This window comes from Taudactylus pleione, unplaced genomic scaffold, assembly GCF_031769625.1.
Source record: "Taudactylus pleione unplaced genomic scaffold, aTauple2 ptg000889l, whole genome shotgun sequence".
Taxonomy (NCBI): domain Eukaryota; kingdom Metazoa; phylum Chordata; class Amphibia; order Anura; family Myobatrachidae; genus Taudactylus; species Taudactylus pleione.
The window spans coordinates 1668198-1774881 of record NW_028285290.1 but is presented as its reverse complement, the minus strand read 5'-3'; the positions used below and the strand labels follow the sequence as shown (position 1 = coordinate 1774881).

The 106684-nt window shown below is 45.1% G+C and overlaps 1 protein-coding gene across 1 annotated transcript; it reads left to right on the top strand.

The window, feature by feature from the left end:
* Positions 1 to 18798: 18798 nt before the first annotated feature.
* On the top strand, positions 18799 to 104889 carry LOC148474133 (cyclic AMP-dependent transcription factor ATF-6 alpha-like). Its single transcript, XM_088459050.1, has 6 exons — positions 18799 to 18910; positions 22909 to 23005; positions 25618 to 25676; positions 30944 to 31055; positions 48227 to 48311; positions 102359 to 104889. Exons 1-6 carry the CDS (start codon positions 18828 to 18830, stop codon positions 102565 to 102567), a joined length of 645 nt encoding a protein of 214 aa, XP_088315176.1. The 5' UTR covers positions 18799 to 18827; the 3' UTR covers positions 102568 to 104889.
* Positions 104890 to 106684: the final 1795 nt, after the last annotated feature.

Sequence of the window (106684 nt, the reverse complement as noted above, 5' to 3'; positions counted from 1 at the left end):
GCTGAGGTCCCGGGGGTTTTCCAGCTCTGTGGTGCGTACCATGTTACGAGCTCGGAAACCGTCTTCCGCGAGGATATACCATCGCGTGTGGCATACGTTCTTCCAGTGGTGTCGACCGAGAGGTTATGCACCGCGGGAGTTTCGTCTGTCTCGGATTCTCGCCTTCCTGCAAGCGGGACTAGATCATGGGCTTCGCCTTGCTTCTTTGAAGGTACAGGTTTCGGCCCTATCTGTCTGGTTTCACCGTAGGATTGCTACAATCCCGGATGTGCGCACCTTTATGCAGGGTGTTCTCCGCATTCAGCCGCCCTTTGTTCCACCTGTGGCGCCTTGGGATTTGGCTGTGGTCCTGAGGGCTCTCCAAGGACCGCCGTTTGAACCACTGGGCTCAGTGGATCTTAAATGGCTAACAGCTAAGACTGTTTTCCTTCTGGCTATTGCTTCGGCCAGACGTGTTTCTGAGTTAGGGGCTCTTTCTTGTAGACCCCCTTTCTTGGTTTTTTATGGGAACAGGGCAGTGCTCCGCACTCGGCCCGAGTTTCTTCCCAAAGTTATTTCCCAGTTTCATATTAACGAGGAAATAGTTGTTCCGGCCTTTAACTCACCGGGTCTTTCCGTGGGTGAGGCCTCATTGGATGTTGTGCGGGCCTTAAGGACTTATGTTGACCGCACTTCTTCGTTTAGGAAGTCGGACGCTTTGTTTGTCCTCTTTGGCTTCCGTAAAAAGGGTTGGCCTGCTTCAAAGCAAACTTTGGCAGCCTGGATCCGTATGGCTATTTCTGAAGCTTATCTTCATGAAGGCCTACCGGTCCCTCCTTCTCTGAAGGCTCATTCCACTAGGTCTGTGGGTCCTTCGTGGGCAGCTCGACGTGGTGCCTCGGCAGTTCAGATCTGCAAGGCTGCTACGTGGTCTTCTGTCCATACCTTCGTGAGGTATTACAGGTTTGACACCTTCGCCTCTCAGGATGCTTCCTTCGGGCGGCGGATTCTCCTTTCTGCACAGGAGCGTCCCCACCCTTAAAGGATACTGCTTTGGGACATCCCCAAGGTATCCTGTGGATACCCTATGGACCCTGAAGTAGAAAATATGAGATATGGTAAGAACTTACCCTTGTTATCTCTATTTCTACGAAGTCCATAGGGTTCCACAGGACTCCCGCCCTGTCGCACCTGTGCTGCAGATGGGCTTTGCTCTGGTCACCGGTTTTCCGTCTCCCTCTGGTGAGAATGTGATTCTTGTATGTGTCCAGATCTTTGTTCTCTCTCTTCCTTCTCCTCCTCCGGCCTATGGCTTGGTAACTAACTGAGGTGCCTTGGCCCGGGGGCGGGGTATAGGAGGGGGACCTAGTGCATCCTGGGAGGCTGAAAGCTTAACTCTTTGGTGCCCTGCGACTGACGTCACACCTATACCCCAAGGTATCCTGTGGAACCCTATGGACTTCGTAGAAATAGAGATAACAAGGGTAAGTTCTTACCATATCTCATATTTTCGGGGTGGGGCGTAAACGGCCAGTGCTCTTGGAAATGATGTATGCTGCCCAAGCTATTATATTTCACATCTATGCACAAGCATATCAAGATCTATTTGTAAATCACTACTGACCATTTGCACACCACTGATGTACACTAATAAACATACTTGGTTATGACTTTACCAAACTAAACACCACTTTCTACAAGATTAGTATTGATTTGTAAGAAACCAGAACTGCCGCAACAAACCGGGCAGAAACCGGAACTATCGCAACAGCCCAGCCAGGTTTGTTAAGCGGTATTAGGGTAATCTTTCAGTACTTTCTTCGGAGGGGGGGGGGGGGGGTGTTATAGTATGTGTCAATGGATGTTGCATGTCATACTTGTCAGATGTAGCATATCTTTAACAGGTACAGTGTGTGCGGGGCACATGGACCCCTTCAGAAAGATGCAGGTATTAACAAAGACTCTAACACTGTGCCAGAGGCATTACTATCTTCTGCTCAAGTGCCATCTTCCCAAATATCACAAGGAATATTGCACCACCAGCAGGTGTTTGTGGTGGGGGGGGTACACTGCTTCTGCTGCATTACCAAATGATCATGGTCTACATCAGAGGTTCCCAAACGCTGTCCTCAAGGCTCCCCAACGGTTCAAGTTTTAGAGCTATCCATGGATGAGCACAGGTGAGTAAATCAAATTGACTGAGGTACTAATTAATTCACCTGTGGTCAACTATGGATATTTCTAAAACCTGAACTGTTGGGGAGCCTTGAGGACCACGTTTGGGAACCTCTGTTCTACATTATATGCCTGATAACATGGAGGGTATGCTGAAGGTTTTTATCACCTATATTGATTCTGATTCGATAATACACATGGCCACCAAAATTGGCATTGGCCTAATTTGTGGACACCTCATAGAATCACTGCATAGTTGATATTTGATAGAATTACTGGGGTAAAACTATAAACCTATGTACCTTTAAAATATGCCTCATGTAGACTGGTAAACTCGTTTCATCTTTTTTTTTTTCCCTTAAATTTATTACAAAGGCTATGCATTAAGAACTTAAACATTTAAGGGGTTCCTTTTTTCTGAAACAAAAATATATTTTCTACTTCAGGGTCCATAGGATATCCACAGGATACCTTGGGGTATAGGTGATGACGTCAGGCATCGGGCACCATAGAGTTAAAGCTTTCAGCCTCCCAGGATGCACTAGGGTCCCCCTCCTATACCCCGCCCCCGAGCCAAGGCATCTCAGTTTAGTTTGGTGCCCGGCCGGAGTCGGATGCACCTGTTAGAGGGGGGCCATGAAGAGCCCCTGAAGTTTTCGTCTTTGCAGCTGTGGCTGCACATCTGGAAGTACAGCATGGACAGTCAGTCCTGACGTCCATGCTGTCTTCCCTACACCCCCGCCGGTACTAGAACGCCGGTACCGATCCGGGGATGCTGGTAAGCATCTGGGGTCACAGCTAGCGGTGACCCCCAGATGTTTGGGACCATGGCCGGATCCAAGGGGGACTACAAGGTAAGCAGCAGGGTCCCGCGGTGGGACCCTGCTGAACATGGTCCTAAGTCCCCAGGCAGGGGGCTCCCTTGGGACTGGCTGCAGCGTGGAGCCAGGTACTAACCTGCGCTTCCACTACCCCCCCTGGGACAGCGGACCGCTGCAGAGCGGTAGCGCTGCGGCATCCCAGGGGTTAAATGCATGCCAGGGGAGCGCGCCTTCCCTGTCTCACAGCCGACGCCTCCCCCGCTGCACACAGCCCTCTCTGCTGTAGCTGACTGGTCCTGTGTCGGCGCTCCTCCCCCAGGCCGGCCTCCTCTCTGCTCCTCGGTGGCCATCTTTGGAAGAAGCATGGTGAGCGCTGCTGGACCCTGATGAACGGTGGCATCGCGGTCTGGGTCCCCCTGCATACCTCTCCTCCATTGGATTAAGGTCTGTGTATGCAGCGCTGTGTCCTACCAGGCTCTGAGTCTGCGTAGTTGAGGATCAGCGCTGATAGTGCAGGAATTGATTTCTTTGCATTGTATGTGACCTATGCTAGCGTCTGCTGCCTGTACTTTCTTTTTCTTCTGTCAGCATTTCACTGTCCCTGATCTTTCTGCTAAAGCCCTTGCGGTGCGGTGCTTGCAGGGTGGTCTCACACTATAGTGGAAATCTGTCTAAAGTCCGTTTATTCCCTTGCGGGGGGGGGGCAACTAGGCCGCCTATGGCCATTTGTTGGGTTGCCAGAGCTATGGAGCGCTGGGCAGATACGTTAGAGGCGTCCTTCGATTGCGACTGTTCGGCTGAACAGACCGAGTTGATAGGCAATCTCAGGGATTCGGCCACTTACATTAATGAAGCGGCTTTGGATATCAGCACCCTGACCTCACGGATTTCTTCGGCTGCTGTGGCGGCTCGTCGCACGTTATGGTTGCGATCTTGGAAGGCGGACGCTGATTCCAAAAAGGGCCTGGAAGCCTTGCCCTTTAACGGAGAAGTCCTATTTGGTCCAGATCTGGACAAAATTGTGGCCACGCTGGCGGCAGTCAAATCAGCATGTCTTCCGTCTGCTGCAGTTCCGTCCAGCTCAGGTACGTCGTCCTTTCGGCCTTACAGGGCCCAGGGTAGGCCTAAAGCACAATCTTTTCCCCGACAGGCTGGCCCCAAAAAATCGGCCAAGCCCCGGAAGCATGCCTGGAGTACCAGGCGTCCGGCTCCTAAGCCAGATGACAAGCCTGCGGCCTGATGGTCCGGGCCTCCCTTTGGGGGATCCCAAAGTGGGAGGCCGCCTGATGCAGTTCGCCCAGTGTTGATCGGTCACCACGACGGACACTTGGGTTCTCGAGGTGGTTTCTCACGGGTACGCCCTCTCCTTCTGGCACAGACCACCGTCTCGATTCTTCACCACGGGTCTACCATCAGACCTGAACAAAGCCTTGGAACTGCGGAAAGTTTTGCACACTATGCTCCAGGCTGGAGTTATAGTGCCTGTTCCATTCTCCCAGAAGGGCCAGTTCCAATCTCTTTTTGGTGCAGAAACCCAATGGGTCGTATCGTCCGATACTCAACCTCAAAGCTCTCAACAAGTCTTTGAGGGTACCGAAGTTTCGGATGGAGACCCTGCGGTCCATCATTCTGGCGCTGGAACCTGGGGACTATATGGTGTTGTTGGACATACAGGACGCTTACCTGCATGTCCCTATTCTTTTGCGCCATCAACAGTTCCTCAGGTTTGCAATCCGCAACGACCACTTTCAGTTCCGGGCATTGCCTTTTGGCCTGGCGACAGCACCGCGTGTTTTCACCAAGGTGATGGTGGTCATGGCGGCTTTCCTGCGGCTGCAGGGAGTCCGCATGTTACCATACTTGGATGACCTTCTCTTGGTGGCAGGATCTCCAGAGCTCCTTCTGCGCCACTTGGACCTGACCATTGCGGTACTGCAACGGCACGGCTGGTTGATAAACTGGCAGAAGTCCACACTGATCCCGTCTCAGCGGATTCTGCACCTCGGAGCCTTATTGGACTCCAGACAGCAGAGGATCTTTGTGACGGGGGAAAAGATCTCTGCCTTGCAGTCGAGGGTGCGCAGTTGTCTGCAGAGCCGCCGTGTGTCTCTGCACTCGGCGATGAGGTTACTGGGCTCCATGGTGTCGGTATTCGACATGGTGGAATATGCCCAGTTTCACTCCAGACCTCTACAGCACCGGATCCTGTCCAAATGGAATGGACTGCCTCAGTCTCTAAAATCCCAGACGATAGTGCTCACTCCGGAGGTTCGCCTGTCCCTAGCCTGGTGGTTGCAGACGACCCATCTCAACAAGGGTCGTCCGTTCTGGGTGGGGAATTGGGTCCTGTTGACAACGGACGCCAGTCTTTGGGGCTGGGGAGCAGTTTCGGGTCCACACTTGTTCCAGGGCATGTGGACTCAGGCAGAGGCAGAGCTTCCCATAAACATTTTGGAGCTCCGCGCGGTATTCAGTGCTCTCCAGCAGGCACATCTGGTTCTCCGAGGTCACCCAGTGCAGGTCCAGTCGGACAACGCTACCACCGTGGCCTACATAAATCGGCAGGGAGCAACACGAAGTCGGGCGGCTCTCGTAGAGCTGTCCCGAATCCTGGTATGGACGGAGCGCAATCTCCCGGCCATATCAGCGGTATTCATCCCGGGAGTGCTGAATTGGGAGGCGGACTTTCTCAGTCGCCAGGACGTTCATCCGGGGGAATGGTCTCTGCACCCGACGTCTTTCAACTGCTGCTGGACAGGTGGGGTCTTCCAGAGATCGACCTCATGGCGTCCCGGCACAGCAACAAGTTGCCGGTGTACGGGTATCGCACAAGAGACGAAAAGGCGTCACTGGTGGATGCTCTGTCCATCCAGTGGACATTCCGGTTCGCTTATCTTTTTCCTCCGGTTTCCCTTCTTCCGAGAGTAATCCTGAAATTCAAACAGGAAGGAGGGACGCTCCTGTTGATAGCTCCCGCATGGCCCAGACGGCACTGGTTCTCAGACCTTCAGGGTCTGTCCGTGGACATTCCTCTGCGGTTGCCGCTGCGACCGGACCTTCTGTCTCAGGGTCCCTGTCTATATCCTGACCTGACTAGGCTGTCTTTGACGGCGTGGCTGTTGAGACGGCCATGTTAAGGTCCAGGGGTTTCTCCAGCTGTGTAGTGCGAACCATGCTCAGAGCTCGGAAACCGTCTTCCGCGAGAATATACCATCGCGTGTGGCATACGTTCTTCCAGTGGTGTAGACCGAGAGGTTATGCACCTAGGGAATTTCGTCTGTCTAGAGTGCTAGCCTTCCTACAAGCGGGACTGGACCATGGGCTTCGCCTTGCTTCTTTGAAGGTGCAGGTTTCAGCCCTGTCTGTCTGGTTCCATCATAGGATTGCTACAATCCCTGATGTGCACACCTTTATGCAGGGCGTTTTGCGCATTCAGCCACCCTTTGTTCCACCTGTGGCACCTTGGGATTTGGCTGTGGTCCTGAGGGCTCTCCAGGGACCGCCGTTTGAACCACTGGGATCAGTGGACCTTAAATGGCTAACAGCTAAGACTGTTTGTTTTCCTTCTGGCTATCGCTTCGGCCAGACGTGTTTCTGATTTAGGGGCTCTTTCTTGTAGACCCCCTTTCTTGATTTTTCATGGGAACAGGGCAGTGCTGTGCACTCGTCCTGAATTTTTGCCCAAAGTTGTTTCCCGGTTTCACATTAACGAAGAAATCGTTGTGCCGGCCTTTAACTCACCTGGTCTTTCTGTGGGTGAGGCCACTTTGGATGTGGTGGCGGGCCTTAAGAACTTATGTTGACCGCACTTCTTCATTTAGGAAGTCGGACGCCTTGTTTGTCCTCTATGGATTCCATAAAATGGGTTGGCCTGCTTCCAAACAAACTGTGGCAGCTTGGATCCGTATGGCCATTTCAGAAGCTTATCTTCATGAAGGCCTGCCGGTTCCATCCTCTGTGAGGGCTCATTCCACTAGGTCTGTGGGTCCCTCGTGGGCAGCACGACGTGGTGCCTCTGCAGTCCAGATCTACAAGGCTGCCACGTGGTCCTCTGTCCATACCTTTGTGAGGTATTATGCGTTTGACACCTTTGCCTCTCAGGATGCTTCCTTCGGGCGACGGATTCTCCTTTCAGCACAGGAGCGTCCCCACCCTTAAAGGATACTGCTTTGGGACATCCCCAAGGTATCCTGTGGATACCCTATGGACCCTGAAGTAGAAAATTTGAGATATGGTAAGAACTTACCCTTGTTATCTCTATTTCTACGAAGTCCATAGGGTTCCACAGGACTCCCGCCCTATCGCACCTGTGCTGCAGATGGGCTTTACTCTGGTCACCAATTTTTCAGTCTCCCTCTGGTGAGAATGTGATTCTTGTGTGTGTCCAGATCTTTTTTCTCTCTCTTCCTTCTCCTCCTCCGGCCTGTGGCTTGGTACGTAACTGAGATGCCTTGGCTCGGGGGCGGGGTATAGGAGGGGGACCCTAGTGCATCCTGGGAGGCTGAAAGCTTTAACTCTATGGTGCCCGATGCCTGATATCATCACCTATACCCCAAGGTATCCTGTGGAACCCTATGGACTTCGTAGAAATAGAGATAACAAGGGTAAGTTCTTACCATATCTCATATTTTTTAACTAAATATTACCCCATACAAACTCTATATGTAATAAGCAGGTTCCTTGGTAATGTTTGGGGCCTTTGTTCAAGCAGAGCCATTCAGCACTCTATAGAAAGTAAATCCAACATATTAAGCATATAAAACTTTCTCCTTGTAGCCATTGTAATAGTGAGCCAAAAATGGATACAGTACCTTGTAACCCAAAGTCTATTTCCTAGGCTATATTTGCCAGGTTTTAATTGAGCCCATATTGTTACTTTGGTTCTAGCAGTGTTGAACAATCTTATGTTGAATTTCTTTCCATATTGTGGTTGCTGGCTTTTAAAATAAATCTATGCAAAAACATGTCATAATAGTATGTCAGGTATTGGAGACGTTAATAAATCAGAGTAATATCATAGACTGTTGCAGACATATCAGTCTACAATATTTCTATATAAAAAAAAACAAGACACATGACCAAGACTTCCCATTTACAGCATGTTAGCTGTGTGCTCAATTCATACATTATCAGTTCTTTAACTATGTGTAGAGTCTTATTCCATAAAAACAGCATTCTGCTGGAGCCCTGTTTTTGAGAGAGACACTCGGGAATGCTAAAGTTAAGGCTCCGATACATCAGAGATTGATTGCAGCAATCGTGCAATTTGCAATCAATTGTGTATAAAAAGCTTTCCCTTTTTCAATCGATTACAGAATTGCCACAATCGATTGAAAAAGGGAAAGCTTTTTATACACAATCGATGGCTGCAATCAATCTCTGATGTATGGTGGCCCTTTAGTCTTTGAAGACAGGAGAAGAAACTGTCCTTGATGAGCTGGAACCATGCCAAGTGACCACAGTGTCTGGCTGATAAATTGTTTAATCACTATAAAACAGAAACTTTGAGATCATTTTGAGATAATGCAGTTGTTTTTGTTTTGTTTTTTATTAGAAATGCATTTATCTTAGGCCTACAGAATAATTATCCATAAAATGTGACCTGAATTGTATGCTTTTGTTTTAATCAACTATAGAACTTTTATTTATTTTGACATATTTGAGTGTAAAAATTCTGTTGGAAGCAGTGAGGTCAGCAGTTTATAAAATACATGGTTATAAAAACTGGTCTTTTGTTGTCCCATGCATGTGATGGCATAAGCAGAAAATGAATAGCCTTAAGTCTAGTGTATGGGATCCCACCCTTCTCACTGAGATACCAGCTAGGGAGAAGGAAAGGTGGTAAAATTCAAATACAGTCAGGTCCATAAATATTGGGACATTGACAGAATTTTCTGATTTTGGCCTCTATTCACCACCACAATGATTTTGAAATGAAACAAACAAGATGTGCTTTAACTGCAGACTTTCAGATTTAATTTGAGGGTAATTACATCCAAATCGGGTGAACGGTGTAGGAATTACAACAGTTTCAATATGTGCCTCCCACTTTTTAAGGGACCAAATTTAATGGGACTATCAACTCAAAAGCTATTTCATGGACAGGTGTGAGCTATTCCCTCGTTATTTCATTATCAATTAAGCAGGTAAAAGGCCTGGAGTTGATTCTAGGTGTGACATTTGCATTTGGAATCAGTTGCTATCAACTCTCAATATGAGATCCAAAGAGCTGTCACTATCAGTGAAGCAAGCCATCATTAGGCTGAAAAATCAAAACAAACCCATCAGAGAGATAGCAAAAACATTAGGTGTGGCCAAATCAACTGTTTGGAACATTCTTAAAAAGAAAGAACGCACCGGAGAGCTCAGCAACACCAAAAGACCCGGAAGACCACGGAAAACAACTGTGGTGGATGACAAAAGAATTATTTCCCTGGTGAAGAAAAACCCCTTCACAACAGTTGGCCAAATCAAGAACACTCTCCAGGAGGTAGGTGTATATGTGTCAAAGTCAACAATCAAGAGAAGACTTCACAAGAGTGAATATAGAGGGTTCACCACAAGATGCAAACCATTGGTGAGCCACAAAAACAGGAAGACCAGATCAGAGTTTGCCAAACAACATGTAAAAAAGCCATTACAGTTCTGGAACAACAGCCTATGGACAGATGAGACAAAGATCAACTTGTACCAGAGTGATGGGAAGAGAAGAGAAGGAAAGGAACTGCTCATGATCCTCATCAGTGAAGCATGGTGGTGGTAGTGTCATGGCGTGGGCATGTATGGCTGCCAATGGAACTGGTTCCCTTGTATTTATTGATGATGTGACTGCTGACAAAAGCAGCAGAATGAATTCTGAAGTGTTTCGGCAATATTATATGCTCATATTCAGTCAAATACTTCAGAACTCATTGGACGGCGCTTCACAGTGCAGATGGACAATGACCCGAAGCATACTGCATAAGCAACCAAGGAGTTTTTTAAGGCTAAAAAGTGGAATGTTATGCAATGGCCAAGTCAATTCCCTGACCTGAATCCGATTGAGCATGCATTTCACTTGATGAAAACAAAACTGAAGGGAAAATGCCCCAAGAACAAGCAGGAACTGAAGACATTTGCAGTAGAGGCCTGGCAGAGCATCACCAGGTATGAAACCCAGCGTCTGGTGAGGTCTATGCGTTCCAGACTTCAGGCTGTAATTGCCTGCAAAGGATTTGCAACAAAGTATTAAAAAGTGAAAGTTAGATTTAGGATTGTTTAGTTTGTCCCATTACTTTTGGCCCCTTAAAAAGTGGGAGGCACATATAGAAACCGTTGTAATTTCTACACCGTTCACCTGATTTGGATGTAATTTACCCTCAAATTAAATCTGAAAGTCTGCAGTTAAAGCACATCTTGTTTGTTTAATTTCAAAGCCATTGTGGTGGTGAATAGAGGCCAAAATATGAAAATTCTGTCAATGTCCCAATATTTATGGACCTGACTGTATATTTCACCACATGTCATGTATCGCTTTTGCATCGACCATTGAGAGTAAATGTATTTCTACTTCAGGGTCCATAGGGGGTCCACAGGGTTGACCTTGGGGTATAGCTGGATCTGGATCCACGGGCACCACGCAGTTAAAGCTTTGCTGCTCCCAGGATGCACTTGGGTCCGTCCTCCTCTATACCCTGGCCACAGGCACCTCAGTTTTAGTTGGTGCCCGGCCGGAGTCGGGTCACCCTGGGCAGTGGGGCTGCATAAGCAGCCCCTAAGCTTTAATTTAAATTTTTTTGCAAAAAAAAAAAAAAAAAGATTTTATTATTTTATTTTTTTACTATCTTCAGAGCGGCAGCATAAAACTGTCCATCTGGACGTCCATGCTGCCGCTCCAACAGCCCCGCTGGCGCTGCGACGCCAGTACTGATCTGGGGATCACAGCGGGACCCCAGAGTCAGTACTAGCGTGGCTCCGGGAGCTCCCACTGACTGCTGCCGGATTCTACGGGGCCAGGTAAGCCGCGTGTAGCGCTTCGCACTGCACGCGGGGGAAGTCAAATGCAGTCTTTCAGCCGCCGGTCTCTGGGGACAGACCGGCGGCGCTAGTAGCGGCGGCGGGCTCCCCCTCTTCAGGAATACCCCGCGTGACCGCTGGCCCCCGGGGTGTAAGTACCGGCGGGGAACCGGCTTCCCCGGGGGTTTAGTACTAGCAGGGGAGGCAGCCTTCCCTGCTTTAGTGGCTCCTCCCCTCAGCCCAGCGCGCCTTCTCTCATGTGTGCTGGCGTCGCTGGGCTGTTATCTCCTGGCCACTCCTCCTCAGAGCTCTCCGGCGGCCATCTTCCCAGGCAGCATCGCAGATCTCCCAGGCGGATACAGTGGACCGGTCCCCCTGCGTACCTCTCCCCCTGCAAAGGACAGTGTTCGCAACGCTATAGCCCCCCCAGACAATGAATCTGGGAGGTTGATTGTAGCGGAAGGTGCAGTGAGTATAACTTCTCTGCATGGTATGTGACTATTGCTAGTGCTGCTGTCTGTGCTTTTTCTACTTACTGTCAGCTTTTTACCTATCCCTTTCCTTCTCCTACGGCCCGCAGGTGCGTGGGGGAGGGGTGTTCTTTCTGTATACCTCACTTATATAGATCTACGTATTTGTGAGGTCCGTCACATACAGCGGTGTGCTACTCAGTACCAGATTGTGGGCTGTTTGTGTTGCATACTTGGGAGTGCGCAGGTGTTATACGCCTTTACCTCTTTTCAGTGATACTTCTTTTATTGCAAAAGTTTTGTGTCATGTCTGATGAGGAGAAGGAGCGCTCCGTGGTTCCTGTGTTGTTTTCCTGCCTACGCTGTTCGGCAGGGGTTGATGGGGCGGATTTGTCTCAGGACGGTCTGTGCGGATGGTGCCAGCTGGTACCTGGTCCCTCTAAACCCCCAGTGGCGCAGGATCCTCCGTTGGCGGAGTCGCGGACCGGCTGGCGGTCCCGACTGCGGGCCCTTCTAGGGCGTTGCCCCAGCCTACCATCCTCCGTTCCCCGGGCGTGACGCGTCTGGTGCAGTCTCCTCCCGGGTCTCAGACTGTGGCTCCTTATGTGGGTTTGCCTGTGTACGTGCAATCTCCCACGGTACCACAGCAGTCGATGGTACCGTTTCAGGGGTATCCTCAAACGGTACCCCCTCCCTGGGTGGATGTCCTCTCCAGCTCTGGCGGCTTCGTCATCGGCCTTTCAAACTATGTTGCACAGTGATTTGCCCCCACGGGCGTCCAAGCGAACCGTTTCGGCTTCATTGGCGGCACAGTTTACGGACACAGACGTGTCTTCGGATGACGGGGAGATCCATGAAGACTCTGGCCCAGGAGGTGGAGGCTAAGTCCTCCATTAATGTACTGGCATTGGTTAGGGCAGTGCGGGCCATCCTTCATATAGAGGAGGATGCGCCGGCTCCCAGGTCGAAGTACCCTAATTTTAAGAAGGCCAAGGTAGCTTCGACGGTTTTTCCCCTGTCTGATCAGTTAACGGATCATATGGCAGGGGCCTGGCAGTTGCCCAGCAAGAGGTTCCAACCGCAGAAACGGTTAGCTTCAAACTATCCTTTTCCTGAGGCTCATTGCAGGAAGTGGGAAACTCTGCCTGCCGTGGATTCCCACGTTACCCGCTTAATTAAAAGCGCTACGCTGCCTTTGCCGTTGATCTCGTCCCTGAAAGATCCCACGGACAGGAAAGTGGAGACTTGTTTAAAGTCTATCTACTCTCTCTCGGGGGCGGTTGCCCGTCCGTCCATGGCCATCTCTTGGGTGGCTAAGGCCATCGAGAGCTGGGCCAACGCCTTGGAGGATACCTTTCCGGAAGATGCTCCGGAGATCCAGAGAGCTTTGATAGGACAAATGAGGGATGCAGCTTCCTACATTGGGGAAGCATCGTTAGATGCAAGCCTGCTGACCTCTCGGGTGTCGGCTGCAGCTGTGTCGGCGCGTCGGTCCTTGTGGCTGAGGTCTTGGAGAGCTGACGCAGACTCCAAAAAGGGACTGGAGGCCTTACCTTTTAATGGGGAGTTGCTTTTTGGTCCAGACTTGGACAAAATTGTGGATACTCTAGCTAAGTCTAAATCAGCTTTCCTCCCTTCGGCTTCTGCACCTACCAAAGTACGGAGCTCTGCCTTTCGGTCCTTTCGGGTTCAGGGCAAGGCCAAAGGTCAGTCCTTCCCGAGGCAATCGGCGGCCAAGGCCGCTTCTAAGCCCAAGAAGCAGGCCTGGAGTGCCAGGCGCCCTTCTTCCAAGCAGGAGGATAAACCTTCTGCCTGATGGGACGGGCCTCCCTCTGGGGGACCCCAGAGTGGGAGGCCGGCTTCTTCTATTTGCCCAGTGCTGGAACAATACCACCACGGATGCCTGGGTTCGAGAAGTGGTCTCCCAGGGGTACGCCCTGTCTTTTCGGCACAGACCGCCCCACCAGTTTTTCTGCATGAGTCCTTCTCAGGATACGACCAAGACTTTACTGATTCAGGAAGCTATAGAGTCCTTGCTGAAAGCAGGGGTCATTGTTCCCATTCCTGAATTACAACGAGGGATGGGGTACTATTCTTCTCTGTTTCTGGTGCATAAGCCCAATGGTTCTCATCGCCCTATCCTCAACTTGAAGTCTCTGAACAAATTCCTCAGAGTTCCCAAGTTCAGGATGGAAACGTTACGTTCCATCATTCTGGCAATGGAACCGGGGGATTACATGGTGTCCCTGGATATCCAGGACGCCTACCTCCATGTTCCGATAGCACCTTCGCACCAGCGGTATCTGAGGTTCGCTATCCTTCAACATCATTTTCAGTTCCGGGCGCTACCCTTTGGCCTCTCCACGGCACCGAGGGTGTTCACGAAGATTATGGCAGTCATGGCCGCACATCTTCGGAACCAGAATCTACGGCTGCTGCCGTATCTGGACGATCTCCTGTTGCTGGCGAGCTCACCGGAGGTACTGCTTCAACATCTCCACCTGACGATCGCTTGCCTGCAGGCGCACGGGTGGCTGATAAATTGGAAAAAGTCCTCCCTGATTCCATCACAGCGGATGGTTCATTTGGGAGCCCTGCTGGATTCTCGTCAGCAACGGATTTTCCTGACTCCGGAGAAGGTCTCCTCCCTGCAGCTGCGGATACACAGTTGCCTGAGCAGTTGCCGCCTGTCGGTCCATTCGGCTATGAGAGTTCTGGGGTCCATGGTGTCGACATTCGACATGGTGGAATTTGCCCAGTTCCATTCCCGGGGCCTGCAGGGGCTGATTCTTTCGGAATGGAACGGGTTACCTCACCGGATCGGCTCTCAGATGCTGGTGTTGTCCCCGGAGGTTCGGCAGTCTTTGGCTTGGTGGCTTCAGACAGCGCTTCTGGTCGAGGGGCGCCCCTTTTGGATCCCGGACTGGGTCCTGCTCACGACGGATGCCAGTCTCCGGGGTTGGGGGGCAGTGACCGGCTCATTATCGCTTCAGGGTCGTTGGTCCGCGGAAGAAGCACTTCTCCCCATCAACATCCTGGAACTGCGGGCAGTATACAGGGCCCTGCAGTCGTCCGGCCCCGCTCTTCACGGAAGGGCGGTTCAGGTGCAGTCCGACAACGCCACCACGGTGGCGTACATCAACCACCAAGGGGGAACTCGCAGTAGGGCAGCAATGTCGGAGGTGTCTTGCATTCTTGCTTGGGCGGAGTGTCACATTCCAGCGATCTCGGCAGTCTTCATTCCCGGAGTCCTCAATTGGGAGGCGGACTTCCTCAGCCGTCACGATGTGCATCCAGGGGAATGGTCGCTTCACCCAGAGGTGTTTCAGCTACTCGTGGACAGATGGGGGCTGCCGGAGCTGGACTTGATGGCCTCCCGTCACAATCACAAGTTGCCCGTTTACGGGTCAAGGACAAGAGACGCAGGCGCCTGTCTGGTAGACGCACTGTCGGTGAAATGGACGTTTCATCTGGCGTATCTGTTTCCTCCGATATCCCTGCTTCCTTGGGTTCTGCGGAAATTCAAGCAGGACGGCGGAACGCTCGTGCTGGTAGCTCCGGCGTGGCCCAGACGTCCTTGGTACTCCGATCTGAGGTGCCTCTCCATCGACGCTCCGTACCTTCTTCCTCAGCGTTCAGGACCTGTTGTCTCAAGGGCCCTGCCTTTACCCTGATCTGGGTCGGCTGTCTTTGACGTCGTGGCTCTTGAGACAGCCGTCTTGAGGTCTAGGGGTTTCTCCAGTTCGGTCATTGGTACCATGCTTAGGGCACGCAAGCCTGCTTCCGCGCGAATTTACCACAGGGTGTGGCGCACTTATTTTCAGTGGTTTGAATCCAGAAACTATGATCCGCAGGTGTTCCGGGTTTCCAGAATCTTGGAGTTTCTTCAATCGGGTTTGGACCTCGGCTTACGCCTGGCCTCTCTGAAGGTTCATGTGTCTGCTTTGTCCGTGTGGTTTCAGCGACGGATTGCTACACTGCCAGATGTTCACACCTTTTCCCAAGGTGTTCTCAGGATCCAGCCTCCCTTCGTGCCTCCGGTGGCTCCTTGGAACTTGGCGGTGGTACTACGGGTCTTGCAGGGTCCTCCTTTTGAGCCTCTTGAGTCGGTGGAGCTCAAGTGGCTGACGTTTAAGACCTTTTTTTACTCCTGGCTATTGCTTCTGCCAGGAGCGTGTCAGAATTGGGGGCGCTTTCCTGTCGCCCTCCTTTTCTGATTTTTCACCAGGACAGAGCGGTGCTCCGCACTCGTCCTGAGTTTTTGCCCAAAGTGGTCTCAAAGTTCCACATTAATCAGGAACTTGTTGTGCCGGCTTTTCAGTCACCTGATCTTTCAGCTGGTGAGGCTTCCTTAGATGTAGTCCGGGCACTTAGAATCTATGTGGACCGGACTGCTTCGGTTAGGAAGTCGGATTCTTTGTTTGTCCTCTTCGGTTTTCAAAAGAGGGGTTGGCATGCCAGCAAGCAAACGTTAGCCTGTTGGCTTCGTTCCGTTATTTGTGAGGCTTATGCACAGGAGGGTTTACCTGTGCCAGCCTCTGTTAAGGCTCATTCCACTCGTTCTGTGGGTCCCTCTTGGGCTGCTAGACGTGGCGCCTCCTCTGTTCAGCTGTGTAAGGTGGCTACTTGGTCTTCAATTCAGACGTTTTTGAGGTTCTATGCGTTTGACACCTTCGCCTCTCAGGATGCATCCTTTGGGCGCCGGGTACTCCTTTCAGCACAGGAGCGTCCCCGCCCTTAGTTGAACTGCTTTGGGACATCCCCAAGGTCAACCCTGTGGACCCCCTATGGACCCTGAAGTAGAAAACAAGAGATATGGTAAGAACTTACCTTTGTTATCTCTGTTTCTACGAAGTCCATAGGGTCCACAGGGCGCCCGCCCTGACGCACCTGGCTTCAAATGGGCTGTGTGGCTGGTCACCGGTTTTCCGTCTCCCATTTCTGTGAGTATGGTTTCTTGTGTGTTCCAGTCTTCCTTCTCTCTGTTTAGTTTCCTCCTCCGGCCTTAGCTGCTTACCAACTGAGGTGCCTGTGGCCGGGGGCGGGGTATAGAGGAGGACGGACCCAAGTGCATCCTGGGAGCAGCAAAGCTTTAACTGCGTGGTGCCCGTGGATCCAGATCCAGCTATACCCCAAGGTCAACCCTGTGGACCCTATGGACTTCGTAGAAACAGAGATAACAAAGGTAAGTTCTTACCATATCTCTTGTTTTGTTTAGCAATGCTGGGGCTAGTTATACACCCATCAACCATAACATTAAAACCATCTGCCTAATATTGTGCAGGTGCCCATCATGCCACCAAAACAACTTTGACCCGGGGGGGGGGGGGGCATATGATAGAAACTTTCAAATATAACATGGGTTTTACAAAGGTAAAAAAGGAAAATAATATTCAGAGGAAGAGAAGTATTAGAACATGAGGACATACCTGTATACTGATATTGGAGAGAAGTAGGTTCAGAGGAAATTTGAGGATAATTACTTCACAGAAAGGGTAGTGGATAAGTGGCATAGTCTCCCATCAGATGTGGTAGAGGCTAATACAGTACAGCAATTAAAAAAACATGGGGCAAACATAAGTATATCCTTTTTAATGAACGAAGGATCAAATAGGGTTTGAGGTTATCATAAGGTTAAAAAAAAGACTAGACTAGATGGGCCAATAGCTTCTTACTTGCCGTCAAATTCTATGTGTCTGATTCTCTTTACTTATATTTTTATTGTCTGTGATAGTGACAGTGTTTTTATGTTTTACATTTTTACATTTGTTTCTCCATGATAGTTTGATAAATTATTTGCCTAAGGGTTTGATGATTTTTAATTTCACTGCATAAACTGGTTGGACACTTCTATTCTGCAGCTCATAATTTATGAGTAAGGAATTTAGGGGGTCATTCAGACCCGCTCGCGAGCGCAGGACGCTCGCAAGCGGGTCGATGCTACCCCGCTGCGCATGCGCACGACGGAGGGAGACCCGGCTAGCGACGGGGTATACGTCGCTCTGGGTCTCGCACCTAAGGGGGCGTGCTGTCGATGTTGATTGACAGCACGCCCCCTTTGGTTGGCGTGCCGGGGGCGTGGCTGCCAGACGGAGGCGTTCCCATGGGAACGCCTACCGTCTGAAGCCGGCCCCACTGACATCACTAGTGATATCAGTGGGAGTGATTTTGGCTCTGATAGAGCCAAAATCACTCCAGGGCTTGATAGAGCCAAAATCACTGATTTTGGCTCTGATAGAGCCAAAATCACTCCAGGGCTTGCGGCAGCGAGACCCTACCGCAGGATCTCCGTCGCAAGCCTGATGGTCGCGATGGTCTTGACCATCGCCACCATCATCATGGACACTCGCATAAGCTGTGGGTGGTAACCCACAGCTATGCGAGCGTCCATAAGGCCGCTCCATTTTCATGTAGGAGAGCCCTGATTCAGAGCGAGCGCTCTGGTCAGAGCGTCCAGCTCTGAATCAGGCCCTTGGTCCTCCACACAGTACATTATTAATTGTACATTATCCTCAGTATCCAACTGGTTGGACACTTCTATTCTGCAGCTCATAATTTATGAGTAAGGAATTTAGGGGGTCATTCAGACCCGCTCGCGAGCGCAGGACGCTCGCAAGCGGGTCGATGCTACCCCGCTGCGCATGCGCACGACGGAGGGAGACCCGGCTAGCGACGGGGTATACGTCGCTCTGGGTCTCGCACCTAAGGGGGCGTGCTGTCGATGTTGATTGACAGCACGCCCCCTTTGGTTGGCGTGCCGGGGGCGTGGCTGCCAGACGGAGGCGTTCCCATGGGAACGCCTACCGTCTGAAGCCGGCCCCACTGACATCACTAGTGATATCAGTGGGAGTGATTTTGGCTCTGATAGAGCCAAAATCACTCCAGGGCTTGATAGAGCCAAAATCACTGATTTTGGCTCTGATAGAGCCAAAATCACTCCAGGGCTTGCGGCAGCGAGACCCTACCGCAGGATCTCCGTCGCAAGCCTGATGGTCGCGATGGTCTTGACCATCGCCACCATCATCATGGACACTCGCATAAGCTGTGGGTGGTAACCCACAGCTATGCGAGCGTCCATAAGGCCGCTCCATTTTCATGTAGGAGAGCCCTGATTCAGAGCGAGCGCTCTGGTCAGAGCGTCCAGCTCTGAATCAGGCCCTTGGTCCTCCACACAGTACATTATTAATTGTACATTATCCTCAGTATCCAAATTGGCCTTTGTAGAATAATTATTTTTGCAGTCAATTAAACACAACATACCTCCAACAACTAATATGATGTGATCTGTTGAACACACAGTCAATCATCCATTCATGTTTGCAGTTTTAAGGTTCTTTCTGTCCTGATTCACAGGCCTGGACATTACATCTCTACCGAAAAGGCTTTGATGGTTGTGAAAGAGGAGCCATTGCTCTACATTCCTCCACCTCCTCCCTGCCGACCACATGTCAACCAGACCGAATCCCTCAGGTCAGCAAGAGTATCCATACAAATTATGCGTATAGTCATTTTAAAATGCTTATTACTGATTTAAAATGTGTATATATTTATTATAGAGGTGCCTTTATATGTTAAGATTTCCCAAATCCAAAATCCTATGACCAAAAAGTTTGAGAATACATGAGTCCAGGGCCTAATAAATAAAGTGCTATCTGCAGTACTGCAGTATTAGTTGATAACTTGATCTCTGCAGTTACACCATGTTTTTTGAGAACTGACAGTTTTTGTGCTGCTTTTATGATGCCTGCTCTCAATAGCTGAGAGACACTTATGTTGCATGTGATTATGTTGATGTTAAAATATGTATCTGCAATGCCTTTTTTCTTAAGTTACTGGGAATTTACAGGGATATTCTTGGATTATCCATGTGATTTATGCAGTGTTCATATCAGTCTGATGTGTACAGTTTGTATAGGCAAAAGCAGAACACAAACTTCAAGCTAAAGTATGCTGAAAAAAAGCTTATTTCCTCTCCCTCAGAGCAAGAATTTGGCAGCTTGTAACATTGCTGTCTCACCAAGTTATGGGTGATATATGTGAGAAAGAGAGAGTTTCCTACATTTAACCATTGGGGTTCGTACACTTGGCCTTAAAATCAGGAATTCAGTACATGTTCTTGAGGACTGTTAACACCATTTAACACTTAAGGGTAAATTTACTAAAGTGAGAGTTTTTAGAAGTGCGTTTTAGAAGTGATGTTGCCCATAGCAACCAATCAGAATCTACTTAACATTTAACTAGCACCTTCTAGAAGATAATAGCTAGAATCTGATTGGATGCTATGGGCAAAATCTCTTCTAAAAATCACTTTATAAAAACTCTCACTTTAGTAAATTTACCCCTTTATAGTCTAAACAATAATGTCATTCGTCTAGTTACTAGCAGAGATGCTTTCAGAACATGCTCTAAGTTTTATGTTAAAGAGTGGACTAAGGGCCTGATTCAGAGTTGCACGCTATGCCGATGTTTTTGCAGTTGATTGGTAATCGACAGTCTGCGCATGTGTCTAAGTCGCATGGTGCACGTATATTACCGTAGTCGCATGCAACTATTTTCTTGCAGTGTGATTGACAGGTAGTGTTTGGGGGAGGTAACAGGAAGTAGTGGTAAAATACACAGACGTGTCACGAACGTCTCAGGGGCATGGCAGCATTTCAATTCCCACGGCCATTCTGCGGGACCATTCAGGACTGCAACAATCAAACGATCTGCTATCGATGCTGCAACATTTTTACGCAGATTCTTGGATTTGTAAAGCCATAGGTAGGCATCTCGAAACCTCTCGTCTGTGACATTGACATATTTTTGCATTTCAGCTGCGTACAAATTTGCAGTTACGATGACATTAGCGTACAACTCTGAATAAGGCTCTGCGTACAAGGTTATGTTGTGTATAGGACACTGCTTCTTACATAGGGTTACTAAGAGTGAAACACTTATTTCATTCCAGATAAATCCTGTGTGTGAAGTTGTCAGATAAGTTTTATCTTTTTAATTTCCATGTTCCCTTTTCTGATTTGACTTTATAGAGCAATATGTTATAATGCATAGTATGAAATGCTCTCACTTCAGCAAAATGTATGGGCCACCGTATTTCAGCCAATGTAAACATGCCTAAATAGCATATGATGAAATTTTCTATATTATGTTTCCGAAGATCCATAGGTACAGCAAACGTACATAAATCTACATAGGTCAGAGCCAAAAACAAAAACTGGGATTCACTTTGTGAAGTCTCGTAGGAACATACTGCAGTACCAGCAATATCAATGTTTATATGTATTTTCTTATCTGTTGTGCAAATACAGCTGGATTCATTGTACAATTGGATTTCTTGTCTGGAGACTCTCTCAGGTTCGACTCTCATGCAAAATTTGTGGGGATGTTTCAAGGGAGACTCAGATGGCGTGAGATCGGCATACAAATTGAAAATTAGGCCCTTTGTTGTTGCCTGTTTCATGCATAGTGATTTGCATTCAAATAACTACTGATTAGTTAATTGGCCTTTGACTTTGCAAGAATTGATAATATTTGTTATGAGAGAATTTGTGTTGTAATTCAGAGGAGGGGCGGTAAAGTAGTTCCGTGGGTAACTCAGATATGACATTGTGAGTAAGGCAGGTGAATTACAGCCAAGGGGGGATCTAGGGTTGAGAAATAGATGGTTATTTGAGATCCTTTGGGAATGGGGGGCTAGGAAAATCACCTGTTGGTATAGTCCCACAGGGTCAAAAAGTGTAAGGCAATTGGGTGAGTAGTCACTGATTTAGGGTGATGAGGGCCAGGTAGTCAATTTGGGTTTCCAGTTGTTCCATAGGACGCATTGGACCAGATGCTCAGTCATATATGGGTGTTTGAAATTGGGAATGCCCTGGCCCTTGTAGAATCTAGAGACTGACTCTAGGGTGTTTTTTTTCCCCACGTGAATAGGGAAGTTTATAAGTTGCAAATATTTTAAACCTACCAGTATTTGAAAATGCAAATCGGTAGAGTCTGGAATAAATAAAGCAGTCTAGTAAGGTGTTTCGTGAGTTATAAAGGTAACTTCAGGTTTCTAGACCGGTTTTAATCTGGTAGACAAGAAGAAGAAAATTAACTTGAAATAGCTGGTGATGGAGTTTGGCAATGTGCACACCTAGATATTTTATTTTGCATTGGTTCCATTTCAAGGGAAATTTGTTTCCCAAAGGGGAATTCATTTTACTCAAGAAAGAAATTGAATACTTCAGTGTTAATCTTATAGCCATAGTGGCATAATCCTTCATTTCCTTTTAAAAAAAAAAAAAAAAGCTGCTGAATGTTTGCCTATATATCGAGAACTGTGTTCAGTAAAGAGATTGGCCGATAGCTTGAACAGTGGGAGTGGTTTCAACCTGGATTGGGGACAACCACGATGCATGCCACAGAGGTGGTTGGATTGAAGTAAATTCCCCTCCAATGTTCATTTTAAAAATTCTGTTGTCACTAGGGCAAGGACAGAGGTGCATATTCTTAAATGTTACTAAATATTTGTTATTCAGTGGGAGAAGGGTATGACTTAATTCGGAACCAGAATGGTCCAAAATATAAGAGGTCACGCACATCTCCAAGTGTTCTGCACACAAGGCTTGCATAAACCTACATCTACTACACACATTCCGTGTACTAACACAAACCATGGACATTTCTTTTATGTTTTTTTACTGAAAGGCAGGAGACAGTGGATTAAGTCACTGGACTTCTTGCTAGAGCAGATGTGCCTATACTTATGGTGCGTACACACGGGACGGATCTATTTCGCTGAATGATTTCCATTGAATTTCCCGGTGTGTTAGATGAACAATATCGTTCATCTACACACAAAAGCTATCGCCAAATGAACGACCAATGATCGCAAGCCCCTATGCAAAATGAACGATATCCACCAGGTTGGCCTGTATGCATGGCCAACCAGTGATATCGTTATCGTCCATACGGAACGTGTATTGTTGGTCGTTCATTGGTTGTTGGCTACATAAAAATGAACGATTTAATGATGAACGATATTGTTATCGTTCATTGAAATCGTACCGTGTGTACGCAGCTTTATAGTAATATAACTATGAACTCCACTTTCTATAAAGATATTGCATCATACTAAAATCAGGCTGGAGGTTTTTGCAGTACTGCACGCTGCAGAGACAGGCATCCCCTCAGTGCGTGGCGTTAAAAATACCAGCCTGCTCTTTTGTAAATTCTCATAAGGGGAGATAACCATTTGTACCCTCAGTGTGCCATAGGCACGCCTCCACCCAATTGCGCGGGACACTAATGTTGGAAGGTACTGTATGTATACACACAAGGTTCCATCATGATTTAAATGCAGTTTTTGACCCACATATTACAGAAATTGATTTTTTATTGTTCACTAAATAAAGTGAAATCTTGTAAATAGTTTTAATATTCACTTATTTCTATTTATATTCTATTATTAATTTAATATTACACAGGTTAAACCAAGAGCTACGTGGCTGGGTCCATAGGCATGAGGTGGAGAGGACAAAGTCCAGGCGAACAATCAGTACCCATAAGACACAGCCAGTGCAGGTGTGGTATAAATTTGCCAATAGCAATCACGAACATTTTGGTTTGTACCATTTAGAAAATGAAAGCAAACCTCTGAACAGCACAACCAGATTCACTTCATTGCTTGTAGGATATTTATCATAATGAAACCCCAGATTTATTGTGGAGAAGGCGGAGTGTGGTTGTATTCAGACTCATGGACAATGCTGGCATCACACACAGAAAATGGCAGCAGTGCACTCAGAAATCAAGCTGCTCAAACTTACTGTTTTTATTTCGAAAGCAGAAAGTATAAGAATAATATGAACTTGAATATGAACAGATATATCTGCAGATCATGGTTGTTCATACACACTGAACGACCATCATGTGTGTCTGGCCACGCCCCCCTCCCCGCGGCTGCCGCTGCATGTGTATGGGTGATCGGCAGACCGTCCGGTACACACTGCCCGATGGACTGCAGATATATCTGCCATCGACTGTGCAGCACAGCTGACGCGATATGTATGTGAACGACGTCGCTCAGACATATCGCTGGTACACACTGGCCGACGTGCAATAGATATATTGGCCGATCAGTTGATCAGCCAATATATCTGTTAGTGTGTACCCAGCCTAAGTCAGATACTGCACGCCTTGTGGCATGGGGTATTAGTTGTATAATACTGCCAGGATTCACCCTATCAGCTGCAATGTTCAAATATCTTGAGGCATTGAAATGTTGCTCTGCTTGTATCAGGGGAACCTTTGATGCAATTACAAGAAAAGAAAAGGCTGCCTAAAATACAGGTCACTCCATATATGTATATATGATCATCTTTGATGAAACACGTTATATAATCCTGACCATATATGTGAAACTTGTAAAATAATGTATAACTTTGGAACAGTTACATATGTTTCACAGTTTTTGTTTTCTATAACCATATGCCACTCATGTAGAAACGTTACTTTAATGTTTACATTCTCCCACATTCTTCCTTTCACATACAAATTCATAAAACGTACTTTATTCTCCACAGATGTATGTGAAAAAAAGAGAATAAAAAATATATAATACTGTTGATTCTTAAATAATCATACATAGATGTTTGTTTTGTTATATAAATGAAACCAATGTGCCACTAGTGCAAATAATGATCATCTTATCCTACCATGGTGTCAAGCACATATAGTTGATTAAAACACTTTATAGAATCTAATCTCTGTTTAAAATTAATCAATTCAGTCTACGGTGTTTCACTGTTAGGTTATTATTAATGATTGACAACTTGATTGTGGTTTAAAAGCATTTTAAAACTATGTTTCTGGGCCCATAGCTAAAGTGATGAAATCAAGAAGCAGAAGTTTTAAATAATCTGAATTCAAAATAAATGGATTTTTAATGTTTTGGAGAATGATTTAATGATTTACTCAGAGATAGTTCTCACAGCTTAAACTTGATACAAACAAGCTGTAAAGGCCCCCATACACTGCGCGATATGCACCTTGCGATGCGACAGCCGATATGATGGCCGACATATCGGGCAGTCCCCACCCACGGAGTGATCGGGTGGCTGACTGCCCGATATGCCGGAACCCCCCTCCCCCACCCGCATAGCGCTGCATGGGATCGTACATCGCACCCCCAGATCAACTGAACATGCAGAAAGATCTGTCTGTATGTGGTAGTTCCTTGGACACAACCACAGGATCCCACAGCCATCAGTCGGAACACACATCGTGCAAACCCTGGCCATGTAAGCAAGAGCTCTGCTTTGCGTGACCAGGCTGTGTGTGCAGACTATCCAGACTCCGCGGAGGAACTACCACATACAGACAGAGTTTAACCACTATACATACTGAAGTGCCTGCACAGCGGCGACTCCCATTGCTCGTACATGGGAACGAAGCCCCAGCAGACGCGAGCCAGCATATACGTGTGCATCACGCCGGCGGCTGCCCGGCATCCACACCTTCCACACTGGAGTATATGTGACATCCTCACACGGATTGAGGTAGGAGGTGAGCGCACCACAGGACATGTACAAACAATTTATTGGCTTTTTACCTGTTGAAGAATTTTATAACTTCCATAAGAAGGAGTTATCTGTGGATATAAGTCACTGTTGCTAATACTAGCGGCATATTGAGACATTGTTGCTAATTATTTCCATGTGCAGAAATGTATTCAAAGAAACATTCTGATACCCATTTTATAAATTTGCTTTTACCATTTGTCATATATTTCCCATATCTCCACTTACACAATATTTCACACACCTATTACATTATACACCATTATACAACTGATCATTGTTTTAGAGAATCCAGCAATATAGTAAAGTACAGAGAACCCACACCACAACCATTATACATATTTTTAATGTATTAATGCTTTTATATAATGTATGAATAGAACCCAGTTCAATACTCTATTCATTATTATATGGTGTACACAGCATAGACATATATTTTATATAGTATTGCTCATACCATCTATCCCTTTCCCATCCTCTCAATTTCCTGTGTGCGCCCTACAAGATCCACCGAACATTTCCACATGTTATTAAGTATGTCATTTCTATAGCATTTGTTTGTTTGCTTTATGTATATGGACATTTAAGAAGTAACTATTTTATTATACCATTTAGAAACCAGAAGAGAAAGCTGGAACCTCGCAACTTGTAACCATGCAATACACTAGCATAAAGTAAGTGTATATTTCCTTTTTTTATTTTGATGCATTTCAGACACATGATGATCTTTAATAAAAATTCAAGTCATTGATGGCAAGTCATGCTGTTAGTGTTTACTGAAATTCATTGACTTTACGCACCAGTTTTTCATATTCCTTTTGCAGTGTCACTGGCTGAACCATTTAAGAGATTGTGATGTACAATTTTAGTAAATTTCACAATGCTGACAATACATATTTCCATGAAACACTCCAGCGGCGGCTCCTTACCTGTCTGGCCGTGGGGGGGGAGGGTCTGCATTGCACATCCTCCCTCTCCTCCTTTGCCATCCCGGTGTTTGACAGCTGACGTTACCGGGAGGTGGGGCTTAAGTCTGAAGGGTGTGGCCTAAATAAGGGTGTGGCTTGAACCCCGGACCTGCTCCCAGGCTAGCAGACAGTGAGTCGGATAGGGCAGCCATTATAGCAGGGGAGTGGCTTCCCCCAGGAAGCCCTTTCTCTGCTATTGCAGTCCGGACTGGCAGTTCCAGGGGGAGAAAACACCCCCCCTGGGACTGCATGTCTGGCTGTGATCAGCAGGGTAGGGAGAAGTCACTGCTACTGCTGCTAGGCTAGGCAGTGCCTGTGGGTGGTGGATTTTACTGGGGGGGCTGCAGTCCTGCAACCCCTAGGTAAAATCCGTCAATGCTTACATCATGTTCTTATTCTGGAAGGTAATGTAAAAAATGTGTAGGTTTAAAATTGTGGAATCAAACTGTTTTTATTAATTTGAAGACACAATATGTCTCTTTATTTTGTATTCAAAAATATCAAAAATATTAATACAGTTTGAATCCCTGTGTCCTAGGTATCAAAAAACAAATCTCAATAAGGAGAAGAAATTGTGTTATGTAAACTAATGCATAAGCTAGAGATAATATTATAAAATTAAATGGCATTGTTGAAAGACACAGGTGGGGAAAGGATGGGGATCCATAAGTAGCACATATAAAGGGCAAATACATTTTATTGTGGGGAAAACTCTTAGAGCAAGAACTACAGATGTGTCCTTATGCACCAAACCTCAATACACCATGCGGTGTGAGACGCCTGGCGCGAGTGAGCCGACAGGTCCCGTGCTACACTGCTTGCTCCAAGCGTCTTTTTCATCTTTAGTCGTAAGCAGCTTCACGAGCCTGCACTGATTCATTTGAAATGCGACACTTGTAAAAAGCTGCATCACAACACTTCGTATACAACTTCAGAATCTGTCACATAGATATACAAGTGTTGTATATCAAAGTAATTAGTGCAGTCTCATGAAGCTGATTATTGCATCCATATGTGACTAAGAGACACTTTTAGGTGAAAAAGATGCTTGACGCGAATCAAATAGTACAGGACCTGGTGGCACGATTGCAGCAATAGTGTATGAGGACACATCTGTAATATTATGTAATAAAAACTAAGGGAGCACAGTTAAATTACATAGATAACACAATCATAATGCTGATTATGGGAATGTCATGAATTATTTAGTCTAGCAATAACTTATTGACGTTGGGCCTTGCAGTAGTGATTTAAAAGAACGATTTGATCGATATCGTTACCGTTACCTTTCAAATCGTTCTTTTAAATGGTCCTTACCAACTTACCATCGACCAGCGATGCGCAGCCACATATGGACTATAGCGATATCGACCATAGGCCGTGCATGCCGGCCAACTTGCTCTTCGAGCAAGTTACTATAGGGACACGCAATCGACGACCGTGGATCGCTGTAGTCGTGCGCAAGTTGGTGGTGTGCTGGATGATCGATATTGATCATCCAGCATACCAGGGTGCATAATGATTTGCCAGCGATATCGTATCGCTGGCAGATCACTACGTGTGTACGGACCATTAGGCACTGCTTGTGTATTAAGGAATATTGCGATTGGTGTCTCGGTGCTGCTGATATACCTATTTATAGGAAATTTTACACCTAACAAGAGGTGCTACCATGCTGAGACTGGTAGTGCCATACAGGTAAAAGAAAATGCAGGTGCACACTCTAAGCACTACGAATACTGATTGTCAAAACAATTCTGATAACTCTACAATTAACATGGAGTATAAATGAGGTTTTTAGCACATGTTTTTGCCAAAATGTATGCCCATCTAGAACATTGAGGTAAACATTAAGGTAAACCCCATCAGATGGGTCTCTGACCAAGGTATGTCTGTGTCACATTTTACTAAATTATGTTAATTATTTTAAAAGTTATTAGAAAAACTTTGGGGCCAATAGCAAGTGAAACACCCTGTAGATAGGGTAATATACAGTGGAGAAATAAAAATAAGCATCACGTAAAGAAAGCACACAGAAATTGTCTCTGAAATAACCATTGGGTTATTCCTAATCAAATAAGGTATTGAGTAGAACATACATAATGGTCTGGATTGCAGTTTTACATTTTTAAAAATATTCACAGCTAGCACTTGTAAGTGACACATCATCATGCCGTATCAGCATGTGTCTGTAAGTGACACATCATCATGCCGTATCAGCATGTGTCTGTAAGTGACACATCATCATGCCGTATCAGCATGTGTCTGTAAGTGACACATCATCATGCCGTATCAGCATGTGTCTGTAAGTGACCCATCATCATGCCGTATCAGCATGTGTCTGTAAGTGACACATCATCATGCCGTATCAGCATGTGTCTGTAAGTGACCCATTATCATGCCGTATCAGCATGTGCCTGTAAGTGACACATCATCATGCCGTATCAGCATGTGTCTGTAAGTGACACATCATCATGCCGTATCAGCATGTGTCTGTAAGTGACACATCATCATGCCGTATCAGCATGTGTCTGTAAGTGACCCATCATCATGCCGTATCAGCATGTGTCTGTAAGTGACCCATCATCATGCCGTATCAGCATGTGTCTGTAAGTGACCCATCATCATGCCGTATCAGCATGTGTCTGTAAGTGACCCATCATCATGCCGTATCAGCATGTGTCTGTAAGTGACCCATCATCATGCCGTATCAGCATGTGTCTGTAAGTGACCCATCATCATGGCGTATCAGCATGTGTCTGTAAGTGACACATCATCATGCCGTATCAGCATGTGTCTGTAAGTGACACATCATCATGCCGTATCAGCATGTGTCTGGAAGTGACACATCAGCATGTCTGTAAGTGACACATCATCATGTCATATCAGCATGTATCTGTAAGTGACACATCATCATGCCATATCAGCATGTGTCTGTAAGTGACACAACATCATGCCATATCAGCATGTATCTGTAAGTGACCCATCATCATGCCATATCAGCATGTATCTGTAAGTGACCCATCATCATGCCATATCAGCATGTATCTGTAAGTGACCCATCATCATGCCATATCAGCATGTATCTGTAAGTGACCCATCATCATGCCATATCAGCATGTGTCTGTAAGTGACCCATCATCATGCCATATCAGCATGTCTGTAAGTGACACATCATCATGCCATATCAGCATGTCTGTAAGTGACACATCATCATGCCATAATCAGCATGTGTCTGTAAGTGAAAGTACGTTGTATGTACGACACAGATGGCCTCAGGAAGTGTAAGTACATCCACACAGTCTCTGCATATTACTGTGTGGGGAGAGAGCCAGGTTTTATACTCTCTCTGGATGTCAGCAAATAACAGATGCATTGTAACACTTCACTGTCAGTAAAATACTATTTACTAACATCATGCAGAGTATAGAAAATAAATGTATATATTTCTGCAAATAACTTTTATGGTGAGTACACACTATACAATATATTGTGCAGTCTTAGAAGTTTCAACCGATCTACACGGCCATTTACACATGTCATTCATCGCTTCTCCCATCTGATGGACTGCACGTACGATGTAATGTACGATGCAATGTACGATGTGGTGCACATTGTGTAGTGTGTATGCGCGACTGCACATACTGTACAGGAGAAGCGATTCATTTAGATAAAATCCCCCGGCATGATATATCGTGCCGTCGTTACAATTTTGAGCGTACACACTATGCAGTCTTTGTATGTTCTTGGATTGTATGATTGAAAGTGAATTTTTATCAGCCCTCGCATTATATGTTACATTGTTTAGTTGTGTAGCTAGCTTTATGGAGCATACACACGGTCAGATTTGTCAGACTTGTCAGATTTGTCAGATGAACGATTGGACGATTTGAACGATTTTACCAAAGTTTTGAACGATTGAACGATTTTTGACTACATTAAAATGAATGGAATCGTCCAAGTCTGACTGCAAACCCATCAGATGTCAGATATCGTTATCTGACAAACGGGAACGCGCATCGTTGATCGTCCATCGTTCAGGCATGTCAGATATGAACGATTTTCCTTCAGATATGAACGACTGAGCGATTTTTAAATCGTTATCGTTCATATCTGAAGGAAAAATCTGATCGTGTGTATGCACCATTATGGAGCGTACACACGGTCAGATTTGTCAGACTTGTCAGATTTGTCAGATGAACGATTGAACGATTAAACGATCTGAACGATTTGAACGATTTTACCAAAGTTTTGAACGATTTGAACGATTGAACGATTTTTGACTACATTAAAATGAATGGAATCGTCCAAGTCTGACTGCAAACCCATCAGATGTCAGATATCGTTATCTGACAAACGGGAACGCGCATCGTTGATCGTCCATCGTTCAGGCATGTCAGATATGAACGATTTTCCATCAGATATGAACGACTGAACGATTTTTAAATCGTTATCGTTCATATCTGAAGGAAAAATCTGATCGTGTGTATGCACCATTAGTCTCTAGATAAATGTAATACAGACATATGAAAAGCTGTATTGGGCAAACAGAACAGAACCAGAGTGAATTATAACATGATAAATCATAGTCCTGGTCCATGGAGAAAAGAAAAAAATGCTTTTGTATCCTGTGGCCTCTGATATCGTTTGTTTGGAACATAAGGAAGATTTTTATTGGAATTGTGGGGGAAACCCTTTGTGTATAGCAGTTCTGTCACACCCAAGCTGGGAGGAATACAAATGTCAGACATTTTGCTGATGTTAACTAATGTATTTATAACTACAAAGAACTCATTTGAGTAGCTAAATTGTGAATTCAGCAGCTTATTGTTGAGCCACCTAACCATTTACCGATAAGCACTTCATTAATTTATTCTCAGAAAATGCTGTAGTCATTGATTGATAATGGGCACCAAGATGTCCCTTTATTCCTGTAGAATGGTATACTGAGTAAACCTTTATCGCCTTCCTAGGAACTCCGTGAATGAGCTGCAGATATATTACTCCTCACCCAGGAGCTATCAAGAATTTTTGGAAGCTATTCGCAGGAGGGGTGATACATTTTACGTTGTGTCCTTCCGGAGAGTAAGTACAAGAAAAATCTTACTCGTTCAAGTAAGACTGGCGCCAAAACTGAGTTTCAAATGAAAACTATTTTTTTTACAATATTTCACAAGTTATTTTCAAGAAAAAATAATTGACCTTTATTAACATTATGTTTACACACGCAGACAGGGCCTGATTCATATATGGACACAATTCGGGCATTACATGCTTGGAAATAAATGTGAATTTAAAATAAATGTGCCTGTCAGAATTCGCTAAATCAATGCATCCATCAGCTTGTGAAAGCAGCTGTCATCACTGTTGGTGCTCATTTGCACCAGCCCTATCCTTACGGCAAGAGATCCATCTGCAATCTGACGGATCTCTGCATACGCTCAACTCTGCATCTAGACTCCCACGACACACTAAGCCTATGTACCAACATCCAGTTACCACCAAGTTACGCCCTCTAAGCTGTATGTGGAGATGTGTCTGAAACGCCACATGTGCAGGCTTCAATGCATGCTCAGTTGCTAAAGAGTCACAAGATTCGTCTGCAGAGTGGACTTGTGTTTTCTAACTAAACTCATTCACAAGAAAAAAAAAGGCCTTTGTTAATACAAAACAAAAATAAAGTTGCTGCAGATCTAGAAAAATGAAGTATGTGATATTGGGTGATATTTTGAATAAAACATATATGAGTCGGACGCTTCTGCGGCTGCTACAGCCCCGGCTCCTAATGCAACAAGTAAGTCTTAAAACTATGGGGCATATTCAGTTGGAGGCGGAAAGCCACGATTGGCGAAACGTTTTCGCCTGTTTCTGAAGTATCCACTTTTCAATTCCAGGACTTTTTCACCTAGGCGAAAACTCCATAGGCGAAAAGTTTCTGCACCAAAAGGCAGGAGAAAAGAAGTGCAAAATCCATATTTTGGTGTACATATGTGGCGTACATATTGTTTCAGGACACCCCCTAATGACTAATTTGGCAAAAAAAAAAAATTCTTCACCCCAAAAAAGACATGTAATTTTTGGGGCGAAAATTTAAAAAGTTATGGAAAATGGGTCTTGAGTACTGGGACAGGTATTTTGGGGAGCTGTATGGATGGGGCAGGTGTTTTTAGGATTACAGGTGGCTGCAACAGGTGTATTTTTAAAATTGTTTAAATTTGCACTTTATACACACCAATATATACTAGTACCCATTTTAATGTACCCCCAAATTAACTATTCCCCCCCCCCAAAAAAAAAAATGCTCTCCGTAATTTTTCCACACTTATGCAAATGTGTATATAACAGCCATTTGACTCAATTTAAGTACCATAAATACTTTTATTAGGGTTATTAATACACTTCTATATTGATTCCCCAGGTGATTTAGGCTTTATTTGGGGATACAGACTGATTTTCCCCCCCAAAAATGACCTTTTTGCCAGTTCCGCTATTTACAGCATTCGCCAATATGCGTTTTCGCCTGTTTTACAATTTAATAGGGCGAAAAGTGGGTGCGTGCATTGAGTAAGCAAGTGAATCTTTGCTTCAAAACATGCGAATGAGGAGAAAATATTGCGCTTTTCACCGATCTCTACTTGGCGCCGCTAATTGAATTCGCCCCTATGAATCTGAAAGTGTAAGCCTATCCCGCCCACTGTTCTAGCATCCAGGCACAACAGTCATCATTAGTATAAGCATTTGCATCAGCCCCATGCTAGGTGCAAGAGATCCACTAGAAACATGATTCCCTTCCCCCTATGCACGACCCAGAACTGCACTGATCTGTGCATATACACCCACATCACTCCCAACAGAAACAGCCACTACATACTGTACATCTTGATACTCACCCCCAGAAAAGCCTACTTCACGTTTGTATCCGTTTGCACAAGATGCAGCACATACACACCTACTTGCGACTTCAGACACATCGTGCACCGCATGTGCACTACATGTTTTGCAATTCAGACTCTTGTGCAGTTGTTTCAAAATTGGCAGATGAGTGAGTCACGTCTATAGGCTCAGAACCCGACGTCAAGGGTCCTCATTTTGGTGGGTCCCTACACTCACATCTGAGACGCAGTTTATATCATGTGTAGTCACCTCTCAGGTAACGATTCTACAATGTAGGAAAAGGCTGTTGTTTAAACCACAATCAAATAGCATTGAATTGGCTGGCTGGACAGCAGCTAAGACTACATTATCAGAAACATAAATAGTGCATAGAACATTTCACAAGAGAGATCCCTCAGATTCTAGAAAAAATTTAGGTAAGGGGTTATTTGCATGCATAGCATTCTGCTAATCTTCTAGCAACCAGTCACAGTGGATCTTCCTAACAATTATCAACTTTTATCCTTGGATAATATTACTCTAGTCCACAGTCATACTTTCTTTTCAAGACAAATATTGTAGTGGCCGTCAGATGTCAGGAAGTTTTAGAGGTGGTGGTATTATTTAGAGGAGAAAGTTATTTGAAAAAAAGTTACTTTACAAAAGGACCTTAAAATGTTGTTTAATGTAAATTAAAAAATGATTAATAATTAAAGTCTCCAAACAAGTGTTTTATCAAATTTGAATCCGGATCTCTTGCAATGTTTACCTACATTGGAGAAACAATAGTTTTATGGCATTCTTTTTAGTGAAAACAGTGTAATAAAGTGAAAGGGGAAGATACCAAATTCCCTGGCCCTGTATCTGACAATTTAAATTTATTGTTTGCCGTTGTTTTAATCTTTTAAGAATAAATATTTGCCGCCACATATTGTTCTATGAGAATACCAAGAACCAATCTAACAAACAACAGCAGCTCCCTAGATAACTTACAACTAGCGATAAGATATTAACATTGCTAAGTATAATAAAAGAGCGTGCATCTGATAAAGCTGGTCTTCAGGCAGTGCCATATGATATTTCCTTTACCAAATTAAGCTTTAAACACTCAACATTTCTGAACCTGCAGATGGCAAAAGTCAGATTGGAAAATGTAATAATGTACAAATTGCGCTCTCCTCTCCACAGTAAAATGAAATAAATAATTGTCCAGTAATTCTTAGTTCCCCAATGTTTACTTGTAGTAATCCCGTAGACCTTGATTGAAGCCTAGTTTCTATGCCTTCAGTAGTATTCATCCAATAAATAAGACATAAAGCCTTTCCTCCTCAAACCTTGATCCTAGAAAGAAATACCAAAGAATCCTCCTAATCCTAGCTCTGAAAAGGCGAGCTCTGAGAGTATTCTATCTATCTATCGATCTATCTCACTTTGCTTGAAATTTCGTTGTTTTTCCCTTCCTATTTAATTAGATACAATGTTGTTCTTATACAAGATACAGTGAGAGTCAAGATGGTACTAAAAAAAACTCCAAATCAAGAGGTAGCCTAAATAACGAAGAAAGAATGAGTCAGGAAATCAGCAGAAATAAAGATTGTACAAAAGGAACAAAAGGGTTTTATAAAAGGAAGAAGACTGACAGTAATAGAACTTTCTTTTTCAGAGTCGATAGGGGTATCCACAGGGATACCATGGGGTGTGTGTGGTTGGAATGATCCAGGCACCGAACAGTTAAGCTTTAGCTTCCAGGATTCCTTGGTCCTCCTCCACATATACCCCGTCCCCAGCCACAGGCAGACAGTTTTTCGTTTAGTGCTGGACAGGATCGGTCGCACCTTTGATATCGGGGACTACTATAGCAGTTCTCCAAGCATTTAATTTTATGAGTTATTCTATTTTACTACAGAGCAAGCAGTGCTAGGCGTCCTAATGGACTGCCTGTGCTGCTGCTTGCTCCATCTACCTCCACCGGCGCTGCAACAAAGATAACTGGTCCAGTAATTTCAGCGGGCACCAATGGGGCTTGGCTAGCAGCACCACTGGGACCCCAGGACTGCAGCCGGGTAGCGGAGACGCAGGTAAGTGGCAGTCCTTACCTCCGGCTTCTGGGATGCTCCTCCTCCTACCCTCCTTCCTATATGAGACGCTAAGTAACCATTATTCAGTGCTCTGCTGAAGCTGCTGGTCTCAGGAAATATGGGTACAGTCTCCCTGTATACCTCTTCCCATGGACCAGCGCTCAAATCCTACCAACCTATGTGCTTGTGTAGTTGATTCAGAGCCCATTGTTATTATATTTATACTGTATGCATTGTATGTGACTTGTGCTAGCTCTACTGTGGTGATACACTTTAACTTTCTTCTTGATACATAGGCTTCACAGGGAGACTTTGGGGTTTAGGTGGTGGCAAGGACATCCGGGCACCATGCAGTTAATTTTTCTCTCCCAAGATGCACAGGGCCTCTCCCTATACCCCACCCCCGGGCCAGAGGCACCTCAGTTCGTTTGGTGCCTGGAAGGAGTCGTGTCACAGCCCCTGAAGATTTCTAGAGTTTCTTCTACTAGCGGACAGTCCGGTGGGTTGTCCGCGTTGCAGCTCCATCACCCTGCCGGCGCTGAGACACCTGTACTGATCCGGGCATCGCGTCAGGTGCCTGGGTCTCTGCTAGCCAGACCCCGTGGGACTCTCAGGATTGCAGCCGGATTCACAGGGAGTCAGGTAAGTCTTGGATCTCTGGGGACGGACAAGGGGATGACGGTGGAGCCAGGCATGGAAACCTGCGCTTCCACTTAGACCTACTGGGGGACAATCTCTGGGGCGCAACATACAAGAAAATTGCGCTTCCAGCACCCCGGGGGTTAAACTCTGGCCAGGGGAGACAGCCTTCCCTGTTTACAGCAGTCTCCTCCCCTCTGCACAGCGATCCTTTCCACTGTGGTCTGGCTGAGCTGCAGCAGCACTCCTCCCACAGGAACGCCCCTACTGAGGTCTCTGGCGGCCATTTTCTTTTGGCTAAGTCACAGGTCTCTCAGGGAACATGGAGCCTGGGTCTCCATACATACCTTTCCTCCTGGTCATTGTATGTAGTGCTGTATCCTACCAGACAACTAGTCTGGGTAGTTGATTTGTAGTGCCATTGTGCAGGTGTCATTTCTGCATTGTATGTGACTTTATGCTAGCGCTGTCTGTCTGTATTTCTACTCATTCTGTCAGACAATATAACTATTCCTTTTCTTTATCGGAGCCCTTACAATACAAGTGTTGTCAGGGTGTTTATTTTACCTCACATTTAAATATATACATTTATTGTGTGGTTGGTCACAAACCGTGTACACTTCCCTCATTGCTATGTCTGAAAGTGGGGATGATGTGCACGATTCCGCTCCAGTTTTGCTGTCATGTAATACGTGCTGCAGGACTAGGTGATGGGGACAGGGTTTCAGAGGGATTATGTGTGAGCTGTTATAATTCTCCAGGTCCTTCTGTGGTCCCAGTCACTTCGCAGGAGCCTCCATGGGCATGCTTTGCTCAGGCATTGACAACCATGGCGGGGCGGTGGGCTGCACCCCCTATGTTTCCCCAGATGGGGTTCACACAGCAGGCGATTATGCCCTCACAAGGCCTGCCTTTACAGATTTCACGCATGCCTCCTCCATGGGTAGATACGCTGTCTACTATGGTGCAGACCCTGGCAGATAACTCTGTTACCCTCCAGGCTATTCTGCAGGGGGATAAACCCCTTAGACCGGCCAAAAGATCATGCCGTTATCCCAATCTACACAATATGATGACGATGACGCTGATACCGGGGAGATGGTAGAGGAAGATGACTCTGAGCCCTCTCAGCGTGAGGAGGAGTCTAAGTCAAAAATCAATATACCAGCTCTGATACGTGCTGTCCGTTCGGCTCTAGTTATAGAGGAGGACGAACCCGCCAGCTCTCCGGTCCAAACATGTGCTGTTCAAGGAAATAAGGACTACTACTGCAGTATATCCTTTCAGCTAGTGGAGCACATGGAAGTGGCGTGGAAATTGCCTGGGAAGCGATTTCAGCCTAATAGACGCCTGGCTTATGCCTATCCTTTTCCTGAGGAACATTGCACTAAATTGGAATCACCTCCTGCGGTGGACTCTCATGTGATGCGCTTAATCAAAAATGCTACCTATGCCATCCATTTTATCCTTAAAGGATACCACGGATAGGAAGGTAGAGGTGTGTTTAAAGTCAATGTATTATCTTTCAGGAGCGGTCGCCAGGCCATTATGGCTATCTCCTGGGTGGCCAAGGCTATGGAGTTCTGGGCAGACTCCCTATAGGAGTCTTTTCCGTCAGATGCTACCACATATCAAGTGGCTCTGGGGGGTAACCTCTGTGATTCAGCTACATATATCAACAAGGCTGCTCTGGCTGTCATCCTCTTATCCTCTAGGATTTTGGCTGCTGCAGTGTCAGCTCGCCGTTCTTTATGGCTGCACTCTTGGATGATAGGATCTTGTTTGGTCCTGACATGGACAAGATTGTAGATACGTTGGCAGTGGCTAAGTCTGCGTGTCTGCCTTCAGCATCTACTACTTCAGGATCCCGGACCTCGTCCTTTCGGCCCCAAGGTAAGCCTAAGGGTCAGCCCTTTCCTAGACAGTCAGCCCTCAAAAAGAATTCCAAGCCCAAGAAACAGGCCTGGAGTACCAGATGTCCGGCAGCCAAAGCCGATGACAAGTCTTCAGCCTGACTGGCCGGGCCTATCAATTCACCCAGTGCTGGTGTCGGACCACCACACACACTTGGGTAAGAGAAGTGGTCTCTCAAGGGTACGCTCTTGCCTTCCGCAGAAGGCCTCCCAGCAATTCTTCTGCACAAGCCCTCTGTCAGACAAAGACAAGGCATTACAAATCCAGAAAGCCATACAATCCTTCCTTCAAGCAGGAATTGTCATCCCAGTACCGCTTATTAGTACCGGGTTATTACTCCAATCTCTTCATGGTCCAGAAACCCAACTGATCCTAATTGGCCTATCCTCAATCTCAAATCCCTGAACAGATTCCTCAGGGTACCTCAGTTCAGGATGGAAACCCTCCACCCAATTATACTGGCTATGGAACTGGGGGATTTTATGGTATTTCTGGATATTCAGGATGCATACCTGCATATTCCAATTGCTTCATCTCACCAGCATTTCCTTCGTCTTGCTATACAGCAACAACATTTCCAGTTTCAGGCTTTGCCGTTTGGTCTCTCAACAGCTCCTTGGGCCAAAGTTATGGCTGTCATGGCGGCACATCTACGGCATCAGGGGGTTCGACTGTTGCCTTACCTGGATGACCTCTTATTGTTGGCAGGGTCTCCAGAAGTACTTCACCACCATCTGCAGCTGACAATTTCTGTGCTTCAGACTCACGGGTGGTTGATCAATTGGGCAAAGTTCTCCTTGACTCCATCCCAGAGGATGCTCCATATTGGGGTCCATGGTATCGACATTCAACATGGTGGAATATACCCAGTTTCATTCCAGGCCACTGCAGAAACTAATCCAGGTGGAATGAATTACCCCATCGGATAATAGCACAAACGATGGTGCTCTCTCCAGAAGTGCATCTGTCCCTTACCTGGTGGCTGCAGTCGTGTCACCTCACCAAGGGGATCCCCCCTTTTGGATTCCAGAATGTGTCCTCCTGACGACGGACAACCAGTCTTCGGGGTTGAGGCGCAGTGAGAGGTCCACACTCATTTCAGGGGCGGTGGACAGCAGAGTCGTCGGCTCTACCAATCAACATATTGGAACTTCGGGCGGTCTTCGGGGCCCTGCAGCAAGCCAGACTCATACTTCACGGAAAGCCCGTGCAAGTTCAGTCAGACAACGCCACGACTGTGCTTACATCAATCATCAAAGTCAGGCGGCATTGACAAGAGGTATCACGCATTCTGACATGGGCGGAAGGTCATCTCCCGGCCATACCGGCAGTGTTCATTCCAGGAGTTCTCAATTGGGAAGCGGATTTCCTCAGCCGTCACGACGTGCATCCAGTGGAATGGTCTCTTCACCAAGAGGTGTTTCAGCTCCTAGTGCACAAGTGGGGCCTTCCAGACGTGGAACTCATGGCTTCCCAACACAATCTCAAACTGTCAGTCTGCGGGTCCAGAACAAGAGATGCCGAGGCAATTCTGGTGGACGCTCTGTCGGTACAGTGGACCTTCCAGTTTGCGTGATCCCTGGACTATTCGGATTTCCAGAGTCTTGGCCTTCCTTCAAGCGGGCTTGAATCTTGGTCTCCTTTTAGCCTCGCTGAATGTGCATGTCTCTACTCTGTCCGTATAGTTTCAGAGGACGATTGCTCCTCTACCTGATATCCGGACCTTCCTCCAGGGTGTCCTCTGGATTCAGCCTCTCTTTGTCCCTCCTGTGGCTCCTTGGGATTTGGCTGTGGTGCTTAGGGCCCTCCATTTGAACCCCTAGCTTCAGTGGATCTCAAATGGCTTACGGCTAAGACTGTTCTTCTTCTGGCCATAGCTTCTGAGAGAAGTGTGTCAGACTTGGAGGCACTCTCTTGTCTCTCCCCATTTCTGATATTTCATCAGGACAGGGCGGTGCTTCAGACTCGCCTTGGGTTCCTTACTAAGGTGGTTTCCAGTTTCCACATCAATGAGGAAATTGTTGTGCCAGCCTTTCAGTCTCCAGACTTCTCAGCAGGAGAGGCCTCCTTGGATGTGGTGCGGGCCCTCAAACTTTATGTGGACCGTACCAGTTCCCTTCGTAAGTCAGACTCCTTGTTTTGTCCTTAACGGGTATCACAAGAAGGGATGGCCAGCCAATAAGCAGCCTTTGTCTAGATGGCTGCGTATGATGATGTCTGAGGCCTACACTCAGGAGGGCCTTCCTGTTCGACCATCTGTTACCGCTCATTCTACTCGGTCTTTGGGTCCCTCGTGGGCAGCTCGCCGTGGCGCCTCGGCTTTTCAGCTTTGTAAGGCTGCCATGTGGTCTTCTGTCCAGACCTTTTTTGAGGTTATATGCATTTGATACCTTTGCCTCTCAGGATGCTTCCTTTGGGCGGCAGATTGTCTTTTCAGCACAGGAGCGTCCCCACCCTTAAAGGACTGCTTTGGGACATCCACAAGGTCTCCTCATGGAGCCTATGGACCCTGAAGAAGAAAATGAGAGAGGTGGTAAGAACTTACCTTTGTTGTCTCTCTCTCTTTGAAGTCAATAGGGTCCAGAGGGCACTCACCCTGACGCACCTGGCTTCAGATGGGCTTAGCTCTGGTCACTGGTTTTCCGTCTCCTATGTGAGAATGTGATTCTTGTGTGTTCCAGACTTTCTTCTCTCTCTTCTACCCTTCATCGGCCTTTGGCTTGTTATGAACTGAGGCACCTCTGGCCCGGGGGCCCATTATAGGGAGAGGCTCGGTGCATCCTGGGAGAGAAAAATTAACTACTGTGTCCTTGCCATCACTTAAACCCCAATGTCTCCCTGTGGACCCTATGGACTTCGAAGAAAGCGAGATAACAACGGTAGCTTCTTGAAGTATATAGATAGAAGCACTTGTAATTAAAGATCTAGAACGTGTAATCATTTGTTGGATCTATATAGTGTCATTGAGTGGACCAGCAATATTTAAAAGACAAATAAAACACTCAATACATAAACCACATGCAAAAATGTTTATAGCGCTTTCTGTGAATAAGTGGAATAATTTAAAATGTTCCCTGTGACTGGCATTGCGATAGGTATAAGGTAACCGTGTAATATACTGGCCCTACCTTTCCCTATTATCGTTCTTCCTCCGTATGCAGTTTAATCGTTTTAAGCTGCTGGTGCTGGTTCAGTCAACTGTGTGCTGTCTCCGTCTGCCGCTCATTTTCAAGGGCAGCCCCTGTATAGATGTGTCCCTCTGTATCTAGGAGCGGTTCCCCAAGCAAAGCTGAGCAGAAGGATGCTGTCCCGGCGGGCTGAATTACAATCGGCGCTTCTATCTATATACTTCAGTCTCAAATTAGTCAGGTTTACTGACCAAATTATTAGAAAGCTGCTTAAATTAATTGGGAGCGCATGATAAATTTCCTATAAGGGTAACTTCTTACCATATCTCTCATTTTCTGACTCCGTTATAGCTATCGCTGCTGTTTCTCCTTAACTCTCAACTACCAAGTGTGTAGGGGTTCAATAGTACTTTTCATTTACTTGTACTAGTGAAGGCTGTCACTTTGCATTGTTAGCTTTACACTTATTGTGTGCTATTTACTGCCTATGTCTTCTCAAGATGAGGATAAACGGGAGGCTGAGGCCCCTGTGCTGATTATATGCAAATCCTCTCTTGCGGGCTTGTCTTTTCAGGATTCTATACAGGATGGTTTGGGTACTAATTATTATAGATTTACTCACCAGTCCACATTACCAGCCCCGGTATATATGAGCCACCCTGGGTGTCCTCCTTATCCCAGGTTATGATGCAGCTAGTGAATCATTTATCAACTCCCATGCCTACCATGGGGTACCCACAGCTGTTAAAACCTACAATGTCTGTACCCCCTATGCAATCTCACTGTTGATTCGCATGTGGCACGCTTTGTTAGAAACTACACTGCCATTACGGTCTACATCCTCCCTTAAGGAAACCATGGATAGAAAGCTAGGAACTTGTCTAAGGTCAGTCTACTCGCTGTCTGGCGCTATCACTAGGCCAGCTATGGCTGCGGCCTGGCTATGGCTCGAATCCTTACCCTTCTCTGGAGACAGGCTGTTCGGCGAAGAATTGGACAAGATTGTGGCTACTGTGACAGCCTCTAAATCTGCCTTTGTGCCATCAGCAACTGCCTCTAAACCTAGGCTGTCCTTTTATCGGTCCATTCGCCTCCTGGGTAAGGCAAGAGGACAGTCTTTTCCCAGGCAGTCTAAGACCACCAAGCCGCGAGTCAAGCAGCCTTGGTCGGCCAGATGTCCAGCTTCTAAGCCTCACAACAAACTTTCTGCCTGATGGGGCGGGCCTCTTCCTGGGGTATCCCAGGGTGGGAGGCCGACTTCTTCAATATGCCAACTCTTGGCATCAAACAGCAGACCATTTCTCCTGGGTCAGAGAAATGGTCTCTCAGGGGTACACCCTCACTTTCTTGAGGCATCCTCCCCAGCTATTTTTTTGTACAGGTCCCCATCAGACGCTATCAAAGCCCTGGCCCTCCAGGAGGCCATGCACTCCCTGCTGCGTTCATGGGTGATAATACCGGTTCCTTCAGCTCAGAGAGGAATAAGTTTTTTTTTCCATTCTCTTTGATTCAGAAGCCGAGTGGGTCTCATCTACCTATTTACGATCAATTCTCCTGGCGATGGAGCCTGGGGATTTCATGGTTTCTCTGTGCATTCAGGATGCATACCTGCATGTACCTTTTGCTCCAATCCACCAGCGGTTCCTACGATTTGCTGTTATGCAGCAACATTACCAGTTTTGGCACTACCCTTTGACCTGTCAACAGACTCTCTTTACCAAAATAATGGCGGTTATGGCGGCTCACCTCAGGCGCCAGGGAGTCAGAATTCTGCCATACCTTGACGACCTCTTAATCTTGGCAGACTCAACGGCTGTGTTTCAATGTCATCTCCAGCTGACTGTGGACTGTCTGCAAATACACCGCTGGATCACCAATTGGAAAAAGTCCTCCCCATCTTTGACACATTGTATGATACATCTGGGGGCACTCCTGGATTCTCGAATACAGAGGATCTTTCTGCCAGCAGACAAGATTTTGATACTACACTTGCGTGTGCGCAGCTTGCTCCACAATTGGAGGGTATCCTTTCACTCAGCAATACAGGTCCTGGGGTCCATGGTGTCCACCTTCGATATGGTGGAATACGCCCAGTTCCACTTCAAGCCTCTGCAGCAACTGATTTTCTCCCTGTGGAACGGACAATATCATCTGATCTGGTCCCAGACGATCCTCCTCTCTCTGGAGTTCGGCTTTCCCTCTCGTGGTGGCTACAGACATCCCATCTGGACAAGTGTCGCCCCTTCTGAATTCCAGATTGGGAACTTCTCACGACAGATGCCAGCCTTTGTGGATGGGGTGCAGTAGTCTGTCATCATTCCTTTCAGGGACAGCGGACAACTCAGGAAAGTCGCCTGCCCATAATCATTTCTGGAGCTTCGAGCGGTGTACAGAGCACTCACTCAGGCACAGGATCTCCTCCACAGCAGGCAGGTTCAGATCCAGTCTGACAATGCAACTGCGGAAGCGTACCTCAAACATCAGGAAGTCGGGCAGCCATGTCGGAAGTGGCAAACATTCTGATCTGGGCCGGAGGTCATCTCCCAGCAGTCTCGGCAGTGTTTATTCCAGGAGTCCTCAACTGGGAAGCGGACGTCCTTATCCATCAGGACATACACGCCGGAGAATGGGCTTTCCACCCGGACGTCTTTCAACTCCTGGTGGACAAATGGGGCCTGCCAGACGTAGACCTCATGGCCTCACGTCACAACCACAAGGTCCCCAGGTAAGAGTCCAGGACCAGAGACCCCTCAGCCGCCTTCATGAACGCACTGGCAGCGAGGTGGGATTTAAATCTTGCATGCCTCTTTCCTCCGATCTCCCTCCTCCCGAGGGTGCTTCTAAAATTCAAGCAAGAAGGCGGCACTGTGACACTAATAGTCCCGGCCTGGCCCAGGCGACATTGGTTCACCGACCTACTTCCTTAGAGTTCAGGTTTCTGCTCTGTCAATCTGGTTCTAGTGAAGGATTGCTCCCCTGCCTGATGTTAAAATATTCTTTCAGGGTGTTCTCTGCATTCAAACCTCATTTTGTCCCTCCGGATTTGTCCATGGTTCTCCGGGCTACAGGCTCCTCCGTTAAAACATCTGGACTCAGTAGACCTCAAGTGGCTGACAGCGAAGATGCTCTTTCTCCTTGCTATCTCCTCTGCCTGCAGGGTATCTGAATTGGCAGCGCTTTCCTGTCGCTCCCCAATCTTGATCTTTCACCCGGACAAAGCTGTCTTCCGTACCAGTGCTGGGTACCTCTCTAAAGTGGTATCCCGGTTCCATTTGAATTCAGAGATTGTGGTTCCAGCCTTCCAGTCCTCGGATCTTTCTGCAGGTGAAGCCTCCTTGGATGTGAACTGGGAGCGCTAAAGTGTCAAAAAAGTAACGATGATTTAATATCTCAATGATAATGTTAACCAGATGACATATAACAATACAAAATAAAATGCCAAACAGTACAAAAAACAAAACTAGTAGCTGACAATACCCAAAGGGCAAACACATGAATACAGAACACTGTGGCCACAGGTGATCAACACATAAATAAATGCAATCTGACTGATTTGTAATAGTGGATATAAAAAATTAGCAGCAGCAGATGATTAGCAATAGAATGTTAGTCAATATGCACAGCCATGATGATCATAAGAATCGTACAATTCATATAATCCGAAATGATAGTTGTGAGATTTGATCCCTTTAATGGGCAGCAGCAGTGAGTTGGTAAAAAAATATATATATAATGGTGCTACAAAACAAAAGAGCTGGGTTTGGAACAAAGTAAAAATAAACAAATATAAAAAGATAAATGAGAATGTCAATGCAGCTAGAGTATCGCATATGTGAGCATATATGCTGTAATGTACCTGTGCTCCTAATGGAGACTGCTGAGTAAAGCTGTGATAACAGGTCACACTGCAAGACAGCGATCACAGTCCGGGTCCCTGTCTAGTGGCACGCCGCTGTGCATGGAGAGGTCTCTCCTAAGGTCGAAATGAAGCGGATGGCTCTGGCTGAACTTGTGCTTCCAAAGTCCCGTGCACACTATGAAACTGCCATTGATAGACGGTAAGGATACAAAGTCGGCTGGTCAATCAGCGCAATCTGCTGCAACTAACAAGTGCTATCAGAATACTGTGAACATTAAGATGCTGTTCCGATGATAGGCGGTGCGAATAAAAAGTCAGCTATTTTGAGAAGGTGTTGTCCTGGGTAACTATGGAGTAGGGGTATAGCACAAAACGCGTTTCTCGGCCCATATGCTCTGGCCGTTTCCTCAGGTAGACCTACCTTTGTTAACTCTGTCTTCTCTATGCCCACCCTGATGCACCTGGCCTCAATGGGTTTTTTCTCTCTTGATCACTGATTCCTTCATATTCCGGGAGAGTGTTCTTGAGAGCAATGTTCTTCCTTCTCCTTTTCCTGCTCCTGCCTTGGGCTTGTTTACAAAACTGTCTGCCTGTCGCTGGGGGCGGTGTATATGTGGAGGAGGACCGAGGCATCCTGGGAGCTAAAGCTTAACTGTTTGGTGTCTGGATCACTCCAACACCACACGCCCCATGGTATCTCTGTGGATCCTATGGACTTCGAAGAAATAGCGTTAACAAAGGTAAGTCTACCATAACTCTTAATTTCTGCCATGTACAGGTGTTTAATAGGGGTGTTTGTTCATACCTGCCCCATTACATAAAGAGGCTATATGATTGTCACCCACTCGTTTCCCTAGCCACCACTGTAGGCGTTTTCAGTGTTGGAGCACTCCCTTTTTTTCCATTTACTAAAAGCAGAGATGTATGTGATCTTATGGGTTGGGGAGAGTTTCTGTCAGATCATGGAAGCTAGTCCATGTTGGCTTGCACGAGTTCTGTATAGTGACCAGAAGAACTTGTGGACGTTGCCTATGTACTGGAACACTAGGCTGGTAGAAAGGTGTAGTGAATTGGTTGTTATATCTGCGCACTGAGCTGGTGATTCTAATGAGTAAGTGAGCTGCAGCACTAATACTTTGACCCTTCCTATATAAATGCAGATAAATAGATAAATGTGTGCTGTGTTTAGCTATTTGGATGTTGGGATGTAGTGGATTATTAAATGAGTGATCAATCCTGTTCATATGAGTTTGCATAAATGGGTATTACAGAAAAAATAAATCAACAGTAAAGAACACAAGCAGTATGCATATTTATGTTAAAATAATCAAGAATTTTACTAGTTAAAATAAAGGTATATGGTCGGTATGAAGATCCTAAAATACTATGAACAATAGTTTGTCAAAGAGTAACCTGTGTCAGTCCCTGTATATGTGTATAGCAGTGACGAGTGGTGAGGCCTGTCTCACCCTTTACTCACTGTAACTCTTCCCTCACTACACTAAGCTTCAGTGTCCATTGATTCTGCTGACTGAGCTCCGATGACTGAGCTCCGTGGTCCCAAGACTTCATTTTTATTTTATATTTTTTAATGTTTATTTTTCATTTTTTATTATCTTTATTTTATTAGATTTTTTTATTGGGTAATTCTTTGTACTTTACATTTCACAATGTATTGTCTGGTATTGTTTTATTATGCATTACATGTATATATACATCCACACGCCGTCTTTTTTTTTTTTTTTTTTTTGTAATAAAATATTTGTTTTTTCTCAATAATCGTAGCAGCCAAATTCCCATGTACTGTTTAGTGTTTTTGAAGTATTTTGCACATTCTTCTTTCCTTTGGCAAGCAGCTTTCACACACCATCAGGTCACTTAGGGAGCGCTAATATTCAAGAGTAACATTTCCTCTCATCTCTCATCTCCCTGCAGTCCCAGGGAGCTCTACAAAGCTGGTGAGTGTCAACTATAAAAATGATTACAATAAACAAAGAAGATATTTATAACTTAGAAATATCTTCTTTGTATTATCCTAATCTTATTTTTATCAAATCTCAGGAGTATGACAGGGAAAGCTCTACCTCCTCCTCAACGATAAATTGTTCATATCGTTCATTTTGATGCAGCGAATGATCAACGAACGACTAAAGATACACATTCCCGCATGGACGATAACGATATTTATGGTCATCCATACATGCAGGCCAACTTGGACGATTTCAACACGATTTACATGATAAGAGATGACTTCAGTGAAATATCTATCATAGATATCTATCAGTGTGTACAACCAAAATAGTTTGCCCTGCACTACAGAAAGTTGAAAGGAAATCCATCAGCGAAATCGTTGGTTGTGCAGGCTGTACCGTGTGTATGCACCATTAGAGTAATCTAAGATGTCTGTGTCTGAGTGATCAGTGTAAACCTCCAACGCGTTTCAGCCTCTTACAGGTTTTCCTCTGGGAGTGCTGTTTGTGTCCATGTATTGAAATAGGTCTCGTATAGAACTGTGGTCACCATCTGATAGGTCCAAAGTTGGTTGTGGTGATTTGATTAGCTGCTTAATGCTGCAGTCCTGATTGGTTCTAAAAGTTGTCACTCACAACGTGGATGTTAATTTATTTGGTCCATGTTCACTGTACTGCTGCATTTCGATACTATGCAATAATGTAACATGATGATGCATAGTAATATTGATCTTAAAGAAGAAGTCCATAGTGAGCAATATTAATTGTACATGTGGAATTGTTAGTCTTATTGATGCTTAAAAAGGCTATTAGGATAAGCTGATATCCCTGCATTGAGTATTGTCAAATGACTATGTAAGCTACATATGCAGTTCAGTTGTATGTAGAATGGGAGTTAGTGTTCATATAGACATATCTACCCTCACATACACATGCATGTACATGATTCATTTGATATGTATCACTTAATACAGGGTTTGACACTCATTTCTTTCAGAGCTACCAACAGTTTTACTGTGGTTATGAAGTGGGGCTGTTATCTATTTATAGAGTAGACAGCCCTCTTATGTTACAGGCCCCCATACACGGTGCGATGGCACCGTGCGAGGCGTCAGGGGATCCGTTGTCTGACATATAGGGCGGTCCGCACACACAATGTGATCGGGTGGCCGCCCGCCCTATATGCTGGCTCCCCCCTCTCTCACCCGCATAGCAATCCATGGGATCGCACATCGCAACCCCTGATCTTATGGTTCTGCAGAAAGATCAGGGAGTGCGAAGTATGACTACACGGTAGCGCGCTCGGCCCGACATCAGAGCCATACTCGGTGCGATATAGCAGGCAAATCGCACCAATCAGTCGGATCGCCTGCTTTATCGCCTCGCCCCGTGTATGGGGGCCTGAAAGGCAGCCAGGCTATCCTTGATCAGTCATGTTTATGCAGTACCACCTGTGGCCTATGTGGCAGCTTTGGCATGTAATGGATTTGTATGTTTTTGGGTTCTTTGAGAAATAATAGCATTAATATAACACTGCAGAATAGGTTACCAGTTCATTTACAACAATATCTGCGGTACTGACACATGTTCTGTTGAACCATTCTAACCAGGTGTCACAAAATTACTACCTATTTATCCAGGAGACCTTTGACCGTTCATCATTGCTTTGGTATGATTAATTGTACTGAGGATGATGACAAATTACTCTATCATCTACATTTGATTTACAGTTTGTTCTATGTGCATATGAGGATTGCATATACTCAGATCGCTGGTTTGTTTTATTGTTTTACAGGACCACTTGTTATTGCCAGCCACTAACAGGAATAAGACCAGCAGACCGAAGATGTCCATTATTTTGCCATCTACAAATGTAAATGGTATGTAAGCTAACACGAAGTGTAACACTGCAAAGGACATTACTGCAAAACAGAGTTTATATGTAGATCGAGATGACTGAGAACCAGTTCAGATATGTCCCCTTATAGTCCGAACACCATTGCTAAGCATTTATATTGACTGCTTTACCCCTCATAGCCAGTATCATACATTGCCCCCTGTATCTCTCTCCCCCTGCCTTATTCATCAGTATACCTTGGTGTTACTAATGAGCAAGGAAAACCACAAAGCCTGATGATGAGGTGAACACATATCAACTAGGTGTAATCTCCCACAGTGTGAGTATGGAAATATAAATAATTTCCTGTATACATGAAGTAATAGTACAAACAGTTTGTCAATAGTGTTCATCAAGGGGAAAAAGCCAAAGCAATAAAATCCCGCAGTAGCCAATATCACATAATCTATAAGATGAAAAGCTCTGTCATTATAAGTCCATAGTGGGAAAAACAAGTGTTGTACATTATTGAAAAATATTCGTTAATTATAATTAAAAAAAAAAAATATTGGTCAAAAATGAATATGTAAAATCCATATTATAGAACAATTCAAGACCTGATCATGTAAATTAGATGGTATGGCTTTCCACTGATGGAGATAAACAGTATGCTATACAGAAAGCCTCCATGACAAAAAAAAAATGCTTCATGGTCAAATCTCTTCACCAAGTCACCTGTCTGCCAAGGGTTTTGGCATACCAAGACGTTCTCCTCAGTCAGAGCATCCAGTTGTCCCGTCCTGATGATGCCTTGGTCTGCCGTGTACAGGGGACAGGAAGTATACTGTGTAGTGTTTGGTGGTGATTTCTGTCTCACTACAGTAATCAGGCAATTCTGCGCTTAAACAGTGAATGAATGACTAACCAGTGAATAAAGAGCAGTTCATGCTCTAACATTTCTTACTGATGTTTCCTCACACAATGTTGCTGCCTTAACGCCAAACAGCCCCTGTAGGCACACCAGGTCCCATGGGACTCTGCTTGTGCCGAGCGTCTTTTTGTGTCTTTTTCGCAATAAGAGACACCAGGAGACTGCACTGATTAATTTAATATGCTACACTTGTATATCTATGTGCATCTGAGTCTGAATCTGGATATGAAGTGCTACGATGCAGCGTCCGTGGCTTAATTCCAAGCCAAGTTTCGCTGTGCTTCATTTACAGACTTGGCCTGATTCAGAGATGGACGGATTTACACAGCCGCTGTGCACATCTGTCCATCTCACATGTAAATGCAGAAGGCTCTGTCAGATACCTCCTGGCTGCATTTGCAATCCCAGCACTGCGACCACCCCGACTATCGCGAGCGACGGTTGCTTGTTTGGTCAAGCTGCGGGAGCCTGACCAGCCACGCCGCCCAAACTCTGAAGCATTATGTCAAACATGCTGCATACACAGAACGGGTCCTGCGCAGGCGCTGACCCTTCAGCATCGGAGAGGTGCGTTCATCCTCGGATGAACATACAACTCTGAATCAGGCCCTCAGTCACACACAGTTGGTAACCATTTTGATGAATTAGGGATAGGTCCACCCAGGAAAATTCCCCTGCCGCCGGGCATTGTGATGTGGCCAATATGTCGCGCTCGCTGACGTTTCTTTATAAAATTTTAGTGCAGTGTTGCTTAGCTTTGGTTAACCAACATGTCAGTTAGCATTACTGCCTTACACACTGAGATCTTGGGTTTAATTCCCACCATGGGTGTGGAGTTTATACGTTCTCCATATGCTTGTGTGGGTTTCCTCCCACACTCCAAAAAACATGCTGGTAGGTTAATTGACTATGGGGGAGATGTATTATAGCAGCACTTAACATGCCGCTATAACGCTTCTTGCTTCGCCTCTTTACCAAGGCGAATCAGGAAGCACTAACGATGAGATGTATCTCATCGGCCGGAGCAGGGGAGTAATAACTCCACCCTCCGGCGATCCCCGCTAGAGACCACAGTGCATCAGCCTAGTCGATAGCGACAGCTGCAGCGGGCGGAACGGTCAGGCGAACTGTCCGTTCATACATTGCCCAGGCTATCTTGTAGATAGCAGCGCCGATAATGACAGAGGCGCATAGAGCTCCCCTATGGATTGTAGGCTCCACTGGGGCAGGGACTGATGTGAATGGCATATATTCTTTGTACAGCATTGCAGAATGTGTGTGCTATATAAATAACCGATCATGTAATATAAAGAGCAAAATTATGGTAGTTCTGAATGTATACGAGAACCATGGTAATTGAGTGAGGTATATTTTTTGGCATATGTCTAATATCACATTGCTGCTATAAGAACAGGTATAGGTTGTGGTAAAAAGGCATACTGTGGGGGAGATGCAATTAGCCGCAAGGTTCTATCTTAGTCTTATGTGCTATAATATACTGCAGGTTATCTGGTTATCTGTGAAGGAACATTTAACATTGGATCACCTATGTTTGTTACTGTACTGCAGAACTGTTTTTACGTTATGTAATAGTAAAGGATTGTGTATAATTACATTTGACTCTGCATATTCATCACATGTACATCACAGATGTAATTCAATTTCACCCATTTGTCTAGTAGGGCAATATACTATTTCTACAGATCATAATCATTGGCGGAGCGCAGCACCAAATAAATTACATAGTTCTGATATAGGCAGGGCCGGATTTCCTGCTAGGCATCCTAGGCGCTCGCCTAGGGCCCGGCGGGACCCAAGGGGCCCGTGGATGGGCCCCTTTGCCCGAAGAAATTACATTATCACAGCGCTCCCAGAGGAGCGCTGCGCGAGTACCATGTGACATCATGACGTCACACGGTCCCGCCTCCACTCCCAGATAGCCTCCGAGCAGACTGTATCACTGTGGTACAGCTGCCTGCACAGGCGCGCCGACAACGACGCTGCGAGACCTGTCCCCCGCTGCCAGTCTTCTGCTGCCGCTGTTGGAGCCACCAGGACCAGGAAAGTCTAAGTGGGGGGCTGTGATGGAGGGGGCTATGAGGAGGGGCTGTGATGGAGGGGTCTATGAGGAGAGGCTGTGATATAGGGCATATGAGGAGCTGTGATGGAGGGGGTTATGAGGAGAGGCTGTGATGGAGGTGACTGTGATGAGGGGGATATGGGGGCTGTGATAAGGGGAGTGAGGGAGTGCTGTGATGACTGGGGCTGCGGTGAGGGGTGCTGTCATGAGTGGGGCTGCGGTGAGGGGTGCTGTGATGAGGGGTGCTGGGATGTGAGGGACTCCATGGGGGGGGGAATGAGTGAGCTAGGATGAAGGTCCGCTGTGAAGAGGGGATATGAGGAGCTGTGTTGGAGGTGACTGTAATGAGCAGGGCCGTATTAAGGGGGGGGCGACAGGGGTGGTCGTCCCTGGGCCCCCACTAGCAGCGGTGCGCTATCTGCGCCCGCCGCTAGTGTCCCCTCCGCTAGTGTAGTGTAGACCGTACAGTGAGCGCGGTCACACTACAAAGTGACATACACACAGCCGCCGGCGGCAGCTGTGTGTATGTTACAGCAGCCAATGAGAGTCACACAGACTATCATTGGCTGCTTCGTCAACGGAGGGAGCTCACTGGAGCTCACTCATGAGCTCCGACTTCCGGCTCCCCCCGCAGCGAGTGATAATGGGAGAGACGTCATGACGCTGATGTCTCTCCCATAGTGCAGTGGAAGAGCCGCTGCTCGGAGGCGGACGGCGGCGGTCGCGTCAGGTAAGTTGTGATTTTTTTTTTTATGTGTGCATGTGCTAAAGGAGGGGGGGGGGGCGCTACAGGGGGCACTGCATAGGGGTTACACTATAGGGGTAACTATAGGGGGTCGCTATAGGGGGCACTGGGGGGGGGGGGGGCGTTTTCTAGGGTCAATGCATAGTGGGTACAACTACTGGCCCCACTGTATAGGGGTGGACTACTACTGGGGACAATGCATAGGGGTGGCTACTACTGGGGGCTATAGGGGGGCTACTACTGTAGGTAATAGGGGTGAACCACTACTGTGTCTGATGGCACTATATAAGGGGCACTATATAAGGGAACCACTACTGGGGGCATTAAATAAGGGGCACTGCATAGGGGGACCATTACTACAGTGGGCACTGCATAGGGGGGACCATTACTGGGGGCACTACTGGGGGCATTATATAAGGAGCATTACTACAGTGGGCACTGCATAGGGGGGACCATTACTGGGGGCACTGCTACTGGGGACATTGCATAAGGGGCCCCCACAAGTTTGTTGCCCAGGGGCCCCCACAGACCTTAATCCGGCCATGGTAATGAGGGGGATTGAGAGGGGCTGTGATGAGGGTAGTTTGAGGGAGTGGGGCCCCAAATTGGTGTCCCCATGAGGTCTAAATCCGGCTCTGGATATAGGCAAGGTCACCTAACAGTGCGGAGCTCGCCTACGCATTAGTACCATCAGCTCAGTGAGCAGGCCTGTTCTACTATATCTATGAAGGAAACCATGCTCGTTTTTGCTCACAACCTGTAGAGGTGTGAGTAAAAACAAGCAAGAATTTACCTCTCATAACTACAAGTGATGTGCACAGCCGCAATATGGAACCTTGTGCTTAATTAAATCCCCACCAAGATGTCAAGAGATAGTCTATAAGAGGTTCTTTACCCATGTTCCCTATCCTCCAGCTGAATTAAGTTTCATAATCCCTGTAATGGCATTATTTTTTTATTTTTTTTTTATACATATCCAGCCATTGGAAACTGTATGTATCAAACAATTTGCAGACACAATACACAGCCATGTGCTCCCAACCTGCATAGATACAAACTGACAGCTGTGCAGACCTGAGTCTCCATACATATTTCCAGCCTGATTGCCTGATACACTGTAATAGGCTATCATTATAGTGCAAAGTTCCACTAGGAATACAGACAAAGAATACTCTTAAAATTTGTGGTACGAAAATGGAAGCAAAAATAACAGAACCCCATGTTTTTCAGCAATCATGACGTGATAAAATTTTACGTTTGGGATGCATTCATTTAAATGCGAATAATGTTTTTATTTATTAATATACTTAAAGAAATGTTACACTGTTTTTGTTCCATTTTGTAAGGTACATGGCCTTTTTGGCAGCAAATAAATGCCTTCTTTTTTTAGCATTACAGAGTGGAAAATAAATTTAAAGTACCCCTAGGTATAAGGCTTGCACCCTTATCAGGCAAAGCTAGGCATGTGCCTAGGGTGCCAATATTTAGGGGTCATCTGAAATACTCTGTAAAGTGACAGAATATCACTCAACCAGTGTTTTGTGGCACACATACTGTAGCATCGAACACTAACATGACCTAGAGGTGAAGTGATTTGGCAGCTGCTCCTCAGTGTCCATGTTAAGGGAGAGTGATGCTTGTCTATGAAGCCACAGCCAAGTGCCGCTCTTCCAGTCTGCGGAGCAGTGGATGCCACATCCTTCCCTCTAAAGTAAGAAGTGGAGAGACACCGTCTAAGGTCCCCCGGGTCTTGTGCAACTTTTTAAATCAACCTCAACTTTAATTATGTAGTCCAGCAATGCATATCCGTAATAGATGATCTGACATTGTTTTAGGGCCAGAACAAAATGACAGAATTTGGTATTAAACTTCATCTTCCCCTCCCAAGTAATGCCACATCTGCACACAGATAAGTGCAAAGTACCTTTATAAACATGTTTTGGGTAATCAATGGGGTGAATAGAGCTGTTGGTGAGCAGAAGGAAACTGAGGATGGAGAATTATTGATGGAATATTTCAAGGGATTTAGGCATAATTGCTTACTCCCCCGAGTTCAGGAGCCTTACGAAGTTTGGGGAGTTCTCCTTTAAGAACAGGCCACCCTCCCCATCCCACCAACTTTCCTAGAGATGGAGAAGAGGCTTGATGATCCCTGCACTTGTGTCTTCGACGTTCTCAACAATATGTTGGCAAGTATGACTGACTAGTTTAGGCTATTAGAGTATATGGTTGATTTTATTGATTGTCTTGTGTGTTGTCCTTAAAGAGCACACATAATAAATCTATTTTCCATTTGAGAATACTAAACAGAGATGTTGAAAAAATTGATCAGTATATATTAATAACAGATTTTGAAGGATTTTTTTTCCAACACTATCTAAATACCTTCCAACCGTTCTGATATCTGGAACTGTTCCGTCCTACTATGGTCAGCACATCTATACCTGATTTGCTTGTGGTATATACTACTTGTCCGAAAGTCGATGTCGACTAAACGGATAATCATCATCATATACTGCTTACAGTGCGTGCACAATAAAATGGTGTTTGTGTGTGAAAAGCGCCAAGAAGGGGCCTGACCTCACTCACTAGAATACAGCCCCAGCATGCTGCATTATCCCAATTCCAATATCAACAATGTTGGGAGGTATACTTCTTGCCAGTTTTACAGTCCAACAATATATGTTTAATAAAGCCAATGAGTCTCTGCAGGTTTTTTAAGTTTGTAAAGGCGCTCCGTGATTTTCAGTTTTTTTTTAATAGTTTTTTCTGGTTTAGTTTCTAGTTATTTTTCCAAGGCAGTGTTAATGTACAAAACCTAATTAATCAAACATTTTGGTGAGATAATATAGCTAGAGTAATAACTGGAACGGAGAGCATAATCTGATTTGACATCATATTGTTAGTGGTATGCCATTTATAGACTTTTAAATAGATTATGCCCAAGGACAAAATATGTAGGATTCTCGATGTTCATTTCCAGTAAGAACATTCTTCCATTTGATTATGTTGTGTAAATGAAATGGGAAAAGCCTATTACTTTAGTGTTTGTTTGGCAGCCCTGCGTTACACATGTAAACAATCCTATTGCACTAAGTCCAAACGTAAGTCCCTTCAGCAATTCTTGTTCCTTTCAAAGTGTTCTATGAATCCCTACAATTTAACTACTGGATTTCTTTTCCATTCATTATAACATTCTATGAAACTTAAACAAAAGCCTTGTCCTCACTAGAATGCAATTGTTTTGCATGCAATTGGGAAAGAATGACAATGTATCGCAGTGTTTTATATTTCCATCTTTAGGTGGTGTTTGGAACACCCTATCATGCGCAAGCTGCAATAATTCTTTTCTTTTGGCAGGTAATTCATATAAGATGTGATTTATTGATCATCCTTTGTAATAACATAGTATGAGCTCGTTAATCAGGTAATCTAGCAGCTCCTACTATATAGTAACATTTTCTAGCCAGTGTGCCTCATGTAAAGCCATGATCTCCTATTAGTTAGACACACAGGATTGTCAGCGTGGTCAGCAGCTGGTCTTGCCGAACAGAGGATCCACGATGGATCATACATTACAAGGAGGGCTGGCGGGATTCCACTCATGGGAGAAGAAGCAGCTTGGAGCACAGTGAGGCAGCTAAACAGGTGGAACTGAGGTTAAGAAAGCCAGCAGCAAAAGATTAAACAGCCGAACCACCGCAGCTCTGGCGAGATGGGGCCGTGAGAGGGGTGAATTGCCATGCCATTGCTGGCGTTTTAATGCCATTGTAAGGGCAATTCACACCTAGTTGTTGTCTGCTCTGCGCTGTTCCCACCCTGTTTGTGCCCCACTGCCATGCTGCCCATCTTATATCCCCCTATATGTGGGACTTGCCTGCTGCCGGTTGTTTGGAGTGTGTGTCAGCTTGGTGGAAACGTATAACATGATGTCCTGTTCCCGGTAGTCAGTGTATATATAGAGTGGATCTGCTAGGAAAAAGCAAGAGACCTGTCACTTTCCATTTCAGGCATAGATAGAATATATTGAAAGAATATGGACACCATGTAAAGCAGAAATAACAAGCATTTTTTAAACCTTTGCAAAACAGGGCACATAATAAGAGCTTGACACTTATGTTCACACCCACAGTATATCATAAGTGTGCCACCCCCCTATTCATACCTATATTGTGACCCAGGCTATTTAGTCACACTTAGTGCTGAGCTGCATACTTGCTGAAGCCTCTGGCCAGCCTTTCAGAACAAGATCCCCATTGTGTTTCCTGCAGAGCTGTATCCAGTGTTGTCCATCACTACGTACAAAGATATCTGAGCACGGCTGCTCTTATCCACAGCCAGGACCTTCGAGAAAATATTCCCTTTTAAATTTGTTAATCCACCTCACAAATAGTAATTTGTCTCTGTCAACAGTCCCCTAAATCACATCTTCCTTCCTCAAAAGAAAACATTTCCAAGCTCATATGCGAACAGCTCAACCCCATCTAATTATAAATAACATCCAACAGCAAGTAACCTCACATAAACTCTCCATTTCTCTGCTAAATCATGTCACATGCATGCATACCCTAACCTAAACCTTACCGAACAAGTTCTACATGCATGTTACCAGGACAATTTTTCTGGAAAAAAAAAATATGTTCAGAAACTGAGAGTGGAGCTACTGGGGGTTGAGCTATAGAAAAACAATTATATATTATCAGGGGTGTATGGGTCTGATTGCCCCTGGCAAAGTAATGGACTGGCGTCCCCCTCCCTCCATATTTTAGAAATAATTACATTCTGTCTCCTAGCCTTCCCTCTTCTGTGTCCCCAGCCATCCCTCTTCTTTCTCACCAGCCATCCCTCTTCTTTCTCCCCAGCCTTCCCTCTTCTGTGTCCCCAGCCATCCCTCTTCTTTCTCCCCAGCCATCCCTCTTCTTTCTCCCCAGCCATCCCTCTTCTTTCTCCCCAGCCATCCCTCTTCTTTCTCCCCAGCCATCCCTCTTCTTTCTCCCCAGCCATCCCTCTTCTGTGTCCCCAGCCATCCCTCTTCTGTGTCCCCAGCCATCCCTCTTCTTTCTCACCAGCCATCCCTCTTCTTTCTCCCCAGCCATCCCTCTTCTTTCTCCCCAGCCATCCCTCTTCTTTCTCCCCAGCCATCCCTCTTCTTTCTCCCCAGCCATCCCTCTTCTTTCTCCCCAGCCATCCCTCTTCTTTCTCCCCAGCCATCCCTCTTCTTTCTCCCCAGCCATCCCTCTTCTTTCTCCCCAGCCATCCCTCTTCTTTCTCCCCAGCCATCCCTCTTGTATCCCCAGCCATCCCTCTTCCAGTCTCCAAATTATAAAGCAAATGAAAATCAAAGTCAGGAATGCGAGCTCTTTAATAGATTCTGTAGCGCTCCCTCAGTGAGTGACACCTGTGGATTTCAGAAGCAGAATAAAGCACTCTGGCAGTGCTCGTAACCAATTATAATGCATACATAAGAGGCTCTAGAGCACATCTATGCAGGACGTCCCAAACACTCTATAACACCGGTGCTTGTCAGCACTACCACAACACCTGGGAGAAGACTGCAATAAGTAAGTGGGAATAGCAGAAAGATATTTACCAGGAGGCAGCAAGCCACAGCCAGCAGCAGCAGGGTGCCAGTCTCCATGCCTGTATCTGGGCTGTGACTGGGACAGTAGTGAGTGAGGAAGCTGCTGTCACCTCCAGCGCTCGCACCGCAGCAGCAATCTCTGCTTCCACACACACCGGCCCCGCTTACATCTTCCCAGCCAGGGGGCGTGTGCTGGGGGCTGAATGGGATCTCTCTGTGAGCCGGCAGCCAGCCAATCAGGCTCCCTCTAATCAGACATTCAGAATAACAAAGACGGGGCACTGATGAGTGAAAGGCGGATGATGAGTAATAAGGCACGCCATGCTAGCCTCCAGCGCTTATAATGCCTCACTCCCTGGGCAGTGAAGGACCTCTGTATGTAATCACAGTCTGATTCTACCCCTTGGCCGCAGGTGGCAACGCCGGTTGGCGCCCTCCTCGGCTGGCGCCCCTGGCGGGTACCTTCCTGGCCAATGGGTAGATATGCCCCTGAATATTATACATATATATTATATATGTGTGTGTGTGTATATATATATATATATATATATATATATATATATATATTGTGACACAGTTAGGTTAGGGGGTCCCTCTCCTGGGTAGAGGACTCCTTCCTTACACACACACACACAGCAGCAGGGAAGCAGCACACCAGTCTGGATGCAAGTACAAGCTGGTCGGCGCCAGTCTTTATTGTACAATGTCAGAAATAACACAAAGAAAACATAAACGTAAATCCTAGCCCTGTCGGGGCACTAGCTTCACAGGTAGTTCCCTCACTACCAGAACCTGGCAGGGCCTAATGCCCTCGCCAGCAACAAAGCACAGCACAGTACTCACAGATAGGTTTTCCAAGTGTCTCTGAGCAAACTCCCTGTCTGCTCTCCCAGGTGAGACAATCAGCCCTCAACACACTAGGCTTATATTGGCCACTCTCAGGTGGGAACCCAATCAAGCCTGTTACCAGGCTGTGAGAACCAAAACCTGGAGTGGCCGTGGGTGGAGCCCTCCCTCTCCTCTCACCCACAACCCCCAGGTCCCAAACCGGCTTTTCAAAAAACCGAAACTCAAGCCTGCTACAGTGCAGACTTTCTCCTGGGGGTTTAGAACACATAAGACAGGAATCTGGGACCAATGTACCTGCCACAGACCACTTTACCAGTGATCCTATCACATATCCCCCCCCCTTTGTTTCGACCTGTGGGCCGGAACAACTGAAGCCCCCAAACAATGAACGCATGACAACGCGTCTGCATTGGCCAGCTGGATTCCTGGCCTGTGTTCCACTGAAAATGTAAAAGTTTGTAACGCCAAGAACCATCTCGTAATTCTCGCATTACTGTCCTTATTTTCAGACATCCACTTCAGAGGGGCATGGTCAGTGATCAATTTGAACTTTCTTCCGACCAAGTAGTACCTGAGAGCCTCTAACGCCCACTTTATCGCCAACGCCTCCTTCTCCACTGTGGCATAGTTTCTCTCATGTACATTCAACTTTCTGCTAAGATAGAAAATAGGGTGTTCCTCACCCTCCTTGTTCTGGGACAGGACCGCTCCTATACCTACTTCTGATGCATCGGTTTGTACTATGAATTCCCTTTCAAAATTAGGAGTCATCAGCACTGGTTGGGAACACAACGCTACTTTCAACTCCTGAAAAGCTTTCTCTGCCTCAGGACTCCATTCTACCATGACTTTTTGTTTGCCTTTGGTCAGGTCAGTCAGTGGGACTGCCATGGTGGCAAAGTTGGGTATAAACCTGTAGTACCCCGTAATTCCCAAGAAGGCTCTCACCTGCTTCTTATTCAGAGGCCGTGGCCAGTTTTGTATGGCATCAACTTTATTGAGCTGAGGCTTTATCAGGCCTCTGCCAATGGTGTATCCCAGATATTTTACTTCCTCCATGCCTAGACAACACTTTTTGGTTGGCTCTCAAACCTGCCTTATAGATGGAGTCCAACACTGCTTGTACCCTGGGTAAGTGAGACTGCCAATCAGGACTATGAGCGACCACGTCATCCAGATAAGCAGCCGCATACCGTCTATGGGGCCTTAGAATCCTGTCCATCATTCTTTGGAAGGTAGCAGGTGCCCCATGTATGCAGGTCACACCAACAGTTTTCCCTGTATGCCTCAAGGGGTTCACCAGCTCAGCTTTTATAAGTGTCACCAAGCTACCAAAGTCTAACAGTGCCTCTACTCGGTTGCCATCTACATTGAGTACACAGATGTGCTTATCAGTCTCAGCCTGCCGGTCAGCCGTACAGGCTATCTGTGCAAAGAAAGACCCCCTGTGGTAGACATGAGCAGTATCACATTGCATAGGTTCAGTTGTAAGTGCACAATTAGCGGCAATATGGCCGAAGCCACCACATCGGAAACACTGAGTCATATTAATGTCTAGTTGTTTACGGGGCAAGAACCTCCCCGGCCTGGCAGGCCTGTCTCCAGGTTCTACACCCTCAGTCTTAGGTACATTCCACCGCCCAGCACCCTTCTCCCCTGGAACAGTCTTACCAGTGTCTCTGGGAGTTCGCCGGTGCGCCATCGGGGCTCGGTGGGGCATACTCATCAGCTCCTCAGCCACCACGTACCTCTCCACTAGCTCGACCAACTGGTCCGTGGACTTAGGGTCTGCATGGCTCACCCATTTGCGCAGAGTCACAGGTAATGATCGCAGGTACCGGTCCATCACGACCCTTTCCACGATCTGTGGTCCCGTCAGCGTCTCGGGCTGTAGCCATTTTGAGGACAGATGGACGAGGTCATGCATCTGTGAACGTGGAGGCTTGTCCATATGGAACTCCCAGCGGTGGACCCGTTGGGCACGAACAAAGGTGGTGACTCCCAAGCGAGTTAGGATCTCCTGTTTTAGTTTTTTATAGTCCTTGGCATCAGCCAGGCATAAGTCGAAATATGCTTTTTGTGGCTCCCCAGACAAAAAAGGTGCCACCAGACTTGCCCACTGCTCCCGGGGCCAACTCTCCCTTTCGGCCGTTCTTTCAAATGCGGCGAGATAGGCCTCCACATCATCGCCCGAAGTCATCTTTTGGAGGAAGTGACTGGCTCGTACGGAGTGAGTGGTGGTGGGAGGACCAGTATTAACATCTCTGGGCCGGGCGACCAGGTGCTGTACCACCTCTTTTATGGCCTGGCTGTTTTCCGCTAAGGCCTGGCGGGTTTCCTCGATGGCGACCTGTTGTTGCCTCTGGGCTGTCTCCAAGGCCAACAGTTGCACCCTGGTGGATTCCTGCTGAGCCCAGGTAGCTTCCTGCTGAAGTTTGTTCGTCTCCTTCTGAGCTCTGGTAGATTCCTGCTGAAGTTTGTTTGTCTCCTGCTGAGCTGCTGTGGCTTGGAGCAAGGCCTTAACAATGTCCTCCATTTTGTCCTGGGGTGTAGGTTGGAAGCTGAACCTTGCCTCTCTGAGCATTGGCTGACGCCTCCTCTATGGGACTCCAAGGACACAGTGTTATTTCCACACTCACAAATTGGGTGTCTGTCCCTTTAATTTTTAAATGGAAAGTTTTCCTCTTGCTGCAACTTTAGTGTGTGGTTGCCCGCATTCTCCACCATATTGTGACACAGTTAGGTTAGGGGGTCCCTCTCCTGGGTAGAGGACTCCTTCCTTACACACACACACAGCAGCAGGGAAGCAGCACACCAGTCTGGATGCAAGTACAAGCTGGTCGGCGCCAGTCTTTATTGTACAATGTCAGAAATAACACAAAGAAAACATAAACGTAAATCCTAGCCCTGTTGGGGCACTAACTTCACAGGTAGTTCCCTCACTACCAGAACCTGGCAGGGCCTAATGCCCTCGCCAGCAACAAAGCACAGCACAGTACTCACAGATAGGTTTTCCAAGTGTCTCTGAGCAAACTCCCTGTCTGCTTTCCCAGGTGAGACAATCAGCCCTCAACACACTAGGCTTATATTGGCCACTCTCAGGTGGGAACCCAATCAAGCCTGTTACCAGGCTGTGAGAACCAAAACCTGGAGTGGCCGTGGGTGGAGCCCTCCCTCTCCTCTCACCCACAACCCCCCCAGGTCCCAAACCGGCTTTTCAAAAAACCGAAACTCAAGCCTGCTACAGTGCAGACTTTCTCCTGGGGGTTTAGAACACATAAGACAGGAATCTGGGACCAATGTACCTGCCACAGACCACTTTACCAGTGATCCTATCACAATATATATATATATATATATATATATGTGTGTGTGTGTGTGTATATATATGTGTATTTAGAAAAGACGGCACTCAAATGGGCCTTTACAATAAATCTTATCTCAAGGAAAATACATTTTGGCCCATGACAGTATGTCATAGTTAATGAGAGGTTTAGGAACTGAGTTCCTGCTTGTTCCTGCTGAAAAATAGCACTGTATGTTACCATATAATGCACCTCCTTCACACAAGCTAGCTCCCAAAACACCTATTATATTATTACCCTCTTCATGTTTTACCTATGACAATATTACCCTGCGCTGCAGAAAAGAGAAGTTTTTTGTATATGAGTAGATGGGCACTATGTGCCCTGTCATGCCCACAATTGCACCTGTAAATGTGGGGTTGCTCACATGCAGGGGTATATTTATAATGGGTGCAGAGTGTGTGGTGCACACGGGCCCCTGGGTCCAGGGAGGCCCACACTGCACACCCTACACCCATATTTAGTTTATACTTTCCTTTCCGCAGTCTTCTGAGTGCTGCTCTGCAGCGTTGGACCAGGGAAAATGGCAGCAACCATTTTCCCGGTGACTCGCGCATGCGCAGTAGATTCTGACATTAAGCCAAAGTCTACTGCGCTGACAGAGAGGAGGGGGCCCAAACGGACGCTGCACACAGACCCCCTCTCTTAAAACGACCCTGCTCGCATATAAAAGAGAGGAGCCCCCTCTTTCAAATTATGTGGCTTCCTTAGCAGCTATTGTCTGGTGATCATACAGTAGGGAGCATCGGTGTAGAGGGGCGGGTTGACTTTGTTTAATATCCAATGCATTTTGTCCTTGTAAAGGTCTTCATCAAGGACTAAACATCCCTCCTGGAGCTGCAAGCAGAAAAAGAGACAGATGCAAGTGCACACTCTAACAATGCTGAACCTAATAATATAACTGCTAAATTGCATCAAAGAGGTTCTTAGCATAATAATGGCCATAATTCTGGGCCTGCCCACTGCGTCCAGGAGACCTCTATCAGGCAGGTCCGTAACACTCCTATGGAACAAATACAGAGCACGGGACCCTCCAGACCAACCCAGCAGAACCGCCCCATGGCATCACACTAGTGTGAGATTTAAAATGAGGGTTAAAAAATAATAAAGAAGAAAGCTTCCTGGAGCTACAGTATTTATAGACCTATAATCATGTAATAGCCCCATGATAAAATCAAATGTATTCTTTGAAAGCTGATAAGTTCCTTATTGTATTCAGAAACAGTACATGACAGATGTGTATTCTTATTATGTTACTTATAAGAAGTTGTCAGGAAATGGTCCCTTTAGTAATAAAATATTAAGGTTAAAAGGTTTAAAAAATATGGTTTAAAGGAAGACAGAAAAGTATTTTATTTTTAAAAATAAGGAGATGCATGTTAGACCTTGATGTACCCTGGACAGGACCATTCAGGTAAACTAGTATAATACCATATTGCAGTGCACTTTGTAAATTACCTCCAGTATATTAATAAATTACAAGTTCTGTACTTTGTGAATAGAAAACGTTAATTATGTAGGTTTCCAAAACTTCCTGGCAAAGTAATAAAATGTTTCAGGTGTGTTTTAAAGTAGCTTTTTAGCAGCTCCATACATACCCTGATCAGCCTTAACATTAAAACCACTGACAGGTGATGTGAATAAGAACTGGTCCACCCAATAGCACATAGTACTATCAATGTTTTGTGTGAATATTCTTTTGTGAATCATCATTGTTTATGAACAGTAGAAGTTGTTAAAACCAACTGGAAAATGCGTCCAACCCTAACACTACCAGGCTTATGAGTGACATTACTAGACTTGAGAAGTATCTCAAAGAGATTGCACATTTATATATAGAAACTAAAGTTTTTACAAGGAAAATAGCAGCAGAGCCTTATATGTTACAATGTAGTTCTCTATTGGGTAAGCTTATGTAGCAGTTATAGCATATTATATTATAGGTGAGATATATCATACCTATTACAGATTGAACAAGCGGAGAAGTTGCCCATAGCAACCAATCAGCTTTTATCTATCGTTTTATTAATAAATGCTATCTCTAATTGTGGGTTGGTTGCTATGGGCTACTTCCCCACTAGCTAAATGTGACCCAGAATGAACCTATCAGCATATACATCGCTGGAGTATGTAAGAAAAAATGTCTTTCATTTTAAGCCTAGTCTGACAAGCAATCACACTCATAGGCAAACGCAGGGGGCGTTTCCATCTGCCTGGAAACCCCCTCCCAAGCCCACACCTTGACCACAATAGAAATAGTAATGTAATAGAATTTTACTAGTGCTGTATGTTCTTCACAGTATCACAAATGAAATAATTAGCACCACCTGTGATTCTTTTAACATGTATCAGTCAGTAATAAATAACCTGTGCACCAACTAGGAGATCTGGAAAACATTCACGGTTAGGGATGCACTGCTATAGAGCCCAAAATGTACATATATGTCCAGGGCAGTGCTAGGTTATTCTGCTGCTCCCCCAGACTTGCTCCAATGCTCTGGAATGGTGCCCACATCTAAAATAAAACAGCTCAGGCACGATTGCCCTACTGCCGCATTTAATGGCTTACTGTGATTGCTGGTCCTCTATATGCTGGAATTATGACACACAATATACTTTGTATGACGCATATTAAAGCTGGTTAAGTGCTAATTCTACCCTCTTCATGGATTGGCCACACTCACTCTAATATCAACCATTTGGAAACCCCCCTCTAGAAATTCTGCGTTTGCCACTGACACTTCCACTCCCCTCTAGTCCTATTTTGTAAGGCTTCTGTAGACCTGCTACTTATTTTTAGCTTGTTATATACAGAAAAGATAAACACTGCACAAACTATACTGCCAATTGTCATAGGAGGATATCCCAGTTAGCCCCGATATATTTTCGGGGGTGGGCGAAAAAATGGGGATTTTTTGCTGATTAATCCCTGTTTTTCTGACATTTTTTCATCCCGCTATCCTATTTGTTCAGCCGAACAGATATTGCATGCATATATCATAGTGCATAATGTGCAAAAATATCTTACCTTTAAATACTCAGACTTGAGGGCCTTGTATATGGCCTTACACGTCTCAGGGATGATGACGCCCAAAGCCTGTGGTGAAATCAAGGTCCCGAATTTCATATCAGCCAAGGAACTTCCGATAGCTAAAAAGCGCTCGGTAGCCACCAGCCTCTCAGCCGATATCGCTCTCATGTTTGTATCCTGTCTCTGGATGAAAGAGCACACAAAGGGGAAAGTGTCCGCACAGACCACTTTCTCTATATCATGAAAATAGTTTATAATATGTCCTACCCCTTACAAATCATAGACTATTCAATTTATTTATCGCCAAGGGGGTGTGCACCTAGGAATAAATGGATACCAAAAGAAGAAAAAAGAAAAAAGTATTCCTATCACAGGGCACTCCAGGACAAATATAATATATTCAAATGAATCTCTTTCAATCTAATCACAAGATATAGCAGTGACCCAATTAGCAACGATTGTTTAAAACTTAACTTTTAATAAATCCTTAAAATAGTATGCCGCAAAATATTATTATGTAATATTTAATAAAATCAATTCTTAATACCACTGTTACACGTCATGTATATTGTGTGTTTTATTGGACTAACCACATTAATTTATGTGATATCGCGTCTCATATGGGCGTCTGTAGAAAACTGACAAATGTAATTCCAAATTCCACTCTATCTATGTTAACCACTTGCCTGGCACGGTCGTATCAGATACGACCACACCAGGCTGGGCTTTCCCTGACATGGTCGTATCTGATACGACCAGTCAGAAATGGCCACTAGGCAGCTATGGGAAGTTAATCTACCCACTGCCGCCTATATCAGAGGGACCTTCTGGTCCCTCTACACCCGCGGCTCCCCCTCCTGTGTTTACCGTTCACTGCTGGACACAGTGATCGGGCACAATTGGCACCCCCCTCCCGGCGCCACTTCAATAGTGGAAGCAGCCAGGGCTCATGTAGTCCCGGCTGCTGCTGTGACCCGATCACTGTGGCCAGCAGTGATCGGGCAGCCCGGCCGGCCCCACCCCTTCAATGAGAAGCAGCAGCAGCGGCTCTGGTAGCCGCCGCTGCTGCTATGTATCGGAGCCGCCAGCGGAACACCCTTCCGCTGCAGCTCCAGGAACACACACTGATCAGTGAGATCACTGTGTAGAAGCAGCAGCAGCACGGCTCTGGTAGCCGCTGCTGCTGAGTAGCCGGGCCGCCAGCGGAACACCCTCCCGCTGCGGCTCCTGGAAGACACAGTGATCAGTGTGATCACTGTGTAGAAGCAGCAGCAGCGCGGCTCTGGTAGCCGCCGCCGCTGCTGCTATATAGCCGGCCCGCCAGCGGGACACCCTCCCGCTGCGGCTCCAGCAAAACAGTGATCACATAGTGATCACTGGCTGAGAAGCAGCAGCTGCGGCTCTGGTAGCCGCCGCTGTGCTATGTGTCTGGGCCGCCAGCGGGACACCCTCCCGCTGCAGCTCCGGCAGTCACTGGCCATGTTCTAGATATCCGGCCACTCCCTCCGGCATCCGCCGCCCCTCCTCTATCTATATATATATATATATGTGTGTGTGTGTGTGTAATCGACACGGCGGGACACTCCAGAATAAACGAATCACACACGGCTAATTAGGCGCGTGTGTGTGTATGTATATATATATATATATATATATACACGTGTGTGTAAGCAACAGCAGATATATATATATATGTACATATATACTGTATGTGTGTGTGTGTATATATATATATATTGATATGGGATGGCAAATGACCATCGATGGTTTGCAAACCATCGATGGTCTGGCTGAAAACAAGTAGTTTTCCATTACTGGTGGGCATCAATGCACCATCGATGGCAACCCTCAATCGATGTTAAGGAAACATCGGCAGTTGTGGTCTACACAAATCTCCTCGACCAATCGCTAAACAACTCATGGCTTCTAACGATGGTTGAACTATTGATGGTAGATGTCAATGCCCATCACTACAGTATAACATAAAAATCGCTATTTTTATGGTATACTGTGTTTTAAAAAATAAAATAGTGATGGATACGTTTAAAATTATGTTAATAAAAGAAACCAACAATTTTGGAGCGGTTTTTGGAAAAAGAATTCGTCAGTTAAGTGGTTAATGGGAGGTCCTATAATAGGATCCTAACTGTCCCACTCACAAACGGATACTATATTAGGGGATGTATCAATCCAACATATCATGAGGGCCTTATTGTTATGACATCCATCCTATATATGTGGCAAGGTTTCCTGATCAAATGAATGGCATGTACATGGTAAATTCACATATAACTACATCAGTCTTATAAATTAATTGCGGTTTGCACTGGTCTCCCAACACCATATTATAATGATGGATTACAGACTGATACTATGTTATAAATGGACATATAGTTCATGCAATATTGCTATTACTTATTCTCAAAAATAAGTTGCTGTTCCACAACAAGTCCGTGGTATTTATATCCACTAATCTTGTAACTAGATGACATCCGTATTATGGTATCCGTATCATTAATATTTACAAATCTTATGAATATATGCGAGCAGTACTATAAATTCAATGTGTACAGTGTTACTGAGGTGCCCTTGGAAACAGTGTAACTCCTGTTATACCATAGTAGCAAATAAGCTCTATAATAATAATAAGCTCTATAGTAGCACCTGCACTCTCCTGTTACCATATGAACCTTTGTACACAGATAAATATCCCATTAACGAGTGATAAAGAGAAGCCTCATTGCTAAATGACTATTATTGTGATATAGCCGGCAACACTGATATTCACTAATACTGCCAGTAGTCTCTAACTAAATGTATTGACATGAATGATCGAGTACTATCTATGCAGGATCACAGGCGCCCGCTTATTGGGTCCTATAGTCTAACGGACACCCTGACTTATTAACAACATGTAACTTTGAACGGTGGTTAATACATTTAGGACAAACACTATACACGCCAACCAGCGTGCATCGCGTGTCTCCTGACGCGCGTTTCGCTCTGTGGCTTAATCATAGGAGCAACCCGTCCGTCGGGTTGCGAGATCCTATATACCTCATTACCACCAATCAGCTTGCTCCATTTTGAGTGATGGGGCTGTTGGCCAATACACTCAGCCTGTCAGCATTTGCATTGGTTGCCAGAGTCCGGCAATGATTTTCACATAGACTCGGAGTATAACTTTAGACTGACAGAACATACATCCAATCAACTGGGACTTTCAGTGATTCAATATGTCAGCACATAATCTTTTAACAAAAATACAAAGATCATTATTAAACATCCTAAAGTGGCATGATATATAGTAGGGAGTGATCACCGTCACAAATGTTCCATATATTCTTATGTATCCCATAATGAAGAGATAATTACCATGAATATTATAATAAAAGTTTTTAAACCAAATAATTAATATATAACAGGACTATGGTGATATATTGTATCACCTATAACATACAATAACATATAATATTTATCAATCATATACCCAATCTAAAATAATATTAAACAATATGATAATGTTAAATATATATATACACATATATATATATATATATATATATATATATCTACATCCATAATACCATAAGTATATATTTTATAGAAAAATAATAAATTAATAGGTGAAACCTCACACATATAGTTAATAATAATCCCCATCACTAATAATATGCCATTTATAAATTACCTCTAAATCTAATAGTGAAAGTAGCATATAAATATATGAAAAACAAAAATGTACATATGTACTAAAAAATAATAAATACCCAATATACTTTATAGTAATGTATTAAAAACTTGTCCCAAATCATTATTAAAAAGTGTAATAATAATAGTGTCCCTAATATAAAAAACGTGAGTATGGTATTTTATTCTAATAAATTTATATTAAAATAAATACGTGTTGTGCTCATAAATTAATAAAATAGTGAATAATATAAAACCAAAGTGAAAATAACCTAAGACAGGTATTTATAACCTGATTATTAAGATAATAATGATATTGTACCTACAAATTTAATAATACCATATATTACAAAGTCCTGCAAAAATTATATAGAAAAATTATAAAAAAAAAACACCAAAATTAATGTGTTCATTCATTCCCACTGGCTGTAAACCACCCAGTAGGAATGTCCAATGGCTCTCTCTTTTTAATAATTCTTGGGTGATGTCACCACCCCTGATCCCCAGGTTTACTTTCTCTATACCAAATGCTCCTAAGGCTGAGAAATCCCCTTGATGTTGATCGTAAAAATGCCTCGCCACGGATGTAAGTTGCTTAAATCTCGTCAGGTCCAATTTGCAGTTCCTTATACTGCCTACATGTTCAAGCACGCGTTGTTTAAGGGGTCTTGTAGTCATTCCAATTTATTTTTTGTCACATGGACAAATCAAACAATACACGACCCCCGAGGTGTTACAATTAATATAATCATATATCATGTGGATATTATTATATTTGTCAATCACCTCTGTGGTGCGAATCATGAAATTACAGGCTTTACATCCATCACACTTAAAGGAACCCTCAGCCACAGGTTTCTTCTTCTTACTATTGACAAAGTGCCTGTGTACCAGTTTATCCTTTAAATTGGTCGATCTCCTCCAACTGATAGATACTCTGGATCCAATATTCTTAGCAAGAACTGGGTCCAACGTAAGTACCGACCAATGTTTATGGATTATGTCTTGAATTTGACGCCATTGAACACAAGAGTCTCCAACAAATCTGATTTTATCAGATTCCTTTTCTCTGATTTTATTGGGGTATAGAAGTGAATTCCTATCTCTTAAACTGGTTTCATGTTTAGCCTTCATTCATGTCAATACATTTAGTTAGAGAGTACTGGCAGTATTAGTGAATATCAGTGTTGCCGGCTATATCACAATAATAGTTATTTAGCAATGAGGCTTCTCTTTATCACTCGTTAATGGGATATTTATCTGTGTACAAAGGTTCATATGATTTTTGGTTACAGGAGAGTGCAGGTGCTACTATAGAGCTTATTATTATAGAGCTTATTTGCTACTATGGTATAACAGGAGTTACAGTGTTTCCATGGGCATCTCAGTAACACACTACACATTGAATTTATACTACTGCTCGCATATATTCATAAGATTTGTAAATCGTAATGATACGGATACCATAATACGGATGTCATCTAGTTACAAGATTAGTGGATATAAATACCACGGACTTGTTGTGGAACAGCAACTTATTTTTGAGAATAAGTAATAGCAATATTGCATGAACTATATGTCCATTTATAACATAGTATCAGTCTGTAATCCATCATTATAATATGGTGTTGGGAGACCAGTGCAAACCGCAATTAATTTATAAGACTGATGTAGTTATATGTGAATTTACCATGTACATGCCATTCATTTGATCAGGAAACCTTGCCACATATATAGGATGGATGTCATATAACAATAAGGTCCTCATGATATGTTGGGTTGATACATCCCCTAATATAGTATCCGTTTGTGAGTGGGACAGTTAGGATCCTATTATAGGACCTCCCATTAACATAGATAGAGTGGAATTTGGAATTACATTTGTCCGTTTTCTACAGTCGCCCATATGAGACGCGATATCACATAAATTAATGTAGTTAGTCCAATAAAACACACAAAATATACAAGACGTGTAACAGTGGTATTAAGAATTGATTTTATTAAATATTAAATAATATTTCGCGCCATCCTATTTTAAGGATTTATTAAAAGTTAAGTTTTAAACAATCGTTGCTAATTGGGTCACTGCTATAGCTTGTGATTAGATTGAAACAGATTCATTTGAATATATTATATTTGTCCTGGAGTGCTCTGTGATAGGAATACTTTTTTCTTCTTCTGGATGAAAGAGGTCACAAGCCGCAGCAACTCCTAAAACGTAACCTCGTTCATCCGCAAGAAATTCCGGTAGTCGTCTGGATTATTCTCACAAATCTCCATCAACACACATATGTGAGACATGGTATCCCTCCGCAGCAGCCACTCCTTTTCCCAACAGGAGCGAGGCCTTCTCCTCTCCTCTTCCTCTCAGACAAGATCACGACTCCTGCGTACGCCACCATTATTCGCTGACGAATGGGATCCATGACACAATAGCACAATAGACGTACTTTGTTGAAGGCAAGCCAAAAACAAAGCCAAGCAAATTAGCAATGCAACAACGTTCAGCAGGTATAAACCAAACTAGCCACAGAGCAAGACATGCAGAGTTTTAAGATGTCCCCAAACGTTTTATTCCCTCATGGTAGCCCATACCAACATTCTTGAAACATCTGCCCAGTATACACGCCTCAAGAAAACTTGGACCAATCATTGGCATTTGAATTCTTCATCATTTAAATACTGCCAGATATTGTTCATAGTTAATGAAATTGTTCATGATTATTGGTGAGATCGTTAACATCGTTCAACGATATTGTTTATTTTTGAAATAGAAACAATCGTTCATCGATATCGATGATCGAGCAAGTTGGACCCTGTGTATGCACCATAATGGTGCATACACACTGTCAGATAAGACAACGATAACGATCGTCCTGCATGTGCTGGATGTTTGCTATCGAACATCCAACACACCACCAACCCCCAAACGACTACGATCGCGGGTCCCTATAGTAACCTGGTCGATATCGACCAGGTTGGACTGCATGCACGTCCATTATCGACCATCCGTGCCCGCGCATCGTCCGGGGGTTGGAAGGGGCCAAAAAATGGTCGATATAAACGATATCGTTATCATTCATATCGTCCTACAAAGTCTGCCATGTCTATGCACCATAAGAATTATATGTGCTATAGAAATGTGCATTTTATGAGCAGTATACTAAAGGATGATTACCAGGATCCTCCTGCAAGAAAGCGTTTTGTGATTGAAGAAAACAGATATTGGTTTTGTGTTAATATACATTTATTGTTTTGTGTTTTTGTTGTTAAAATTACTATTATTATTATTATTAAAAGTTTCTTATATATCTCAGCATATTCCGATGCACTTTACAAATGGAATTAACATTAATAGAACCAAACTGGGTAGTAATAGACAGACATAAAGGTAAGAGGGCCCTGCTCGCAAGCTTACAATCTATAGGGACCATCATCATGAAAAGTGTGTTTTTGCCTGATTTACATCATATTTTGATAACTCCCCAAAAATTAAAGACTAATTAAAAATGTCAACAAATTAAGTTGTTTCTGTCATAGAGAGAAAAAAAAATCTACTGAGATTCCCTAGCAAAATAAAAATTGTAATGTAACCAAGCGCAAAAGGTTAACACTTGTCTGACCATCTCACCACTCAGCTATAGAAGGCATTAAGGGTTTAAGCACTAAATACCTTGTTTATTTTTTCTATGTCCTGGCAGGGTTGGACTAGCCCACAGGGGTAGAGGGGAAATCCCCATTGGGCCCCACTGCCTGGCAGCCAACACACTCCTCTTACGGTCATGTTCCAGACTGTGCATTGAATTGTACATTGTTACTATTGGGAGGTCACTTACCTTGTAGGGCAGGACCACTAAAAAACATCAGTTCATAGTTTTCTTCTATAGAAACTACACCAATATTTGCCTAATGGTTAGCCAAGTGACTGTGGTGGCTGGCCACACCCCTTAGGCATGGGTCCATACTACTGCATTCCTCCAGTGGGCCCTTTATGCCCCAGTCCGACACTGTGTGTGTCCTGGTGTACTTTCAAATTTCCAATAGTTAGTATATATTTGTGCGCATGTAGACCTTTTGTTTTTAGTGCTTATGCAGTATGTGCATAGGTTTTATTCTATGTACTTTATAACAACGTATTCTTTTTGTTGAATGTTTGGCGGTTGAGGCAAATAAAAATGTTACATCCTAGTGAAAAGATAAATTTGCAGTATATTTTCTACAGGATGTCTGGAATGTTAGTAAAGCTTTACAGTTTTAGACCATTAGCATTATTACCCTTGGGAGTAGAAGGAACCACTGTTGGGCTGATTACTACACTTTAGCTTAAATGAGTCCTGAGAAGTTGACCCTTGGAAGCCAATCTTTTTAGGTTCTCTTTGAACATTGCAGACTATAGTTTTAGGTCAGTTATCATTCCCAACAAATGTGTCATATGTAAAGTTTTCCTATTGCAGCTAATAAGTCAGTATTGTTTATTTTAGCTTGCCTTAAGCAAAATTCTTTAATGCTAGTGTTTTATGGCAAAATGAGCAGTAGTATTGTAAATGTGACAATAACTTTATTGGAACAGTGTATTATGTTATATATAATTTTACAAAAATGTGTTGGAAAGAGCTTTGTTGGCAAAAAAAAAAAGATACGTTCAAAAAAAAAAAAAATTCCATGGCTGATATATTTCTCAAGTCGCATTTATTTGCCAGATGGAAATTCACATTGGCCTAAAAAAAATGGTGGAATAAATGAATATTTGAATTGGACAGAAATATATAGGAATCCTATATGATTTTCGTATTGAAGCAGCTGCTTTGGGCAAACGTTATATATATGTAAGTTTGAGACCTAAAACATGTAACACAGCGGGATGCAATCGGGAAGCCGGCTGACGTTAGCCCGACAGCCGGCTGACGTTAGCCCGACAGCCGGCTTCCCGACTGCATTATCCTGGCGAGGGTTAAATGACAGGCGTCTAAATCTAGACGCCTGTCATTTTTCCGACGCCCGGGAGACCGGTGCCCGGCATCCCGATTGAAGGGATGCCGGGCGCCGCCAGTGGACAGCCGCGGGGGAGGAGGGTTAGGTTTAGTGCTCCTGGGGGGGACTTAGGGTTAGGCACCCCCCCCCCGGGAGGGTTAGGGTTAGGCTAGGGGGAGGGAGGGTTAGGGTTAGGCACCCCCGGGGGGAGGTTAGGGTTAGTCACCCCCCCGGGGGACTTAGGTTTAGGCAGCAGGGAAGGGGGGATTAGGGTTAGGCATAGGGGGGGAGGTTAGGGTTAGGCACCCCTAAGGAGGGTTAGGTTAGTAGATACTTACCTTAGGACGATCGGGATTTCCAGCGCTGTCGTGCTTCCGCTGCCGGGCTCTGCTGTTTTGTCGGGCTGCCGCTGCTGGGATTCAAACTTCTGGCCATGGGGCCGCCGGGATATCATACTGAATCCAACACGGCATACGCAATTTAAGATTTGTCTTCATGATTATTCTATATGCAAATTTTCTGTGCACTATAAACTAATATATTAACATGAACAAATATATTAATTAACCACCAGGTCACCCATCGTACTTCACATACTCGGACCCCAGGATTCTCCTGTAGTAGTTAGCAGGAATTTTTTTCATGAAAGTGTGCAACACCTTGCTGTGCTCTTTTGTCAAAAGTGCTAATTGGATATATGGCCGCAATCCAATCAGTGCATTTGACACAAGCATCCACTAACAGGGAAGAACAGGGCTTCACTTAATTAGGACCGGCCAGCAGGTCTTCCAAATCAATTGTGCTCTGATGTGTTTTGCTGTTTAAAGACATCCTGTGTTGCTTTGGCAGTTATAGCTTCTGTCCACTTTGCAAAGGAATGTAGACTGCTTTCATTACCTCTTCTGCTGTCGGCAGCTTGTACACATTAGTTACAGCTACACCGTACGTCAGGAGCTATAACAGCAAAATCAATACAAGACTCTACTATTACAGCAAACTGCACATTTCATGCTGAACCATGTCAATCCTGAGCTAGGTATCTGCTAGTGGTTACAGCTATGTAATGCCCAGCATGGCACCAGATTTCAAACAACGCAAGACTAGGGAACCTTCAAAATGAAGTACAGACAATTCTAAACATATGTAATGGAAGCAAAATGCTCATAAGCACTTATTAAAGAGTCATTTTGGATGACCAGAAAATGAAAAGGAATGAAATTGTTGTGTTATATTTATTTTACATGTGAGATACAAAATCCTAAATCATAGGCATATGTAATAGTAAAATGTATTTTGCAGGAAAATATAAATGGCAACACATTATCTTACTGCTACATCATTGGTTGTACAATTCCTTTTCTTAGTCTCTAGTGTCACAACTTGTGGTGGTATTAGAATTTACCTGTGTAGAGTAGCTGCCAATAGAAATGGGGCTGTACCCCAGGCAACAGGAGGGACCATGGTTGATGTTGACCATGCAGTTGGGTGAATATGTTGTGAATTAGAGGATTATAAGGTTAAATATAAAGGGCCTGCTTTCATACTCCTTTTTTTATACTTATGTTTTATGAAAACACTGCATCGATCGATCAGTCATGAGGCTGGTGTGACACCTGTAGCACATTTCATACATTGGCAAAAAAAAGAACTGTTAATTCTTATCTAGAGCTGAGCTTAGGTGCAGGAAAAAGTCCCACAAGTAACATTTCATAGTGTAGGTTTAGGGATCTCCGGGGGGACATAGGGTTAGACACCCCTAGGGGAAGGTGGGGTTAGGTTTAGGCACCCCCCCCCGGGAGGGTTGGGTTTTAGGGTGCGGGGAGGGGGGGTTAGGTTTAGGAACTAACGGGGGGAGGTTAGGGTTAGGCACCCCTGAGGGAGGGTTAGGGGGGAGAGGGGGTAGGGATAGTATACTTACCTGTGCTGTCGGGATTTTGAACCATTGGGCTGACGGCGTCGGGATTTGAACCGCCAGGCTGTAGTCCGGCTGTCATTCATACTGATTCCCCTTTTCACACGTCTGCTGTTCCAGTGATACATTGATCACAAGCTTCAAGTTCTGCTTTTTCTGCTGAATGGTATTTAAAGCTGTATTTGCATATTTATCTCTGGATTCTGCTTTACTACATAACACAACAATTCCGGTGCTTATGATCAATTAATCATAAATGTATAGCTAGTAAGACTGAGTGCAGCTCCTATACAGGTGATTACTGGGATCCACAACGGATAAACACTAGCAGAGTCAATTAACGCAATCAACCAAATACATTTTTATTTATACAGATACATAGTCGACCAATTAACACAATATCACAATAATTTAAACAATATCTTATGAAGGACATAACTATGTGATATCCCACTTATATTGGTAGAGTAAAATAACTAGTGGGTACTGTAAAGGGGCCTATCCATTAGCAGAGTAATTGAACGATATATCGTTCAGTCGTTCAATTTATCTGCTAATGGATAGGCCCTGAACGATGACAGATGCGCACTCCCGCGGCCGATAAATTTTATCTTTCGTCTCTCCAACATGTTGGTCAATTATCGCATATCGCTGCTAGATATTAGAAATATCTGGCAGTTTATATGCGGTGAACGACGAACGATATTAACAGCAGCTACAAAACACTGGAGAGAAAAAAAATCCACTCCCTGAATATTATGCGATATTGTTCATCGTTCGTCTTTTGCAAAAATCTGTCATGTACATGACAGATATCTTTCAGCACAGCCACTGGAATTTTCAATAGATATCTTTTGTCTTTTCATCGTTCAGAAAAACATCTGCTAATGGATAGGCCCCTTAAATCTTAATTTGCAGAATTTCAGCCCTACTGAGAAACTATATACTGTAGCCTGTCGTAGTCTGTAAAAAGCCATTGCATATATGAGCATTGTATTCCCTACAAAATAAATACTCCAAAACACCATAATATTCTTTTCGTAGATTTGTAAGGTGCCATATTGCTCTGCAGGTCCAAGGTTGTTCAATATATCCAAAAATACCCATGTTTAGGTGTAAAGTCTATCTTCAGAGCTATTGTGTTTTTGAGTCTTTGGACACAGCAGCGATGCGAAAATATGCTAATGCAGCAGGAGGCGTCTGAGGACAAAAGACGGCCACTGTGGGCATTGCAGATTCGAGTGTTGTATACAATGACGCAGCATCAGTACCCGTCGCCGCTCCCAAATGGCCGCTGTATGTCAATTATGCTGTAGCTTAGGGGGCACTGCGAGTGCAGTACAGATCCTGAGCATGTGCAGATCAAAAACCATTGGAGATGTACGCAAACCATTCGGGGGATGCGGTCAGGATGCCGGCGGACGGGATGCCGCAATCCCGATGCACGTCAGAATGCCGACGCAGAGATGAAGTTATCCACATCGGCATCCTGACCGCTGGCACCCTGATGGTAAGTATGCGGGTTAGGGTTAGGCCGGGAATTGATTTAGGAACCTCCCAGGGTGGATCGGGGTTAGGCACCGAACGGGGAGGGTTAGGGTTAGGCACCACCCGGGTAGGTTTAGGGTGCGGTAAGTGGGGTTAGGTTTAGGCATCACCAGGAGGAGGTTAGGGTTAGGCGCCACCGTGGGAGGGGAAGGGCTAGGCTACTTACCGACCTCTGTTGGGATCCTAAACATCGGGATGCCACTGTCGGTCTTCTGACTGCCGGTCAAACATATGTATTCCCCATCAGGTGTGTGTAAAGCTCTGAATCAGCTAGTTTCCTCAATTATCTGATACTTTATATTTGTGAGAATAAGAAAAGGTGGGCTTACAGCTGAGTTGTAGTAATGTGCATCTAACTGTAACTTGTACCCGCAAGCCACATACAATGAGTTGCCTTAGATTGATTTTACTGCCCCAGACATTTCATTCACTTTAAACTAGGGGTGTGCACCGAGCACTTTTCGTGTTTTAGTTTTGGATCTGGATCTTTCTTTGTGTTTTGGATCTGGATTGGTTTTGCCAATCCCACCCTTCCGTGTTTTGGGTTCTGGGTTTTGTGTTTTGGATCTGTATTTTTTTTTGAAAAAAAGCATAAAAACAGCTAAAATCACAGAATTTGTGTTTTTTTCTGCTCCTATGCTATTATTAACCTCAATAACATTAATTTCCACTCATTTCCAGTCTATTCTGAACACCTCACAATATTGTTTTTAGTCCAAAAGGTTGCACCAAGGTAGCTGGATGACTATGCTAAGCGACACGAGTGGGCGGAACAAACACGTGGCCCATCTAGGAGTGACACTGCAGTGGCAGACAGGATGGCAGTTTGCATTATGTACTGTTTGGGGCCTAGTTTTTCAAAGAAAAAAATGAGGTGCAAGATGGAATTGTCCTTGGGCCCTCCCACCCACCCTTATGTTGTATAAACAGGACATGCACACTTTAACAAACCAATCATTTCAGCGCCAGGGCCTGGAAGAGTTGATAATTCATTTTTATGAACATCATCTCCACGTTTTGTGGAAGCAACCTCCTACGCCTTTTGCTGACAAGGTTCCCGGCTGCACTGAACACTCTTTCGGAGTACACACTGGAGGGGGGGCAACTCAGGTAAAATAGAGCCAGTTTGTACAGGGGCCTCCAAATTGCCTCGTTTTCCTGCCAGTAAAGGTACAGACTATCTGACATCCATACTTGGATGCTGTCACCAATGTAATCCTCCACCATTCTGTCAGTGGTGACAGTATCATATGCAGTGACAGTAGACATGTCAGAAATTTTTGGCACGTCCTTCAGTCCGGACCAGATGTCCAAACCGGCCCTTGACTTATGACACAGGCGCACGCTTGGCGCTGCTACTGTGTTGATGCACGTGCGGCTACAGCGCTCACAAGTCACAAACACAGGAAAAAAAAAATTCTATTTTTTGGAGCACTTTGGGGTTATACCACCCTTCAACAGATGAGCCAGCTGGCCCTTGATTTATGACACAGGCACACGCTTAGCGCTGCTTCTTAGTTGATGCACGTGCGGCTACAGCGCGCACAATTCACAACACAGAAAAGAAGAATTTTTTTATTTTTGTTGGAGCGCACTTTGGGGGTTACACCACCCTTTAACAGACTTATGGGACACAGGCGCACGCTTGACACTGCTCCTTTGTTGATGCACGTGCGGCTACTGCACATTTCGCACACAAACACAGAAAAAAAAAAGAATTGTTTATTTTGTGTGGAGCACACTTTGGGGGTTACACCACCCTTTAACAGACAGTCGCACGCTTGGCGCTGCAGCTTTGAGGATGCACGTACAGTGCACACAATTCACAACACAGAAAAGCTGAATTTTTTATTTTGTGTGGAGCGCACCTTGGGGGTTACACCACCCTTTAACAGACAGTTGCACGCTTGGCGCTGCTGCTTTGAGGATGCACGTACAGTGCACACAATTCACAAACACAGAAGAAAAAATATTTTTTGGAGTGCACTTTGGGGGTTACAGCACCCTTTAACGGACGAGCCAACCCGCCCTTTACTTATGACACAGGCGCACGCTTGGCGCTACTTTGTTGATGCACGTGCGGCTACTGCGCACACAATTCACAAACACAGAAATTATTTTTTATTTTTGTTGGAGTGCACTTTGGGGGTTACACCACCCTTTAAGAGATGAGCCAGCCGGCCCTTTACTTATGGGACACAGGCGTACGCTTGGCGCTGCTCCTTTGTTGATGCACATGCAGCCAGAGTTCACACAATTCACAAATACAGAAAATATTTTTTTATTTTGTTTGGAGTGCACTTTGGGGGTTACAGCACCCTTTAACGGACAAGCCAGCTGGCCCTTTACTTATGACACAGGCACACGCTTGGCGCTACTTTGTTGATGCACGTGCGGCTACTGCGCACACAATTCACAAACAGAAAAAAAAAAATTTTTTTTTTTTTGGAGTGCACTTTGGGGGAGCACCCCTGATGGACAGATCACCCCCTGGACAACACTACAGCACCCCTCTAGGACTACAGCCTTTATGGGACACTGCACAACACAGTCCAGCCAGCCCCTATAGACTTTGGAGTGGACACAGCCCCTATGGACAACTGACTGCACAACACAGCCCAGCCAGCCCCTATGGACAACAGCAGCACAGCCCAGCCAGCCCCTATGGACAACAGCAGCACAACACAGCCCAGTCAGCCCCTATGGACTGAGTAGACACAGCCCCTATGGACAACAGCAGCACAACACAGCCCAGCCAGCCCCAGCTCCCACCCTCCCTCTTCACTGTCCACAGCCGGAGTGAGAAATGGTGCCGACGCAGGGGACCTTTTATAGAATCCAAAACCCACGAGATCCGGAAGGCGGGATGATGACGTTTTGCCTCGATTTCAGATCAGAGTCAGGCGGGAAAAGTCGAGCCTGACTCGGATATGACTCGGATTGGGGGGGGTTCGGATTTCAGAAATTCGAACCTGCTCATCCCTACTTTAAACGAAAATGCAAAACTATTTCTTTGCAAGGAGATATCTTTACCCCTTCATGCAAATGATATTTACATTCCTCACATCTGATGCATATTGGAGAGATTAGGGAATCGCATTCTTGCACAACCAAAACATCTGACTGTAACTGATATGTCATACATTGGGTATATCTACGGGGCAAGGAATCGTATCCTTCTGTTCCTTACCCAGTGACCTCTACTAACTGTGTCCAGAGCTGAACGGGGAAAGCAGAAGCTTACAAGTCTCTCCTAGTAGAAAGGGAAAAATCTATTTTCTGTCTAAATAACTCAGACCTTTCTTTGTATCCGTAAACTTGGTACTGCTAGACAAACAGTTATTCTAAATAATAATAGTGTCCTTGGAAAATGACTTGAAGTGTATACAGTGTATTTATAATGTAGTGAGCGTTCCTGGGCAGTGACTTGGAGGTGTCTTAGCACACACACAGGGGATGTAGTTAATAGACCGGTATAAATCCCGACACGACCTGTCCGACAAAGGACTTAAGATAGGCGTCGAAATGCCGATGCCATATCTTAATCCAGATGCCAGAAGACCGACCCCCGCCATCCCGATTGTCCCCTGCCGGGTGTATAACACTTAGCCCGGGGATAGGGGGCTTAGGGTTAGGCACCCCCCTGGGAAAGGTTAGGGGAAGGGGGGGTTAGCCACCCCCCAGGGAGCCCCAGGGAGGGTTAGGTTTAGGGAGGGGGCGTTAGGTTTAGGCTCCCCTGGGAGAAGGTTATGGTTAGGCACCCCTAAGGGAGGGTTAGGGCAGGGAGAGGGGAGGGTTAGAGTACTTACCAACACCCATCAGGATCTCGATTTGTCACATTGTAACTGTTGGGATTTGAGCCGCCGGTATTTCAATCCCATTCCCACGCACAGAGATGGTCCAGGTTATGGGAGTGTCACAGACGTGTCGGTGAAAGTGCTTGCTTATACAGACACTTGACAGCTCACTAGGGAGACTCTACTTAGATGGAGAAACTGCACCTGCCATAGGGCTTCTGCAAATTTTGATGGCGCGACCAATGGTGGCACATAAAGATGTGCCAATCGGCGTTACCTGTGTACGGAATATGAATGTGGGCATCTTAGTCCTTGCACATTCGGGTGCGCGGATGAATAATATTTACTTGCAAAGTAAAAATAAAATGTACGAGCTTTTGAAACGATACAGAGCAAAACCATGGCAATGGGTCTGGTCATACAGGTGTCTTGAAGGGTTTAAATGCAACAGTGTAAATATGCTGCTTCATTCAGACACCAATCATAATCTTGTTTTATATCGGACAGAAATTCAGCTTTAAGTCTCTTGGTGAAGGTGTTTACGGATATAATGTTTTTTGGGCAGCTTTGCTATATGTAGCTCATTCATCGTTCTTGGACTGTACTGGGGTATCACAATTTTCAAACTCTGTAGGATCACAATGGGATTGAGGTCGGTCTTTGACATGGCTGTACAGGAACATTCTTCTTACTCTTGTGCCGCCACTGGCCCTGCTGTGCTGATAGGTGATATTTGTAGTTCATGTGCTGTCTTCAATTTGTTAAACTAAATTAAAGTCACACATCATAGAAGTACTAGGTTAATAATACATTTATTAGAATGTTTCTAATTCTTTGACACCAAATAGCATTTTTTTAGCTTTGTTTTTTTTAAATAACATTATAAGCTTGTTTTTTCTATTAAACTTCTTTTTATGTATATTGAAGGCCCTATTATAATAAATACAGCTCTATTTTACTGGGTTTATTTGATTTGCAAAAATTGTAATTATCTTTTGTATACCTGGTAATTCTGTTCACATTAATCCTGTTAATGTAAACTTCTCTCCACATGCACACACAGAGAACAAGGCAGTGTTGCACAAGTCGGCCCCAATTGCTCTCACATGGAGCTCATTCAGACCCGTTCGCTAGGCTGCGTTCGTTCTCCGCCTTAAGGAAAGAAAATATGCAAATTGTGATTGCACACTAAGGTATGAGGACACCCCTTATGTCTGAACGTGCGATCGCCAGGTGAAGTTAGACGCCCAGCAGCCTGGAGTAAAGACGCCCACTTTCAGACGTCATCTCCAGGAAGTGCATGAAAACATTGGTACCATCAGGCGACAACGAATCACCACGCAGTGCTTAAGGTAGACTCTAGGCTACAGCAAGCACTGCGATCACCGCTGCCTTTATTTCTCTCGTATGACGCGTATGGTGACGCTATGTCTTAATTATTCACACCTTTAAGTTGGTGTAAAGAACGCCCAGCCACGCCTGTGCTAGTGCAAGCAAACCCCGTTTACACAGACCTGCCCCAGTCACCACCCACAGACGCCCCGTTTTGTCACTCAAACTAGCGCTCTGGCAATATGCAGAGAGCGATCATCTCCTGATCGCAGTGACTGGTACGCACACTGCGGCTTATATGCATGCGCAGTTTGCAACAATCGCTCAGCTGTGAGCAAACGCAGCCTAGCAAACGGGTCTGAATCGAGCCCTAAATGCTCCTGTACTGCCCCTATCCATATGCTTGGTTACACAGCATCATTATTAGTGAGCACTCCCACCAGCCCTATACTTGGAGCAAGAGATCCATCTAAAAACTTACATCAATAAGACATTCTGAAGCTGATTCTGAGTCGCACTCAAAACTGCCATGTCTGCGACTTCTATGTAAGCTTGCAATTGAACGTGGATTCCACCTGTATTATGGATGGAGTCTAACGTATCTGTGTGGCTGAACCACCGCTGTGCACACTTGTGAGAGCAGCCATCATCATTATCAAAGTCCCATCCTTGATGCAAAAGATCCATCTGAAATCAGCTGGATCTCTCCATTTGCTCACCCTCACAAAATTTGATCTACACATCTAGGGCACATCCATGGCTATCCCGCGTCTGACCCGTGATTTGGAACACTGGACCTGATTCAGACCCGGTCGCTAAGAAGCGTTAGCTTGTGGTTGTTTGCAAAGTGCGTATGCATCGCACTGCGCGTGCTTGAACTAGTCAGAGCGATCGGGAAGTGTACGCTTGCCGAGCATAGACAGCCCAGTTGAATGAGTGACAGGAAAAGCCGTTTGTGGGTGGTAACGGGCAGGCCACTAGAAATGGAGTGGAAATGTGAACGCAGGCGTGTCCGTGCGACTTAATGCCGTTTCAGAGGCGTGCATAATTAACAGGCAGCGTCATAGTACACGTCACCTGTTTGAATTTGACACTGAAGTTGGCCCCAGAAGGTAGGGTATAGTCGAACTCAAGCGCTGCAAATGCATCCGATGATGCTCGATGGTACCGATGGTTGCATATACTTCCTGGAGATGACGTGTGCAAGTGGGCGTCTTAAGACAGGCTGGTGGGCTTCTACATACACAAAGCGATCGTACGCCAAGACATAGTGGGCGTGCTTATGCGGGCGGCTATCTGATGTCACCGGGTACAAGGGCAGGGAGAGATTACAGCCTCCCTGTATGAAGTGGGGATGGGGTAAAAACCTCAACGGTCCAGACCATACGGGGAGGCTGTAATCTCACCCTCCCTGGTGACAGCTGTCACAGCCTCCGAATTCATCTAATCAACATGCTGTGAACGAGTCCCGGGTCGGATGACCCATTTTACCCATTTACACTAAGCGAGACCCGGATTTTACGTGTGTTGAACGCTGCTCGGAACCGGGAAGAAATACGACCCAGGATTTTTTTCTAGAACCCTTCTCCACTGAGCCGCGACCCGTGTTGACGCTGCAATAACCCGGGTTTCTGCTGCACTGGTAAAGGGGAATTACCCCACACATTTACCTCTAAGTGGAGATTAGGTTGACATTTACGCTACACTAAATAGCCTACATGTCTGCAAAGATGTGTATCTACACATTGTAACAGATCGCAGCCTCTGTGCGAACAACGCTGAATAAGCCCCTATATAGTTTTATGATCACGCTTCTTTCTTTATGTAAGCAGAGAGAGGCTGTTTGTATTGAACAATGCCTGGTTCAGGCTAGGGTCCACTGTGGAAATGTTCATACGATGAATTATGTTATGTAGAAAGTAGTTACAAAACTGTGATTGAACATGTTTAGCCACATGGGAAACCATATCCAATCTTCCTATTCTAAATGGCTGAGATCATATTTATTTATATAGTTGGGCAGGAAATTATAAAGAAATGAAGTCATATAGACAAAACTTTCATGTGGCCTTGTTTTGCTCTTATTACAAACGTTTTGATGTATATCAAAATGATTTAAGACTCAACAGCTATTTAACCCCTACATAGCTGCTTTTTGTGTCTGGGTAATTTTTTCCGGTTCCGCAAAATTATGTCAAAGTAGTTGAAACATTTAGTGTTCTCAGTAATCCCTTCTCTTCACTGCTTCTTTGAGCGGTGATGTGCGGACAAACTTGCATTACTTATATATGATGTTTGGACAAACGTGCATCACTTATATATGGGGAATTGGTATGAAATACCGTCGGCCGCATGGCCGGCGGTTCGATTCCCGTCAGCGGCAGCCCGACAGAAGCAGAGTGCAACGCAGCGGATGCCCGACAGCGCTGGAAATCCCGATCGTGGATCGGTAAGTATCCACTAACCTAACCCCCCTAACCCTCCTTAGGGGTGCCTAACCCTAACTTCCCCCCCCAAGTGCCTAACCCTAACCACCCCCTTCCCCGCTGCCTAAACCTCAGTCCCCCGGGGGGGTGCCTAACCCTAAGTCCCCCCCCTGGGGGTGCCTAAACCTAACCCTCCCTCCCCCTAGCCTAACCCTCTCGGGGGGGGTGCCTAACCCTAAGTCCCCCCCGGGAGCCCTAAACCTAACCCTCCCCCCCGCGGCTGTCCGCTTGCGGCGCCTGGCATCACTACGATCGTGATGCCGGGCGCCGGTCTCCCGGCGTCGGGGAAATGCAGGCGTCTACATCTAGACGCCCGGCATTTCACCCTTGCCGGGATAAGACAGTCGGGAAGCCGGCTGCCGGTATTTAGGCAATCTGCTTCCCAATTGCCTCCCATATATGGTGTGCGGGAAAACGTGCATTACTTATATATGGTGTGTGGACAAAAGTGCATTAGTTATAGTGTGCGGGAAAACGGGGGCGTGCTGTCGATGGTGACTGACAGCACGCCCCCTTTGGTGGGCGTGCCGGGGGCGGCCAGACGGAGGCGTTCCCATGGGAACGCCTACCGTCTGAGTCCCGCCCCACTGACATCAGTAATGGTGTCAGTGGGAGTGACTTTGGCTCTGATAGAGCCAAAATCACTCCTGGGCTTGCGGCAGCGAGACCCTACCGCAGGGTCTCATCGCAAGCCCGGTGGTCGCGATGGTCAAAGACCATCGCGACCATCTTTTTGGCCGTTCACATATGCTGTGGGTGGTCACCCACAGCTATACGAGCGGCCAGGAGGCCGCTCCATTTTCAGGTATGAGGACAATGATTCAGGGCGAGCGCTCTGGTCAGAGCATTCAGCTCTGAATCAGGCCCTCTATTCCAGAGGAGTTTATGGCTGATATTTAATTTTACTTCACCATTTCGAAAATGTAGTAGGTTTCGCTCAGGTTTGTAAATGTTCATAAGCTCATATATAAACATTGAAGGCTTATTTTTGCTTTAATATCTTCACACATGTAATACAACTATAAATGACTACAAGGATGGTGAATTGAATTCTGTAATTATTATGCTTTTGATACCTAACAATTATTCAAATCAAACTCATGTGCTGCATGTCCTGACATCCTATTCAGACTGGTGCCACTCATATATTTAATGGGAGGATAAAGCTGTAGGTGACTATTTAGTAGCCATGGTGCTTGTCATCCACAACATGCTGTAGAGCAGTGGTCAGGGAACAGGGGTAAATTACCCCACATGGGGTAAAAATGAAATTCCTGGGGTTAATGGACGGACAGCCGGGCATGCATATGAATCATTCTATAATGATTCATATGCATGCCCGGCTGTGCCGCAGGAAAGCTCTAAGTCGGACGCCCGCTGAGATGTTATTACCAGCGGGCGCCCCGCTCCTTCCCTGCAGCGCCGCGTTTGCCGGAGGCTGGAGTTCTTTTCTGAACTCCAGCTTCCGGCTCTCTCCATGCGCACTAAGGGAGATACGTCATAACGTCTCTCCCATAGTTTCCGAGGAGCAGCCGGGCGGACAGGACGGCGGTGGATTCACCCCACATTAAGATAAGTGGGGGTTTTTTGTACAAGCGGCACTACACGGGCATTATATGGGGGCACTAATACAGGGGCATTATATGGGGGCACTACTATATGATTTACTTCCTTTCAAGTCAAGGGGGTAACGTCAGCATATCTAAATATATTTTGGGGTAAAAGGTAAAAAAGTTCCCTAACCCCTGCTGTAGAGAAAAGCAGCAGGCACTTATTATTCTGCATATATGGGATGTTAGACCCTTTTAATTAATTAAAAACTTGTTTCAGAGGCTTTTATTTCCGCAGCAGTGATATATCGTCTATAATACAGCATTGTCCTAGCTGTTTACATCTGGAAGAAAGCCACCTGCACACACTTCTCACATATGGAGGAAATGAAACATCTGTTCATTAAACCAATGTGTCATTTCCACATCATTATTATTTTTACATGATTCACAAATGTAGTGTATCCCTTCCAAATGTTTCTTTTCATACTTTCATCATGTTTACTATAATAATTGGTTCATAAACGGTGTACAATATTGAGTATTCAATATACAGCTGTCTGTCCTTTACTTCTTAAGGCAGGTATCCACTAGACGATATGCTCCATGAGTGATATCGTCTAGTGTTTCCCCAGCAGTGATGTGCTAGATATCATTAACGACATTCAGCACCCACACTGAACGATATATTGTTCAGTGACGTCACCCACCCTCATCCCCATACTTGCAGAACCTGACGATATCGTCAGGTTGCCCTGCAAGTACGGGCGATGAAAGATGCCATCAACGACCAGCAGGAGCGCGCATCGCTGGTCGTTGTCAGCATATCCACTGCACGATATAGCGGACAATGAATGATAAGGAAATCGCTCAAATCGTCCAATTTATCGTGTAGTATATATTAGGGGTGAGCGGGTTCGGATTTCTGAAATCCGAACCCCCCCCGAGCCCCCCCGATCCGAGTCCGATCCGAGTCAGGCTCGACTTTTCCCGCCTGACTCGGATCTGACATCGAGGCAAAACGTCATCATCCCGCCTTCCGAGTCTCGCGGGTTTTGGATCCTATATAAGGTACCCGCGTCGGCGCCATTTTCTCACTCGGCTGTGGACAGTGAAGAGGGAGGGTGGGAGTTAGTGCTGTGTAGTGTAGTGTAGTGCTGCTGTTGTCCACTACTTCAAAGTCCATAGGGGCTGGCTGTGTTGTGCTGTGCTGCTGTTGTTAATAGGGGCTGTGTCCACTACTTCAAAGTCCATAGGGGCTGGCTGGACTGTGTTGTGCAGTCAGTTCTCCATAGGGGCTGTGTCCACTCCAAAGTCCTGTGCAGTGTCCCAGTCCTAAAGGGGTGCTGTAGTGTTGTCCAGGGGGTGCTCTGTCCATCAGGGGTGCTCCCCCCAAGTGCTAAAAAAATAATATATTTTCTGTGTTTGTGAATTGTGTGCGCAGTAGCCGCACGTGCATCAACAAAGTAGTGCCAAGCGTGCGCCTGTGTCATAAGTAAAGGGCCGGCTGGCTTGACCGTTAAAGGGTGCTGTAACCCCCGAAAGTACACTCCAGTCCAAACCAAAAAAAAATTATTTTCTGTGTTTGTGAATTGTGTGCGCAGTAGCCGCACGTGCATCAACAAAGTAGTGCCAAGCGTGCGCCTGTGTCATAAGTAAAGGGCCGGCTGGCTTGACCGTTAAGGGTGCTGTAACCCCCGAAAGTACACTCCAGTCCAAACCAAAAAAAAAATTATTTTCTGTGTTTGTGAATTGTGTGCGCAGTAGCCGCACGTGCATCAACAAAGTAGTGCCAAGCGTGCGCCTGTGTCATAAGTAAAGGGCCGGCTGGCTTGACCGTTAAGGGTGCTGTAACCCCCGAAAGTACACTCCAGTCCAAACCAAAAAAAAAATTATTTTCTGTGTTTGTGAATTGTGTGCGCAGTAGCCGCACGTGCATCAACAAAGTAGTGCCAAACGTGCGCCTGTGTCATAAGTAAAGGGCCGGCTGGCTTGACCGTTAAGGGTGCTGTAACCCCCGAAAGTACACTCCAGTCCAAACCAAAAAAAAAATTATTTTCTGTGTTTGTGAATTGTGTGCGCAGTAGCCGCACGTGCATCAACAAAGTAGTGCCAAACGTGCGCCTGTGTCATAAGTAAAGGGCCGGCTGGCTTGACCGTTAAGGGTGCTGTAACCCCCGAAAGTACACTCCAGTCCAAACCAAAAAAAAAATTATTTTCTGTGTTTGTGAATTGTGTGCGCAGTAGCCGCACGTGCATCAACAAAGTAGTGCCAAGCGTGCGCCTGTGTCATAAGTAAAGGGCCGGCTGGCTTGACCGTTAAGGGTGCTGTAACCCCCGAAAGTACACTCCAGTCCAAACCAAAAAAAAAATTATTTTCTGTGTTTGTGAATTGTGTGCGCAGTAGCCGCACGTGCATCAACAAAGTAGTGCCAAGCGTGCGCCTGTGTCATAAGTAAAGGGCCGGCTGGCTTGACCGTTAAGGGTGCTGTAACCCCCGAAAGTACACTCCAGTCCAAACCTAAAAAAAAATTATTTTCTGTGTTTGTGAATTGTGTGCGCAGTAGCCGCACGTGCATCAACAAAGTAGTGCCAAGCGTGCGCCTGTGTCATAAGTAAAGGGCCGGCTGGCTTGACCGTTAAAGGGTGCTGTAACCTCCGAAAGTACACTCCAGTCCAAACCAAAAAAAAATTATTTTCTGTGTTTGTGAATTGTGTGCGCAGTAGCCGCACGTGCATCAACAAAGTAGTGCCAAGCGTGCGCCTGTGTCATAAGTAAAGGGCCGGCTGGCTTGACCGTTAAGGGTGCTGTAACCCCCGAAAGTACACTCCAGTCCAAACCAAAAAAAAATTATTTTCTGTGTTTGTGAATTGTGTGCGCAGTAGCCGCACGTGCATCAACAAAGTAGTGCCAAGCGTGCGCCTGTGTCATAAGTAAAGGGCCGGCTGGCTTGACCGTTAAAGGGTGCTGTAACCCCCGAAAGTACACTCCAGTCCAAACCAAAAAAAAATTATTTTCTGTGTTTGTGAATTGTGTGCGCAGTAGCCGCACGTGCATCAACAAAGTAGTGCCAAGCGTGCGCCTGTGTCATAAGTAAAGGGCCGGCTGGCTTGACCGTTAAAGGGTGCTGTAACCCCCAAAGTACACTCCAGTCCAAACCAAAAAAAAATTATTTTCTGTGTTTGTGAATTGTGTGCGCAGTAGCCGCACGTGCATCAACAAAGTAGTGCCAAGCGTGCGCCTGTGTCATAAGTAAAGGGCCGGCTGGCTTGACCGTTAAAGGGTGCTGTAACCCCCAAAGTACACTCCAGTCCAAACCAAAAAAAAATTATTTTCTGTGTTTGTGAATTGTGTGCGCAGTAGCCGCACGTGCATCAACAAAGTAGTGCCAAGAGTGCGCCTGTGTCATAAGTAAAGGGCCGGCTGGCTTGACCGTTAAAGGGTGCTGTAACCCACAAAGTACACTCCAGTCCAAACCAAAAAAAAAATTATTTTCTGTGTTTAGCCGCACGTATATATCAAATCGATATAACATAAATGGAGGACCAAACTTTCTCCGATAAAAATAAAATAGAGAAAGATCAAGAACCACTTCCTCCTAGTGCTGAAGCTGCTGCCACTAGTCATGACATAGACGATAACATGCCATCAACGTCGTCTGCCAAGGCCGATGCCCAATGTCATAGTAGAGGGCACATACAATCCCAAATGGCAAAGTTCAGGAAAATGACCTTGAAAAAGACATTTAAATCAGCTGAAGAGAAACGTAAACTTGCCAATATGCCATTTACGACACGGAGTGGCAAGGAACGGCTAAGGTCGATCCCTAGTATGTTCATGACTAGTGGTTCAGCTTCACATGACGATGGAAGCACTCCTCCCACTAAAAAAATCAAAAGAGTTAAGCTGGCAAAAGCACAGCGAAGAACTGTGCTTTCTAAGAAGATATCACAAATCCCCAAGGAGAGTCCAAGTGTGGTGGTGGTTGCGATGCCTGACCTTCCCAGCACTGGACGGGAAGAGGTGGCTCTTTCCACCATTTGCACGCCCCCTGCAAGTGCTGAAAGGAGCACCCACAGTCCACTTGCTGATATGCAAATTGAAGATGTCACTGTTGAAGTACAACAGGATGAGGATACTGGTGTAGCTGGCGCTGAGGAGGAAGTTGGCGAGGAGGATTCTGATGGTGATGTGGTTTGTTTAAATCAGGCTCCGGGGGAGACAGTTGTTGTCCGTGGGATGAAAAAGCCCATCACGGTCATGCCTGGGCAGAAGACCAAACATTCCACCTCTTTGGTCTGGCAATATTTCTATCCAAATCCGGACAACAACTGTCTTGCCATATGTACCATATGTAAAGGTGAAATAAGTAGGGGTAGGGACGTCAACCACCTAGGAACATCCTCCCTTATACGGCACCTGCAGCGCGTTCATAAAAAGTTACTGTCAAGTTCAGAAACTTTGGCTCAGACCGTAAGCAGTCCAGGGACACCTAAATCCCGTTGTCCTGTTGTATCCAAGCGCCTGCAAACCACACCGTCAACTCCCTCCTCGTCAATTTCCTCCTTAGTCAGGATCGGAAGTAGTCCTGCAGGCCATATCACTGGCATGACTGACTCTCCTATCCGGGATTCCTCCGGAGGATCCTGCATTGCTACGCCTACTGCTGCCGCTGCTGCTGTTGCTGCTGCTGCTGGGAGTCGTTCATCATCCCAGAGAGGAAGTAGGAACACCACTACTTTTACTAAACAATTGACCCTCCAACAGTCCTTAGCGAGGAGGATGAAGTACGACAGCAGTCATCCTGAAGCAAAACGTATAACTGAGGCCTTGACTGCTATGTTGGTGTTAGACGTGCGTCCGGTATCCGCCATTAGTGCAGTGGGATTTAGACAATTGATGGAGGTAGTGTGTCCCCGGTTCCAAATCCCGTCTAGATTCCACTTCACTAGGCAGGCGATACCGAGACTGTACAGAAACGTCAGAAAAAGTGTCCTCAGTGTCCTGAAAAATGCCGTTGTACACAATGTCCACTTAACCACGGACATGTGGACAAGTGGAACAGGGCAGACTAAGGACTATATGACTGTGACAGCCCACTGGGTAGATGTATCACCTTACGCAGCAACAGCAGCAGCGTCACCAGTAGCAGCATCTCAGAAACGCCAGCTCGTTACAAGGCAGGCTACGCTGTGTATCACCGGTTTCAGTAAGAGGCACACCGCCGACAACCTCTTAGAGAAACTGAGGGAAATCATCGCCCAGTGGCTTACCCCACTTAGACTCTCCTGGGGATTTGTGATATCTGACAACGCCACCAATATTGTGCGGGCATTACATCTGGGAAAATTCCAGCACGTCCCATGTTTTGCTCACACAATAAACTTGGTGGTGCAGAATTTTCTGAAAAGCGACAGGGGCGTGCAGGAGACGCTTTGGGTGGCCCGAAAAATTTCTGGCCACTTTCGCCATTCAGCGACTGCGTGCCGAAGACTGGAGCGCCAGCAAACACTCTTGAACCTGCCCCGCCATCACCTGAAGCAAGAGGTTGTGACGCGGTGGAACTCAACCCTCTATATGCTTCAGAGGATGGAGGAGCAGCAAAAGGCCATACAAGCCTATACATCCACCTATGACATAGGCAAAGGAGGGGGTATGCACCTGACTCAAGCGCAGTGGAGAATGATTTCCGTGTTGTGCAAGGTTCTTCAGCCCTTCGAACTTGCCACACGTGAAGTCAGTTCAGACACTGCCAGCTTGAGTCAGGTCATTCCCCTCATCAGGCTTTTGCAGAAGCAGCTGGAGAAAGTGAAGGAGGAGCTAAGACGGAGCGATTCCGCTCGGCATGTGGGACTTGTGGATGAAGCCCTTCATTCGCTTTGCCAGGATTCCAGGGTGGTCAATCTGTTGAAATCAGACCACTACATTTTGGCCACCGTGCTCGATCCTAGGTTTAAAGCCTATGTGGTGTCTCTCTTTCCGGCCGACACAAGCCTGCAGAGGTGCAAAGACCTGCTGGTGAACACACTGTCAGCTGAAGCGGAACGTGACACGTCAACGGCTCCTTCTTCATTTTCTCCCGCAACTGGGGCTGCCAGGAAAAAACTTAGGTATCCTAAGCAACCCGCTGGCGGTGATGCAGGGCAGGCAGGACCAAGTTTGGACATCTGGTCCGGACTGAAGGACCTGGCAACAATTTCTGACATGTCTACTGTCACTGCATATGATACTGTCACCATTGACAGAATGGTGGAGGATTACATCGGTGACAGCATCCAAGTAGGCATGTCAGACAGTCCATACCTGTACTGGCAGGAAAAAGAGGCAATTTGGAGGCCCCTGTACAAACTGGCTCTATTTTACCTGAGTTGCCCCCCCTCCAGTGTGTACTCCGAAAGAGTGTTTAGTGCAGCCGGGAACCTTGTCAGCGAAAGGCGTAGGAGGTTGCTTCCACAGAATGTGGAGAAGATGATGTTCATCAAAATGAATTATCAGCTCTTCCAGGGAGACCAGCCTCCAGAACGTACAGAGGGACCTGTGGTGGTGGATTCAAGTGGGGACGAGTTAATACTTTGTGAGGATGAGGATGTACACACTGAAGAGGGTGAGGAATCGGTGGATGAGGAGGATGAGGATGACATCTTGCCTCCGTAGAGCCAGTTTGTGCAGGGACACATTAATTGCCAGCTTGTTTTGTGGGGGCCCAAACGAACCAATCATTTCAGCCACAGTTGTGTGGCAGACCCTGGCGCTGAAATGATTGATTTGTTAAAGTGTGCATGTCCTGTTTATACAACATAAGGGTGGGTGGGAGGGCCCAAGGACAATTCCATCTTGCACCTCTTTTTTTCTTTGCATTATGTACAGTTTGGGGCCTAGTTTTTCTAACTGCCATCCTGTCTGCCACTGCAGTGTCACTCCTAGATGGGTCACGTGTTTGTGCCGCCCACTCGTGTCGCTTAGCATAGTCATCCAGCTACCTCGGTGCAACCTTTTGGACATAAAAACACTATTGTGAGGTGTGAGGTGTTCAGAATAGACTGGAAATGAGTGGAAATTAAGGTTATTGAGGTTAATAATAGCATAGGAGCAGAAAAACCTACAAATTCTGTGATTTTAGCTGTTTTTATGCTTTTTTTCAAAAAAATACAGATCCAAAACACAAAACCCAGAACCCAAAACACGGAAGGGTGGTTTTGGCAAAACCAATCCAGATCCAAAACACGAAGAAAGATCCAGATCCAAAACCAAAACACAAAACACGAAAAGTGGCCGGTGCACACCCCTAGTATATATACGCCTTTATGTTCTACTTGTGATAGAAAACATTGTTTTTATCCCATATACTTTTTAGCTTACTAGCTGACATAGTAACTACTTCATCCTGTTATTTATGCTACTGCTTGACTGCTGTGAATGTGTGAATGCACTTATTTATATTTATTTTTCATCTCGTGCACATCTGTGTAACCGTGTTGAAGTGTGCAGGACTTGTATAACTAGTAGCCTCAAGATGTTACATATTTAATTAGGTAGCGGGTTGATCTAGTTGGAGTTATCTGTCCATTCTTGTCATTGGATAAAGCTTGCCATATATCTAACCAACCTTCGCCCAACTTTTCTGATCAACTAAACCATCATGTATAAAAACAGAAAAAAGCATGGGTGTTTCCCATTTTAACCCAGTGCTGGTTACCCCAAAATCAGGATAAAAACCGACACAGGGTAGCCAACACTTTGCTTTAACAGCCTTTGCTTGTTCAGTCATAGATGGGGTACCTATACTGGTGGGTTGCCCCCACTATGGTACATGGTACCAAAACAGCCCCAGGCCATTTGGCACCGGGGATGGCTTTCCCAAGAGAGAGGGGGCTACAAAGTTTCATGCAAGCCCCCCTCCTGTATATAACCAAATCTGGTGCCAAAAGTACTGTACCCCCTGGGCTTGGGGCATGGAAGTAATAAAGTGATAATAGAAAACAAAATTGTAATTGGTGAACTACAGGTTGCAGCATGGCCTAGTTGCTAAAAATGACTACCAGGGCCAAGTGGCACTTGAGGAACCACAAATGCCAGACAGTTCTGGCACCAGGGCCAGTTGAGACCTAGAAAAATATGTAAAAAACACAACAGTTTATTACATTAAACACAAAGATACCTGTTTGCTTTCAGCCTTTTTTTTTTATTTTATTTAGAGTTTATCTGATATGGTCCTGAGGGGCTCCACATTTTTAATGGAAACGAAATTAAAAAAACAGCTACTACTCAACTGGCATTAGCCACACTAAACACTTCCTTTCTTTTCCTTATTGCAGTTCCCGCCAGTTTAATCTGCAGCAACCCCTCATAACTGCTATCAACCCCTGATAACCACTATCAACCCCTGATAAACGCTATGTTAAAGAATAGGCCAATATTAAAGATCGAAAAGTAATTCCGGCTGTTCCCAGCTGAACTACTTTACCTTTCGGGGGACTGTCAGACAGTCCTGGCCGTTGTGGGGTTTTTTTGGTACATTTTTTTTTATTACAGGTACATCTTTGGACTACAGTACTTTGGGACCGTGCAATCTTTGTCCGTATCAATAGTTTTCAATTTGCTTCTGGCTCTTGATTCTCTGAACCATTGTTTCTTTGGTTTTTAGAAGCATTTCATTTTTTTTGGTGTTTACATTTTAAGTTTCTATTTTTATTGTTATAAAATTAGCGCTACTCAGAGTAAAGAGTAAATAGCAAATGATTTGTCCAAAAGAGTGCAGTAAATTGTTCCCTTAATCAAATAGTAGAATCTTAATTGTAGCTTCTCTGCCCCAAATAGAAACAAGAATCAACAGCAGACAGCAAACTGGTGTATTACTTCGGCAATACACCTGACTGTTTAGGTAACATGTTCCTCTGTCTTGGATGCAGGATAGAATTGTAGAAATTCAGAGCAGATTGTGTGGCACTTTTGTGAAGTGTTTTTTTGTCTTATTGAATAACTTGTCCCCCTGTCCTGAATACAGAATAACTGGGATGAATCACCAGGACCAGTAATAGATCAAGCGGTAAAATACTTAACTATTTAATTAAGAAAAAATACAAATCTACGCACTTGGGGCCTGATTCAGCAGCGATCGCAGCTGCGATTTCACACGGTATGCAGCGACGGAAATATACTAATGCTCAGCCCGCATAAAGACGCCCCGTACTGCTCTCTAACATCCGTTCAATGTCACTCTTCTGCATAAACGTCTGTACCACCGACCCACATGTACGCAGCATTTACAAAATGTCTGACCAGCCACAGAAACTGCACGTCTCCTCGCACTTTGGGCTCTCCAGCTACGTATGCAATCGCAGTGGCTAATTTATGCACCCCCAAGCAACGGCGTTCAAACGGACAGGCACATCTGCTTTTTTCCGACCACTTCCCCGTCGCCACCCCTTAAACGCTCACAGCCTGTCATTCACTCTGCTATGGATTCCTCTGTGAGTGCGTAATCGCAATGCAATCGCAGCACATATGCAATGTAGCTTATGCGCAGTGGTTAACAATCGATCGATCTGCGTACGTAGCTGCATTTCCAATCGCTGGTGAATCAGGCCCTTAGTTTTTCAGATATATAGCAATTTGGCCGTTTATGGTAGCACTGAATCATGTAGAAACAGGTGACCTGTATGCGAGTATGCACATTTTTTTTCCTCCAGCATCAGTCGCATCCACAACTCAGTTGTTAGGTTTTTAAATATGTGCTGTCTATTCACCCTAAATGTCTAGACAAGGCATGTCAAACATTCGGCCCAGATAAATATTTTATGAGGCCCGACTGTGAGGACCCAAATACATATGCGGCCCAGTCGGTCCCTGTGTGGACGGTCCTCTTCCCCCACCCCTCCGCTCTGATCAGCAGGCCTAGCTGCCGTGTTCAGAGCTCAGCTCCGGTCAGGCAGTGTTACTGTAGTTAAAAAAAATGGCCAACGGGGAAGCTGCTGCGCATGCCCACCCGCAGCAACTCCCCCCCGCCCCCCCAAAATAAGTCTTTGCCGAACCGTCAGTCACCACTGACTGTTCTGCCTCCAACAGTCAACAGCGCAGCCTGGCCCTTCCCTGCTCACAGTCACATACAGCAGCAGCTTACCCTGCAGCGTTCACACCGTCAGAAGTCAAGAAAAGGATCCAGCACCATAAAGGGACACGGCTGGGGAATGGTGAGACTTAGAGATGGGTTAGGGAATAGAGAGGCTGGGGAATGGTGAGGCTGAGACAGGGGGGAGGGGTTTTAGTCTTGTTCAGTGCACATGTGTGTGGGGAGGTGAGCAGGGGGGGCTGGAGCATATATATAACTTTGTGGGGAGGAGGTCTGGAACATATTATATTATGTCATGTGAGGAAGGGGTCTGGAGCATATTATTAAGGGGGGTGTCTTGAGCATATTATATTATGTGATAGGGTCTGGAGCATATTATTGAGGGGGGGGATCAGGAGCATATTATTATATTATGTCATGTGATTGTTATATGCACTTACTTTGCAACCTAACTTTGCCTACAATTTAACCTTATATTGAACCTTTCAAAATTGCATACAAGACTTTTTTTTTTTTTTTCTTGCGCCCCACACAGTCTTAGACCTTGGATATTCGTCTCGGTTGGGATTTTGAGTTTGAAATGTCAGTTCTAGACCTTGGGCACAGAAATTTGTAATGCCTGGTAATTAAAATTAAGTTGATTAAAGTATAATTTAGACAAAATATAGTTGTTATAAGCACTATTGCATCCAAACCCTTAAAAATGAATTGGCACATCCCATACTGTTTCAGTGTTATAATAGTAGATCGCTTAATTACAGTAACAATAAATTACAACTTGATTCCTTCAAAAATGTGAATATAAAATATAATGCTAGGGTAAGTAATTTATCGTATGACCGGGAGAGTTCAGGAGTTCAAGGGAAATCGCAAATGAGATTGGGTCGTGAGAAAATCGCACCGTGTATGGGGGCCTATATATGGGATGTAAGATTCCAGTACAATGTACAGGGACAATATACAGTGCGCATAAATCCCACATAAATGGTAGCATACCTGTTCATTTTTTTTTCACACTCCTATGAGGCTGCAAGGTAAAATGCACAATGTACGGTGCGTTCAGACGCCATCACAACAGCACATCAACATCATCGCCCATACATCACATTCAATTGAATTGCCATCATATGTTCATATATGACGTGGTAAAATATTAATCATAGGTTACTACGCAGCATTGTAGGGGAGATGGGTCTACTAAGCGTTGACATAACACTGAATAAACATTTTGCATCCCAGGAGCATGTTTGCCCAGTAAAAAAAAAAAAAAAAATGTTGTGAATACATCATTCTGTTTTAGCCAGATTTATAATAAATACGATAACTGCACACGCCATGTATATGCTATGTAGACCATCCAAAACATCAACTATATAAACATTTCACACTATATACAGGTAACACTTATTATAAATCTTTAACTAAGTTAAATGAAAATTAATTATATGAAAATACATTGTTTATGATCAGAGCCGTAACTAGACTTTTTGGTGCTCTGTGCCAGAGAGAGCATTGGTGCCCTCCCCCCTAAAAGTGAGAATGATAATAAATGGGAAAATTGACAGGCCCAAACAGCGCCCCCTGCCCTATGGTGTCCTGTGCCATGGCACAGGTCTCACTACCCTAGTTATGGCCCTGTTTATGATATACAATTTTACTGTGGTCAGCAATGTATACATATTTGCATCGTGATTTTCATTCACTGCATTATGATCTTCAGGAATTCTGTGCCCTTTGGAGCTTTTTACATAACCAGGTTTACACCGCAAATCAACCAGCTCTCATCATCCAGCCCTATAATCCCCTTTTACAGGGGAGGTTGTCAAGCTTGGATGTTCCATTTAGGCAACATATGGCACCATGGTTGTAATTATGGAGGGGAGAGGAATTAATATCTAGGGCTTGTATTCTTCCTGGTTATGTAATAAAATTCCCAAAGTCTCTGGGAATAGAGGTTTTGATTGAGTCTCACAGTCCTCATTATCATTACATTCCAGCACTGGGTGGAGGCTGAAAAGGGAATTGCCTTTTGACATTTGGATATTAGTCCAGAGTCCCACAGCTGTGTTGGCTGTAATTTGTACATTTTCTGAATTCAGAATTGCATTTATTCAGTTGAACACCAGTTATCACCAAGCAACATTTGCTGTGTAAATAAATTATACTATAAATAGAATGGCGACTCATAGATAGTGAAGGCCGTACTCACTTATGTGTTCCTTCAGAAAATCATTGTGCCCTTTGCTCATTGAATAATTTAAAGGAAAGAGCATAATAGTACTAGAAAATATATATATATGAGGTGCTGACAAATATGATCTACACAAATCAGCTATAACATTAAAACCACTGACAGGTGCAGTGAATACCCTTGATTATCTGATTACAACGGCAACTGTTAAGGGGTGGGATATATTAGGCAGCAAGTGAACAGTACGTTCTTGAATGTGTGTTAGAAAAGCAGGGAAAATGGTCAAGCGTAAGGATCTGAGTGACTTTGACAAGGGCCAAGTGTGACCCCTGTCCACTGTAGAAAGCACCTACAATGGGCATGTGAATGTCTGAACTGGACCATGAAGCAATGGTAAAAGGTGTCATGGTCTGATGAATCACATTATTTTTACATCATGTGGATGGTCAACTGCGTGTGCATCATTCATCTGAGGAAGAGATTTCACCAGTATCCACTATGGAAAGAAGGCGAGCCGACACAGGTAGTGTGATGCTCTGGGCAATGTCCTGCTTGGGTCTTGGCATTCATGTGGATGCTACCTTGACAAATACCACCTACCTAAACATTGTTGCAGACCAAGTACACCCCTTCATGGCAACGGTATTCCCTTATGGTAGTGACACCATTTAGCAGGATAATGCGTCTTGCCACACTGCCAAAATTGTTCAGGAATGGTTTGAGGTCCATGTCAAAGAAAATAAAGCGTTAACTTGGCCTCCAATTCCCCCAGATTTCAATCCAATCTAGCCTCTATGGGATGTGCTGGAAAACATCATACAGAGGAGACCTCACCTAAAGTCTTGGTGCCAGATACCACAGGACACCTTCAGAGGTCTTGCGGAGTCTATGCCTCGATGGGTCAGAGCTGTTTTGGCGGCACAAGGGGGACCTATTCAATATTAGTCAGATAGTTTTATTGTTATGGCAAATCAGTGTAGATATTTATTTGCAAGGTTACTAAATAAAGTTAGATTTGTTTTAAATAATTCCAGACAATCTAGACTGTCACTCTTCTTTTGTATATTATAGTAATTTAAACATGTTATATGAAAATTTTAAAATAGATTTACAAGATCTCTAAAAGTCAAATTTGCTAGAAAAGCAATAGGTAAAAGTTACCTTAATGAGCAGCTATTTTGATGCAGGTGTTGATTAATACATTTGCAGAGTAACTAAGCCACATATAAGTGATTGAAAGTTCAAGCCAAATACGTGAATATAAAGTTCCTGCAGTACTGATCGGGTTTCTAACAGCAGACGAGCTGTTGCCTGGTCAGTATTGAATAGTGTAGTAAAAAAATAAATAGATTAGACTTCGATTTGTAACATGCAAATATTAATGCCGTTGCATTTGATGCAAGTATGTTCACATATACCTATTCTACAATCACGCCAATTGGCACTGTTTGGCGTGTTATGAGCTCTGCGACCAAGCTACGCTATGCTTCCCTCCATAGACTTTTTCCGTATCACTAACGTAACATTGTACCCTGGATACTGGCATTGCATGCAGCTGCTCTGTGGGATTCAGGTGCTATCCTGGATAAAAAAGCAAAAGACGGAGGACCATTACAAGTGAGCTGCACCACCCATCATTGTGCGTAATCTGACTTTATATCACTTACTAATCCTAAATGCCTAGGACCCTATAAGAGACTGTATGCAAACACGGTACAAATAAGACACTACATCCAGGAAAAAGTTAAAGGTCTACGAATTGCTACAAATGGCAGAGCATCTAAGTTGTGCCATGTAGCTAATGCTGTATAGCACAAAAAGGATAGGTATATGAGCACATCTGTAAGACTGGCAGAATTCTGAGCTGTCTTGTAGAGAAAGCTGCTTGAAGACCCTTGAGGAAGGTACACACCTCAAAACGGCTCTGAAAACTCTCTATGCTGCTTCTGGGTTCATCTCATAAGTCATTGCCATAGGACCATGAACCTGATTCAGACCTGCTCGCCCATCTGCGCATGCATATAATTTGCAGTGCGGGTGCGCAAGCCTTTCTTAGCAATGGGGAATCATGCGCTCGTAGTACACAGACTGCCCGCTACTTTGAGTGACAGCGCCATTTGAGGCTGGTAACATGGCAAGGTGCTTGTGAACGGGGGAGTGGATGTGCGAACGCAGGCGTGTCTGAGCATCAAAACAGAGTTTAATGGGTGTGCATAATTAGCAAAGTAGCATCATTGAACACGTCACTTGGTTGTTTTTTAGCCTTAACTCGCAGTGCTTGCGGGAGGGTAGAGTCAACCGCAAGCACTGCGATCGCTTCCGATGGTCTTTGATGTACCAATGATTTAAGACACTTCCTTGAGATGATGTGCGCTAATGGGCGTCTACATTGAAAAAGTGATCACACGCCAAGACATAGTGGGAGTGCTTATGCCTTGCCGAGCGAGCGGCTGCCTTGATGTCACTTTGCAAAATTTAAATACGCTGGGAGCGAGCGGCCGCAATTAGCGAACGGGTCTGAATGAGCTCCCATGTCTGTAAGACAGAACATTATAGCAGGCATACCTGTATAGGGATTGTTAGTTCAAGACCCGAAAAGGCCTCTGATATACTGTGACGAAAGATCTACTTTGTGAATAGGATCTATGATACATCACCATTGAGTGCAGTGGTTACTACACAGAAGTGTGCTCTCCTTTTCTCCTTGTTATTTATCTATTACTATGGATTATTAGATTTGAGACCACAAACACTGGCTTCACTATTACCCCAGTAACAAGTAGTGCTTTTACCAAATTGTATGTTGTGACCATATTTGATGGATTACTGTGCCTTCCTTTATAATTTCAGTCAGTGGTTTTGCTTTGTGTCTTACTTTGCTGCCTGAGATCAGTGCAGGACAGGATGAAGTATAGTCATCCGAGCACCATATATGTCTCTGCTTATTAGTTTTGGTACCAAGTATGGCTCAGCTTTAAAAAATTGGCAGATTACACTAGGTAGCAGATAATGTATAGCTTTGTACGGGAAGCAATCGGGAAGCCGACTGCCTAAATACCGGCAGCCGGCTTCCCGACTGGTATATCCCGGCAAGGGTGAAATGCCAGGCGTCTAGATGTAGACGCCTGCATTTCCCCGGCGCCGCGAGACCGGCGCTCGGCATCCCGATCGTAGTGATGCCGGGCGCCGCGAGCGGACAGCCGCGGGGGGGAGGGTTAGGTTTAGGGCTCCCGGGGGGGATTTAGGGTTAGCCACCCCCCCGGGAGGGTTAGGGTTAGGCACCCCCGGGGGGGACTTAGGTTTAGGCAGCAGGGAAGGGGGTGATTAGGGTTAGGCACTTAGAGGGGGGATTAGGGTTAGGCACTTGGGGGGGAAGTTAGGGTTAGGCACCCCTAAGGAGGGTTAGGGGGGTTAGGTTAGATTAGTAGATACTTACCTATCCACGATCGGGATTTCCAGCGCTGTCGGGCTTCCGCTGCTTCTAACTCTGCTCTTGTCGGGCTGCCGCTGACGGGAATCGAACCGCCGGTATTTCATACCCATTCCCTTTGTACACCTGGACCAGATATAACTCAATGTATTATACAGCTGACTCCAAACATGGTTCAACTTATAAAACACCCATGATATATGTCCAGGGCTCCATTATGTCTAAAACCACCCTGATTGTGGGCATGGTGTATTGACATTTATGAAAGGTTTGCAATATTTTTCTACAAGAAGATTCAAGTCCATGCGAATATACCACATGAGTGCTCGTACAGCATCCACAGATGTAGCAGAAAACCACAGCAGGTGCTTCATTTTCTGTCAAATACAGCTAAAATAAATGGAACATTAATCATTCCTATTCAAAACATAGCTTCAGATATTTAGGATGGGGGTTAATTATTGTTAATAAACTGTTACCAAACTGATTTTCTTAGTTAACATAATCTTCATATTTTTCTTTTTCTTGTAGAAAATGTGATTAATGGGCAGGAGTATGAAGTGATGATGCAAATAGACTGTGAGGTGATGGATACACGGATTTTACATGTTAAGTCGGATTCTATCCCTCCATTCCTCAGAGAGCATCGTGAGAACCAAACCAATTCATTCTACAACTCTGCCTCCTCAGGCTCAGAACAGGCTCATGTTGTAAGCACAATCGCTGAGTCTCCACTATAACAGAAGAAGAGGCCTTTTCTAGCTGCTTGCTGTCTTAAGTTTCTGCTTATGATTTTCCAAGTCTTCAGTCTGTAGATGTGTAATCCGGACATCTCATTGCCGTCTCTCCAGTATGAAAACAGTAGTTTGGAGAGTTGTGATATTTATAGGCTTACCATACTTTCCCATTAGACTGGGACACTCATGAATAGGTGATACACAAACATAAATCCTGCAATTCATGAGTGCCCCGGTTTAAAGTGATAGTATGGTGTGTATATATATATGTGTGTGTGTGTGTGTGTGTGATATATATATAAGATCAGATTTATCTTATTGAGTTTCCAAAACAGGTGAGAGCCGGATAGCCAATAAGATGTAATTTTTCCGACCCGAACTTGACCGAGTAGAACTGAACCGCTTATCTCTAATATATATAGTGACAATAAGTTTTTATTCTTACATAAATCATAAATGGTTGAAGAGGACGTAACAAAATCTATTTAAAGGAAAATGTATTTCTGTTACATTAAATGTTTTATTTTTCAACAGTGCAGATAACACCATTATAAGTGTCTATAAATTGGCATGTAAGCATTAGATTTTATCATTCTGTCTGTCATTAATAATGTATTTCCTTTAAGTTACTTAGCTGTCATCTACAAGTATAATATATTAGAAATGTGTATAAAATAATACTGAAACCTAATTAGTATCCTGGTTGGTAATACACAATAGGTTTGCAAGAGGAGGCTCATGACTCATTGTAAGCCACTGTTTTGAGTCCCAACCCATGTTAGTATCTCAGTGGTCTGTGGGCCTGATCAGCAACGATCACTGATGCGATTGCGGCAGCAAGTGTGTACGCAGTTCTGCTGCAAAATTATGCAAATGACTGCGATCGCAATGCAGCCGCAGCACAACATAGTGTCGCCCACTTCCCTTTACTCACATCCATAATACCTTGCAAAGTCTGCGAAAACGTCGGTGCCATCGGAGCCTCACGCACAATTAAGGCAGATGAGACCTCACTCACAAATTGCTAAACTTCATGTCGGTATCTACAGGTCAGGTTGCGTATGCCGACACAGGGGCTTAATTATGCACGCCCCTGTTATGGCGTTCAAACACACTGGCACGGCCTGCGCTCGCTCTACCATCCCCTCGTCACCACCCACAAATGGTACTTCCTGTCAATCACTCTGCGATGGGTCTGCGTACACACTGCGATTTCATTCCCGATGGCAGTGGCTAGTTCGCGCACTGCGATGCATACGCATGTGCAGATCGCGAAAATCGTCTGTCAGTGTGTGTCTTAGCACCTGCGATCCTTCCTGAAACAGGCCCTGTGTCTCCTGATGTTGTTTTTATGCTGTTTGGTTACTCTCATATTTTGTTATACAATATCAGTGTATCACTGTGTGTACACTATGGCGAGTCTGAGTAAGACAAGTCTGCTTTAATCTTTTTTGTCATAATCCTTTTCTTTGGTGTTATCTATGTGAGGATGATATTCTGGTGACCACAATTTTCTCACAGTACAGACAGCTGAGGTTTAGGTTGTATTTGACTAGGCTCTAAAAATGAAACCTAACTGATGTTTTGCTGCCTTTCAGGTTTGCACTGCTTATTAATTATTTGAAGTGTGTGTTAAAGTTTAAACTGTTACCCTCATGTATATTTGTCCTGCTGTTTGTATTATTGCACTATAGTTTGTCTTTTAATTAAGAAATACTTGGGCTTTATGTAGAGTTAGTGTGTGGAATTTACAGATACGTGTGTGCAATTGTTGCACATTACCGAACGTGGCCTTGATACCCATGGGGCTTTTCACTTCTATTAATGATTGTGCAGAGATGTGAGTGGGTAGACCAATCAGATTACGGCTTGTGATTAGTCTTCCTGGTCACACACCCCAAACCTGTATAGGAAAATGCTGTAGTGTTTTCACAATGAGAGCAAGGGATGTCAGACACCTGGCATGTGTTTGTGTGTGTGTATATGTCCTTATTTGTTTTTATTTTTATACATTTAGACTAGTATTCCAGATTTTTTCTGTTGTGGTGGTTCAGTAATGTCTTTTTTTTCTCTTAAATTGCCATTTGTAATTCACATGGTCTCATTTAAAAGCTCTGTTTCCGCTCATTACTTAGCAATACCACTGACATGAGTTAACCTGTTTAAAGACTCACTATACATTAAAATGTTTTTTTCTTATTTAAATGAAGAGTAATATGACTGAAATGTAAATGCAAACATTTTGGAAGCATAAGGACGACAGCTGGAATTGTGTACAAATGTTTGTCAGATTGTATATTTAAATAAATTTCTTGGTGGACAGAATTTGTCTTGATCTATATATGCTGCAAAGTTAGCATAGGGCCTGATATCAAAGATGCACGCATTGCCCGTCACTGCTGCAATTCCGTATCTAGCAGACTTGTGAAAATATACTAATGACTCAGTCACTGTCTTGTGCACAGGGACGACCACCGCTGGCGTCTGACGCTTACATACAAAAGCAGAAACATTGGTCGCACATTGAGACTCTCAGCAAGCCTATGCTGTCTCAGAATGAGCGTCTCACCTAAGGGAGCCTCTCCAGCTGCGTCTGAATTCTCAGAAGCTAGTTAGCTAGAGAGTAAGCCCAGAAAACAGTCCGACTCGCCTGTGCAATCGCTGTGCGTGTACAGTGCGGCTTTAGTGCATGCGCAGAACCAAAGAAATCACTCCACTGCGCCTGACATTGCGTGCATCTCTGAATCAGGCCCACAATGTCTTATTGTGAATGTTATTGAATAATTACTATTTATTATTTGCAGTTTATGTACAGTTGCAAGGTAAGAAATGGAATGTGGCACTTACAGAAGTTTGCACACCAGTGTGATAACATAGTTTGAATGAAATGGCAACCTACACACATTTCTTGTAGGCAATTTGAGAATCTTTGTATACTTATTTTCTTTTCAACTTTGTTTTCACTGGAGAACATAAGTTTTTAAAATTTCTTGGTATTTATCGAATTACATTTTTATACCCATTCTAGTGATGTGGTAATAGCACTGTTTTTCCCATGAAGTGAGGTGAGAACTTCATCTCTAGCAGCACCATCCCGAGGGTCCTTCTCTACTAACTTTGCATTTGTGACATAACACACTTAAAAAAAAAAAAAACTTGAAAATGTGTGTAAATGCTATGGGTTTGATATAAACATCACATTCAGTTGGTATGGGCTGTGATTAGGCAAACAAGTGGTTTCCCGGGCTAGTCACCGTGTTATTAGCTGCAGCAGCAGCTAACAAATCTGTAAAGATCCATTAATTTAAATATTTTATTAATCTCAGTGGTGTATTTATAAACTGGTGTGGTATGAGAGAAATCCCACCAACATGATTGGGCACACTAGATCATGACCGTGCATTGTTTCTCAACGACCAAACGTCTGATCTACTTCCCACTGTCATCAAAATCTCATCACAACTCCACAGCTTTATCACTCCATAAGTGTAAACAATAACATCTCTCACAAAGACACTGTTCACAGAAGAGCAGCACATCAGTGCCTCACTGATGGAAATACACATTACTGACAGACAAATTTTAGGAAATGTCAAAATTACTACATAACACAAAGGACCTGACATTAATCCTCACCAAAGATGACTGGTACAATGGTGATCTATTCAAAGAACTTGAGCACGGCTTACCTGAGCAGCCATTTTAGAATCCAGCACAGCAAACAGTCAGTAGACATGCCAGCCTTGGCTCTGAAGAATCAATAAGTTCCCTCCTGCCAGTACAATTCGCTGTTCAACACGTCTTTTTTCCAAAGTGAACCACTCTTAAAGTTACAGTAGTCATTAATGTTAACTGTTTTATTCACTTACACTGTTATCCCGTTAAATGTTTTTTTATTTAAAACAATTCAAATCAAACAGCCTATTCTGAAGTTTTTTTATCTCGCTCTGTCATCTCCACGTAGAACTACCTTGTCACAACAGGGGCCATTATAGGAGACTGATATAACACTCTTGGGGGTGCGTCACATTCTGATATAGGCACGCCTTGGGTGGTTGAACGTGTATATCAGAGCCTGCCCGCACACCCAAGAGTGGTATATCTATTACATATGTAGCAC

Bases quoted from the DNA above. Each gene is read 5' to 3' on its own strand.
- LOC148474133 (XM_088459050.1), top strand. From the start codon at position 18,828: ATGGTTGTGAAAGAGGAGCCATTGCTCTACATTCCTCCACCTCCTCCC. The intron at 18,911-22,908 runs GTCAGCAAGAGT...AATATTACACAG, and splicing joins AACCAGACCGAATCCCTCAG to GTTAAACCAAGAGCTACGTG. The intron at 23,006-25,617 runs GTGTGGTATAAA...TATACCATTTAG, and splicing joins ATAAGACACAGCCAGTGCAG to AAACCAGAAGAGAAAGCTGG.